The 141,786-nt window shown below is 35.5% G+C and overlaps 4 protein-coding genes and 1 long non-coding RNA gene across 6 annotated transcripts; all 5 read right to left on the minus strand.

The window, feature by feature from the left end:
• Positions 1-6,509: 6,509 nt before the first annotated feature.
• LOC135086307 (probable maleylacetoacetate isomerase 1) lies at positions 6,510-16,123 on the minus strand. The gene is made up of 5 exons (XM_063981095.1): positions 16,024-16,123; positions 14,810-14,993; positions 7,836-7,954; positions 7,214-7,431; positions 6,510-6,653 (listed from the first exon to the last, which is right to left on the minus strand). The coding sequence occupies exons 1-5, from the start codon at positions 16,027-16,029 to the stop codon at positions 6,551-6,553; spliced, it is 630 nt and encodes a 209-aa protein (XP_063837165.1). The 5' UTR covers positions 16,030-16,123; the 3' UTR covers positions 6,510-6,550.
• A 476-nt stretch (positions 16,124-16,599) lies between these two features.
• Positions 16,600-77,587, minus strand: LOC135086317 (uncharacterized). The gene is made up of 3 exons (XM_063981102.1): positions 77,378-77,587; positions 18,233-19,004; positions 16,600-17,786 (listed from the first exon to the last, which is right to left on the minus strand). The coding sequence occupies exons 1-3, from the start codon at positions 77,384-77,386 to the stop codon at positions 17,569-17,571; spliced, it is 999 nt and encodes a 332-aa protein (XP_063837172.1). The 5' UTR covers positions 77,387-77,587; the 3' UTR covers positions 16,600-17,568.
• LOC135086313 (uncharacterized) lies at positions 30,677-31,597 on the minus strand. Its single transcript, XR_010260395.1, has 2 exons — positions 31,358-31,597; positions 30,677-30,839 (listed from the first exon to the last, which is right to left on the minus strand). It is a non-coding gene; the product is annotated as an uncharacterized LOC135086313 (long non-coding RNA).
• Positions 77,588-86,339: 8,752 nt separating the features above from the next.
• LOC135081011 (kynurenine formamidase) lies at positions 86,340-119,361 on the minus strand. 2 transcript variants are annotated; one of them, XM_063975743.1, is made up of 5 exons: positions 119,248-119,361; positions 93,420-93,561; positions 92,003-92,104; positions 90,326-90,539; positions 86,340-87,853 (listed from the first exon to the last, which is right to left on the minus strand). In XM_063975743.1, exons 2-5 carry the CDS (start codon positions 93,535-93,537, stop codon positions 87,394-87,396), a joined length of 894 nt encoding a protein of 297 aa, XP_063831813.1. In that variant the 5' UTR covers positions 93,538-93,561; positions 119,248-119,361; the 3' UTR covers positions 86,340-87,393. The 2 variants fall into 2 exon arrangements, with proteins under 2 accessions (XP_063831813.1, XP_063831807.1); XM_063975737.1 differs by lacking the exon at positions 119,248-119,361 and adding an exon at positions 103,307-103,509.
• A 6,132-nt stretch (positions 119,362-125,493) lies between these two features.
• On the minus strand, positions 125,494-136,907 carry LOC135081027 (carbohydrate sulfotransferase 3-like). Its single transcript, XM_063975751.1, has 5 exons — positions 135,826-136,907; positions 133,322-133,501; positions 132,334-132,550; positions 131,948-132,122; positions 125,494-131,674 (listed from the first exon to the last, which is right to left on the minus strand). The coding sequence occupies exons 1-4, from the start codon at positions 136,548-136,550 to the stop codon at positions 132,012-132,014; spliced, it is 1,233 nt and encodes a 410-aa protein (XP_063831821.1). The 5' UTR covers positions 136,551-136,907; the 3' UTR covers positions 125,494-131,674; positions 131,948-132,011.
• Between the last annotated feature and the right edge of the window lie 4,879 nt (positions 136,908-141,786).

Below are 141,786 nucleotides of genomic sequence, written 5' to 3' on the forward strand. Positions count from 1 at the left end.
GGACAAAATATAGGCGAGTGAAATATAAAAGCTGATATTCTCAGCGCCCATAAGAACTTTTGGAATAGATATTTTGAAATTTTGTTTGTACTTTACCTCATGGTTGACTGGTAAAGATTCTGTAAGAAATTAGGCCGCAAATGGGTCTTTCTTTGTGCAACAAAGTTTAAATAAAATACTAATACAATTCTTACTCGTAAATATATTAAAGGTCACGGGCTAAGTGCGTGTCATTCAAAAAAAAATACAAAAGTGATTGTTGCCATTTTTAAATGTCAGAGACAGATCTAACGGTTCAAGAACATTATTGATACACACGAGCGTTTAGAGCTCGCAATTCGGAGCAGTAATAAATACAGTCGGGCGCATTACGGGGACTCTACATTTGCGTACCGCGAACTAGAACGCAATTCATGGTGATTTACGAGCGATCTGTATACTGTACAGTCGACTGCATGAATGTCACTGTTGTTTAAATCCAAGGTGAAGCGCACTATGAAATAGATTTGTGAAGTTTTCATTTGGTAAGAAGTGTAAAATGAAAGCAATTTGAGAAAATTTGCAACATCTTTAGAGGGTGTTAATACATGTCTATGCTATGTTCTAATGTTATGCAAATACATAAATAAATATTTGATAATTAAGCGAATTAGTAAGAAGTTTAACAATAAATAAAGCAAGTGACTAAGTTTATTGAATCTATCTATTCAATACCCAATACAGTAATACAGATACAGATGTTGGATCATAACGCTAAAATCAAAAGAAATAAGAAAAGCCGTCAATCTCAAAGCGAAGCTAAGAATCCGAGGAGATTATAAAACTTATCCCAGTGGCACGTAGCACACGTGCGAAACTTCAAAAGTCTTAAGCTCGCTGTTAAACAAAGGCCCAAAAGAAGGCAGCGCACATTTTGTTGACTGTACCTCTTCTTTATGTGACAAGCAAATACACTGCAAAAGTACGATCTGTTAGTAAATAGCCCCGACAGAGCTATTTGCGGGGTACGTGTCATTTGTTTGCTTTGATTGTTTTTTATAGAATGGTTGGAAGGGTACAATAAGTAGGTATATGAAATAAGTTTACACAAACACTTGTGTATATTTTCCTGGGAAGGAAAAAATGTAGAATCTGACCTACTTTCTACCTATTTCTATGCTCCTCAGGCCTTAATATAGAAATTATATGGCTGAATCTAACATTTGCAAATATCGACGCTAAAATGCATATATTATGTCATCAAACGGCGCTCTAGATATGAAGAGTCGTAATTTAGTGATTTATAGTACTGGTATTACACTACTTCACAATCTTCCAGGAAAGGTTTGTGAAGGCCTTTGTTGAATTGGCCTTAATGATCATATTGCAATGGGCTTCAATATCTACTTTTAATACTATTCGTATCTACAAGAACCTATAGTGACATTTTTAGCATTTGTTGCGAAAGGAAAGCGTTGCAAAAAGCCCTGTAAAAACGATACTAATAATAAACTTATCATAGCTGATGTACGTAGGTTGGCCTCCTTCTGCGAAGATGTGATATCACAGAAGGAGGCCGCGGAGCGAGAGCGCGAAGATGATCCAAACGCGCCCTCGCTCCGGCGACGGCGGAGGGGTCAGAGGAGGCGACAGTACGATCGCCTCCAGTTTCCTCTCCTCGGTGATGGCCAGCGGGCCGGGGGCGTGGGGGCGCCCTCGCCTGCATTGCATAGGCCACCACCACCGTCGGACGGGAACAGCTGTGTGCTCCTAGCTGCTCCCGTCGCCTCCCGTCCTGGGGGGCCTGTAAAGTCAAAAAAGTATTTGAAAATAACTACCTAAATATAAATCCCTCTTCTTTCTTTAGCAAGTTAGTTCGTGGAAACTTTGCAATCAAAGTTTTTGGAGTACAACGAAACTTTTTGCAACAAAAAATAATTCCGGATAGTTTACGAACTTGAGTAGCTGGAAGCGATTCGGAGACTCAGAGTGAACCCTCAAGTTATATTTAGTAGGTATAGCAAGGAAAACATTGCAATATTTAAAGGTTTTCAAACCCTCTAAAGGCGGTCTTGGAAGTTAAAAGATTACTTGAAAAGCTATCTATTATTTAACGAATAGAAAAGTAAGTGAAGCTGAGTGGCAGTTTGATTGAGTACCTATCGCATTTTCCTTCAGTCTCATAACACACTTTATCACAAAAGCCAGAATATTGTGTAGTTTTGGCTTCATCTATTTTGAAGATGCATTCTATAAAATATGAATGGCCGACTTACCCAGAGACCCCGTTGAATCTTATGTTGATTCCCCTTTTGCATAGCTGAAGGATAAGGTTGACGGAAAACCCGTTTTTGTGACGAAAATGAGACGAAGGAAAACGGTGCGATTTTGTGTGCTCAATTTTTTAAGTTCCTTTCGAGGAAATACTTAGCAGACTGTATACTTATTATTTTGAACTTTATGTGTGTAGAAATAAAGGCGCCATACGTGATGAGTATTGAACCAGTAATACTCGTATAAGTATGTAATGGAAACATTTCGTTTCATTGAACGTCTCCACCAGATTCATTTATTTGAAGGCAAAATATGTTTTATACTTATTTCAAGAAGTTTATGGTTCAAGCCAAGAAACGGTTCGGTTTCCTTTATATTATTTTAATATATAAAACTTGGCTACGAATAATGGCAGCCATAAAATCTGTATTGCCGTAAATTCAGTCTATTTTTAGAAGTATGCCGTTGACACTACTTTAATTTTCTCCGAAAATTGTTCATACATAATGTTAGTTATGATTTATATGTGCTATTCATGTTTATGATATTGATAAATCATTAGTAGAATGTTGAAAGTCATATTATCTGGTCCATTTACGTATTAATAATATTCTAAGTTACAGATAACTTAAGTAGGTAAATGTTAAGTCCTGCTCGTAGCATTCGTAGTTCGTAGCACCTGCATACTACGAATTTTAAAAGAAGTTTTTATTAAATCAGTTCTTCTGTCTTATGGGCTGTACCTGTGGGTCTAGACAAAGTGCCATTATAATCGCAAACCAGTCGAAAAGTGGCCGAAAAGCCCCTTTTTTGTATGGAATTTGACGGATTCGATTTTCGATTCGATCAAAAAGTGCGTTTTGTCTAGGGGGGCTGGTACCTATCAATTGTCGTCTCAATCCTGATGTCAGAATTTCAGCAGTCATTTATGGCATTAGACCAGTCGTTGTGGAAATGCTTAGGTTTTTCTTTCTTCAGCAGTGGACGTCATTTGAAATGAAATGGCATCGGACCGATCGTACTTATTGTTCAAACTTGAAATTATGTTTTTTGTGCAAGAGCCAAAGCATTGCGCCTTACTTCAGCTCTGAAATCAAGTGCGTAGCCGCTGCCCGTATTAAATTTGTGCAATCAATAATTCTGGTTCCCCGCATATCAGAGATTGGGTTGGATTGTGATTTATTCCTGACCTGGTAATTGATTAAGGATTCATGGTGCCGGCGCTGGCAAGTTTGGCAAATTGCTGAAGTTCCAGCATTAGCGCAGGTAATCTCGCGAACGTGGCTGAACGGTTTTAATTCAATAACTTCAAAGGGTAGAGACGGTATGAGCGTGATAATGCAATTTAACGACGCCATTTACACACACAGTTGATGCTAAAATATTTTTAATTATGCTACCTAGTGAAAGGTTAAGAAAGTACCGGTGGTTAGTCGAAAATGAAAAATCGTTCAATAGATCACGTACAGCAGACGTGTCTGTTTTCTACCCTTGGCAAGGGTTAGGAGACTTCACGTCTGGTGTACGTGATTTTTTGCCAATTTCCTTAAAGGCAATTCACATCGCCATACAAAATGTCAGTGCCTTTCGTATTGATATGATTTCTAATTCTAATTCAAAATTTTTGGTATGTAGGCCCTATACGAGTAGGTACATCCCAGATATGCTTGCTCTAGCTTTTCACATTTTACGTATTTATGACGGACAACAATGAACATACTCGTAGTATGTGTGTAAATTCCGGGCAACAGCTATTAAAATTTTAAGTTACATGATTCATTTTAATTACCTACTTACATATAAAAAAATAATAACTGCACCAGATCTAGGTTAAGACCACTTAAAAGATTAAGGGGCATGCATACAAAATAAAAACTCGTGTTGGCAAAACTCCATCGCCTACCCATGCGGGCAAAGCTAAATCTTGATGGAATTTGTGTTTTATTTATTTTAATGTAGGTATCACTGTGTGGGTGGGGAAATGCATATTAATAGTAGGTCGTGTATATCCGACATTACTCAAACGCAAAGTACTAAGCAGAAACTGTGTAGTATACGTGTGTAGCAATGCACTGGCAAAACACGGGTGCTCAATTGCTTTTGAAATAAGTTCGCAGTTGCCTCAGTAATTTGTTCAAATCCGAATGTAGGGCAACCTCGCTGGCTTAACTTAGATACGAATCAGTATGGGTTAGGGCTAAATCAGCTATTCTCAAACTTATAGATTACCTGAAATAGAGAACCACGGATCTCGACGCGAAATTTAGTTGAAATGGAACGCGAAAGTTTGAAATCTTAAGTAGATCACCGTAGCCCTATAACATTTTTAAGACAACAGCGAACCCTTGAAAAAAACTTGCTGACTTAATTATGAAAGAAATATAGTCTCAAAAAGGAGATTATAGAAATGTGTAAAATTGATTTTCTTGTCCTGAAGCCGTAGGACTCCAATGGCGCAAGTCCATGAGGCCCTAGCAATATGGGTACTTAGTCGGGTCATATGAAAGGGTAATACTTAGACTCGGCGGTACGGTCCTTAATTACCGTCGAATAAATATACCGAGAGCTTTTCTGATAATCCGAAAATTTATTTCCAAGTTTCACCACTTTGGAATTAGGTATATTTACATATTTTTTAAAGGAAATATTTGGGAATATATTTATTGAAATACATCGTATGTACTGTAGTTAAGGGAGCATATGCGCCATTTTGAGAACCAATGTCTGGGCTAAACTAAACAACATTAATAACGTTACCGGTAACTCCGTTGTTCGATGCGACTACGAATGAGGATTAAAGTTTGTAACTCCAAATTGCTATCAATAAGTTCTTGCTTGTCTCGGCTTAAACTTCACCATGTGGTAGTTCTATTTGATAAACTAACTAAATGACAATCTTAGTGGCGTTTTGTGAGGGCTTAGTTTGTGAATTAATTCATTAATTCAGGTGTAGTAATAATACTAAGGAGATGGTATATTTTTCCTTTAAACGAACAAAGTTACTTGATACGTATGTAAGTAAAGGTCTACTTGCATGATCTTCTGTATTAAACTCACTGACGTCGAGGGTTCCTAACATGAGCACATACAAATGAAATAAAAAGGATAAAGGGATTTTGTAAATAAAACTCAAATCGTGTATTAATTTTACTATACAGTGTGAGTCACGTTAAAGTGTACATATGAAAATAGATGAAACTAGACCTATTTTTATCGACAAAAAAGAGATCAAAATTTTTTTGAGATTTTTTTTTAATTTTTTATATAATTTTTTTTCTACCAATTACTTATTGTAAAGAAAACGTAATAACTTTTAAACTAAGCGGTATATCCTGATAAAATAAAAACAGTAATAATGCTAAATAACAGGCGATACTAAAAAAATACATAAAATACACAAAAAATGCCAACAAATAATAAAAAATTATACTTTTTGAAAAAAATCTGCTTTTAAATTCGTGTTTTTTTGGTTATTTGATAAATTTCTTCAAAAAATGCCCCTATAACAGGTGGTTTTTATTACTTTGTATTATTCTCTACCGTATTATCTTTGTAAAACCTAAAATCACATGTCTTTATCCCTATCACAACATTTGCTATGATCGTTTGAACAAAAGCCTGCCACAACATTATTCTCCGCTACAGGTAGAGACAATTTTAATTTTAACTAAAATGCTTATTTTACTTCGAAATCTTTTGTTTTTATTTGAAATCTAACTTGTCTTTATTAAAATTACAAATCTAGAGCCATTTTCAGTTTCGTTGTTAACGAAGCGTTGAATGGCGCGCCCGGAGAGGCATAGTTCAAACGATCATTGCAAACGTTGTGATAGGGATAGAGACATGCGATTTTTGGTTTTACGAAGGTAATACGATAGAGAATAATACAAAGTAATAAAAACCACCGGTTATAGGGGCATTTTTTGGAGAAATTTATCAAATAACCAAAAAAACACGAATTTAAAAGCAGATTTTTTTCAAAAAGTATAATTTTTTATTATTTGTTGGCATTTTTTGTGTATTTTATGTATTTTTTTAGTATCGCCTGTTATTTAGCATTATTACTGTTTTTATTTTATCAGGATATACCACTTAGTTTAAAAGTTATTACGTTTTCTTTACAATAAGTAATTGGAAGAAAAAAAATTCTATAAAAAATTAAAAAAAAATCTCAAAAAAATTTTGACCTCTTTTTTGTCGATAAAAATAAGTCTAATTTCATCTATTTTCATATGTACACTTTAACGTGACTCACACTGTATTAGACTTAAAAACAAAGTTTTGGTACAAGATTTATCTATTGCTTCGATTTCGGATGAGTTTCTTTGAAAACTGGTTCAGCTAGCAATTTGGCGAAGAGCGCAGACAATGTTGGATACTTGCCGATTGTCATTCCCAATCTGTAATAAAATAAAAGCACGATTTCTGATTCCATTCTACTCTGGGCAATTTGTAAACAGACCTTTTCTAAGGTTACTTGTGAAAATGTTGCAGTTTGTTTTAGGTTTTGCTCTTATATTTTATTTAGCAATGTACCTACGATACAAGATTTGCAATACCCTTACAGGGTCATAAGTTGAGACTAAGTTTAAGATCACCACCTATGTACACTTATGAAGCAATAAATGATTATGATTAAATATCACAAGTATTCATCATTATTTTAGCCACAGGAACTGCTGAACAGAGGCTAATGATTTCCAGATTGTTAATTTTTAGGTAGCTATAAATAACAAGAAACGAGTTTAACATCAAAATGCAGTGACGTTCCTCTTCCATCGTCAGACCATTTTTTTTCGACAGGAAATGTATAAATTCTATTCCACTGGCCCGGGGAACTAGTAAGTTATGTGAGGCTCTCCCTGCCAGGTGGGCAGGGCCTACTCACTAAAACCTGACGGTGTCCTTAGGCCAGTCACCTCTAGAGCCCAGGTAAAAACTAGCATTTATAATAAGTTACCTTGTTGTGATGTTAAATAACTGTGGCACAAGACACAAATCAGCCACCGTGAGCTGGTCTCCAACGCAGTAGCTCCCAGAGCTTTTCTTTAGTAGTTCTTCAAGAGTTTGCAGTCCGCGCTCACAGTGGTGTCGGGAGAACTTCAAGTACTGCTCTTCGGTATTAAATTGTAGCTTCAGTCCAAAGTTCTGAAGCGGCTGGATTCCTGACACGATAATCTGGCATAAAATCCGAAACACAGATTAGCCTAAAACATGTCAATTTTTTAAATTATTTTTCGCCCTACCTTTCAGCTGTTGGTCATGAATTTAGAACTTTATGTGGATCGGTTCTAAAATACCTTTTTTACATATCGTGTTTTACGAATAAGGTCTTTCAAAATATTATACATCTTAAAAAGGGTATTTCATAGTTATTGCAAGGGTACCCTACATCGTTGTATTTTATTCGTAAGCTAAAAAAGCTATACATGTTTCAAAACCTCTATTATGTTTAAAAAATATTGCCAGTCAAAAGCAAAGCGAAGACAACATGCTTTATCGAATAGTATTTTCACTATCCAATACCATTAATATAATTATCAGTTTTCTGGAAGAGATGTCTCTAGCACGGTTCATCATACCTCACATATCTCTCGCATACGAGCTTTGGCTAGCGGTGATTCTGGTGTCAACTTAGGACCTGGCCGCGTATCTTCCAAGTAATCAATAATCGCCATAGATTCCACTAAGGTTGCTCCATCTGAATGAAATAAAAAAAGGTTTTTTAGAGACAGCCGTATCAATGCCTTCGACTGAAAAGTTGTTGAGACTGAAAGTACGAAACTTTCAGCTTACTGGAATAGGGCAGGTAAAAGTAAATAAGCTGCAAACTATTAAGTAATGTGTATTCCTTTTTGCTCTATTTGTTTCTTTAGTTCTTTACCCTACTTAAGAGGCGAAAACTTCGGCAATAGCAAAGTGGTATACACTCAGAAACAATAAAGCTTATTTTTCAAACTATGTTTTTATAATAATCGTCGAAAGGTTCGAGGAAACTGCATTCAACAAAAGAGAATATTATGGACCTTGTTAACAACATAAGTAAGAGGGGGACGTGAAAACCCTCGATCCTATACAAACCCAACCAGACCTTACAACCACCAACATACTAATTCCTTTAATTCCTCTCCTATTTGATTTGGAGGTAAATTAACAAACAACAAAGTCCGTGTTGAAATTTAAAATTACTTAGCTTAACTGAGTGACTGGTCATATTCGCTCTAAGGCAGTCTAAGGGCTCATTAAACTTCTATACTTTTGAAAAAAAAAAAAACCTGAAAAGTACTTACCTACTTAAAATATTCAAGTACACCGAGTTAGTTTCTCTCTACAGGTAACTTTGTTTCAGTTACTTTTTAAATTAGTTTAAATAATTAAACAAACTCCAAAAAAGCAAAAAAAGTCTCAGACACACGTGATAGAGTTGTTTTAATGCTTTGCAATTCGTGCGAACAGCTAATTAATAACATGTTCAATAGAATTCATTAATATCTTATTTGGGTAGGTACTTGCAAGAATCTCCAAAGACCAAGCGTTGTGCTGTCTTTACTTCATTATAATTAATTTATTAATGACTAGTTTATTAATGAAAAGAGTGAATTTAATTGCTTTGTGGTAGGTTTGAATTTTGATTTGCGTGAGAGGTGCGGTGTGTTTGGGGCTTTGATCAGTGATCAGTGAAACGTTATCTACATTACAAGCGAATTCCATGCTTATTTCATAATTTTAATCATTTAATTTTAAATTCTACGTCGTGGGTTATAAAAGCAAACAAAACAATTCCGAATTAAATATAATAAAAATCATCTGCAATGATGTCTACGAAATTTATCACTACTAAAGCTCCTATGTTACATACCTAGCTATTTAATAACAGAAATACCTTGAGGATGTATTAAAATAACCAATTCCTGTCGTTACGTCCGTTAATATTTCGGTTGACGACATTCAACAAAGACTCAATGACCCAAATTGTCAAGTCCGTCTTTTTCGACGTGATCTTTATTAAATGGCGACACGTTCGTTAAATAGCTATTCGTGGAGTTATTGACCGGACTATTTGGGAGTAATGCGTACGAGTATGATTGTTAGAGGCAATTGATTGAAATACCTACTCACAATTTAGTTTAAAATATTGTAGGTAGGTATTTGTAACAGAAAAAGTAAAAAAACTAAAACCCAACTACGACAAAAAACGACAGTCCGACAACCGCAGTCACACGTTGTCAAAGTACTACGGTAGGTAGGTATATGTAACGTGTGACTACGCCTTTCCAAACATGAAAATTACTATGCAACTACATTAGCAACTTTGTTCAGTTTAGTATTCTGAAAATCTTGTTTTATACTTTTTCAGCGTCGTTTTTTGTCGTAGTTGGGTTTTAGTTTTTTTACTTTTTATTATTTGTACTATTTTGGTGATTTATCAATTTAAAAAAAATACAAAGAGTATTTGTGGCGCATAATATTAACAAAAGTTAAATTGATGAACTAATAAGTAGTAAAGAAGCTACGAACGAAAAGATGTGAATTATATGCAATCAGCCCATCAATACAGGTAAAGTCACAAGCAAATGCTAGTAATATATATATATTCAAAATGTACAAGTAAAGCGCTTTCAAATGATACCAAACACGGCATATTTATCTTAACTTTATTTTTTTACTCTATATGTTTTGTCCGCTAGAGGGCACCACATTAGATTTTGTGAAACCCCATATAGCCTATAACCAGCGGACAATTAAGACGCTTCTAATGATATGTCATTTGTCGAATTCTGATAAGTAGTTTAGAAGTTACGAGGGAACACATGAACATACATACATACATACATACATACATACATAGCCTGTCAAAATCATAACCCTCCTTTTGCTTTGCCGTAGTCGGGTAAACCCTCCTTTTGCTTTGCCGTAGTCGGGTAAAAAGGGACAGGTCTCAGAATGAAAAATGCGTGGGCTGGTTTTAATTAGAAGTTGAAATTAGTCGTACTTATGTCACACACAATAGCTTTTCACACGTAACACGTTAATACTCGTCGCTTACCTCGTGTTAAGTGTTTTTTTCAGGAACTGTACTCAAAATACAACTAAATAAGTATGTTCTCTTTCTTAGGCATTTTAGCCTTAGGCAGAAGGGCAATAAAAGCCAAATTTTCTAACCTAAACCTATATTGTAGGAACGCTGCACGTTTATTATAAAATACTCCTACTCAATAGGTTACGTGTACCTATAATGTAGGCAGATGATTAATCTCTTATCAATGCCTTTAACAACAATGTTTGCACAAAATACAATTGACTTTGATTTTTAATTAAGGTTTGTGTGTTAAATTCGCGTTATTTTTGATAACAGCTCGGGTTTGCAATGATAAGGGTCTTTTGATAATTGAGATTTTTGACTGATTGACGGTTCATCGATGCTGTGAAATCCTTTCGATTACTTTTACGCTTCACGGCGGCAATGTTCCAAATAATTTTATTGACATTATCTTGCTAACACTAGATTGCTTTTAAATCATGTTTTTGCCGTGAATTAGATGGCTCTCTCAGTAATTTTATTATACGAAAGTTTGTGAGGATGAAAAGATGGACGATCATGATTTTATCGATTTTATGATACAAATGCATTTTTAACGACGTAACAATCGTCGTTAATAGCATTTGTTCCCAAAATAGTAGAGCTACGTGTAGATTACATGTAATGACAAGGTAATTTACAAATACCTACGAATATTATTGGGAATTCGGTTGCAAAGTTTGGCATTCAAATGCACACTTCAAAGTGTAAAGTAAAATTGAAAATTAATTACAATGTTTCGATTGCAGAGTTGTGGGTTAACTCGTTAGAGCTCGTTAACTCTACTTTCTAAAAACAAACTTTTAGCCCGGTAAATAAGCTCAAAACGTTAACTAGCATTCAGTAAAGGTTGTTTTCAAATAAGTTTTGGTAGTTATAAAACCTAACCGCCGGAGTTTTTCAAGCTAATTAGATGGAAAAACAGACCTTAGCCTGTTTCACTAAACAACACTAAAAGCACGATTAGATAATCCGTCTTTTAGACCAAATATTGAAATTATAATAATCGTTTGAGTTTGATTGTAACTAGTTTTGAGCTTCGTTCTATGTTTTTTTTTGCAAAATGAATTTTATGCAAAACAGACTAAGTATGCGAATTTAATACAGACCTATGAGGGTTTCAGGACTTCACGAGTTCATCAATCAAGGCATTAAAAATCTATGTCTATATCTTTTAATCTACAGCTTGTATATAAATGACAGGTTTGGAAAATTTCCAGTCGAGTGAGGCAGCTAAAGATGTCTACTGATGTGAGAAGACGCGCGGAAAGTGCACCGGTCTCTGCGAGAGAGTCGCTGCTATATTTAGGGTGACAACAAATTTTGGGCAAAATCTTTGGGAAATTTTCTTATTTTTGCTTAAATGTTTAGAAAAGGATACCTGATATGAGAGCCACCGCTAGTCCAAGATGAGTTATTTTACCCACTATAATCTCGACTCGAATTTGCTACTTATTATGGGCGTTGTTGAGTAAGTAGAGGTAGTATTAATATATTCTTATCTTGTGCACATTGCATTAGAAATACTGTCTGTACACAGTCTACTTTTAACGAACATAAGGTTCAATTTTCATTTATCGGCATTTGCGAATGTTATAAATAGTATTAATAAATCTAGCTAATCTATTCATATAGTTGTTCATGACAGGTCGAGAGGACTTGACTGGAGTGCGCGTTGTAAACTAGAGCTGGCTACTGAGGACGCGGCGAGGGCACTTGAGCTCCACGAGAGGCGTTTGCTGCGCCTCGCTGCAATACTTGGGGTGACAACAAAATCTGTACCAAGAAGGCAAGTATTTTTAAAGACTGTTCTTGTTACATTAATATTGCATCAATGTAAGCCTTACAGGTGGATAAAGATCTTTTCATCCCGAATAGGCTTTGTTATTTTGAGATTCATTAGAGTAGGCGCACACCGTTGATTTTTAGTTGGCCGATAGTTGTGCCCGATTTCAAATGGTATGAAGAATCGGCCAAATCGAATCGGCGTAGTGTGCGCACTCCCATACATGCCCATACTGATCAACAGCCCGACTAAACTATCGGCCGACGAAAAATCAACGGTGTGCGCCTACTCTTAACATTATTTTTGTCAAGTAAGAAATCGTTATTCACAATCGTTCCTCTAAACTCCTTATTACAGGTATTTTATTGGGATCAGTCTCTTAGCTAACATTTTTATGGAAACCCTACAATACTCCCTCCATTGTTAGGCTAGGTGACATCAGCGATTATTGAACCAAATACTCGTATGCACGGTACATAAAATATAATTTAGCTGCATAGAGCTAATTTCATAGACGTTTTTTGCAGAAATAGTACTTAAACTTTTGTACATAACGCACGTACTAACTCGAGTATTGGATTTACTATGTAGTCTAAAATCTATGTATAATATGCCTACTTTATTGAGGATAAACAAATCTTTCTGTTGATGAGGATCTGTGAAACTGGTTCAAATCCAATACTCGAGTTAGTACGTGCGTTATGTACAATTTGCTTACGTTATTATACCGTGCGTGCGGGTACCGATAAAAGGTATGGGAATTTTTCTTTCATTCCCTTTTGGGGTAACGCGAAAGGATATTGGTATATTGGGGCTTTTATCAGCTCGGGGACATACAAAGTGTTGGTGGGTGTTATGTATCCCGTGCCTCAATGGATGTGTAAATACGTAAGTCCAATATCGGTGGCTGATTTCATTCGAACGTGTGGATGAGATTTTCATAGAGTAAAGAGTTCCGGTTGCGGCTTTCCCCGTGTTGAATTTCGGTGTATCAGAAAATCTTTATCGATGGTCGTATACAGGATGTTAGATAAATGGGTATATAAGCCGACACTAGCCCATGTTAACATGGTCATATAAATGGTACGGTGAAGTCAGAAAATTGATATTTTCATTTTAATTATTTTAATTTTCATACAAATCGGATTTTATAAAATTTATTTTGTATGAAAATTTAAAAAAAAAAAAATGATATTAAATTTCTGACTTCACCATACCATTTATATGACCATGTTAACATGGGCTAGTGTCGGCTCATATACCCATTTACCTAACACCCTGTAGAAACTAGGTTTCCTAGTTTTATGACTGAAATGTATTCTGGGTTGTTAAGACGGTTGACGTTATTTCGAAGAATGCTGGTTTATACTGGTCGATAGCTGTAGGCAGATTGTTGTGTAGGTACTTACTTTCTTCCATTTTCTTTATCATTTTATGTCTTACAATACTGTAATGGTAATTGTTATTACAGCCCATGAGACTGTCCCTGAAGCAATAGCCAAAAGTTATCGATGTTGGCTACTGTCGGTGTTCACATTAACTTTTACACCTTCATTTTAACGTGCCTTGATATTGTTATTGCGTTTATTGTTCGGCAACTGATTCATTTCCCAAGAAAAGCATTATGCTGCTTCAAAGAAAACCTTACATTTAATTTTATTTTGCTTATTCTATGAACTTGCTGCTGACTAAGCAAATTATACCCACTTAACATAGGTGTTGGGAATCGATAGGTGGACCAACCTTCTTTTACATTTGTCCATGTTTTTATACTCTTTTATACCTTTTGTTAATAGTTTTATTATGATTGCGTCTTTGATAACTGTTGAGGGTTCTTACTGTCACTGCATTTTGGTAATACGTAATATCCTTACTTGATTTTGAGCATGAGTTTAATTAAGGTTTTTAGTTTATAATAACATGTAAAGAGATAATTATATAGCTAGCTATGGTTAACACTGATTGTTATCTAAAAAGGAGCAAACTAGGGCAATTAGCCACTGATCAATAAATACACGAGTTAAAAATTCATTGAGTTGAAAATTTTTCATCGACTCGACGAAACAACGGACGGCCGTTATCGCTCGTTTATCGTTATAGGTTGACTGAATAGAATATCTTTTCGACATTTCTTTTGTCGACTGGGTCGAGTCCTTGACCAGAGCTGATACAAGCGAACAGTTGGATAATAAATGCTGATAGAAATGATAGCGTGCGTGTCCGATTTACCCGTTATTGAATACATAAAACACCATAACCATGTAACTATAAATATATTGTCGTAGTCATTATCTAATTGTGTAAATCGACAGTTTCATGGTAAAATAATTGTTGTAGTTGGGTTTACTGACAGTTCAATTGCCTCATAGGCTCATAGTAGTTTCATTATCAGAAGTGCAGAAGCATTTTGCTCATGCGAAAGAACCACAGTAAGTCGAATATAGGGTACTAAAGCTGAAGATAAGCTATGTTTCTTATATTATTTGACCGACTGTACTCATTAAGTGGTGACAACAATAGCCCAACGGTCTTGGCAGTGGAATGCTGATTGGACATCCGAGGAATGCAAGATCGATCCCTCTGGACCGCTGGCCTAATTGTGGTGTGGTGAACCATTCCTAACACAAACATAACTTCTTGGGCGAGGTTCAATAACAGAGTTGAGTACTACTAAAAAAAAACTGCCTTACCTATAACCAGTGCAGGCACCTTTTGCGCCGGGTTGATGGCGCGGTACTTCTCTGTGAGTTGTTCCTGCGCTTTCACGATGTCCACCTTCCGCTCTTCGAAGGGAATGCGCTTGAAGTTCAGAGCTGCCCTCACGCGCCATGTGCAAGAGGAGAGACGGTAGCCGTAGAGGATGATTTGGTCGGCCTATTCGCATAGATACACCATAAGGTCCATCAGCTAGTAACTATTATCTATGCTTTAAAGATGGTATGGTGAGGTGTAAGCAACACAGCGCAATGTAAGCAACAGGCAACTGGTTTTAACGTTATTGTAGGCCTTATACCTAAGTTTATGCTACTTGACTTCTCCGAGATTATTTTTTGAAAGAAGCCATAATGCAGCTACAGTGCAGTGCAGGCTGAAGCGTCAACCGTTGTTGCATCGTTTAAGGTTCGATACCAGTTTATTCGATATTTGGATGTTTTCTATTATACCATAACTAATTATTCTCCTAAATACTACTTATAAGAGTGTAGAGTGTTTAGTAAACTACATTTTTCTCGGAACGTATAATTTTTTTTAAATGAAAGTTTTGATTTTTACTCTGTTATTATTATCAATTCGTTACAATCTCGCCTATGGCTGTAAAGTGGGCACACATGCATTTTATTCTCTAATGTGCCATTATCTAATGAGTGGTAAGTAGTAGTAGTATCGTATGTTAAAATATTGTTGTTAAGATAAAATAATCTTCATCGTGTGTGAGGATTACTTACTACTTTTAAATATCTGTGCTATTAATTTCGTTTTGTTTTGTATAAAAGTAAACAATGTACAATTAGTTTCAAGTCAGGTCTTTTCCTTATTGTAGAGTTTTCTGCGACTAGAAAAATAGTCTTTAGGTCCAAAATTTAGAAAGGTACATTCTCCTTTTAATTGATTTTATTTGAAAACTCATATTTTATTGGAAACTACTAGGACTCCTATCCTATTTACGATTGTTTTTAGCTTTCAATGCAATGTTTTGTAATTGTTTGTAAAAAAAAAAATCAAAATATTTACATCTCAACACAACGTATCAAATCAGGTTTAGAGTCTGTTCCTAAATCAAAAGTCCTATACAAATGACTAGGTAGTAACTTGCATCTCAGTTTCTACACGCATTTGTTTTGTGGAGTAGGTAATTTTAATGTAATGCTAAGCAACTAAATTATTGATAAGAAAATGCGCTCACCGCCATATTGCTGTGTTTATTCCACTAACCAGAGTGTTTTTAAGATAAAAGAAACAATAAACATATCAGTTCCAAGGTTAAGGTTAGCTGTCATACGAGTTCTCAGCTGTTCGCCACAGACTATAATAGGCTTCTGCCTGCATAAATTTTGATTTAAAATAAAATTGTAAAATAACATTTTAACTGGTTCATTATATTGAAAGGTATTTTTCTTTGATTTATTTATAAGGTCAGTTCGTTTTAATTAGATTGTTCAGCTTCATTAGTCAAGTATGCGTGCACTTGATGTTTGTAACACAGATTATATCGGAATCAGTAAAGGTCGTTCCAAAAGATGGCGTTAGTGGACTCAATATTGTTGATTTTATGCAAATGTCTGCTGCTAATTTTGTACGGTACCGGTTGTTTGTTTTGCAATCATGGTTTTAGATTCATTTTCTAGTTTATTTTAGATTTTCTTGAACTTTGCAGATGTTGCTGTACCTACTTGTTTCTGATATTCAACATCCTAATTGGTTCCTTAAAGATTAATTTTCTTCATTTGCCTCTATTATAGGTATAAAATAAAACAGTGTCGCTGATATACATGGTATTTATTTACATATAAGTACGATGGCAATATACTCTTACGCAACTTTATTATTATCGCTATGAGGGTTAGAATATTTCACTAGGAAACGTTATAGACACAATAGGCGTGGAAGTATTATTAATCTCTATGGATTTTCATTACTTCTTACATAATAAATACTTCAAGCATCAATATTTATACGCACATTAATGTAAGTATTGCGACAGTCAGTACTTATGTCTAATATATCATAGTATTGCGTATAATATTAGAGCAAATATCTATTACCAATTTAGTAATGTAAAAACATTCAATAAAATTATCGTCGAACTACTAAGTAAACACGCATCTAAATTATAGACGATTTGATGTTTGGTCATTTTATTGTACTATTCAGCTTCGTCAATCACTAATACTTTACGGTATAGACAACCACACCATACAAATCGCATAGAGCCTCCATTTATCATTGACGAAAACCCGTAGTTCTGTTACAACCTTAATTTGTGGTCTTGCTGGATTTATCTATTACTTGTACGTCTTTATTTTAAAACCTTATCAGTTCTCAACATTATTACTTTTTCGCATGCAATTACTGGCGTGGTCATGACTCAACAAATCATTTTCATACATGAAAACACAATCATCAAATTGCTCATAAAAATTCTCTCTCAAATTTTTATTGTAACTTTAGAGTTAGGTAAATTGTATTTTTGGTTGCCAGTAATAATCATAATTTATTAAATGATGACCATGATGTTGAACTCTAAAAATATGGTTTCAGATTAAACGTGAAAATTTCGTTGCCCCAAAACGTAAGTACCTACTTACACCGGAACAGATGAAGTTACAAAAGACCTAAATTCTAAAAAAAAGCCGATAGACTAAATCGTCGCCCAAATTGATGACTGTGTTTCATCCATGTCGTCACATAATATGGTAAATAAATATAAAAAAAACAGCCGGGTTTAGACCTAGCCCCACCGTAACGGTGAACCTGGTGGTCTCAAGAAGGTGGCCCGGGTCTCTGCAGTCAGCACTCCCCCGGTGTCACCACCGTCTGGTAGCCCGTAGAACGCATGGAGGTGTCGTCTGTGTTGCAACTCGTGGCCTTTGTGGTTGAAGCTCTGGAGTCGACTCCACAGGGAGAATATCCTCTTCTTTACAGCACGGTTCTTGGTCATGTTGCTTTCTAGAAAATGAAATTAAAAAACATTGTAAGGGTTTGTTCTCACGGCAATCTGCCCCCCTAGACAAAACGCACTTTTTGATCGAATCGAAAATCGAATCCGTCAAAACTCCATACAAAAAAGGGGCCTTTCGACCACTTTTCGACTGGTTTGCGATTATAATTTGCACTTTGTCTAGACCCACTGAACACACAATGACATGTCAAATCTCATAAGTTGTTTAAAATTCGAACTACAAATTCGAAAAATATTCCCGTTTGCAGTGTCCCAAGAAACAGATCCGTTTTTTGCGGGGCACTGCAAACGGGCTGTGCATGTGAACATTTAATATTAAAACCCGTATATTACTTAACGGGATCCTGTGCAAAAAACGGTATGTTTCCGTGAAGCCCTAAGAATATGAATTTATGAATCCAGATTTAATTTTACCAGACCCAGACTTACTTACCTGAGACTTGTGTGATTTGTGGAGCCATCTCTTCTCGTTTTACTTTCGTTACGCTGTTCTGGGGGTTGATTTCATTCTCTATGTAGTTTTCTTCGTCTCTGTTTCCCGGTATGTACTCTGGGTCTGATGCCGCTATTTCAGAGTATTTGTTAACATTATTATCTTTTAAGTTACTATTCAAACATGCTAATCGAATTTTAAAAATTAAAAAGGGGTTAGCAACGGCTACTACTGCGTCGTATTCATTTTGCAAGTCGTCGTTATTGTTGGTTTGCATTTCGTTGGCTTTTACTTCATTCGAGTTTTTTTGCACAGGTCCATCAGCATAATCGTCAGTTGCGTAAGGATCGTCAGGGTCAGGATTTCTTTTATCCGCATTATGATGTTCGTAAAGATACTTGTGTAGGCGATCTAACTGACGGGGATAGTTATGCCATTGTTCTTTCCGGTATCCTTCTCCATTATACTTGTCTTTTTTATTCGATTTGATTGGCTCGTCATTGATCTGATTATTGTCAACATACTGCAGTTGTGGTAGCTTTTGAACTTTATTTTGTCTGCCATTCTGCGACGTTGCGATTGATACTGTATAAAATATATCATTCAGAATATTTCTAGGGTGATTTCTAAAACTAAATATATTGTCATCTTGTTGGCTCCCCAAGCCAAGTTGTTCGGCATCTATTTTATTTATGGACACCAATGGAAGTACGTTGCTTGACGATAGTGCTACTGTTGTCAATAGTAGAACAGGAACCAATGATCGTCGCATCTGAAACAATGAAAATTATGCGTTTCAATATAATATTACTTTTATGGAAAATTATTTTACGAAAAACAATGCTTACGAGGTCATAAAGTTAGGTAGCTAAAGTAAATGGTAAACGCGTAGGTGCTCAAATTATATTTATTCAATTTGGTATAAACCGTACCAATCAAAGTTTGCTTAGTTCTGCCTAAATTAATATAGGTAATAATAGAATATTGAGACGCAGAGTGTAAGGGCACTATGGACTCTGATTTGCATATTTTGATGGCAGTTCATTGGCGATAAAACTTTGTTCTGGAAACAAAACAAACTTTCGGCACACTAAATTAATACAGAAATTGGGTGCTTTTTGTCTACCCTTCAACAGATAATCTAAAAGCAATCAATTTGAATGTGTGCCTAATAACGACTTAAAAGGAAATCGAGTCTCAAAGAAAATCTTATACTGTAGTATTGTAACTAGACAGCGTTAGATCTACGTCAGTTATTACTACTTACTTGTATTCTTGAAACAAATGTGAGAGCTCTTTTTCAAAACATTTATCCATGCTAAAACTAGTTTGCAAAACCCATGATAGCGTTATTGAGTGTGCTTCATTCCGGCGTTGTCGGGACAGGATAATGGTATAGGAGCAAGGTAATTAACGGCTCTGGAGTGTCGGCAATTATTGGGTGCTGATAGGCTTGCACTGCATATCGCCGCTGTTTATATCACTTTAGGCTGCAGTACACACGGCCACACTGTTAACTATCCATTTCCGTTTTTACTCTCGCTCTCATCAAATGGTGATTCTTTGCGATAGAACGAGACGACATGACAGGCAATGGATAGTTAACACTGTTGCCGATGGTACCTTAAAAGTTTTCGTTAGATGCACATTAGTCGTAACTTTATTTATGCAATTTTTCAAAAATAAATAATGCAAAAATTATTTAAGTTAATTGGATTACTGTCATTTTCACTCGAAGTCGATAATCTTGTAGGTATTTAATTTTGCTTTTGATATCTTTTGGTTTCCTCCACTGTTTGTAATCACGAGAATTTCGCCACATTTTTAATTTTTAATATGAAAAGAAAAATAAGTCGCCACAAACGTGAATAAGTAACTACAATTTTATTTGTCAGGAGAAAAATCTGAAGTGTAACGAATTAACACATGGTTTTTCCCTGTGTCAACGATAATAATCCCGTTAATTAATGATACAATACAAGTGAAAGCGCAATCAACAAATTTTTCGTATTGTAACGTTGCTGCGAACACCCGACAATGTCTAATTGTTGGGGAATAAATTGCTGGTGATGTGCCAGCATTTTCCCATCACATAAATGATGTTAACTCTGCAACGCAGTTTCGCCTACGCGAATCAATCGAGTAAATACTACTTATGCGCAAAAATCGACTCTATTTAACAACACACATGACAAGAGGGTTGTGTGGTAACCTTTTCATCGATATAATTTCTCCTTTTTCTTTTCCTAGCCCTTTTCCCATTATTTAGGGCGGCTCTCCTTGTTCTGAGGCGCCAGGACAGTCTATCCTGTGTTGTAGAAATATTGCAAACTAATAAAATATTAAATAATAAAATTTATTTAATATTTTATTAGTATGCAAGGAATCAGGGAAAGTACCTGTCGATAAATTCGCAACGGTTTTTACGATTTCTAAGTTCCGAAAATACATCATTCCAAGAATCTTCCATCATTTGCGAAAAGTGTAAGATTTTTCCCGAATTTTCCAGCGAATTGGCAGATTTTGCAGAAAGAGCCTTATAGAAAAGCATACTATCGATATTTTGGCTTTAATTTTTCACTTGATTTGTTTTAATTTAAATCAGAGGCTTTCTTAAATAAAAGCGAAGATCACTTGATAGGCACGCAGTAAAAGGAAATTTTAACTTTTCAAACGTGTGCAGAAAGATATTTATGATTTTGAATAGGTACGCTCAAACGAAAGGATATATTTTTCTACTCAAATACAACAACTCCCTAGGGGACCGAAGAAAACTTTTCCATACTTAGGTACTCTGAAAGAAAAGTGGGGGTATTTTAGTAGTAGGATCACCCTTTTCGTTTGAAAACTTTGTCCGGAATTACCCTTTAGTTAGAGTGTAGAATATATGGCTAGGATTAAGTAAAATATGGTCTAAAGTAAACGATTTTGTTTTTTATGTGTTATAGTATGGTTGTAGCGTGGTCGTCAAGCCTAATTAAGTAAAGTTTGTACCTATTAGTTATAATTTTGCAGTAGTTTAGGCCCCAGGTTCTTCCACCTGTGGTCGATTCATGATTCATTCACCATGTTATTTTACCGTTTAGTTATTTATACAATTGATAGATAGCTCCGTCAATATGTTTTATAATAATTTAAATTATTAAATTATCATATAAAACGAAAATAAAAGTTTAACATTCATGGTAACTTCATCCGTTCCTAATTAATCATCAACATTGTTTTGCAACCCCTGTATCATATTTTTAATAAGGTAAACGAGCACTCAAAGGTACTCGAAGCCGTCGAAATGTATGGCGAGTTTGAATTTCATTTTCCCACTTAACAACGTGGTATTTTATCATCGTATGTAGCGGGGAATTATCTTCCCAGCTTCATGTACCCATTTGCGGATTGTTTATGTGGGATAAGAGCTCCGCCCGAGGGTGCATTCAGGTGTGCCAATCTCTTTAAGGTTTATGCAAAACTGTATTCATGTTCTTTGGAGTATGATTCATATTCCTATTTACCGCAAGCTATTTGTAGATGACATTTAAAAGTAAGTAGCTCAACTTTAAAGCGATTTTGGTAGAAGATTTGAAAAGAAAGTAAGGTTAACTTTAATCTCTTTACCGATTTTGTAGGTAACACAAAAGTATGAGCAATAGATAAGTGTTTAATTAAAATTGATGATTAAGATCTCATTTTTGTTCATTACGAGTATTGACGATAGTCTTGTAAAAAAAGGTATATTGTTATTAGGTAGGTAGGTACGCTTGTTTAGCAGCCCTGCTTATTTTATTAAAGCGTGAGTGTGATTCCAGACACTTTATAAATATTCGTATTCTAATTTAGTTAAGCCATTAGGCCTAATTTAGTTAAGTACTAAAACTCTTGAATTTGTCTGTGAAAAGGAAAGCCACCGTTATGGATCCTACCAAGGTCTTATGCTTTGACTAAAATTAATTTCTTGATTAAGATGAAGTCAAACACACGCATATTAATATACCTATTCATGAATATGACAGACTTATTGCCGTGAGTAAACTCATAAATATTTCATGCACGACTGGAGTCACTGAGCTTTGAAATTGAACTTTTCCGATGAAAATGACCTTGCGGTATTGTGATTTTTCCGAACTACACAATTCGGAATAAGTACTATTTTTTGACATGTTCTCTAATAGCCTTAATAAAAGTGTAAAGGGAAGGGATCACTAGGAACATTAAATGGGACAGAAAACAGTACTATTGCATTTTATAGTTGTATATTTGGACTGCCGATTCGAGATTCGAGGAACTCTAGTTCAATGTTTGAACCCCATAGATCGCTGGATTATTGCGGACTAGACGGAAGACGGTAAACCAATTTTTTAATATCATAAACATATAACGTCATGTAACTTAATATTTAGTTAGCTTGGAGCGTTAAGCGATATATGAGACATTTATGAAAAATTACAAGTAACCTTGATTTATTAACATTACACACACTTTACTTATTTACGTATAAAAAAACTTTTACTGCACCTAATGGGTATTAGGAAAACGGGCGTTTTCGCCATCAATCCCTAATTTTATGAAAACCAAATTCCTGTTATGTAAGTACCATAGGGGTCACTTAAAGATTAGGGATTGATAGTGAAAACGGGTATGTACATATATCATATAATATTACAAGTGGTAGGTTGTAATTTACGAGTTTAGTGGGCATGTGACATCGGCACACAACCAATTAGTGTGGTTACAAGTCAACCGTAAGCCAAGTTGACCGAAACATTGTGTAGACTCTAGTCTGACCACGTAAAGGTCTACAAACTTAATTTGTCCTGTAACTTTCTTCAGTTCAGCAAAACTTACTCTATCTGGCCAAGTCCTCTGTTTAATTATGCCTATTAGTAATCTATGTTCTTGGGTATTTTGTGTTCTCTAGTTCGTGTAGAACCTCAGATCTCATAGAACTATGATCTGAACAGTATTTTTATTTACCAATAGATTTTATAAATGCGAAAGGGACTCAGTACGAGTAGTATATGTAGGTATCTACGATATGACGTATACGAATATTATTATGTTTGAACTTTTGATAAAAACTTGAGCACTTGTCACATTTTGAAGGGGGTGAAACGAGGTATAAAAGTTTGCATGGGTGTCTGAAGTTCATGAAATAATTATTAAAAATTATAAAATTTTCTAGGCTCTACATTAGGAGAAGTACCTGTTAATTTATTCTACGCAAACAAAAAGTACAAGATCAGCAAGTTAGGTTACAACTGTGCACATCGCACCAAAGTATCAAATAAAAGAGATACAAAATTAGAACGGTATAATTTGGTAGTCTTATTACTTGAATGTGATCTCTTTGAGACGAAACTAATAAATATACGTACCTAAATAGGTGTAGTTATCGACAAATCTGTAGCGCTTGAAGAATCGCACCCCTGGGGGAGGTGCCGTAACTCTGTTCAGTCGAGTGTTAATTTTCTAGCTTGCACAAAGGTGTACATATCGTATACATAATCGCAAAATATACTCTTACGTTCATTTACTTTTTCCAAAGCCTTTCACACAGAATATTATCTTTCCATTAGATACCAAATTGCCGACCTTGCCTACGGTTTCTTTAGCGAGGTTATAACGTTAAAGGATATATGTAGAAATAGAACTTTCGTAGCTTTATTTTTAACCATAGGTCACATAGAACTTTTGCGTATTACTGCGGAGTTAACACATTTATTGCGTTTGCTTAGTGAGTAGCTACCTAATTTATCAAAGTAATTATTCGAAAAAAAAATATTAATTCATGAGTAGTAATTGGTTTACGACCGCTGACGTCATCGACCTGCATTTCGTTCCACTGCGAGTGTTTTTCGTACAAAATACAGAAAATGAAGTTTTTCCAATTTAAGTCTTTGTGTATGTTAGTTATTGGAAAACTGGCTCAGGCCACGCAAATTTTTTGCACCAACTGGAAATTTACAAATCAAATCTGCTAGGGAAATTCAAATGGAAATGCATGCCTCACGGCCGTCACATACGTCACACAGTAAAAAATCTAGGATTTGAACGTCAGCTCGTCCATCACAGTCGCTTTTACCAATCTCTGATTCTAGTAGGTTTAGTACCAAAAATATACACACATTTTAATAGAGATGCGTTTTAAGAGATAAAAAGTTGATTGGTTTTCTCAATAAAAGGCTTCAAAATTTACTACAGGTGAATCTATTTACTATCTTATAAAGGTCATGGTCCTATTATACGCAAGTGCCTAAGGAAAACTAACTAGGCAAGAAAATAGGGCAACTTTTGTTTTATTTAACGTCTCTATTGCAAAGGTCGTAAAACGGATATAATCCGGGCCGTTATGGCCTTTATGGGTTATACATTTAAAAAGCTTTTAAGTACCAGCTTGTCCCGTATCGAGAGCCGTTTATCGCGACCCGAGAAGTCGAGTTACGATTCGATCCCTGAATCGGTGGAAATCCTTGAATCGATTGAGGTTATATGGTGAATGTAATTACACAAACTATTTTCGATCCCATTGTTGTTGTGGAAAAGATCGTGTAAAAATAATTCAGGTTTTTAAGCTTCTTTTAACTTAAATCCATTAAATTAATGCTTGAAGATGATATCATTAAAATAAACGCCAATTAGGTATACATTAAAGGCTTTTTACGCATCCTAGTGTAGCGAATTTTTAAATCTTTATTTTTAGAAAGACTTTAACTTTAAAAAAACATGATTTTTTTTTTCCAAATTTTACTGCACCGTTTTGTCGGCGTGATTAATATAATACCTTCACAAAACAGCTCCCTAGTGCCAATAGTTTCCACGCAATACCTCGGACAGACAGACAGACATATCGAAACTTTATGGGTCCCTTGTCAGGACTACAGAACCCTAAAAAGTTAATCTAATCTACCTTAAAACAAAACTTTTAAGCGGTATTTAAGCGTAAACTTTATTGAATTTTTGTAGCAAAGTACTTATTTATTTAGTTAATGAGCCCTTTCATGTTTGTTCCAGAGCTTATTTGTCAAATGTTTGTTTTAGGTTAATGCAAACAAACCTTCAAACCTACACATAATTTGTGGGCGTTAATACCACACATTTCTTTACTTACTTGAGTTTCTTGGGATTAAATCCCTAGTCGAAATGAAATATTTTAGTTTTTATATCATACTAGCGACCGCCCGCGACTTCGTACGCGTGGATCCCGTTTTACCCCCTTCATCTATCTTACGCGGTTTAGATTTTTTCATACAATTGTTTTTTCCCGCTAACTCCCGTTTCCGTGGGAATTTTGCAATATCCTGTTGTAACTAAGCTTTAAGTTTACTAAGGTACCTACATACCAAATTTCAAGCGTCTAACTTAAGCGGTTTAGATTTTTCATACAAAAGGATTTTCCCGCTAATTCCTGTTCCCGTGGGAATTCCAAAGTATACTATAACCTGCCCAGGAGTATGAAGAATAACTGTACTAAGTTTCGTTAAAATCCGTCGAGTAGTTTTTGTTTCTATAAGGAACATACAGACGGACAGACAGACAGACAGACAGACAGACAGACAGACAAAAATTTTACTGATTGCATTTTTGGCATCAGTATCGATCACTAATCACCCCCTGATAGTTATTTTGAAGAAATATTTCATGTACAGAATTGACCTCTCTACAGATTTATTATAAGTATAGATTTCATTATTAAATTAATGTTCAGAGAAAGAATTTTATTTTAGGTCAGAAAAGCTGACCATTTCTGTTATTCCGTCTGAAATCAAGTTTTATATTTTACAATCATTTTCACAATGACGTATTTAGTGATTCTTAAACACAATATTGTAATAATTTCAAGTTTTATAAATTTTACACTCAAAAATAGTTTAACGAATAAGTGTGCTCTAATTCAATTAACAAGCTTCATCTCAGTAATAACTTAATATCGCTCAGGTGCACGCAATAATCCGTTCTACCGTGGATTAGTCATTGACCAACTTACCTCAAGGTAGTTTCTAAGGCACTGAACACACTGGCAACTTGTCGACTTGTAGGTACAATATAGGTTTTCAGTTGGTCTGAAATCAGTAGTTATGCATATCCTTTAAAATATTGAACTTGTGTGGGTAACAAGTGAAGCTGTAGATCCTAATTTTGTTTGCACAATTTACGCGCGAAATGGAGTTGATAGACTGATAGCTTATGAAAAGTACTTCAATTGATTGGTGGATCAGGAGGTGTACATACTCGTACCACAGATAATATAGTACTAGTCTCGTAATTAGTATGATTTTACAATTGAAAGCTGCTCCTGGGTTATAGTGAAGTGTTCCCAAAACTCGGAATTCAGAGTGTGCTTTACGTCTTACGTTAAACTCAAATATAAATTACACCTCGTGCATCTTAGCGGCGGCTTAACTGTAGTACACATTAGAATATGTTGGCTTTATACGGTTTTAATTAGGGAACGATATGCTCGCTCAAGTCAAGCATCTAAATTAATCACGCGTGCAAACGAAGCTTTGAATTTGCCTAATTTTAACGTAACAGCCGCCGGTTTAGAGGTTTATGTTAACGCTTTTAAAGGACTGTTCTCTAAATACTCGTATATTAGCGGCAAAATATTCGAAAACAGTCAGTATTAGCTTAAATACCTACTTAAGCTAGTAGTATAAGTTGAGTAAAATGGTTCATAAAAAGAGAATACATCTGTCGCAGCTGCGGAGATTTCCCACTGGCGACATCAAAATGACGAATTTTTATAGAAACTTTCATAAAAGTTTCCCTATTTAACCGCTGGGGGACTAATTTTGATATTAGTGCTCATTATACCTACTTACAGTGATAGAGATTTTACATGTTTATTTTGGCTCTAGGGATTCTGTAGCAAACATAATCAGTATTGTTGTATTTTAAAATTTGCCATAGGTAAGTCTATAGGCCTTTACGAGATCGTCGCTCTACCTAGTAGGAGGCCTGCCCACGCTACGTCTTCCAGCCCGTGGTCGCCACTCGAGAACTTTTCTGCCCCAACGGCCATCGTCTCTACGAGCCAAGTAAAGGTCGCGGGAAGAGCCTGGATGCGGGCAGCGCAGGACCGTGCATTGTGGAAAACCTTGGAGGAATGGAGGAGGCCTTTGTCCAGCAGTGGACGTCATTTGGCTGAAACGAACGAACGAACGAAGTCTATAGGCGCCGACAAATTGGTGAGTTTCTAACACTAAGTTTGTCTTAAGGTTTGGTTAACTGTTTATAAATTCATTTTATAAATTCGAGCCAAACCATGATTGAGTGCAGATTCAAAACTAAAAATATGCATACTATGATTACAAAGAGGCTGATTTAAAGCAGTTTCGTCTAGTCACAGTGCAGAATTTCTATGCCAAGGCTTTATGGGATACACGGAGCCATACAATATTAGGTAAAGCCAGTACGCATTTGCTAAGATTCCGTATAATTCTCAGAACGCCGCGCTCACTGCAAAGCCTGCAGTGTTTTGTCTATTGTTAACGTTTCTCTCTACTTGTAGGGCTCCTTACTCTTGCTATGTGTATGTATGGATGTAGGGAAAAGTTAAATAACAATAAAATGTAGCCATGGCTGTATCCAGAACTATTTAATAGCATTAATGTTATTCCTGTTTTTAAAAGCTAGAGTTTTTAGTTCTCGTAAAAAAAGTCGTTGTTGAATTTTAATGACTGAAAAGTATTTTTTCGTAGCACAAAGCTCGTGGAAAAATCTTTACTAGCCGCGGGCACATAGTCTCAGATAAAGATATTGTGCATCTAATTAATGAGACTTGAAGACGAAAACATGCTAGGGGTGGTTTATATGAGTTGTAAGCTAACGTCATATGTAGAAACAGCTTAGCTGGGTTAACGTATAACAGTAAGTTTTCCCTGTGATGTTTGATTTACTCTGCTGTTCTGAACGTTCAGTTGATGTCCATCAAATTGATGGTATAGCAAAAAAAATCTCACTTCCTTTTATCAGGTACGAGTAGGTGATCTGGGTGTTTATTGAAACATATTTTTTTGTTTTATTAAAGCTACCATTACCAAACTTCGCTACTCTGGAGGCATTGTATACTATTTTCCTGAATGCATATGAGTTTTTTCTGCCATTCCCCGGCCATTTCCGATTCGTAGAGCGATGCGCAGTCGAACCACTGGCGCTGGTCATCAATCACCGCCTCAGATTAAGTTTATCTAGATGAGAATCTGTGAAGGGTCGCGAACTTCACTGTTCGGTGTTTCACACTGGTCCACGTAATGTGGCGGGCACTATGTACTAAGTTGGCGCAATATGCTCGTTGAAGTCAAGCGTCTAACCGCGTCTATGGTCTAGTGGTAAGACCACCTGTAGTTAGACTCTCAGTGATAGGGCTTGTTCTTAGTCCTCCTGGCTAGCTACAACGATCTTTTTTTACGCTTTTAAATAATTATCCTTCTAATGTTATCTACCTACATGAGAATCTGTGAAGGGTCGCGAACTTCATTATTCCACACTGTTATATTTAAGCGAGCACAATTTAGTAAGTTGGCGTAAGGCCCCCATAGATTGGCTGTTAATTGAGATGTGGTGTGGCCAGGATCCGAAACCTGAGGGCCTAGTGTGAGTTTGAGCGCGTAAAAAATGACATTAAATGTATGACGGATTGTACAGCGCCCCTAGCGGAAACGTTCAAGAACTAAAATTTCATACATTTTTTTAACGCGCTCACTAGTGAGGACGTTTGATGTAAAATCACACTCAACTGGGTGGGAAAGGCCAGTTGTAATTAAATAATAATTCAGGAATATGATGAAAGGGGATGATGGATGATGATAGATTAATGTCGCAATTAAATAAAAGTTGTTGGCTTGGTTTACAACAACAATAAATAAGCGGCTGTTATAAAAATATTTAGATTGTTATAAGAGCTTTTTATTCAGAAATACCTTTCCCAATGAATAAATAAATAAGTTACTACCATTAAACATTTACGGGGTTGCGGGCGGATCTTCGGGTCAAAGTGGTTCGCAAACCGAACTACAAAGACAACGGTCGCGGGTTTGACTCTCCCAAGGGGCTATTGTTTGTGTGATCAACACAAGCGTTTGTGCCCACGCTCTATTTTTCTTACATTATTTACGAAATTGACTGAGGGAGGATGACTCATCTGGCATGAAGTACTATGTTTACAGTGGCATCTTATATAATATTTAAGGATGTTCGGCCGAACTTTTCATTTTAACCGAATGTTCGGCCGAAATTCGGATTCGGTTCAAACCACATTCGGTCCATCATAATAATATTGTAATTTGTAATAGGTACTTATGCTCGATTCTTCAATAAAATAAGTACATCTAGTATTATGACTTTGATGTATGTAGGTATGTGGCGATTATATACCTACATACCTACTTACTTACTCGTAAATTAATAATGCATACTTACCTAAGTTTAATATATTTAAATACAAGTTGGTTTGAGAAAGGACAATGTTCGTTCTCCATACATTGTTCGCCTAAGAACCAACAATTTTGACATATTACTACCCGAAAGCGAAATAATACGATTCTGTGTGTAAGAACAATGATTCCTGATGGACACTTGCCATAAAATTAATGATTAAGAATATTAAATCACAGCGATTTTATAATATGTCGTTTATGACAACATGGCGTCTAATGTATTGTGTGAATGTATGAACACCGATTCGCGAAAAATATTTTGTATTGTCGTCACGCCGAGTCGCAGCCAAATAGTATAAAATAATAGAACAAGTTTTAGAAATACAACTCGGCATTCCACTTTTATAATATGCCCACATATTGCACGTAAATAAACAACATGAATCGTAGGTTGTTTCCACCCTTGTCATCTGACACATGAAATAAACTCCTATTGTATTATAGATATCGAAGCCGAATCGTATATAATAATAGAATGGGTTTTGGAGATCACTCGGGGTTCCACTTTTATAAAATACCTACATATTGCCTCAGAATACAGAACAAACCAGAAGGAGTGTTCGATAACATTTCTACGCGGCAACTTGTGTCCAAAATACTTCCCCTCCCGCGCCCCTCTACCCCCTTTAGTGTTACTAGCGCCGTGTGACACCCCCATTTTTGGGGTAAAATTATGTAATTTTTTAAAGAGATGTTAAACAAGTAAAAAATAAGTAAGTGAAATAAGTACACACGGCCAGTGTTAACTATCCATTTCCGTTTTTGCTCTCGCTCTTATCAAATGGTGATTCTTTGCGATAGAACGAGACGACATGACTGGCCATAGGCATAGATAGTACCTACCTACCTATGAATTTAATTTTTACTCCGAAGTAACTAAGTGTAAGATGATTATTTATTTCTATTAAATAGTGTAATATATGTACTATATTTTATGTAGGTATAATATGTTATTTAAAAGTCAATTACAAAAGTCGAATATAAATTTTAGAATGCCAAGTAAAACAAAAAAGAAACTTAAGGTTCTTTATTATGTAAACATATCGACAACAAAACATTTGTTTACGGCGCAGTAGTGCTTTTAGTTTAACTTTTCTTGGAGTGAAAAACAGAATCCAAATCAAAAACATCACCAATACTTAAATTTGATTGCGAGGCAACTCTGGCTGTGTATCCTGAAAAAAAATCAGAGTAAGTATGTAAGCAATAATTAATTACTTAAAATTATTATTAAATATACAAATATTGCTGCTGCTGATCTGTTGATACCAATGCCTTACTTTTGAATAAATGGGAAAGTATGAAATTCACGATAGTAATTTATTATCTCCTCATTATTAGGGAGTAATATTATAAATTAATTCAATATATTGAAATCAAATCAAAATCAAAAATATTTATTCAGTTTAGACCACAAGTGGCACTTATAATTTAATTAATCAGGTTGTCATGTCATGGATGAAATTACACTAAAAACTAATTAAAACAAAAAGGATGGGGAAAATATTCCATTATTCTGTGGTAACGCTAACAAAATTAACGCGTGAATTTTTTATAAGTAGACAAATGTAATTCAATATAAAAAAGTAGGGTAAAATATTCCGTTGACCTGTGGCAACACTTACAAAATACAACCGTGATTTTTTTTGAAAATTATTATTTAATTAAAATGAATTGGAAATGTGCTACTTACGGATAAAACATGATCCCATGCACTTTCTTCGTAATTCCAGTAGCATTCTTACATGTTGGAACGGCACAAGACGGCATAATTTAATTATAAAGTGTCAATCTGACGGATATGTAAACAATGCGCGCGCCGGCCATTGACTGATTGCTTTAAAGTCAAAGTAGTGCGATTTGGAGTACTTTATATGAATACACATTTACGCCCGTTGACGGTTTCTGGTTTGTTCCGTATTCTGAGCATATTGCATAAAAATAACACGAATCATGAGTTTTCTTTTCACCATTTACATCTGACACGAGATAACAAACTCCTATCTCCATGACTACCGTCGTAGTCTATGCCAAAGACTACAATATTTTAAGCAAGAAGTTTCAAACCTTAGCGGCTACGGTAACCCCTGGGCCACATACATTATGATAACATTCGGTCGACACCGGAACGAAATCTTGCGATTATGCAAAAAAGCATCGTATTCTAGTGCGGCTATATCACGTTCAGCAGTTTTAATTCGACTAAAGTCCTGACTAAAGACTGGAAGAAAATACGCCGCATTGTATGAGCACTTCGTGTTAGTTAAAGCGGCTTCAGATCTAGAGCCCACATAGTTTTCTTTCCAATAATATCCGCAAGTAGCGCTGCATGATCTTTACAACAAAAACGGCAATAGTTATTAAGGTGCCAAAATTATATGATTACTTTGGCACGGTATTATACACGTTCGAAGATTTGTCATTTTCATTCATTTCATCATCATCATCATCATTTCAGCCACAGGACGTCCACTACTGAACATAGGCCTCCCCCAATGACTTCCACATCGCACGGTTGGTAGCGGCCTGCATCCAGCGCCTTCCCGCTACCTTTATCAGGTCGTCGGTCCACCTTGTGGTGGGTTGACATTGCAGAATATGACTTTTGATAGGTTCATCATAGAATTCGGCGGGGATATCCTCACGGAGGAAGTTCGTAAAAGGGCGGAACAAGATCTTATAATAATGCAAGGCCGAAGCTGTAACGCGCGTGCTCCTACGTGTAATCCGGCGAGTATGCAATAAATAGTAATGTCTGGTAAATAGTGGTAATACGTATCGTTCGTTCGTTCGTTTCAGCCGAAAAGACGTCCACTGCTGGACAAAGGCCTCCCCCAAGGATTTCCACGAAGACCGATCCTGCACCGCTCACATACAGGCACCTCCCGCGACCTTCACCAGATCGTCGGTCCACCTAGTGGGAGGCCTGCCCACGCTACGTCTTTCGGCTCGTGGTCGCCACTCAAGAACTTTCCTGCCCCAGCGGCCATCAGCTCTACGAGCTATGTGCCCCGCCCCGTCTATGTCTATATGCGCTACGATTACAGGGTATCATTTTGCATAGTTGCAAGACTTCACTCCGCTGCTGTCAAATCAATGTCGCATAATGTTATCGCAATGTGTGTGGCCCTTGGACAAATCACAGAAGCCTATGCGAAGAAAGAGCACTTGAATGACAATGAAAATCAGGGTTACCATTTTATAAGATCTCCTCACTATTGAGGGTAACAAAGTAACATTAATAATCTAGCCATTAATTACATTTATTACCTATACGAGAAAGTAAAGCAACATGCGGTTTTATTTTAATTTGTAAAATATTTGTAACAGTTTGTTCCAAGTTTAGTTTTACAACAGTATTGCTGTTTCAGCTGTCACTGTGAAGCTTTGGGAAAATAAATAAATAGAAAAAATATTAACACAAATATTTATTTAAGTTTTATGTTCATTATCATAATATGCCAATTTAAGTTACACTGTGTGACAGTCTTTGACACTAAACAAACTCTTCAGCTTAATAATACCTACCTACAGGGCGTTTTTATAGTTACTCTTGCTGATCAAACAAGAAGGGTTGATTCTACTACTGAAATACAACTACTTTTCTTACAGGACCAATATCAAATTCTAAAAAAAAATCACATCCTCGTGATGGTGATAATTTCTATGGAGAGGTTTTTTTTTATATTCGGTCTCTTGGGATAAGTTATTCCATTTGAGCAGTAGAATTAATCCTTTTTATTTGATCACATATAAAAATAACACAAGTGTTTAGGAAAACTTCTTCTTTGGTATGGTATCACTACTGAGTTATAATGTCGGCAACTCTGTATCACTGACTTGTAACTTTCAAACAGTATGAATAATAAGGGCACCACATTGGTTTTCTTTCTGAAAAAAGGCTTTCACTTTTAGTACTAACCCTTTAGCACTATTTCATTGAAATAAAAATACAATAAACGCACAGAAGACTGAAATTGAGTCAACTGACGTGACATTTATAATTTGTTGACATTATGACAGTTTGACAAGACTAGGGATTGAAAAAGTTTTAATTGAAAAAGTAAAATGACAATTTATTAAAACGATTCACAAGGATATAATCGATTAAAAATATTTATAAAATGTTCTGATACTTGCCTGTAGCGATTATCCAATCCTGGTTTCTACTGAAAAACTACCTCGTGGCAAATTTTAATAAAATAATAAAATCTTTATCTTCTCTTTCACAATCTATAAAAGTTCATTTAATTTTGGTCTATTATTATAGGTACATGTGCTATGAATGAGGGTTTTCGCGATTGAAAAATCCGCGAGATGGCAATACGTAGACGCGAGGTCCAAATGCTGCATGATTGGTGGATATCTGTCAATGTCATGTCAAAAATAACCAATCATGCAGCATTTGGACCTCACGTCTACGTATTGCCATCTGGCGGATTTTTCAATCGCGAAAACCCTCATTGGCATAGATTATGAGAGACTGGCAACTATACTAGGTTGATATATGTTTCTCACACTTCAACTGGCATTGGAGTCAACATCGGATTCTGACACTTTTACAGTTATGATACCATGAATATCAGTTTATGGTCCTAATTATTTTTATTTTATTTACGACCTTCAACCAGTTGGACACTTTAGATAGCTTCTTGTAATAGTGTCAATATCTTTTTAGCTTTTAACGCAAATCTAGTCTTCAAAGCAGTTTAATCGATTTATTTTATTTTCAAAATCGATATTTTATTGTCTATGATGGCCGCAGGAACATCACTATACATGGACTCCCAGCAATAAAGTACGGTAATGCCTCGTACAGATTTTATCGGCAAAAATTATGGAACTTGATTGGTTTTAGACCATGCCACGCACCAAAACGTCCGGAAGTTGTAATAGTATTATAGAATAAACGTTAAAAGACTTATTAATTTAATTTTTCAATGCTTAAGTGTCCATTAGAATGAAAGGGTGCTTAATGTATTAAAAAAAATAGAAAATAATTATGATGGGTTAATGTTTTTGGGCGGTTTTTAGGCGGTTTCTGACAATGTCCTTTGAGACCTGACTGTAAAGAAGTAAGAATCATACACAAGTAGGTAACACCTTTTAAACCAAGTAAAAAAAGAATCATACACAAGTAGGTAAAATCCTTAATAAATAGGTACAGTGAGAAACATTTTCATGTAACTTCGTTTTGTATCGTCGGCACCAAGTCAAATTACTCAGTCACAATGACATTCAAAAGCGAGTTCGGTCGTTTTGCCACCCACTTTGTTGTATTATTTGGGTAAATTTGCCCGAGTTTAAAATTCATCGGCTAGAACTTCCATTGAAATTCAGGAAGGAAATGAAGAAGTAAATACGAAGTGTGCGTAGGAAGGAACGCGGACAAGTAAATATTTATTACGCCTTCCACACGTTACGTGGAAAATGAAACGGAATTTCGTTTGTGAGTGTACTCGTACCCCACATGGGTATATGTAAGTAGGTAGATACGTACGCGAACGTAAGTCATAAAGTATCAAATTCTAATTGAGATGTGGTAATGGAAACGAAACACAAGTATCAACTCGGATGACTTGAGATAAAGTTGCCGATAATACAGTAAAAGAGTTACGAGCAAAGATAAAAATGTACGTATCGATACTCACTCGATGTAGGCAGTGGCCTACACTGTATATTTTAGTCTATCTCGGTATTCGATCCGACAATCTTATTTAATGTGAAGTACCTAGCTTCTGGCCTGCGACTTATCTCGCTTAGATTTTAGTCTGCTATAAAAATCTTTACAAAGATACGTCTTTTAATTAAACAATACTAAATCAGATTGCAATAAAAAAATCAGCGGTTAGGCGCGAAAACATAACTGTTTCTGAAAACAATATGTATTATGACAATTTAATTTGTATCTGCCTACGCCACTGTACAATCAAAGTTTCCTTCCCTTTGACAGAAATAGACACGATCTTATTCGCAAAATCATTATTGAAAATGGAATCGCACACGAATCGCTATCACATTCGCGCCGAAATCCTTTTAGGGTGCGTAACTCAATAGTGTTTGGGTCATTGTCAAATTTTGCGCAGGTAAATGTAACTTAAAATCATATTTTTTTCAAAATAAATATATGCTTAGATATTACTTTTTTCTATGTCCGTGTCCGTTAAAACAACTGAATTTTTATCTATTACAGTTTGCCGCGATGTTTAACCAATAATTTAAGATTTATTCCAGATTTAATGGATCAGGGTGAAAAAAAATACAACTTTGTTACCATTACGTTTTACCTTTTATTATGAAATTAAACAAGTCAGTCTCAAATATTTTGGGACTAATATTAAACAGTATTATATCTTTTACATATATTTAGAATCATAACAGTATTTTTTTAAGTTTAACAATCATCAATCTAAACTCTTCAACAACTCTGTTACTTCTTGAATATTAAAATACCTTAAATTCTACTTAAGTCCTCCAAATATCTATTTATCAGCAGCTAACTGGAACATAATACTGTAAAAATATCTAATAAATTAACGCATCGCGATATTTGCTATATTATATTGACTAGCTTTTCTTTAAAATCTTACTATGTTCTTTAATCTCTGGGACAGAAAAGTAACAGAGTTGTAACACAGTAACATAGTTGTTATTTTTATTGAATATTATATAATAATTTGCACTTATTGAGCTTGAGATCCAAATCACTTCATCAAAACATTAACTTATGACTGTAATTTACCAATCAAGAGCTTACTTTCTTATAGATTCCTTATCTTTATAGTAATAAAAATTTGATTTTCTTGGAAGAGTAGCTGAAAATTTGAAATAACTTATTTCTCAAGTTTAACTAAGGGATTATCAAATTGGTAGTATACTCTTTTACCTTTGCAGACTTTTTTAGGTTCTGGAACAATGGCAAGTAAATTATCAAAAGCCTCATAGGATAAATCACTTAATAAATTTGAATTTTGTTGCATTATCGTCAATTGCCTTAAAAACATTATTTTAACCTCTTTTTCTTGATTATTTCTACGGCGTTCTCGGGTATCGTCGCTGCTTCTCAGCAGGCGTTAGAGGCATTTTAATAACGCAAATATCCTGTAACAATGAGTTTTTGGGGTTATTAATATTTATTATTTCGATTTATTTGTATAAAACAAAGTTACCCATTGCTTGAACTTTTTAAATTGCAACTGATTAAAAAAAAGTAATTGAATCATAATATTTTAGCAAAATTAAAGAATAATATAATGGCATAAGCAACTCTGTTACTTTCTAAACAACTCTGTTACCACACGCTAGTAACAGAGTTGCAGCAACAGAGTGGTAAATTTTACATTCCATTATACACCAGTCAAAAAATAAAGCGTGTAGCAAAATATTTCGTTCACATTTAACACATTTACCCCTTAGACAATATACTGAACGTAAACTAATGAAAAAACATTCATTTACTTACGTGAATAGGTAGGTAACAAAGTGGATGCGCAATAAAAACACGCAGCACGTTCAACACCTTGCGGTCGACTGCCGAGCGACTTAACCCTCCCCCCGATCTAACGAACTCCCACGACGAAAGCAGACATCCCACCAAAGATTAAACAATATCCAAAATACCGCCATTTCCATTTTAGTCGTGAATTAGTTAGTAACATAGTGGTCCAGGTGGTTCCAGATAGTACGTGGGACAAAGTTTAGAAAATTATTTAAAAACTACATTTTATACTGACTGATTTTAAAACATATTTTATTGAATATTTATAATACTCTGTTTACGATGATAATTTATTTTAAGAAGGTTACTATAGTAGAAAATGCAATTATTTGATGTTTATTGTAACGGAATGCTACATGGGACAGGTACAATTTGTAAGGAAAACCTTTCTGTTACCACTAATGACCACTCTGTTACTTTAAAAAAAATTAAAAATATTTAAACTTGAGTCGTTATTCCAATAATGGATGTTCGCTAATGCAATGTATTTTGTATTTAATACATAATTTGTAAAGGATTTTGACATTATTAATAACAAAAAAATAAAAAATGTTGAGGGACACGTTTACCTGCGCAAAATTTGACAATGACCCGTTTAAAATCCACTTTACCCACATTATTCAATCGAGACGGTCGGCCGATGGGATCGTCATCGATATCGATATTATTTCAGAGGCGATAATTTGGTAATGCGACAGGCATCGATAGGGCGCTTAATGGACGCTAGCGCTCTATACGAATAAATGGCCAATTTCACGGAAGACCTCGCTACTATGTCACTTAGCTTATTTAATAGACTACGTTGTGCTACGTTTTGTACTAAGTGCCTACTCATTTATAGTAATGTATATGTTATAAATTACATATTATGTATATGCACACTTGCACTACCTATACATACTCGTATACTTAGCGCCTACCTACCGCACAGATTAACTCACCAAAGCTTGACTAATGTAAAGTTCAATAACATTTGCATTTCATGTCTAATGTAGGTACTCGTAGTTCATTAAAATGTCTGTAATAATATTGTGTCAAGTGAAATTGTGTCCGAATTTCTTGAGCTGCTTCTTCACAGCACTGCTACGGTTACTAATGCAAAAAATTAACTAATGTATTGGGACGTGTAAATCTCACTGAAGACAAATGAGTATGTTAATTTTAGTTTATATGGGAAAAAAATATTGTAAGATGGGACTACCTTATTGTATTGCACTTCAGAATATGACGTAGCTCGGAGAAAATAAAACTTTTGCTTCAATGTGCTTACGTGGAAAATCGGCCAATCTTATAAATTCCCGTCTAGTGGAAATGACATTAAGTGCCTTTTGTGGCTGTTAACAAAATTATGTGAACTCAGTTACAGCAAATAGATTTGAAGCAAAAAAAATGAGTTCAATAGCCGGCGAATTAATTTTTCACAACCTATGTTTGCTCTAATTTACAAATATTATTTTTATAGCACACAAAATTAAAATTAGGTACCTAGGGTACCGTTTGAGTGGACCTAGGTACACACGGTCAGCGATATAATGAACGAAGATTAAAAATATTTGAATAACTTGGTGTAAATGTTTATCGTGCAAAATAAATATTGAAAATGTACGAAACATCGGGTCAGACGTGAAATAAAACATTCATGGGGTCACTCCAGAGTTCGAGCACTTGTACAGTTGAGTGGGGAATTGTGTCGGCATTCCATTTTATTTTAAGGTTTTATTCGATAGTTTAACTTGTTAATTACACTTATCAATTATTCCCAGAGTACTTACAGCCAGTGCCTTTAATAGCTGTAAGAGCTTTCAAAGTCGGTATCTCGTCCTATAGATAGAGGGTTGCCAAAACGTAAAAAATGCAATCAAATCAAGCTACGAGTACCTATAATTAAAAATATGGAAATTCTTTGTGTAAAATCTAAGTATATATGGTATCTCCATACCTACACATAATATTTATTTATGATTAAGTAGTGAACGTATAAAATCAGGCACTACAGAAACGTTTTAGGCGCAAAGAAAAAAATCTTGATTGTTAAGTTTAAAAATCTGAATTCAAATAACAAAAAAAAATACAATTATGTTTATTTCAGCCAAATACTTAAATTAGATACTGTTTAATTGTATTTAGAGCTTAGTACCTAAGTATTTAAGAATTTACAAACATGTCCCTTATACTTACTTCTATACTTTATTAAAACTTAAAAGGCACGTAATAAGTTACGTTAATTTTATCAAAACTTAGATGCGCCTTGAGACTTTTGATTAGGCGAATCAATGTTACTTCGCATCTATTTAATTTAAAGTTTGCTCACATGATACGATGGAGCTTAATCTATACTTATAATAAATCTGTAGAGAGGTCAATTCTGTACATGAAATATATTTTCAAAATAACTATCAGGGGGTGATTAGTGATCGATACTGATGCCAAAAATGCAATCAGTAAAATTTTTTTCTGTCAGTCTGTCTGTCTGTCTGTCCGTCTGTATGTTCCTTATAGAAACAAAAACTACTCGACGGATTTTAACGAAACTTAGCACAATTATTCTTCATACTCCTGGGCAGGTTATAGTATACTTAGAAATTCCCACGGGAACAGGAATTCGCGGGAAAATCCTTTTGTATGAAAAATCTAAACCGCTTAAGTTAGACGCCTGAAATTTGGCATGCAGGTACCTTAGTAAACTTAAAGCTTAGTTACAACAGGATATTGCAAAATTCCCACGGGAACGGGAGTTAGCAGGAAAAAACATTTGTATGAAAAAATCTAAACCGCGTAAGATAGATGAAGAGGGTAAAACGGGATCCACGCGTACGAAGTCGCGGGCGGCCGCTAGTATTTTATAGACGTTGAACCTCTGACGTTCCTATACCTAATTTGTTTCATTTAATTTTTATATCTGTTATAAAAGCACCAACGATAAATCATTCTGATTTGCACATCAAACTTAATACTGTGATGTCATAGCACATATTAAATTTTAGCAAAAAAATAAATAAGCTGAAGTGCCTGCGACACGGTAGGTGCTTAATTTAAGTCATAGAGTTTTTTCTTTTGGCTTTTTAGCAATTAATAATATAGTTCGGCCGTTTGGTGTAGTGGTTCAGAACGGACTACTATGCCGAGAGGTCCCGGGTTCGATTCCCGGCCGGGCAGAAATTGAAATGATGAATTTTAATTTCTGTGACGGGTCTGGGTGTGACTATGTATAATATTTATGTATTTAAAAAAAAAGTATATAAGTAGTATATCCGTTAAGCTAGCACCCATAACACAAGCATTAAGTTGCTTACTTTGGGGCTAGCTGGCGCTGTGTGAAATTGTCCAAAGATTTATTTTATTTTATTTTTTTATAGTTCACGCCAGATAGTTGTTAAATAAAAATATACTATTTTACATCTCAGACGGTTTTAGATGGAATTTAACTTATTAAATAGTGTCACCAAAAGTTTTATTTCAAAGTTTAATTCTTTAAACTACTAACTTTAATCAACAAAACCGTTCCAGTTCTAATATTAGACTCAGAGACCGGGTTTTGTAAGTTTGTTTAAAGCATTGCTAGGAAAATCCCGTGAAGTGATAATTTTATTGCTAGGAAATTTTCAAAAACACTGCGCTTACTTCAAAAATAAATTTTACAATAAGGTAAAAGAGGTAATATTTATAAGTTAACAAGTGAAGCCGCGGGAAAACGCTTGATTTTAATTTAAATACCTGCCAGCCGCCCTCGGAAAGGTTAACCGCTTAATTTAGTTTGACAGGTGGTCATGACCATTTTTTTTTTATGTGACAGGAGGCAAACGAGCAGACGGACCTGATGGTAAGTGATTACCGTCGCCCATAGACACCCGCAGACCCAGGGGCGTTACAGGTGCGTTGCCGGCCTTTAAGGTGAAGATACGCTCTCCTCTTGAAAGCTTGCAGGTCGTATCCGTCCGGAAACACCGCGGACGACAGTCCATTCCACAGTTAGTTTGTTTGTTGTGGAAGTGCTGTCGGGTAGATCGGTGGCGAAAAGTGGCGGCAGGAATAAGTCCGGATAATTCTTCGGAGCACTCCCCGTGATACATGCGATAGAAGATGCACAGTGAGGATACATCTCTACGCAGCGCCAAGGGGTCAAGCCGATCCGAAATGTCCTGGCAGTCAACGATTCGGGCTGCTCTCCGTTCAATCATGATCTTATCAACCTAACCCCAGTTCTTTTCTCTTGCAGGAAAAGGCAAAGGCATTCGCCATACAGCCAAGTCATCAGTTTAACGTAAGGTACTTGATACAAATAAGGCCTACCTAACTTTAAATGCTTATATTTCAATAAATATTAACGCCAGTCAACAAAAACAAGGTTAATTAACTTCTTCCATCCTTTAATTTTAGCAATATTACGAAAAATAACACAATTTTTAACTAAATCTATTCAAAATAAGCAAATTACGAAACCACTGATTTTGGCTTTAATAAATCACCTACACGGAATAAGGCCTATTATGATTCAAATGCCTGTAGACCTTAAAATTGAGGTTGTATTAAACAAAATGCGGTCTTAAAACGTTTAACACGTCGATTTGTTTGCGTTATCAAAATTTTACATACCAAGTAAACAGAAATATACTGTATATCTCTAGATAAACTTAAATTCCACTTATTAAGAATAATACATAAATTATAGATAAAATTAAATATTCATGGTAACAAAGTAATGATTCCTTACTTAAATTATCAAAAAAAAATATCAAAAACAAACAATATTATTTTTTTGTATAGAGCTTATTAAAACACCGTGTTCGAATAAGGCCTACACATAAAACCTTTTAAATAAATCAGTTTAGGAACATCATTTAGTCTTGAATTTTTGTAAACAAAATGAGATCTCAATTTTTGTTAGAACCAGGGCATAAAAAGGCTTCTGAATCATCTTTACGAACTCCTACACGATCTTTGTGATGCCACCTAAAGCAGTCCTTTATGGTCGCATATCTGCTACATTGTCTTCGAGACAGGCATGATAATACCAGCTTTTATTCGCTAGAATTATACATACGGCTGTTTTTTCTTATTTTTTATTAGTTTTGTATTTTGTTCCTTTTTTTTAACAGGTTTTGTAATTTTTTTCGACTCTGTTTTCTTTTTCTTTTCTGTGCTGAATAACATTCTTATTAAATAAATATTTTGTTACTCTTTGACTCATTTAGTTTAACGAATTTGTCCGTAATCAGGTGTTGACATGAGTATCTAATATGGCCTACCATGCTGAAATAAGGCCTAGGCCTTATTGGATATCTCGCTCTTGTTGTATTTAAAAATTTACAAATAATGCATCTATAGCCAGCAGTACAAATTAAGGTAATTATTAGCTGGTAAGAAATATTTAGAAACGATTACTAAGAAAAGCTTAATCTAAAACAGCGTCATTTTACCCAAAATTTCAGATGAAATCGCCAGATTTTTATAAGAGAGCACGAAATCACCCACCACCTTATAGGAACGCGTGCCAATTGGTGCTGGGATCGTGGATCGGGACGCTCTTGCACTCTACCGGGTTGTAGGGCATATGAGTACGTGTCCTTGAAGTATTATCCCGGTTGGATTTATTTATCTGTGTTTTCTGATGTATAGGCCTTATTAGAACGTAGGCCTTATTTGTATCAAGTACCTTACCTATTCACGGAGACAGCGTGGGTGAGGAAATATTTTAAAATTGGAGCAGACTGAGTAATTTTTAGTAAGAAGTAGAAAAGAGGTGTTAAGGCCTTCTATTTTTATTTTACGTGTCCTTCAAAATGTCTACGCAGGTGGAACAATAACCCGATAAAAGATAAGTTAGCGTATCAATGACGTGTTACCGAATGTTATCTGAACACTTTGAAACACTTTGATCGAGGTTTCATTCGGATTAACCAATAAGTTTCCAATTTAGTAGTCTTTAGTTAACGCTAGGATAAGCACAATGGGAACATTTAGCTTCACCTTCATTGTATGTCTATCATGCAATGTTAAAACATAGATCAATAAATATTTTTATTTATTTAGACAACCAACTAGACATACACGCCTAATAAAAAAATATTTATAACTAAAAATAAGAGCTATTGCTTTAGGTATATTTCAGGTCAGATTTTCACGCTCAAACTTCTTTTGAATGTAAGTAGTAATTTGACACGTAGGTACGTACATCCTACTCGTATAATCGTAGTTGCCTACTATCCATAATATTGTAAGCTTCTACTTGACATTTGCAAACTTATGTAAACTTACCCCATCGCCCGGTTTAGTAGCGTCCTTCATTTTTCATTTTGGCTAACCCAATAGGGTTAGGTGACGGCCACTGTCTGTATATTAGCATACAAATGCCCTCCTGCTGCCACAGAACTCTATAACAAGACTGCATTTAGTTTTTATGAACTACCCCACTGGCTTTAACTCGAGTAAGTAGCTCTATTAAGATCTTTGATCTTAGAAGGGATCCATCTAAGAACTAATCACTAATGAGGGACTGAAAGTTATAATTCTGGGACTAAAAGTTATAATTACGGTTAATGTGATTACGAGAAAGAGTTAGGTAGGCATTGCTCTTCAGCAACGCTTAGTGACATATAGGTAGGACTTCTCCACTCCTAATCCGTGTGTAATGAGCTTTAAGCTTGTTTGTTACCTTACATAGAATACGAATTTTTTGTTCGGACATAGGTTTATAGGCACCTATCACATAAACCTCCCCTATCTTTCAAATGAATTTGAGTAGGTGTAGGTACACAATATTTTCGTAACTGAACTTAGCAGAAGTTTTGTTACAAAGTGAATCTTGTTTGTCTTTTATGATCTAGATTTGTATTTTCATAGACGCAGTAGAAATTGGGAAGATTATTATAGTGAAGAAACACTGGTAGGTAGCTAACTGAATTATTCAGAATTTTATGTTTTAACTTTGACCGAGATACTTAGGCCACGAAACAATAGTTAAGTAAAACGAAAAATTAGGGATTTTTATGCTTTCCAGAGGTAGACAAAATATTATGATAATTTAGTATAATTAAGGCAGGACGCCTGAAATAACCATCACGGTAAGAATGCCTTGGAATTTCCGAAGAAAAAACCCCAGCTGTCGGCAGAATAAACATAATCGGGCGGAATAAACAGCTTGATCTGGAATAATGAATTAAGATTCCACGAGATGTTTATTTTAACTAATATTTCTGTTCGGAAAACTCGTCTCGTCGTGTTTGAGTTGTGGTTACGGAATTGAATCTGAATGTTTCGCAATTTATTAAGATTAGAGTTTTAGCTGAGATTATGATTTTAATTACAATCTAATTTACTTATCATTTCATTAACACCGTTGATTTTGTTTTCGTATAAATTCTTGGAGAACTTTTGAGTTAAATTGACTCCAAGCGTAGATTCATTTTTAACTGTTATGTTCTAACAAAATACAAGTCTATTTGCAGCTCGTATTGTAAGACGAACCATTCACAAACTCACGCACGGAGTTATAAAGGTGTTACAAGTCTTCGTTTCATTACTTAAGGTGGTAAAGGCTGCTGTATTTCAGGATGCGACGTCGGCTTTTCTCGGCGGGTGACAAATTTGAAAATCTCATTAGGAATTGCAGAGTCAGAGCTACTCACCTACGAGCAGGGCTGTAATACCTACTCTTAGATGAGGCTACGGAAACAAAGCTAGAAAATTAATAAACCCAGACGTACCAAAATAATTAGCCCAACTTTAGGCTCATTTGACATTTCCTTCCTTCTAAGACGTAGATGTGTAATTTTTTCGGACATAAGCAGTTAAGTTCTTGTACAGTCTGACGAGAAAAAGTCACGCGATCTCGGTCCACGTTACACTAATCTTCCTACTAGTTAAATAGTTAAAGAAACTGTCCGTTTGTCTTGTTTTATGTTTATAAGACTCAATCAAAGCCTGCTAATGTGTCGTAAAGAAATGTATTCGGGTTTTATTTCTTAATTGGTATTAATTGGTAAATTAGCAGGAGTGGCTTGATATTATATTGGCATAAGTACTTATAATTATAAGGTAAGCAGAAAATTTTGGCAGCCTTGAGGCCTGACGGAATTAAATTGAATGCCCTCGAATTCTGTTAGACCACGATAAGACACGCAGAGATACCCCTGGGAGATGCTACATCGCGATTATTTTGACGTTTCATGTACTATAGCCTATACTTATTAGTCAAGCTATAATTTGATAGCTATAGACTACCTACATAGGTACTACCAGGCCTGGCTCACTCCGCGCGGTACATCCGATAATTACCTACAGCGAAGCGCCCCGCCGGCGGGTATTATATCAGTCGAGTGTCACGCGCGCGCCCGTCAGGACGCTGGCGTGCGTTGTAGTATGATTATAATTCTATGATCGAAGTATTATTTAAAAATGGACATAAAGAGAAAAAAATATTGTGCGGCGTTCGGGTGTTTAAATTCGAAAAGAAATCTACCGGATTTATCTTTTTTTTTCGCTTCCCAAAGATGCTGAAAGGTATGTTGGCCATGTAGGTAATCAATAATTCTTAGGATAGTATAGGAACCTAACCTACCATGACTACTGTTCAGAATTCGTTCGTTCGTTTCAGCCAAATGACGTCCACTGCTGGACAAAGGCCTCTCCCAAGGTTTTCCATAATGAATGCATACTTACCTACATACGTACCTCATTACGAATAAGTAGATTAATTATTTTTGCACTAGACAGCAACCCTAACAGCGTAAGAAGAGTTCAGAGGCACGCGATAGAAAGAGACAAAACTTGTAGGTGAATAAAATTGTAGGTACGTAGTGCTGTGCGAGCTGAATTGCACTGTATCGCGTCGTAGCAAGACTCGCATTTATTTAAATCGTCTTGCGGAGTAATCCTTCTGTACCTGTACTATTACTTATTCTGTGGTACTACACCAGTTAAAATAAACATTATGTCTATCATGTTAGATATCCAAGGTATAAAAAGTGTTTAAAGTAATGAAGTAGGTAGAGCAATTGAAAAAATCCTAAAATACGAGTAAGTCCAATAGATTGAGCTGCAATAAAGTTCCTTAAAGTAATACGGTCTGCGGATTTAGTATTCTGTGATGTTTTAGTAAGAAAAGTGTTTATCATCTTACTAATATTATAAATGTGAATTGTGAAAGTTTAGATGTCTGGATGTTTGTAATTCTTTCACGCAAAAACTACTGAACGGATTTTGATGAAACTTTACAGCATTATTGTTTATAACCCAGAATAACATTAGGCTATAATTTATGACGATCTGTGACAGACTAAATTTCACGCGGGTGAAGCCGCGGGCAAAAGCTAGTACTGTAATAATGTTGTCCTCCAAGAAAGTTCTTATTACATAATCTAAAACAAATTGTCAGTTAAATCATGTAGTGTCTGATCTATTGATAGTTTAGGAAAGTTATTATGCGTTAGGTAGTCAGGTATCTTTTGATTTATATTTGTCTCGTTATTTCAATTTGTCCTAGATTCTAGAAATGCCTTTAAATATAGTACCAGAAAGACGGCACGGATCTATCATAACTAGTCTAAAAGGGTAACACCTTGAAGCAAACATTCGGATGTTCAAATGTAGAATTCATATCATGTTGTACCTAATAACTTCTAAAGGTAAGGTAAGCGCGTGTAATTAATCTTAAATAATCTTTAATCTTTCTCTTAAATGACTTAATTTTAATAATAATCTTTAATCATTATGTTAACTATCAAAATGATGGGAAGTGCCTCACTTTTTCTAGTTTGAAGTGCCATTTTTTTGCGCTTAGGTACTCGTAACGCCCGTATTCACAAACGATGCTTGCTTACAGCAAATCAAACGCACAGCGTTAAATAGAGTTCTGTGATTGGTTCATAATTATGTCACCCTGAGCGTTCATGTGCACTGTGTGTGAGACCTCATAGTAATGTTAGTCACAGTGAATACGGGCGTAAGTGTTATAATTCTATGTAAAAGTATAGGTACTAAAGATAAATTATTTGGTAGCCAAAATACATTACAATAAGTAGGTGACTTATCCGGGACAGGTATATTAATATATGGAGTTAAGATGAAACAATCCTTGTGTCAGTTACATTAATTCGAGCCCTTTATAATGTTCTCAAACAGTTCCTCTAAGACAGTTACAATAATAGGCTAAGCGTTACGGTGAAATATTATGGTATTTTTCTCTGCCATATTGTCTTAGTGAAACGGTATAGACCGACGGTGTAATGAATCTTGTTGGGGAAACTGAAGATAGACCCTTTATCGCGGACCTCATGAAATAAATACGAGTACATAGTCAAACGATGGCCATTTATTTATTTGTTACTAGCGGCCGCCCGCGACTTCGTACGCGTGGATCCCGTTTTACCCCCTTCATCTATCTTACGCGGTTTAGATTTTTTCATACAAATGTTTTTTCCGCTAACTCCCGTTCCCGTGGGAATTTTGCAATATCCTGTTGTAACTAAGCTTTAAGTTTACTAAGGTACCTACATGAAAAATTTGAAGCGTCTAACTTAAGCGGTTTAGATTTTTCATACAAAACGAATTTCCCACTAAATCCCGTTCCCGTGGGAATTCCTAAGTATACTATAACCTGCCCAGGAGTATGAAGAATAATTGTACCAAGTTTCGTTAAAATCCGTCGAGTAGTTTTTGTTTCTATAAGGAACATACAGACAGACAGACAGACAGACAGACAGACAAAAATTTTACTGATTGCATTTTTGGCATCAGTATCGATAACTAATCACCCCCTGATAGTTATTTTGAAAATATATTTCATGTACAGAATTGACCTCTCTACAGATTTATTATAAGTATAGATAAATCAACACAAGAAACCACTAAAATAAGGCAGATAAATACTTAGATCCTGGTGGAATCGGACATTTGTTTCGTTAAGACATTTCAGTTTTAAATACTAACAGCTTTGTGCGGACATTAAGCTATAGCCGATAGTCATTTATTATTTGGAACTTATTTGCATTTAATTAAAATCCTTTTCGGCATTTTTATGGGCCAACTGTGCCCAAACATTAAATAAACGATTTAAGTTTCAGAATGATTGTAATGGCCGTACCAAGTTGTGATCAATAGTCCACCACAGAACATTATACAAAACAATGAACCCCTATGTTATGCTTCTGAAAATAAAAAATGTGACCTACTTATTATGTATGTAGGTACCTACTAAATTACGTTAAGTGAATAACTCTCCCTAATAAATAAAGATTACGGAAAAAGTAGGTACCTACACGACACTGCGGGTGACTGATGAATATTCGATTAAGTACGATACCTACTTACGTAAGCAAATCATATATTTCAATTTGATTACATTAAATCTTCCTTAATCCTCCTTCCAAACTGTAAGGCTACGTTTATAGAGTTGATAGCGGAGCATAGAGCGTAAGTAAAAGTTGATTTCTACGCGCATTTCTTGTTCAAAGTCGAACGGGGATTCAACAAAGTCAGAAATGACGTAGTAGTCTAAAATTGACACCAATGGTGGCTTTGAACTGTGCAAATTTACTTAAGTATCGATTTTGATTAACTTTTCAGTTTACGAAGTGCCAAAACTAGGTATATCGCTATAGCGATTCGTGCTCTAATTGTTGAGTAGGACTCTATCGACTTAGAGTTTCTGCTGGGTTCAATTGGCTCAATTCCCATTTAACATACTGCAGTTTTAAAATAACGTTGATTAGAACGTTGTAGGCATTTGCAGGCTTGAATCTACCCTAAAATTATCGTAGCGTAGTCACTAAAACTTATCAAATTATGAGGTACTTTGACGCATACCAAGAAGCGGGGTTTTCCCTGAAAACAAATGATAAGCGCAAATATCTGCGTATTACACTTGAATACATTTTTATTCGTTCGATTATTCCGATAAAACTCCGCTAACGCTCAACGCGCTCTGCTTCACGCCTTAACCGTACTTCTTAAATGTTTGGCTAAGCGACGTAATTCAAGGCATTACATTAGGAATTAACATAAGTAACAGACTGAATGAGATAGACCGCCAAACGTTAAGCAGATTGAGCTACTTTACATTTTGTTCTGAAGCTTCGAAGTAAAGCTTCTTTTAGATCTTCAGATCCTATGTAGATGATCTGAAAGGTATGTACAGAAGTTTTGTAGATTACTGAAAGATTTACGACCTTTTCGTGAGAAAAATGGCTTACAATAAAATTTTAACTTAATTTTTCAACGTAGTTAATTTGTTGGAAGAGTTCAAAAGTGTAAAGTATTAAGAAGTTTCTTAATTTAATTAATTATTTAAAACATTAATAGGTTAGCAATTTAGATTTTTATTTCTAGCTAACACTGATAAATATAATTAAAAATAGTTAGGCTGAGTTGCACCACCTTTTTTTAACCGTAATAATAACATTAACCGGTGCTTTTGTATGGAGTTTGACAGATTTTTGACGTTTGTCAAAGTTATAGTAAGATGGTGCAACTCAGCCTTATAGTCCTGTCACTTTAATTTAATAACTTTAGAACAGATTGTAGTCTGTTAGTCAGATTATAATTTGACGAGTTTACAATTTCACGTTGACATAAACAAATGATAAATTCTAAATAATCTTCTTTTATCTAATTCATCAGCATGAAACATAGGCATTATTAAAAAATAATAAACCCGATATATGCCTTGACACTGACGTGGGTCAGACCTCCTTCAATGCCTCGGTAAGCGACACGAATGTGTATGTACTTTATTTACCCCACACATTGTACTGGACCTCGCAAAACATTTTGATAAGAGCTAATTTTAATTTTAAATCCACTTAAAGAGGACAGTTTTAGTAATTAATACCTAGTACATAAGATGGTATTCATATCGTATAATAGGCACTAGAAATATACAACAACTAATATTGTGTACAATCTTAGTTTTCTATGGTGAAAACGAATAAATAAGTGGAATAAGTCTGCTCTCTTGCACTGTTGGAAGCATTTTCTAATATAAACTTGAGAGCGATATAGAGAAAATACTAGCTTAAGGAAGTGTACCTTCTGTATGCGTAGGTACTTAATTGCAGCAATTTTTATAAAATGAATAAATGGGACTATTCCCACCTTTCGTTCCCACCGCTGCAACTGTTTTGTAGTCAGGATCTACAGCTTGACCGCCAATAATAACCCAACCAGTGAAGATCAAGTTTTTCCCGAGGGAAGTTAAACTGAATAATAAAAGAGTTTGAAACAAAGTCATAATTTTATGACCTGATTGTGTATTGTATTCGACAAAGATTAACCTTGATTTTATAAATGGCGCAAAGTTTCAAAGTTTAAGTTCTGTGACTCATAATTTAACACCCTAGCGGGCGTATGGGACCGCGCTCACAAGAGATAGATATCTATTGTGTCCCGTTTCGCTGGTACTTGACAGGTTAAACGCTTCGTGCCCCATGATTTACTTTCATACTTTTATAATAATATATATATATATAATACCTGAAAATAGGTAAATAGCTACCTACTATTGCTGTACAAGGTCACTTTTTATTATAATTTGTACATACACGTCCCTGAGGAATACATTTCGTATAGGAGATAATGGAATATTATTTTTCTGAGGAACCAAATTATGATTATGAATTAAAATTTAGGCCGTGGATAATTGAATATTTACTCGTGGCGTCACTTTTGTGGTCTTAAATCTATCACATAAAGTATTTTACTTCTTGGCAAAAGTTTAATAAATAAACATTTTTTACGTAACAGAGATTGTTTAATTACTTACTTGAAGACAATGGAATAATTCACAAATTAAAATGCATTCTTATTCTATGCAATCATTGCTTAATCCTCAATTATTTAACGGTCCCCTCGAGGAGGTCCCCAAGGACCCTTACATCTATCCAAGACCCCGAGACAATGTTAAATTGAATCGGCCACTGTAAAGTAAAACGACATCGCTAACGTAATCCAATTTAATCAGTTCATTAACGAATCAGACGTTTCGATCAAAGATTGGGGAGCAATCTTGGATTCAATTATACAACGTGTAAAATGTTTGGATAACTACAGGTCGAGAGGGTCTGGGTAAATGTGAGTGACATGAGCGAAGAACGATTCATTTGCTCACGGTTTATATGACAAAGCCAGAAGTTGTAGGTGCGAATTAATATTTCATATTTTGGTTTTGTTACAGAATAGAAAGCTGGTTGATGTGATGTGCTGAAAGAGTAAGATTATTCCGGAGCGTCATTTTTTTTTGCTAAACTGGCCCGGGGCTTCTGTGACTGCTGGTTCGACCCAAAAGTGAGCGAAAAGCTTGGACACAACAAACAACGCGAGAAGCGCGCAATAGCCTGAGCCATTTACTTAAGCAAGTGAAATCTGCAACTACCGGAAGAAAAGAATCGCGCATGTTGGTTACTCCTACGGTTTCGAAATAGGCGCCGAGCGTTTCATCTCTTCCGGAGTTGTTGACAAATTGACCGGTTCAATCGGACTCCGGGAAAAGATTTTTTTAAAAGCCAAGCTTACTGAAAATAAACCTTGACTCAACTTTTGAGGACTAAATAATTAGTGTAATAAATGATTAAGTTAGGTAACTTACTAATCGTAAACTGTTGTTTCAATTTCGGTTAGACGACATTAGGGCTTACGAATATCGACACATTTGTGGTTACTAAATTGCGCTGAAACAGTACTCACGACTTACACAAATGTAGATTTGAATATCAACTGAGGAGTAGGTATAGGTACATTCAAGATTTCAAAACCAAAAGATAAGCTACAAATTAAATACAAATCGATTACAAAACGAAAGAAAGGGCTTAGATTTAGGTTGTTGACAGACCATACACTAATAATTTCAAGACGCAATTCTTAAAACCTATCCCTGAATTCCAAGTACTTAGTAAGTTTGGGTTGCACCATCTTACTTTAACTTTAATAAACGTCAAAAGTCTGTCAAATTCTCGTTATGGTTAAGTCACATTTAAAATAAGGTGGTGCAACTCAAACTAAGTAACTTTTAATTTTCTCTAAGTAGAAGTTTTAAATCCACTAAATAGTCAACTGTAGGTAAGTTGATAGCAAACTAAAATGACATCATGTTCCCTTTTCCATTCAAAATCTATGGGAGAGTCGCGTTATGGCAGCTCATAAAAAGGATGTCAATTAATAGCGGTATCAACTATATACCGGTCTTCATCAACCGCTGCCTTCGCCGAATTCTCGGCATATACTGGCCCGAGAAAATCTCCAACGTCGAGCTATTGGAACGCTGCCACGAAATTCCGATCGACCAGCAGATCAAGCGCCGCAAGTGGAACTGGGTTGGCCACACTCTCCGAAGGGACCCCGATCACATCCCTAAGCAGGCTCTGGATTGGAATCCCCAAGGAAAACGCAAACGTGGTCGACCCAGGCAAACTTGGCGGCGCACTGTAGCGGACGAGGCGAGGAAGATCGGCAAGACCTGGAGCGAGATCAAGCGAGAAGCTCAAGACCGAACGAGATGGAGGACTGTTGTGGACGCCCTCTGCCCCATCCAGGGGACATAGGACCATAAGTCAAGTAAGTCATCAACTATATAGGTACACTTAACTCAGTTAGTGCCTGAGGTATGACAGCAGCACGGGAGGGTGTTTTTGTAACGTCAAACGGCAGTGATACTTCAGCCCCCCTAGACAAAACGCACTTTTTGATCGAATCGAAAATCGAATCCGTCAAAACTCCATACAAAAAAGGGGCTTTTCGACCACTTTTCGACTGGTTTGCGATTAAAATTTGCACTTTGTCTAGACCCACAGATCTCCTTCAGATATATGCTCTGTCACGTCATAATATGTCAATGTCACCACTCCCGTGTCGCTCCCACACCGCAAGCACTGACTGAATTAAGCCCTAGACCTATAAGTACCTAAATACCTTCAGTGGAATTTCATATTAAAGGTGTACCTTAATTATTGTGTGTTATAATAATTAAGAGCTTTAAGCTTTCAAGATATTAACATAACCTACTTAACATTTTGACGAATAACAATTATTTGAGCCAATATCTTGATCCTGAATTCCAATACAACCTTAGGTGCAGGTGGTTGTAGAATATTATGTTATTCGAAGTGTCTAATTTTAGTTTATACTAAAACATAAATACCTCTTTCGTTTTGTTAACTATACCTAATTACACTAGTTTTGTGTTCACGTAGATGTGACTATAAATAGAACAGTTTGTTCTAAAAGCGGGTTACTTCTAAACAAAGTACTGCTTTACGTACCTATTAAGTTTCTGCACTAAACTAAAGCCTAGAGTTGCACCAACGACATTTAACTGTGATTGTTGTTACGATAACCGGTGTTTTTTGTATGGAGTTTGAAAATTTTTTGACGTTTGTTAAAGTTACATAAGATGGTGCAACTCAGCCTAAATTGTTTAACAGTTGCAATAAGGTTAACGTAACGTTAAAAAACATTGTTTACCTACGAATCAATTGTTTAAGACGCAAATAGCTGTAAGTTATACCATACGAGTTGGTAGGTACTTAGAAATTGAAATCGAAGTAGATATTAAATATTTTTTATCATAATTGAGTAGCCACTTACTTTATTAGTTAAGCAAATTAATAATTTAAAGGAATACGAGTGGCTAACTGAATCATTAATTATATCATATTGGTACGTTTCGGGTTTAAATATGATATAAAAACATAAAAATATAAAAACGTAAACGTATCCGTTTACGTTTTTATAGCAAAGAGTAAGGAAAAGTAGCTTAAAGCTGTATGTAGAAATTATTACAAACGCCACAAGTTTCCCACGTTTCCCAAGCAATCCGTCTGCACGCGTTAATTTGCAGTTAATAAATAAGCTGCTATTAATTAAAAAATCCTTACTTTATGTAATTACTTAAAGTAAGAGCCAAAAAACAAATTAAAAACGTCAGTGCTTTAGATATCCTACTTAAGACTCTATTCTCTTAACCTGACAGTCCTGACACTCCCGAGAATAGAGCTCACCAGCCTTCTCAAGTAATGTGCGCAATATGTCTCAGTTTAATGAAGGGCCTACCGGTCCTCAGCAGACGACCCTCGATTAACTGACGTTCGTGCAAATTGCCCGAACATAAATTAATGTGTCAGCCTCCATGAGTGGAGTAGGCCAGTTATGTGACCTTCTTGTGTGATATTCCTTAAATTAACGTAGCATTATTAGTGTCACACATCAGTTTTGTTCTCTATTTGTGTAATATTTACGCACCTACATTACATAAGCCTAGGTTTTCTTAGGCTGAGTTGCACCATCTTACTTTAACTCTGTCAAATCTGTCTTTAAATCTGTCAAACTCCATACAAAAAACACCGGTTATCGTCATAGTCCGGGTCAAAGTTAGGTGGTGCAACTCGGCCTTAAAATAGACCAGACAAATTTGACATCTGTACTTCTCTACTACGCTAGCTAGAGGATTCCGGGTGAAGCTTTCTTCCATCTTTGATGTGAATATCAGTCCCCTTTCCTGGTCAGGTGAGATGTAGGACAAGAAATTCCTCTTATGAGGTTAACAACATGTAGGTACTTAATAGTTGCCGTTGCTTGCTTGGTCGTTTGTTTTCTTCATTTTAGGTAGCTGATAAAGTTTGGTGTTTAAACAAATTGAACTATCGTAATTTTACTAAATAGGTACAATAGGTAACAAATTCGTGCTCATAATTTGCAGTTTGGTATTAATTGTATTAACGAAACTACGTCACTAAATTGCAAATTACTAAGATAGTCATTATTTTAATAGAAATATAACGCCTAAACGGATAGCTAAATGAGTTTCAGATGTAATATTAATGTGAGAATTTTGCCTCGGCCTTGCAATAAATAACAAAGAGTTCCCAAAGGACTTTAGAGCGATATTTCGATATAAAACCCTCCTAAATTCAATTAGATAACTACACTTCGCATTGAGAACGATATAATGAAATGAAATTCAATTAGTAGATACTAGAAATTGTTCCATTATAGTCTGGATAATAGAACAGCTAGGACTGCAATTTGTCATTATTATCTATCTATATAAATAAAAATGAATTGATGTTTGTTAGTCTGATTAAAAACTCGAGAACGGCTGGGCCGATTGAGCTGATTTTGGTTTTAAAATGTTTCTCGTAGTCCAGGGTAGGTCTAAACGGTGAGCAAATACGCGCGCGATATTGTTTTTCTGTGACAGACAAAATTCCAGCGGGCGAAGCCGCGGGCGGAAAGCTAGTTAGCAATCAATACTTAGTTTAATTTTGAAAGATTCATAAGATGAAGTCGATATTCAGGGTTTTAATAAAGAGTTAGAAGCTTGGCTCTACAAGACATTGAAAACTTTTTTACAATTCGAGTCAAGGTCTCGTCTTGGCAACAACTTGGAAAATGTTTTTGGTGGGATTATCTTTTCCAATTGCTTACACATTTCTAGTCTAATAGGCAGCAGGTGCAAATACCTCACAGCAAACGCAGTCATCAAATATATGACTTACCTAACGTGAAATTCGAAATTCGAAATTGTAATTGCAAACGCAGCCTGATGCAAATTCTCGTAATGAAATCAGGGCTCGTCTAAAAGCTTGGCCAGAGATGCCCGGGCGCACAAATAAGCAAGATGGCCGTGATTTAGAGAGATCTACTTACTGCAGATTGCGCCTAACTGCATTTGTGGATGACGGTTCGCTGTTTTAGGAGCCATTTCAGTGGAAACCTTTTAGTCTGACCGTGACTTAATCCACTTCTGTTTCTTCAATTGGAAAATAAGAGCTACTTAAGGAGTTTATCTTGACATTTCCTCAGGTTGATTGCTTTAGCTCAGTAATTTAGACGCAAATAGTATGATTTCTTGGGAATCAGATAAAAATACAACATTCAAGATTGTTGGATCTGTAGTAAAAAGGCTTTCGCGAAAAACGTGCTATTGGTTTAAATGCTGAGTTGGACTCTATTCGAAATCAAAAATTCTGAGTAGGTCCTTATCGTCATCTTGCAAAATGAGCTTTTAATTGAAACATAGATTTAAGCCTAGATTTCGGTTCTATTCTTCGGTTCGTTCTATCTCAAATTCATCATCATTTCAAAATCATTTCAAAGTTTCAAGCAAGGCCTGTTGTATTTGATTAAAGTGGATGAATTCGTCAAATTTAATCCATCCATCAAGTTAAGATTGCGGGAAAATCCTAAGCTTCAACATTTCAAACATTGTAAAACAAAAAAAAATGCAACACTTTGTAAGTTGGACGTAAAATGTACCGTAAGTCTGTGTTTTATGTGCACCTTTATCATGACCAATAAAAAGTGATGGAAGGTGTCCTTTGCTTTGTTCTTTGGCGTCATGCGGTAAACCCATAAAATAGATCGTAAAATTACACGCAATGTTTCGAACCCATCAAATTTCAAACACAAAAGTGTCTTGTATAAGAAAAACGATTTCAGGACACGTCTTAAACTCTACACACTTCACAATAAAACGTTTTCACTGTTTTATATTTCAAATCCGACCTTTTTTGGCTGAATGAAGAGTGGGGGAATTCTAAAACCGCATCTCATAAGAATGTCTCAAGAATTCCTTGTGTATGCGTAAGTGGGTAACTTCTCGAAAAACGCAAAGGGAATTTAAAACTCGCAGGTAATACCTCCATTCTATAGCATCAAAATTTTTCAACTGTTTCTTTCACAAATACCTACATACTTAACTTACGACGACGGTTATACACGAAGGTACGACTGACAACGCACAGCCCAAACCACTACACGGATCGGGCTGAAATTTGGCATGCAGGTAGATGTTATGACGTAAGCATCCGCTAAGAAAGTATTTTACGAAACTCCACCCCTAAGGGGGTAAAACGGGATCCACGCGTACGAAGTCGCGGGCGGCCGCTAGACTGTAATAGAATTTTATAGTCATTTACTTTTTAAAACAGTACGCATAACAATATCTTGTGATACGATTAAGAACAGACTAAAACACACAGCAACATTATGTAAGTAAATATACTTTTATGTAAGTAAATATACTTAGATTGTTATTTTATTAAAAACTTTTAATGAAAATCATTTCTTAATGAGATTTTGCGTTCGTCAAAACATAATCCTGACGGGTAGTATAGGTATCATATGCTTGTATAAGGGTAACTTAATGTGTCTTGTACGAGAATTTGCTTGAATATTCGAAGTTAATTTTGTAACTAATCAATCCTACTTCTCTGTCCGTTGAGTCGAAACGAAAGTGTTTTGAACAATTAAGGCTGGGTTGCACCATCTTACTTTGACTTTAAGAAACGTCAAAAATCTGTCAAACTCCATACAAAAACACCGATTAATGTAATAGTTACGGTCAAAGTAAGGTGGTGCAACTCAGCCTTAGACAAATTTTACTGTCCCTAAGTTCCAAGTTGGGCAATAAGATAATATGATCGCCTTTCAAAAGAACGAAAGTGTATATGATTGAAGCCGTTTTGATAGCGATTACCCCAAATGCTATACAATATCTAACCCAATCCAATTCGTGTTTGTAAAGGCTTTGGATTCGATAGTGGGCACTCAGTTCAGTCCGGCGTAATTTCATTTAAGTTTGGCTCTGAAAGTCGGAAAGAAACGGCCTTTGAGACGCGAGGTCGGTGGACAAGTAGGTACTCTACCCATTAGATAGATTAGGGAATACCATTCGATTTCAAAACTTTTCTCAATTTTTTTTTTTATATTTTTTGTAGAGAGTCTGGCTTAAAAGAGTTCTGATATTCATCAGACAAACAAATCATAATGAAGACCGCTTATGTTTCTTATAATCAATTAATTTTGCGCAATTATGATTTAATTAGCATATTTTGAATTAATAAAAAAAATAAAAACCACGTAAAAGCATCCATGTGAACAATATATTGAACCAATATTACTTTTTACTCAAACTGATTTCCTATTTTGGTTACTGCGTTTGTCTTTCAGTATTTACCTATTTAACAATTACATAAAATGTTTGCTTAAGAGATACGATGTATTTATGAAAGAAAGGAGACAGGTAAATATACCATGCATCCCTTTTCTGTTTATATTATAGGCAGAGAGGACGAGGTGAGTGTCCTTTGAACTTACCTACATGTTCAATCTCTTCAAATTAATTAAAATCCTGCAAATCTTCTTTGTTAATTGAACAACACCTAAACACGCGATAATTGATTTCTATTCAGTCTTGAAATTATAACACTGCACAACAAAATTGCAACTTTTGGCTGATGATTGACTTTCATTACATGATGTTTATTAATTTGACGTCGCTGATTCTGAATCTGCCGTCCATTTTTTCGTAGCAGCTCTTGTTTACGTGTTATAGCTTTTACTCAAAAATTGCTAAAATTCAGTCTTAATTCGCCGACAGTTCAAAAAATACTATGTTTTCTTTGTATAATTTAATATGGTAGCATTAAGAAGTGTTTGTGGGAATGATCTAAATCAATTTTGTTTCATTTGCGGAGAGGATATGTTTAAATAATCCGTTTAAATGTGACAAAGTTCGTAAAATTGGCTTACAAAAATTAGTTTGGGGACCCAGTGGAAATGAAAGATAAGCCTTGAATTCCGCAAAAGGCGTGGAAAAGATGCGTTGAGTTTTTACGTTTATAAACAAACAAGAATATGTGTAGATTTAGGTACAAAACCGCTATGATCTGAAAGGAACCCTTGAACCATCGCGACGACTGTTATTTTTATTTTTGAACAGAAATGGTATTAACCAAAAAATATTGAACTAAATGGTAATTCCTTGCATACGTTTGGCATGTAGACGTCTTTTCAACCATAAGAAGTCACCTGAACCTCATGTTGATACTTCACATGAGGATTTTGAGGCGAAAACTGTCAGTGTGGTAGAGACTTTGAATGTGACCCGAAATTTTCAAAACCATGTAGCCAAGATGGTTTAAACGATCGTTTTAGAGATTTAGGATCTTCAAGTCTTCCGAAAAGATATGGAATGAGTTATTTTGGCATTTTAATTTTTTTTTTTGGAAAATCCGAAAAAATCTTACTATTCTTATAAATCGAACAACGTATGAGTCACTTACAAACATGTTTTTTTGGTTGAATGTAATATAAACATCGAATTACACTCTCTTCGCAATCACCTGAACAATTTTATCACAACTCTTAAGGATCTAAGTGAAGAACATGGCGAGCAAATCCATCAGGGCCTTCGTACGATAGAGGGACGCTATCAGGGCCACTGGAATGCACACATGATGGCTGACTGCTGTTGAATCATTCAGAAGAGCTGTCTGCCTTCAGCATCAGCAAGGAAGTCAAATAAAAGAAAGTTTTTTCAATATAACAACTTCATAAAATAGGATCATATCTAAAAAAAGAGTGTTTTTTTACAAAAAGACCCAAGTGTTATATTTTTTTAACCAGAGCTGATACAGACATTTCAATCACAGATTTGAAATCGTCATTAAAAATTGGACTAATATCATGTAACATAACCCAATCATCAGAAATGCTGTTGTGCAGTGTAATACAAAACGCATTATCATGCTTTAATTAAATATAGTTCAGTCATTCATAATTTTAAACCATTTTGAATGCTATTCGTGAGTTCAGCATTACAATAAGCTATTTCAGTTTGTTAATGGGTTCTTTTACAAAAGGTGTTGTAATCCTTAGGCTGAGTTGCACCACCTAACTTTAACGGTAACTATGACGATAACCGGTGCTTTTTGTATGGAGTTTGACAGATTTTTGACGTTTGTCAAAGTCAAAGTAAGATGGTGCAACCCAGCCTTAGTCTTCCTAATATTTTTTAAAATCCTTTTTCGTATTGGATAAAAATACGGATTTCAACGGGAACCAAAAAAGTGACGGCTTGGTTACGACCGAGACATGGCAGTATACAAACGTACAATACAGAAGAGAAGTAGAGTTGGCCGGCAGCTGTTGCTAGATTGGTATGACGTCATAATTTACAACAACAAACTAATGAACTAAAATGAAACAAATCTTCATAGTTATCTAAAAATATTGACTTTTCACTTCTCTATGAGAATATATTTGAATAAATTGGATAGGCCTCCGGGACAGAGTCTCATTAGATTTATTTTTAAAAAGTGTGCAACCTCAGATCATAGAAGGGATCCCTTCTATGATCTGAGTGTGCAACTAATCCCCTAATGTAGGCAAAGAGGAGCATGCTTCACAGCAGTGACAGGGGTGGCACCAATCGCCAACAAAGTGTGAACTTGTAAAGACGATCGATAGTGTAGCGGCGCATCAAATTTTTACAGCTCGACGGACGACCGGCCCGACGGCCGCTGCTATCGATTTGACATTAGATAACTTGACACTGACATGTTCACACATTTGTAAAAACTAATCTTTTATATTGCTATTGCTGTTCTATTTTTGCGTTAGTGCCCCACTGACCGAACTACACACAACCTCTGCTTTTAACGGGTTTTTTGCCTTTGTTTATTGAAATGAAAATGGTAGCCCTTAAGGGGCTCTTTACATGTCTCCTTATCATTCTTACCAGCGCTTGGAGACAAACATATAGCAAGTGCTGAGAAGCAACACCGGATCAAGCTTAGTTAGAATTTTTTATTCGCCACTGATTTATAGACGTCATAATTCAAGCGATGTAGAGTCAAGGGCTAACTTTGGTGTGGTAATTTTAAATTATGTTTTGAAACTTTAATTACATTGAATATTAGTTTGAACATCACAAACTATTTGTAATTGTACCCTCATAATGAATGGTAGAAACAAGAAAGAAAATGTTTACACTAACTTTTCCAGCGAGTGGCAATCCGAAAAACCAATTCCAACCTCGTCAGTAGTTGTCCAAAATAAACAAAAAGTTCCTGTTTCCTGAACTACAAAGGTGTTTTTTTAACAGAACTCTCCTGAAAATCTATTTTTATAGTTGAGATATCTCTATCTACCTACTCCTACGATCCGAAATAAGCGTAATTAGGTACATATGTTAAAAAGATTTTTTAAAGTTACACTGGTAGATTTTGGAAACCTAAAATAAAGACCACTCCTACTAACCTACACCTACTACTTGTTCATTAATATTAGCAATCAAGTTAGGTAAACTTGATAAAATCTTAATTTGGTCCGATCAGACGCAATGAATACCTCGAGCTTTTAGCTCCCGTGCGAAGGTTGAGCCCTAGGTAACCCTATTGATAAACTATCTTCCACTTAAATGTTGTCTCATGTAATTTGCAGAGTAGTTTATCTTTATAACGTATAGAGTTAATCATTTATTGAAGATTGTAAATCTACTTACTAATGTATCTATAGAGAGAGCCAAACAAAATCTTCAAAAAGAGTGGTTAATGAATCAAGGTAAGAACCTTCTAGGAAATATAGTTTTGTCACTTTTTGCAGCCATGATAGTTTACGATGTGCTGTAGCGCCCCAGTGTCAAATTTCAAAAGCCATAAACCTTTTTGAAGCTCGTGATATTGAGTTTTTACTAGATGTACTGTCTGAAGCACGGAATCCTTTTTTTAAAATAATTATGAAGAGGCGTTATGTTTAATTTTTTACAGGGAACTACGATTATCCTTCAGAAAAGCTGCCGAAGGAAAGAGCAGGAAATAGAAAACCCTGCAAGTGTTTTATAATAATCCCCACATATAAAATATAAAACGTAATTTTGTTTCTGTTTCAGATTGACGCGTGGGTAGATCTGCTTCTCATCACACTTTCAATTATATGACGGCTTTGTCGCTTCTCCTGTTGTTTAAATTCGGGCAATTTCGCGACACAAATATGTAAAATACAATTTCTGCTGCTAATCTCGGGCTATATAACCAAAAACACGCTGTATGGGACGTAAAAGCTTTGACAATAATGTTACTTAATGGCTTCATGAGGGCTGACGCAATTTGAACGGATAAAAGCGGGATGTGTTGTCTTTCACCGCCACAAATAACAGAGACTCAGAAGTTACAAATCAAAGTAAATAATCGAAATTAATTTTGTTGCTACAAAGCTTTTAATTGGACTCATTAGCTAAGTTCTAAATAAGCAAATCCGCCTTTGCAACAGTCATAATGCGGTTACAAGTCTTATTGTATGGCCATAGATTTTATACCATTTTACACAACACACGTAGTTACAGCTAATTAATTTTAATTAAGTACCTACCTGCAGACATTTTCTTTAACCACCCGTTATATCCTTCTGGCAAGCTAAAATGCTTGAGTTACGAGTGCCACAATAATCCAGTGGGCGGCGGGGTTCGAACCTGCGTTTCTCGGATATTGAGTCTGGCCACCGTTGGGCTATTTGTCGCAGGGTAATGTAAAAGTACATGCGATCGCGAACATGCAATTGCAAACAATTTTTTGTAGATAAGTAAGTAACTACCTACCTATTCATTCAATCCGGGGTAGATTTTATAGGATTTTAAGATAGGCACTGAAGAAGCACTGTTATGTTTTCCATTATATAAGAATACCGTGGTTTTTGAGACGGCGTGATAACGCACGTTTGTACGCCCTCTTCCAGATATCGTGATCTGAAATTAATGAAGGGAATGTCGAAAAAGAAGCTACACTTTACCAAGTATAGATGGGTTGCCACTTAAGCTGGTTTTATGTAAAGTACTTGCCAAACAATACGTTTTGATGAATGAGGTTAATTTAACAAATACAAGTGAATACAGACTGTTTACGTTGGGTACTTAGTGTGCTCATAACTTAATTAATTTTGAACATAATTAAGTCTAAAACTGTTTAACTGAGGCCATGTATCACGGGTGCTTAGTATTATAGTCAACTAGAGACTAGTTAGTTAAATTTACACATAAATCAAAAATATTAATATAGCGCCGTTTGAATTTTGCAGTTATGTAGTTTTAAATTGGTTTTTTACTTAAATTAATTTTAATTTATGTTTCATTACTGAACTAATGTATAAGTAAGCGCGTAATTACTATTTCATCTTCATTACCTTCAAAGTACCTAAATTAAATACTGTTTAAAATTTCAGTTGTGTTTCAATCTAGTCTTCTAGACTGTACGTACAAGTACTCTCTGTGGAGTGAGAGCAAGATATTTGATATTAAAATATAAACAGGGTATTTGAAAGATTATAAAAACCTTAATTTCATTATGCAAATTACTTTTTCTAAACGTGAACATACTTATAAAAACAAATAGGTAAGTAGAGTGAGTGTATATCATAGTTGCGACAAACAAAGGTGCTACAAACGTAGTGGCGACAGTACGTTATGCCGACAATCAATGGCGCGACTGCACATTAGCTCGACGAACGTTAGCGCGACAGAACGATGGGGCGACAAACGAAAGCACGACAGTACTTTGGAGCGACAAACCCTAGCGCGACATTACTTAAGCTCGACAAACGATTGCACGACAGAACCTCCGATCGACAAACTACACTGTGACACAACTTTTTACTCAACGACCTAAAGCATGACAAACATAGTAACAAGTTATTTTAAAAAATATGTATGTGGATATATTAGGTTTATTTTTAATCTTACATTTTCAACTTAATGTGCCATAAGTATGTATCACTTAACTTTAAACTATCATGTTTACTTTAATTGTACACAAAAATAGAATAAAATAAATTATAAAATAGAAATAATAAACGTTAACAAAAATGTACTCTCTGTATTTATAATATTTTTTTAAATCACATTAATGTTATACGAAAAAATATTTGATAATGCATAATTAGGTTTTTTTTACTTTCATGTTTACTTTCACATTTTTATACAATTACATTTTTGTTAACGTTTATCTAGGTATAATTTAATTTTAAAGTAAACATGTAATTAAAAAATAAACCTTAAGCCTAATTATTATTATACATATACTAATACATCCACATTGAGTGGCGACCACGAGCTGGAAGACGTAGCGTGGGCAGGCTTCCCACTAGGTGGACTGACGATCTGGTGAAGGTCGCGGGAGGTACCTGGATGCAAGCGGCGCACTACCGGTCTTTGTGGAAATCCTTGGGGGAGGCCTTTGTCCAGCAGTGGACGGCTGAAACGAACGAACGAACGAACGAATACATCCAAATACATATTTTTTAAAATAACTTGTTACTATGTTTGTCATGCTTTAGGTCGTTGAGTAAAAAGTTGTGTCACAGTGTAGTTTGTCGATCGGAGGTTCTGTCGTGCAATCGTTCTGTCGTGCTTTCGTTTGTCGCCCCATCGTTCTGTCGCGCTAACGTTCGTCGAGCTAATGTGCAGTCGCGCCATTGATTGTCGGCATAACGTACTGTCGCCACTACGTTTGTAGCACCTTTGTTTGTCGCAACTATGATATACACTGCCAAAAGGAATTTGTATCACTAAACAAGCTATTCAGAACTTAAGGCGTGGGCAAGTTACCTAACTTTACGTAAAAACCGCAAAAATGACAACTTTTTATTATTGGTCTCATGAAACAATAGGAACCATTTCTATGTAAGTACATCTTCATAAGTACCTAGTTAATTAATTAAGCTTTGTTAGAATGTGGTTTGACGTGTGACGGATATTGCAGGTCTATTGTCATGGCTAATGATCCACATAACGTAAGCCCTAATTATCTAATAGGTCTACTACTACATGACATGTTAGAAGCATCGATCTGGGATTGTCTTTGTGAAAATAATGTTCGATAAACAAGATAAGATAAGACATTTTTTTACAAGATATACATAAAAGTGGCTTAATAAAAATAGTTACGAGTACTCGTATTATGCGTGCCCCAACACTAATTTTCAGCAAGTACGGTAGGTACTTGTTCCGACCTGAAACGTGGTCTAAACATGAAAATACAATCTAAGTTTTTACATACAAATGTAGCTTTTTGGTTATATTTCGACAAAATGACAAAATTCATGACCAATTTTATACAGGGTGTTTCCTGTGGTGGTGTCAAGCCGAAGCCAGGTGATAGCTGAGGATGATACCTATGGATTCCACCCCTATTTATGCTCAACGATTTTTCATAGTTTAGAAGTTATCGTTAATTTTGTAACTGGCTATTTACCTTACCGGAAACAAAAACGAAAGGAAAAAAAAACATTAGTTATAATTTTTTTTAAAAGTCATTCTATGTAGTAGTTCGAAATTTTCTTTTTTATTGCTTATATTTTTGAGGGGTATAAACAGGAATTGTTTCCACAATGAGTTTCTAGGACCGACTCTGGAGTTTTTATTTTACAACGCAATAAAAGAGAACAACCAATTTTCAACACCGTTAAGGTTTATTGTTCATAACACGAGGAATCATAATCTGAAAGTAGATTGGGTTAACAGCTTTATTATACCTTTGTATGAGCCGTGATTTATTGCCTGTTTTTTGTTGTGTTATTCTAATAATTTGCTTTATTTTTATGTGCTCTTTCAGATTAAGCATGGAATAAGGGTAAGATCTTGGCAGAAGTAGATATTTTAGTTTTACAAAGAATTAATTTTGAAATCTGCTAATGATATTCGTTAATAGTGTAGGGAATTAAAACATTTATAAAATTGGTTACTGTAACCGAGTCTGTAGTTTAGTGGTTTAATTCTATCGATTTAAGTCAATATTTTCAAATGAAAACCAAACGAAGGAACAGTGAGTTTCTATTCATGAATTACCTAGGTAAATATCATTAGTTTTAGTACCTTGTTAAGGAATTCAGAAATAAATACGAGTAAGTATATTATGAAAAGTATGGAGCCGTCCTTCCATTTAAAAATTCAGGTCAATTCATATGGAGTCTCTCTGAAATTCAATATTCAATGTACGGAATGGAAGGATCTTCGGAGAATGAGAATAATTTATTCATTAAAAAATTCATGTATGTCAAAAGAAGTTCAAGATATTCCGTTTCTAGATGTTACGCCCAAATGTGACAGGTTTATCGGTTAAAATAATACTAATCTATTTATGGAACGTTTTTTTCTAAAAATAGAACTTAAAAGTTTCAGACAGTAGAAGGTACGGAATGTAATGATGTTTACTTACTGGTACATTTTTAGGGTTCCGTAGCCAAATGGCAAAAAACGGAACCCTTATAGATTCGTCATGTCTGTCTGTCTGTCTGTCCGTCCGTCCGTCTGTCCGTCCGTATGTCACAGCCATTTTTTTCCGAAACTATAAGAGCTATACTGTTGAAACTTGGTAAGTAGATGTATTCTGTGAACCGCATTAAGATTTTGATGCAAAAATAAAAAATATTGGGGGCTCCCCATACTTAGAACTAAAACTCAAAAATTTTTTTTTCGTCAAACACATACGTGTGGGGTATCTATGGATAGGTCTTCAAAAATGATATCGAGGTTTCTAAAATACTTTTTTTCTAAACCGAATAGTTTGCGTGACAGACGCTTCCAAAGTGGAAAAAAGTTGGTCCCCCCCCTCTAACTTCTAAAATAAGAAAATGAAAAATCTAAAAAAAAAACATATGATGTACATTACTATAAAAACTACCAACGAAAATTGTTTTGAACGAGATCTAGTAAGTAGTTTTTTTTAATACCTCGTAAATCGTAAACCGCTTATTACCGCGTAATCTTTCATACAAATAACTTAAATTAAAAAATAATAATTTTAATTTCATAAATCAATCAATGGTACGGAACCCTTTGTGCGTGAGTCCAACACGCACTTGGCCGGTTTTTATTTAAAGCGCTTGACAGATAGGTTTACATAGGTAATGGCGAATAGAGGAGATAGGTAGAGTCTGTACGATTTAGGAACTGAATTACTTGTAATTTATTGTTCATCTAGGTAGTACTTATTGTTTTTTCTTGCATTCTTAATTTTTAAATGCATTCATGTTTTTAAAAGCTCCATGAATGAAAAGTATTTTTATAACTTACTAGCAGGCGCCCGTGACTTCGTACGTTCGTTCGTACCCCGTTTTACCCCCATATAAGTAGGGGTTGAATTTTGCAAAATCCCGTCTTAGTGATTTACATTCTAAAAGGAACCCCCATGAAAATTTGAGACTCCTATTGTAAGTAGGTAGTTTTTGAGATTTCGTGATGAGTGTGTCTTTCGCTTTTATACATAGAGTATACAATTGGCCTGTGACCACGCCTAGTCATGCAGTTCTGTAGTCCTGTGAAGTCCTTTAACCTCGGCCCTAATTAACCCTATGTTAGAGTTTACACGCTAATTGCGATCAGTGATATCGCTTTGTGTGGGTAAAGTGCATTCGCTTATGAATGAGGGCCGGGGCATGGCTTGGTTGCTTAAGTGTTTAGTAATTAATGTCTCGATCTATGATCTACTTAGGACCACTAATATGTACAGTCCACAGCACATCAGTAGGTACCTCTGAGCACGAATAAAAAAAAATGCGTTATGTTTGGTTATTGATTTTTTATGAAAGCCTAACAGTGACTTTGGCAAACTTGGAAACACATAGCAATAGAGGAGAAGAAGAAGAAATACTTTACTATACGATTACAAGAGTTGTTTTTGCTCGGGGCTACATTTTTGTTGCTAAAACTTATTTTGGTACTTATTGGTATTTTCAAAAGAAAGAGTCTTTTTGAAATGGTTAGACAATAAGTAGGTTTATATTACGTTTTCCATTACATTTAGAATTCTAAATCTACAATAAAACGAATAAAAATGCCGATTTCAGTCACAAGAAACGAAGTTAAGTAATTCACAAAAGCGAAGGTAACGCTATCCCGCATCGTTTCGTATTGAACGATGAATTTTGTTATCTGGAAGAAATATCTATCGCTGACTCTTGTCCATTATTTAAAGTAGCATTATAAATAATCTTATTTGGCCCTTTTCTTGAACATTTATTGGTATTCTTTAACAATATGATAAGAAAAATAAATTCGATGTCATAACGTAGACGATTGATGTTATGTTATGATAATGTGTTTGTATAGAATCTTGAATAACACACAAACTAAAACAATGATTGATTTCAGATATAATTTTAAGTGAAATCTTTCAGAACTTGGCACACAATTAGATCTCAATTATTTTAATTGTTAGCACCGTTAGCACAAACTTGACTTCCATTTCTCATTTATGTTTTTGATTGCCGTAAATTCAAAATCAAAATAGGCCCTTTTCAGGCTCACTTTACTGTAGGGTGTACTAAGTTGGCTCAATATTTGTGTGTCAAAAGACATACTTAAAGTACGAGTAATATATTGTATTTTATGATGCCACATCGTTCAGCTTCCTCTACCGTCGTTCTTACTAAGTTTAAGATACGTATTAGTAGAAATAAAACACTTGTATTTTGGTCACGTATTTTTATCAATACCTACCTAAGGTCATTTAATTGCACCGTTTCCCAAAAACATTAAGTAAATAAGCTTTTCGGGATTTTCATAATTGACAAATGCCTCAAGCAGACCATTAAGAAGGAAGGTAATGCCTAATGAATCAGAATTTAAACTGCGATAAATGATCGAGGTCGTTAGGCCGATAATTGCTTGCTGGTATTCGCAGGCATTCTTCTTGGGTGGGTTTCATTTAGCTGATGGAGACGTTATTTCTATGCTCGTAAAACCATAAAAAAGGCTACGTCAACTTTCAGGCGCCGTTTGGGTGAGTTGCGACCTGGAAAGGTGTGAGTTGTGAGCTGGGTGCTAATTTTAACAAAACCGGTAACAAAGCGGTAAAATTTGTTCACCAGTAGCTCTACCATTATGACAGAATTTGGAAAAACTATTGGGTCTTGAATTAGCCAAGACATCCAGAGTCTGAGTTGAGATCGGTAAAATCGAATCGGAAACCATTAAAAAAATTTCATGCTCGTTATACTTAGTTACTACCTAAAGATGCTATAAATAAGGCTATTCATACCCATTCACACTCTGCAAGCGACCTTTTCAGATTGGAAATGTATTTGGGTGAATATCAACAAACTCGTTTTTTGCCTAATTCCGGTGGCGAATTTTAATTTCCACTTTCCAAAACTTTTTTGTGGCAGAAATAATAGTAAATAACTTGTATTATTCAATGATATGGTAGAGATCAAAATATTATTAATACTTCTCGAGATATGTCAATTTGAAATTATCAAGAGCCACCGAAATTGTATTTGACCCACCGGAATTAAGAATCAATCCACCGAAATTTATTTATACAGCGGAATTCGGAATGTTATGGATGATTGTCTCAAATTACTTATTTATTTGTAATCAATTAAGTATTATTATCCAGTAAAGATGTTTATAATTAAAAACAATATTCAGGCCTGTGTTGTGACCCTAAAAAAGCATCAGATCTTCCCATGTGAGTCGTAATAGCTGACTAAGGAATCAAAATACTGGAGGGTGGGCTGCAGCATCTTTCCGGGCATCATACTACCATACTGGAACTACCAACCAGCCTGCTAAGCATGGTGATAACGGCAAAATCCCTCCATAGAGAACAAATCCAAAACTTTCTGGCTCTAGCCGCCAACAGCCCTGTTATTCTAGACTCATCACAAAGACATCATACATGACCCTCAAACCCAGAAACCAACTCTAGTCCCGGGAGGGCGACCAACTGCCCCAGGTTGGTGTTAGGTTTATCTTCCATAAGTAAAAATATTGGTCCAGGCTAGCCAAGTTTTCATGATGGTGTCATACCTATCCTATACTCAGAATTACGCAACTAATTATTCGCTAAAGACCATGCAAACTGGAGATTAAGTATGAAGATATTTCTAGATCTATACCAGCTACTGAACTAACACATTACATATTTGTGACAGGGTAATTTAACGGAAAACTATGCAAACCTAGCGACAATGAGCTAAATGAAAGTAGTACAATTAAGAAACGGAGGACCAAATCCAGCCAGCCTCATGGAGAGAGAAGGCCTAACAAAAGATGCCAGAACTGTAAACTGAGCTGCACCCTAATAGTACTGCAAAAATCAAAAGTAATCATTTTTAGACGAACAGGCCATTTAATCACATGTGCATTCTCCGATCACCACACAGCCGCAGTGTTATGACCGCAGTCTATGAAGGAACACTATCTGCGGTCGCGATCCTCATCAGTGAGGGACCGAGGAAGAAGAAGAATTCATCACCGAAATAGAAGAATGGCGAATAAAAGATGCTCTAAAGATGTCGACTGATGAAGCCTAAGCCACGACCAGTGCCAATCCAGCTCCAAAACCCCACAAATTTTCATCTCGAGTGGCAGAATAGATTGCAACCTACGAGACTAGGGAAATTTTAGCTGTTTCAGGACTATCTGTTTTTAAGATTCTGCTTAGTATCGATGTATAAATAGCTATCCAAGTCCTCACGCTGATACAAAGTGTATTTTATAGAGACGATTTTTTGTAATAAATCGAAAGTATGTATTTGCGAGGATCAAATTGAATATACCAACATGAATAACGAGGATAGCAGAACCATTTTGGTAAATGCCTAAGCTGCTAGGAGAGGTTAAGAAGCACTACTAGTAATTAGGTTGAAGATCGAGATTGTTCCGACACTTTAGCGAAGATATCCTAGACTTTAGCTTGAGTGAGATTAGAATGCCCTATTAAAAACAACAAGGTATGTACCAGGAGATAATGAAATCACAACTGAGCTTATGAAATCAGATGGAATGCTAGTACTAAAGTTATCTTAAACCAAAAAATAAGACATGGTGGTTTGGTGGTGGTGGTAGAGACTGGAATGGAATGGACGTTGGCGATGGTCCAGAGTCAGATGAGGCAGCTTTTTCCTGAAATATGACACTCTCGCTATCCAACATCCAGGCTCCCAGACAACCTCATTTTCGAAAAGACGTTCGTAATACTACGTACATATTTAATGCTGCGTCAAATTATACAGAAGACTGAGGACTATAATCTGTCATTATTATTGGCCTTTTTGTACCTTCTTCGATTCGGTCAAGACCTGGGCTGTGCTACAGTCTCTTTAATGGCATCAAATTGACTGTCGATACATGCAACTTCTGAAGTATTTGTATGAAAACTTCATCATATCAGCCTTCCCCCAAGATCAGAACTCGAAACTTATATGATTGCTGCGAGAGTTCAGAGTTGGAGACACCATAATCTCTTAAAGTCTTCACTACCTCCCACTTACAGGTTTTCAAGCTTCTGAGCTAGACCGAGCTCAGTATCAAGATACGGCGAGTACATCACACAACTTCGATTCACTGACGATATTGTAGTTATGACTGAGACCTTAGTAGACCTAGGTACAATGCTCCAGAGCCAATAAGACCAATTCTGGCAATAGATTCGCCACCGGAGCCACCGAAATTGCGCCACCGGAATTAAAAAACTGTAACAAAATTCAAATTATAAAGAAAACTATAATTCTGATCAATAATTTCTGTATGCAGATACAACAAGACACCAAACTTAAATCATGTTAAAGAATCGTTTAGCATCTAAGTAAGTAGCTTTCACTCATACACTTGTCACCGAAATTGAAAAATTTTGTATTCCTGTGCCGCTGATACAAATATTTACGGGTCTGCTGGAAAAACAATACCACAAGTCGCAAGTCTTTATAACCCGATCAGGAGGACACAGCTGAGTGATGCAGGGAAGAAGAACTCTACGTCTCTCAAAGCTTCTTTGGAGAAGTAAGAGAGTGTCGAAATTGAGCCACTGTAATTGTTTTTTTTCGTGGGACAGTTTTGAAAGGCTATTTAAAATACTTAAAATATGAAATATCACATTTATTTCATATCATTTGGAAGTCTTATTTAATGTATTTTATGGCTATTCTATTCTTAAATTACTAGAATCCCCGAGAAAGAAGGAATAACACAATTTATGAGTAGAAATAGAGTTAGGACGCGCCACCGCTATTAGATTTTGGGTCTTTGAAAATTTTTTTAGTACATAAAATAACTACCTATTGTCCTGAAGACTTTGCTATCGTGTAAAACGATGTTTAAACTACATACAGAAAAAAAATCATCGCTCTAGTTACATTTCTCCCATCGATTCTCAGCTACGCCGCGTAAAAAACGTGCTTGGGATATTCACCCATTTACAGAAATAGTGAGTTAGGTTGTATTTAATTAAATTTCAAAGATAAACATCCTAATCAGGTCTGTTATACTCGTAGAAACCTTGTGACGTTAGACATTGTATGTAAGGTTACGTGTTAAGTTTTTTTCCATTTCAATTTACACACACAGGCTCAACTTACAGGAATGACTAAATTTAACTTTTACTCTAGATTCCTAGATATTAGTTAGTTAAAAATACAATTGGCAAGATATTTGTTGCTAAGTTCTAGCCTTTTTCGTACTGCCTACTCATTTATTTATAAGGTCGGCTATTATTTAACCGCATCGCGATCCATGAGTGGCATTTTCCTCTTCCATTCAGTTCATTGTTTTTTTTTCTACGTTGAGATTGCAATTAAGAATTGCTTGAAACATTTTACCCAGAACATTATGACTTAGGTAATAAATAAATGGGAACATACTGACTTAATTAGATAAGTTTGGTATCTAAATTATTAAGTAACAGGCCAGAAGGTCTGCTAAACATAAGTTAGTTAACTTTGGTATCTAAATTATTAAAGTAAAAGGTCTGCTAAAGTTATGCTTGCCCTTTTGAAAAGAACTGTTGAGTTGTTTTTCTTTAAAAATAGGTTTTTAGCGGTTTACTTTCAATATATTCCTAATCCTATCTGGGGACAACGGTAGTGCCCCTGCCAAGTTGGCCGCATACATTAATTATGTAGCAAATTCCTGTAAGAAGCCTGTACTGCTTTTATAGTAAAAATGCGCATTTGATTTGATTTGAATAGAATAGAATAGGTTTATTGACACATTTTTTAATGTAATCACACAATACAGAAAAAAAAAACAAAAACACAAAATAAATAATACATAGGCTATAAAACAAAGAGTAAGAGAAAAAAACTGTACCAATAGGCACCCGCTCAGCATTTATCGTGACATGCTCAAAAGGGCAAGTCACGAAGCTGGTCTTCCGCGGACGCCCTTGCTTGATTTGAAAGAAAGAAAGAAAAGTTTGCTGTATGTGCTTTCAAATAAGATCACAACATTAAGGTGCAGATAAAAATATCCAAATACTCGAAAGATGTTTGTCAAAAATGGGCTTGGTCGAAGAAATTACGGCAAATTGAGCTCGCTCTACCTTTGCTTATTTGAGTTTCATTATTGACTTACGGAGATTTACCTCCGCAACTCCAAATTTACTTTTTTGAGAATAAGACGTAATTTCGTAAAATACTCACTGAAATTAGATCTCATTGCGCTTTGTTGAGGATAAAGCTGTTATGATTTTGTATGAGTTTCATCTTTGCATTTAAATAAAAGCGTATTTACAAAACATATTTAATATGGAATTGTATTCCAACATTTCAATTTACGTCAATTTTACTTAAAGTTTCTTTCGTCGGCTATTTATTCAACTATTGACCAACATGGATCTAAACTGGATGAAAACAATGGAATTAGGTAATTTTATTTTAAAATTCAGTTGTTGAGACGTTCGCTCTGTTCGCGACGGCCGTATCGATAAATCGCCTACAAACAGATTTAATCAAATTTCGGTTTCCGTATTTACATTATGTGTTTGAGGAAATCTAAGTTATTTTGAACCGTCCGGCCCCTGTGTACTTAAGAGTAACCAACCACTGTTTGGTTTCGGACCGAATTGGAAAAAATGTGTACCTGGAAATTGCGTTTAAGTATTTGCAGGCACGGTTCTATTGGAAAATATTTTGGCAGCGATTTTACTTTGAATATACGATTGGAGGAAAATGTTAAAAAATGTCTAATCTACAAACGGGGTCACAAAAAGGTAAATACTTACACCTTATTTACTTTTATTAGGTATTAATATGCGTATAGTTTTATGTGCTATCGAGTCGACTGTACCAAGAACTCAAGTTTCAACGTCACTTATCAATTCCAGTCTGTTATACTCGTAGAAATATAAAAAGTGATTAATGTAGGTACTTATAAGGCAAAGGTGAAAATACACCTATGATGTAACAAGTGGGACCTCTTGTCCTGTATTTATGTAATGTCTCCTTAAATACTTTCCTACTTTCTTCCAAATTAGATAAACTGTACTGGAATTATGTAAAAGGACAACATAATCCAAAATAACATATGCCTACACAATTTATTACGTAATTATTACAGATTTAAATTCATCATCTTTGTGTCTTGGAGTTCCTGAAATAAATTATGTTCTAAGGCAAACTTTAGGTGAAAAATGTAACTGGCTTTCAAAATTTAGTACTGTATACTAAACTGTAAAAACTATAAACTTTTAAAAACTTTAAAAGAAACACAATAAGTAAGAGCTTAAAACTTAAGAATCAGTTAAGCTATATGAGACTGAAATGTGAAATAAACTAAAATGTACCTACTTAGTATACAATTTTCTATGTTTAATCTCTCTAAAATAATAAGTAATTACTTACTTATTTTTATAATTAAATCCTAAGCGATTAAAATTCTAAAACTCTCACTGTTCCTAAAGAAAAAGTAGAAATATCTTATTTTGTTTAAAGCAATAGGCATTGTGGCCACAAAAAAGATACGCCTAGCTTTATCGCGTTCCTTAAGGTGGAATTCGTTAAGAAAACGAATGGGTGAAGGAAAAATACCATTAATTTTAATTAAGGCCTTCCTTGACCGAATTTCGTCAGGCGATATCATGTTCTTTTTGTATTATGATTAATACAATATGATAGACGATGTTTTTCGGTTAAAGAATATAGCAGTATAAACCGTATACTGCAATAATTGTTTTGATGTTTGGCATCAAAGAGTTGGTTTCATCTAGGAGGATTTTCATATGTATAATATCTAAATGAATTGCGTTTTGATACATATGTTTTCAGTTTGATATGGAAAAACTATTCAGTCATGTTTCAGTTTTGAAACAATATTTTAGCAAAATTTGCATAAATACAAAGAAAACTATTTTATTAATCACTAGCGGCCGCCCGCGACTTCGTACGCGTGGATCCCGTTTCACCCCCTTCATCTATCTTACGCGGTTTAGTTTTTTTCATACAAATGTTTTTTCCCGCTAACTCCCGTTCCCGTGGGAATTTCGCAATATCCTGTTGTAACTGAGCTTTAAGTTTACTAAGGTACCTGCATGTCAAATTTCAAGCGTCTAACTTAAGCGGTTTAGATTTTTCATACAAAAGGATTTTCCCGCTAATTCCCGTTCCAGTGGGAATTCCTAAGTATACTATAACCTGCCCAGGAGTATGAAGAATAATTGTACCAAGTTTCGTTAAAATCTGTCGAGTAGTTTTTGTTTCTATAAGGAACATACAGACAGACAGACAGACAGACAGACAGACAGACAGACAGACAGACAAAAATTTTACTGATTGCATTTTTGGCATCAGTATCGATCACTAATCACCCCCTGATAGTTATTTTGAAGATATATTTCATGTACAGAATTGACCTCTCTACAGATTTATTATAAGTATAGATTATTATTCGGTTGTACCTACTTAAAACAATTGTTGTTACTAATTTCACAAATTGCATTTACAACGCTTGGACTGAAACAGTACACTCAATTCACCTTCAATTAGAAACACTTTTCACTGAAATGTTTTATGAACATTCTGTTTTGTATTTTTTGAATACTTGAGAGGGTATTCTAATAACTTATTAAAGCACTCAAGGCGTATCGTTTGTATCATTATGTTCAAACCCACAGAAGCATTATTACGTTGTATTAAAAACGACTGGAAAAAACATTTGAGAGTTTTGGTCAGAAATGTGAAACGAAAATGGTTTTCTTTTAATAACAGTGTGAAATTTGCCTTGAAACGGCAATATCTGAGATGAAGTTTACTCTTAGCCAGACTTCATTTGGGGTTTATCTAGCCGACTTAAGCCACAAAGTGAAAATGCATCGTCCTTTTATTTCGGGTCAAGCTTATACAGGGTGTAAGCGAAAACTTAAACAGCGAACTTAATTAACTGTCTAAATCTTAAATTAGTATTTTACCCGGATACAAAAACCGATTGTTTAACTAGTAATGCTCTTCCTTTTTACTGCCGTTGCACATACCTAACGAGGCAATAAAAATAAATAATAAATCGATACTTATTTAAATAAAATACCTGCTGCTAAATTCTATACCAGGGGCATAAACATAGAATAAAAATTATTAGTCCTAAATAAGAATTTGGCTTATTACCAAGTGGAAAGAAACTAAAAACACTGGTCTACAAATTCAAAAGCATTGTTTAGCAATGGCTAAACTGTCTCCATACCTTGGAATTAGAAGGACGAAGAAGGTGATTAAATAATTAGGTAATTGATAATTATAATATTGAGAGTAATTAGCAGCTAATTATTTATTAAAGTTGATTCAAGTAATGAAAACTAGCATTTCAATGTTGTTCTATTCAAAATGATTTCGATGCATCCTGATTTACAGACGTCTCTTAGGAAGTGTGCATATTAACGTGTTTAAAATATACGTTATGGTACGTTTTATTAAGTAGTAGTTAGTATGGACTTATATTTATGTAGGTTGTTTTTTTATTGATACACCAACAGCAATAGGTACACATAAAGACATTCACAGTATACATTATTAGGGTTTCAGTTTAAAAATGTTTGCCAATTACAGGTTGTTAATGAAATTATCAATGAAAGTAGATGGAACTATTCTAAACCTATTTGGCGGTTACCATTTTTACGGTGAAATTTGACGGTTTATACGTATTATTTTGAAAGACGTCGCCCTATACGAGTAAGTCATTTCTTTCGGTCACCCCTTGAAATATCTTTCGTTATTAAAATTGGGGTGTACCTATTTGAATGCCACGCGGTAGCAAACGTGGGTGATTCATTAACTTAACCCAATCGCTTCGATGCGTAGTTACCAACGTGTAACGTTTGGTCAATAAATACCGGGAACGATTATCTAATCTCGTGATTAAGTATAGTACTTGTATAGTACGTGGTAGTCCACGTCATAATCGTTCAACGTTATTCAGCAAACTGTTAATATGAGAATTTGTAAATATACTTTAAATGCTTGTGGTGATTAACATTCCTTTCGTATAATTAACCACTGCGTTAAGTAGGAGGAAACGTTATAAATACAGTGTTATAATTATAGCGATGGTTTAGATTAATTATATTGTACATTTTGGAAATTTAATTATCTCCATAAATAGACACGGTAATGAAATATGTACATTACAAAGTTATAATAAAACAAACTACACCGAAAAGTTTCGACAAGAAATTTCAAACAACTTACCTTCGTCATTATGGAAAGCGCACGAAACTTCGACAACACGTCGCAAAGTATGTCGGCTTAAGTTAATACTTGAACTTCGGAACATTTGATGTATTGAATAAGTTATTGCTTATAAGTACGCGAGTTTCGTAGCATACTCGTAGTTCGTAGCAGTTACATCGCGCCCGGTTCAAGGCGCGGGGATCTGGCAGGGCGGCGCGACACGGTATGACGGCGGGCGCCCGCCCTCGTAGTACGCTTGCATTTGCACGCAGCTACGGACACTTGCGTAGCGTTTGGGACTAATTACTGGTTAGGATGAAAGGGAACTTTTTGCTACGCTTTAACGCTTTTCTTGTGTTACGTGATTAGTTAAGTAAACAGATGAGGTTTTTGAGATAAGTTTAAAATAAACTTACATACGGGGATTTCAACTTTAAAATAAAATGTATTATTTTTCTTTTTTAAATAGTTTTCCCCCTTTTGTTCATAAGTATAATAAACTTGATGCACGTTTGCACTAACAACTCATTATTATTTTAATCAACTAAAGGTGTAAATTTTGATTTTATTGCAAAACTTTCTTCGAGACGATAACAATACAACTTAAATCTTCTGTGAATTTTCATCGTTAGTTTTTTAAACACATCAAAGGACAAAGGACAAAAAATGTTAAATTTAGCTCTTTACAACTATTTTGCATTTTAGATTTTTTGCTGCACCGCCTTTAAGAAAAGGATTTGAAATCAAAATAGTATTGTTCAAACTACAACAAGTTTTCTTGATTGTCGCTGTTAGGAATAAAAAGAAGTCGTAGAAAACTTTACGAGGGACAAAAGAAAACTAGAATGTATTTTCAATGTTCTTTAAAGTAATGAACAGTTTTGTATTTGCGTCTAATCATTTTGTATGTAAAAATACTGTTTTATGAAATCTATACAAATATATAAACATCATTCAAAACCTAAACGAGTTGGTAAACGTAGTCGCACCAATATTGTTACAAAAAATAATAAGTGAGTTATTTTTTTTATCAGTCGGCTTATGTTTTAATATTAAAATCGTTATTGATACTCTAATAAAAAGTATTATTTACATGACATAAAATATTTCATTTAGTACTTAGAATAATGTCTCGTCTGAAACAGAAGTGAAAATAAAAATGATTCTATTTCAGTATCCAATTTGCAAGTTATTTTTAAAGAACAACACAATAAAATGACAGCGAAAGTCAGAGCTTAAATTAGCAAGCTTATCTCTAACTGCCATGACACGAAGCTTATTTAAAGCTTCTGTTACATTTCAGCTCCAGTGTGGACCATAAAGTAGGCCACAGTCCCGAGATTGGAGCTTTTACGTGTTGATAACATTCTCATAAACGTGTATCTGTGACTATTCGTGCGGCGGCATCCGGTGGCCACACGTTCTCACACCCAATAAGCCTGCTTTGCATGTACGTGGCATAAACATTCATATTTTCAGTATGGATTTATTGACCTTAACGTTTTTGGAGGATTCTTTTTAAGCTTTTCAGGGTTGTGTGCTATAATTCCTGTGTGCTCAAGTATGATAGAGACAGAGACGTCACAAATGGTTTTTTAACGATTCTTATTTAGGTGCCATTAAATTTTTACCTATGTTAATATTACAAATATTTCTTTAAACTCTAGATTAAACGATAAAAAAATCCTAAACATAAGAATGTAGACATGCACTAATAAGAGAGGATTAAACCTTTACAATGAGAGGGTTAAACGTTATTCAGGCATACTGACAAAATTACGTTCACAAAGTCATGATGGTGGTACCGACGGATAGGTATACTTACTAGATGTAGGTAGTGTTGGAAAGTTAGAAACTTTTTGGTTAAACGCAAGCATATTTGAATATTTGAATTTGGCACTCCGCTGTCAATGTAAGGTTTCCAGACTTCTGGATCAGTCACTCGATCTCATGTAGTCTCTGTGTGCTGTATGTTCTAAAATAAATCCGTGGTAATCTTCGTGGTCTTTTCCTTCTTACGCTCCAAACTCCAACATGGTAGCAGAGCGTAGTTGCAAGAAGTGAAAAGCACTCATATTTCCGCGAGATTGGTCATACATCGTGCACTTGGAATTATTACCGTACCGGAAGCGGCGAACGGTATTCAAGATGGCTTCGATGGGATTCGGTCAGAATTGCATTGAGAGACTAAAGGGGGCAGAAAATTACTCCACGTGGAAGTTCTCGATGCAAATGGTGCTAATCCATGAAGAGTTGTGGGACTGCGTAGAAGCGGTGGCCGACGAGGACAACAAGAAGAAGGATAATAAGGCCTTAGCGCGCATCGCGCTGTCCGTGGTGCCGACCGTAATTCCGCATATACGCACTGCCAAAAGTGCCCACGAAGCGTGGACAATACTACAGAAAACGTATGAGGGACGTGGTCTGAGCAGGAGATTGGGCTTGCTGCGGAGTCTCTTCAATACAAAATTATCTGATAGTAGCTCAATGGAAGTTTACCTGAACAAAATAAAAGAAATTTCACATCAACTAAGTGAAATTGAGTCGCCGCTGGACGACGAACTCGTTGCGGTGATCATACTGAGTGGGCTCACAGATGATTACGACCCGCTCATCATGGTGATTGAGCACTCATCTTCCAAGCTAAGTACGGAAGACATCTCGGCTAAATTACTTCAGGAAACCCAAAGACGGGAAGAGAAAACTGAAGAAACAGCACTGATTACACAGAAGAACCCAAAGAAGAACCCAAGCACACAAAGACTACATGAGATGTGCTTCTGGTGTGGTGCCAGAGGACATAAGCTGAGGGACTGTCCAAAAAGGAGTTCAACGTCCAAAGAGCAGACCTCCGGGGACGAGCCAAAGAGTCAGAAACAGCAGAAGAAGCCATGGAAGAAGAACAAGGCTAATCTGTCGGCACTCTCCGTGAAGGTGAAAAGTGACGTGTGGTACATAGACTCTGGGGCCACAAACCACATGTGTAATAGTGAAAAAGTGATGGTGAAGTGCGATCGTAATAAGGTTTTTAAAGTGAGCATTGCAAACGGTGAAATGCTATCGACCGCGGGCTTAGGTGAAGTTCAGGTTCGTTTAAAAGACTGTGTAAGGACACTAAGTGAAACTTATTACGTACCTAACTTAAGTACTAATCTATTATCTGTCAGTGCTTTGACAAAAAAAGGGTTATGTTGTCAAATTTGACAGAAATTCTTGTATTATTTACAATGGTGATGAAATTCTAGCTACTGGTACTCAAATTAACGATGTTTATCAACTCGACACGGTGTCAGACAACGCCAGTACTGTGGAACAGGAGTGTACCATAGTGGCGTCGCCAACAGTAGACACGACATCCCATGATTTGTGGCATAAGCGTCTTGGTCATCTGAACTCGAGAAGTATGCAACTTTTACAAAAAGGTATGGCTAATGGTATTTCTTTTAATAATTCGACTTTTCAGCAATGTGTGTCATGTGTTGAAGGGAAACAGAGTAGGCTGCCATTTCCCAAAAAGTCGTATAGTAGAGCTACAGAGGTGTTAGGTCTAGTTCACACTGACCTTTGTGGTCCCATGCAACAGCCATCTCTAGGGGGAGCTAAATATTTTCTTAGTTTCATTGACGACTACACAAGGAAGCAGTTTGTTTATTTTTTGAAATTCAAACATGAATCTTTTGAATATTTTAAACAATTCAAAGCTCTTGTGGAAAATGAAACAGGAAAGAAAATAAAGGTACTTAGAAGTGATGGAGGCGGAGAATATATGAGTTCTAAATTTCAGGCTTATATGAAGGCGTGTGGGATCAAACACCAGAAGACCATACCAGGCTGTCCACAACAAAATGGCGTCGCAGAACGAGCCAACAGGACTGTGATGGAGAAGGTCAGGTGCTTGCTGCGAGATGCTGGCCTCGGAATGAAATTCTGGGCTGAGGCAGTGAATACAGCGGTTTACCTGAAAAACCGAAGTCCTACGAAGGCCGTTGCTGGAGTGACACCTGAAGAGAAATGGACGAATAAAAAGGTAAATATAAACCATTTAAGAATTTTTGGTTGCGTCGCATATTCTTTAGTAAAGAATAGAAGAAAGCTAGACTCGAAAAGCAAACCGTATATATTTGTGGGATATGAGTTTAAGGGATATCGGCTGTTAGAGCTACATAATCCGACAAAATGTGTCTATTCTCGCAATGTTGTGTTTTTAGAAAATAAATTCTCTAATAAAAACATGTCAGATGATGAAAATGTTGATCAACACATAATTGTTGACTTCAACAAGAGTTCTGTTGAAATTCAGCAATCAGAGTCATCCAATGAGAGATCTGATGTTTCTGATGACATGAGATTATCACAGGAAGTCAGCACGAGCACAACAGAAGACTCTTCTAGCGATGACACAGAAAACTGCTCGGACGAAACCTATGTTCCAGGTGAAGACTCTATTGCTGAGGCGGAGATGTCAACAGACACTTCATATGAAGATGTTCCGGAGTCTCCTCTGCTGGCCAACCTTGTGGGATCGGTCGACGGCTACCCCGACGAACCACGTACTGCAGCCGAGGCGCTGAGCGGAACTGATTCAGACAGCTGGCGGAAGGCGATGAATGATGAGTATAATTCATTCAATAAACTCAAATGTTGGACTCTAACAAAGCCTGAACCAGGTCGTAAGCCTGTTCAATGCAAATGGATCTACAAAAGGAAGTATGGTGCTGATGGTGAGTTATTGAAGTATAAAGCTCGTTTGGTTGCCAAGGGATACACACAGAAATATGGTATAGATTATCAAGAAACCTTCTCACCTATGGTTAGATACTCTACACTCAGGATGCTTCTGGCAGTAGCGGCAGAGTATAACCTTGATATTGAACATTGGGATGTAAAAACTGCATTCCTGAATGGTGATTTGGAAGAAACTGTGTATATGGAGCAGCCAGAATGTTTCAAGGTGAAAGGTAGTGAAGGAATGGTATATAAACTTAATAAGGCTGTTTATGGACTTAAACAGGCCTCCAAGTCTTGGTATGACAAGATTACCAAGGTTTTATGCAACAAGCTGAAGTTCAGTCAATTGAATTCTGAGCCTTGTGTTTTCTCGAAGTCTGAAAATGGATTGATGATGATCATTGCATTGTATGTGGACGATCTAATTGTATTTTCATCTCCAGGTTTTCCAGACAGGGATAATATAAAGAAAGGATTGCAGGATGAATTCGAAATCACTGATCTAGGGCCAGCTCAACACATACTTGGGATGAAGTTAATGAGGAAAGATGATAAAATTTACCTCACTCAGTCAAACTATATACAGAAGGTATTGAAGAAGTTTCGAATGGAGGACTGTAAACCTATTGCAACACCCATGGAAACGGGACTGAAACTTTGCAAGGAACCTAAAGATGAGACCTATGACTACAGAGGTTTACTTGGTTCACTGATGTATGTGGCAGTTTGCACGAGACCTGATATAAGTCATGCCGTAAGCTACCTTAGTCAATTCAACGATTGCTTCGGAGAAAGTCACTGGAAAGCTGCGAAGAGAATTTTACGTTATTTGAAGGGTACTACTAATTTTGCTCTTGTGTTTTCTAGGTCGGGCATGGATATTTCAGCTTATGCTGATGCTGACTGGGCGTCAGACAACATGGACCGCAAGTCATACACAGGCTTTGTGTTTACTATTGGTAAGTCAGTCGTTACTTGGGAGAGTCGCAAGCAACGTACTGTTGCCTTGTCCAGTACTGAGGCGGAGTACATGGCGTTGTCTGACACATGTAAGGAAGCTTTATTTATTAGAAAGTTTATATGTGAGATTTTTGGTACCATGCCTAGAATAACAATTTACAATGACAATCAATCTGCTATAAAACTATGTAAAAACTATATGTTTCATTCTAGAACTAAGCATATTGATATTCGTCATCATTTTATTAAAGAAATTGTAAACAAAGGAATAGTTGAAATTAAATATTTGTCAACTGTTGTTATGTTAGCTGATGTGTTAACTAAAGCACTTTGTAAAGAGAAACACAATAAGTTTGTGTGTCAATTGCTAACTTTAATTTAAGTTACTTAATGCTAACAATTGAATTAAAGCTAATTGTAACTTAAGTTTTTTTAAATGTTAACTTTGTATTTGTGTTGTGTTTCTTTAGTGTTAAGTGTTTTATAAATGTATTTATTGTAAGTTTAGCTTGCGTTTAAGGGCCAGTGTTGGAAAGTTAGAAACTTTTTGGTTAAACGCAAGCATATTTGAATATTTGAATTTGGCACTCCGCTGTCAATGTAAGGTTTCCAGACTTCTGGATCAGTCACTCGATCTCATGTAGTCTCTGTGTGCTGTATGTTCTAAAATAAATCCGTGGTAATCTTCGTGGTCTTTTCCTTCTTACGCTCCAAACTCCAACAGGTAGATGTTTAATAAATTACAAGAAATTGGCGCTGCTTTATCATGATGGCTCACACCACCTTAAAGTTGACCTCTGTAGTACTGCGTTGAACTTGAAACTCATACCCCTTATGAGTCATTTTGAAAGGTTCTTTACAATTTATTTACCTGCCAGACGATACAAATAATAAAAGAAATACAATACAAAATTTAATGAACAGAAAGGAGTCAATGTCCTAAACGATTTGTGTTGGAGTTGATTCATCGCTTCTACTTCCAGTTTTCCTGGCTGCAAGGGCGAAGGCAAATCGAGCTACACACTGGCATTTTATCTAGTTGTAATAAGAGATATTTTAAAATTAACATATTTATTGTGATATTTATCTATTGTTTGATATGCCGTCGATTGTACAGTCAGCGTCAAATAGTTCGTGACACCCAAAGAGGTGAAAAAATTGACAACACAACTTTATTCTAATTGTAACAAAGACGTGTTGCGAACTTTTTGGCTACTTTGGATGTCCGAATAATTTGACGCTCACTGTAACTATCTAACTTTTGATCAATAACTAAATATAGTTACAAAGGAAAAAATATTAATTGCTATTTAATGGCACATTAAAGTTATTTTAACTAGAGGAAATAATATTCCTAAAAGAACCGCGATGTGTCTTAAACGTAGACCGCAAAGTAAAGTTAGTGTTAAATTACGACTTTACTTGAATACAATCATAATAATTAATGTCAGCTCCGTCAAAGTTTTTATGGTTGTTTGTCAAGTTTTGTAATATTCCAGTTGCGGTGGGCGGACGACGTTACATTCTCTGTAGTGACACTTTTTGCTCGTCTTAAAGCTGCCCGAAATGTAAGCGCATACCGCAAAATCATGGCAAGTTATTAAGCCAGCCATTGAATCTTCTATGGTTATTTTAGTTATTGCGAAGGTTTAATGGCAGTGGCGGGGGTGCCTTGAGTATGAGATTGGGTTTGATTTCTAAAGTTGTTCATGGGACCACAGAATAAGTTACCTACTTACTATGGAACAAACAACCAAAGTAATAAGTCTCTCTGTCAAAAAGAAAAATTCGTGGGCATAAATAAGTAGCAGCTAACCATAAAATAATTTTACGTCGTAAAGCTTCTTCTGCTATCAAGAAGAAGTTCCGTTCTATTCTGTGTATAGAGCTTTTGAAGCTCTATCTATCAGTTTTTATTAGAACTGTCTTTCTAGCTTTACTTTTTACCCCTGATGTTTTTTCAAGTATTGTATTTTCTCAAGGGGTATTCTTTTTTATATTTTTTTCTTTTTTACCATGCATTTCAATTGCCGTCTGGCTGAATAATAATTTTACGCCGATTTTTATTTATTTCTAGCATTACTTGACAGATTATATCTCGCACATAACCCACGCAAAACTAGGTTGACCCATTAGTTCACACTATAAGTAAGTAGTTAGTGCGTGGGTCAGCTTTTTGCATGTAACATCTTTGTGGACCCGATCCTGATAAGGACAAGGGGCGACAAGTAAAAAGCGCTATTTGAAAACTTTCGGCAAGTCAGAGAGGGACCGTATCAAGTGATTACGTTAAGTGAACAAAAATAGCCGAAACAAGACCGAAACTTGTGTTACACAACATTAGTTTTGCAGAGTTACGAACATTTTTGAGGATTACAACTGAGAGATACTTCGTGTGTTTATTTCTATTTTGAGTTTAGTTTGTATTAGGATTTCGCGTCCCTATTAGGGTATTGGATATCGAGAGGATCGAATTACTTATTAATATGCTTGTATAATGTCTAAGAAAAGAACTAGATATCTATTAATAACATAATATTCAGTCCGTGTCTGCTTGGCGCTTGTCAAAAGCAATAACATCATCATAAGCCGAGTATATGTTTTGTTGCCGTTTTCCCTAGAGTAAGTAGCTAGGGTAGGTTTCTAAAAGGTAACTAATTGCTACTTTACGAAAATTCATTTAACTACTAAGTAGCAGAGCCGTAAATATCCCTAACTGGGCCCTCTGTAATTTTGTGAGAAGTAAATCTGAAATTACGGTTGTAAAACACACCACAAGCTACTACAATAATGGGTTATAATAAGCGCCTTATTTCAAGGTCGATAGAGTTTAAATTCGACGGTAAGTGTAAATTTAGTTAAGCACTCCCATTAATTGCAGAGGTCTTTGCATCAAAACCATATAAATGGCTGTATTTCAGGTATGTGTTTGTTGGTTGTTTTTTATGGGACAGGAGGCAAATATTTTGTGTATTAGAATTAACAATTAGGTATCAACGTCCTTCATTATATCTAATACCAATAGACACATCTATACTTATATTATAAAGCTGAAGAGTTTGTTTGTTTGTTTACTTGAACGCGCTAATCTCAGGAACTACTGGTCCGATTTGAAAAATTCTTTCAGTGTTAGAAAAACCATTTATCGAGGAAGGCTATAGGCTATATACCATCACGCTACGAGTAATAGGAGCAGAGCAACAATGAAAAATGTTGCAAAAACGGATTTTCAGGCGTACGAAGTCGCGGGCATAGCTAGTTATATTATAGCGGTGAACATAATACACAGACATAGATAATAATGGTTTAATTAATTGTCAATTAATATACAATATCATTATGTTAAAAGAATACATCACTGTACATTAGGATACACCTCTAGACAATGTATCATACGTAGTGATAACGATAAATGTGTAAACATTTAACGAAGTGCTCTCAAACTTGTATATTACATTGTCTACAGGCTTAAACTTATCACAAATTACATATCAACATCAACAATCTCAACTTGACAAAATAACGCAGTAGTTAAAGTGTTACATTATCGTAACAACTTATAAAGAAAACGCAGTTACAGACAACGGCGCATCAAGGTAAATACAACAAAAATATACTGAATCTTATCTGGATGTAAATAAGGTGCGATTTGCAACAAAAAGATATACTTACTTTGATGTGCCATCGACTCTACCGTATTAATTATATTACAATTAGAACCCTGCATATTACATCATATTAATTAGTCAGTCTAAAATATGTACAGTCAGTTTCAATAATATTGTACACTCAGGAAGGTCATTTTCCTTTCTTAACAAAAAAGATAAACATGGTCAAAATATCTTAAAAATCACTATTACTTACTTAAATGCAGTGGATTGGTTATTTTATTATTGGATCGATTTTATTTATAAATTATGTTGGTCTAGTAACTAGTTAATAAAATGGGACTTGTACAATACAAGTTGTACACTATCATAAATACCTATAATTTAAAAGAATAAAAAATCATTATTGTAAATAATGATAGTTATGTTATGTCTTATTTCTATGTAATTTAGTATTTGAGCGGATGATAATTTATCGAGATCTTAATAGATAAAATAATTACATGTATGTACTAAAAAAACAGATATTTTCTGCAACCAAAAAACTACAACTTATTAAATAAAAATGTTCCTTTTGCATTTTAAAGGGGCAGATACTCACAAACATGTACGAAACAAGCAAGCTAAACGAAAATGTTTCGTCTGTGTTGTCAACTGTACTTTTTTGTATATTACTACTGTTCATTAGAACATAGCATTAAAATGTTGCGACTCTACAATTTTTTGGACTAAAATACCTTACAAATGCTTGCGAATATCGTGCACCAACAGATTCTTGAGGTAGTTGTTCTCATTGGCAAAACATTCCACTATGTCGAAGTGATCAAACTCATCTTTGATCTCCAAATACATGTTCTGCATCAAGCAGGTGTTCTGCAGGAGTTCATAGAACTCCCTGCTTTGTTTCTTGAAAGTGGGACTGTCGTTTTGGCCAGCTAAGATGTATACCCGCACCCTCCTCATCTGTAGGTGGGTGTAGCAGTCAAATTGGGGGGACAGGGGGATGGCCCACTCAGGGGGCAACTGAACTGCTTCGTTAACAGAGGTGTGGACAAGTTCGCGGAGGTCATACACTCCTGAGATGAGGAAGGCGCCTTGGAGTCTGTTGGAACCGATGCTGCTGTCCAGGAAATCTGCGTTGGACAGTAGTTTTGCCACGAGATGAGCACCAGCTGAATGGCCGGCGAAGTACACCCCTCTGTAAAAAAACAAAAGAAATTGAATGTTAATCATGCTTGCAGCGCTGCAGTGGTCTTAGGCTGAGTTGAACCACCTAACCGGTTTTTTTTTTGTATAAAGGTTGACAGATTTTGACGTTTATAAGATGGTCCAACCCAGCCTTAAAGTTTAGGTTTTATTTAGTTAGATCTATATATATAAAAATGAAACCCGTTTCGCGTTGTCACGGCATCACGTGTGAACGGCTGAACCGATTTCGATAATTCTTTTTTTTTAATGTTTGTGGAAGTCCAAGGATGGTTCTTGCGGAAAAAAATATTAAGAAAATCTCTACGCTAAGGCGGTACGAAGTTCGCCGGGTCAGCTAGTACATTATAAATATTCACAAGGTATAGTCTTCGTGCGTAGAAAAAACAAGAAAAAACGGTCTTATCATTCAACAGATGTAAATTTTCAATCGACAAATGTGGACAAATAAGTCGCAATTTGTTGTTACATCGTTCGTTCCGAAAGAATGTGACACAAACACTCAATACACTTTATCGTGAAAAAAGGTAATATTTAAACAGTCAACAGAAAATCTACTCTCATGCATTGTGATAAGTATCATTGTCACAACACACAAATGCTGATCCATGGGTATACTTTCTTGGTGGGTCTTTATTTGGCTATCAAGAAAAGATGTAAATATCCCAGCAAATGTATTTATTTCCTTTTGATATAGGTACGGTTTGCTTGTTACGTTTCCTATAAATCTTAATCACTAGTGACAATTCCATCGTGTTCTATAAAAATCTTCGGATTTGGTTTTATACCTCCTTAATATTACTTTTTCTAACAAATTTCCCTTTTTTAAGCTTTTCTTTTCAGTTTTGTCTTTTATTTAGATAGACATTTAGATAGGTTGGTTGTAAGTAAATTAACTAAGTCTCGAACCCCTTATTACAAAAAGCTAAACTCGCATTGATCACTAGTTTCAATTGAAATTTTTAATTTAAGTATAAATATAATTTACTCAAGGGAGGCACTTTGTATGCAAATGAAAATACTGATATGTAAATTATATTAGCTAGATATTACCTATGTGAAATGAATCTTAATAACTAAGTATACAATACTAAATTAAAAAATATCAATCTGTTTGAATCATAAGTATAACAATATGAGTTACCTACTCGTACTTCGAAAACGTGACGGTTTTGAAATTAACCATATCATCATGAATGAATATAAATCAATTAGTTTTAGTTCACAGGGTACAGTTGTAAAACAATAGTTGTGTTATATTTTGGCGAACCGTGAGTGAAAACTATTGTTTATAAACACATTTTGACAAAACGTGTGTATAATGCTAATATCAGGAATTGTTGTACTGTAGCGTGAGGATAAACGTGACACTTGTATTCGTACATAGAGATATTTATTTATTTATTGTGTGGTCCACAGCAGTTATAGGCCTGCGGTGCACCTTTCAGGAATTAGGTACGGCAAAGTAGCATAATTTATTTCCAATTCGGATACTATAGTGTTCAGCTTTATATCTGTACCTATACTTACTGCCTAAATCGCAAAAAATAGGTACACCGAATTTATTCTACTGAAAAGATATGAAGAAAAGCGACATAATATCACAAATTGTAATTTACTGGGCTATTAGTTATCTTGTGTAGGCAAACACTTACTTAATATTCATCCTAAATACATCCACATAAATTAAAACAATAAAAAAATAATGAATGGTTACTGTCTTGAAACCAGAAATGAAAATAAAAAACTTAACACAATTTGTTTAAATTCAAAAATCGAATGTCAAAAACATTCGTCCCACGTAATGAAAAATGGCCTAAAACCTGTTTGAGGGGCCGCGTTTATTTTTCTTAAGAGCCGTTGAATTTTGTATTTAAAGTAAGGTTGTAAAATAAAGTACATTATGCGATAAGTATTCGATTTCACGTTCGACTGCGTTAATCTGAGAATTTACATGCAATTCGTGAGTAGAAAACTTGTGTGTGAATATTTTACGGTTCACTTACGACGTTACTTTAGTATAGTTAGTGACCCGAGTTGACAAAGAGTCGGTTACGTTAGTGTAGATGTATTTTTTGAACCAACTCAAGTCACTAAACTTCTACAAATTGTTTAAAGCAGTGTTTTTCAACATTTTTCATGACATGAATCCCCGACCGTTCGCATTTTTATCCCATGCATTTTATAATGTTACAAAGATGTTGTAGGGACAGAATACTAACAATCCGTACAATTTTTTTATGCATTTGCATAATTAGATTTTATTTTTTTTTAAATTTATTTCGGATGAATCTCTATAACTTTATTTTTTTTACTGAGGTAGTTTTTACGACCTCTCTCGCGACCCCCCCTATAGTGGCTTCGCGACGCCCCAAGCGGTCGCGACCCACAGGTAGAAAAACACTGGCTTAAAGGATTTTTATGATGGTAATGAGTATTTATATGATGTTGAGTCATAAATTACCTGCTGCCCATTTTCTCTGCATATTCAAAGACGAATTTGGCTGCATTCTGAATCTGGTTGACGATTTCTGGCAGGGTAGCGGCAGGGCAGAGGTCGTAACCCACTACCACGGTCTTTACCCTGGACTGGTGCAGGGGAACCACAGGGTACCTCGACAGCTCCCTGGAGAGCTCCTGCCAGTAGCCGCCGTGAACGTAGACCAGGATAGGGGCATCTGAAATACACAATGGTTGGTTTAAACCATAGTACCTACTTAGAATAAAACATCTTAGCTTAGAATAATGAGTACTATTTTACGAGAGAAAAATATTTTCTCCTAGATTTATTTGACTTATGCCCGTTTTCACCATCAATTCCTAATTTTTGAGTGACTCCTATGGTAACAAATAACAGGAATTTTGTTTACATAGTGCCCGTTTTCACCTTCAATCCCTAATTTTTAAGTGATCCTATGGTAGCAAATAACAGAAATTTTGTTTACATAGGGGACATTTAAAAATTAGGGATTGATGGTGAAAACGGGCATTAATGTGCGTAGAGTTAATCAAATTCTTTTGAGTTTGAGTGGAGGAATACGTGACTTTGTAGGAATAAACTATTTTAACCCATCCTGCAATAGGTGGATAAAATTGTATTATTTGCGTAGGAGCTACTAATGTACCTATTGTATTTAACTTTCTCTATAATTATGGTATCATCTAGAACAAAGTATTTAACGGGATACTGTACCGACAATTAATAAACATAAGAAACATAAGTACCAAATAAATAAACATCCCCGCGGCTTTAATAAGCGCTATTGTCTTCGTAAATATTACAAATTGAGATGAATGGTATTTAATTACCTTTATCTCCGTTGTCATTTTGTTCAAATATGTATCTTAGAAGTAAGGCACGTCATAACACAAGTCGTTCTATTAACCCACTTTTTTATTATAGTCTCAAACGCTTACCTCAAACGTCATCAAGCATTGTCCAATAAAATCGTTGATACTTAATAAACGAGTTAATCTATTAAATAAACATTAACACTTAATTACTTAGGGCTAATGGCCTCTACAATCATTAAAAGTAATAGATGCCATATAAATAGAAAAATAATTGAATTAAACTTAAGACTGGCGACATCACTTGTCTCTTGAAAAGAATCAATTAAGTCAAATAAATACTCGTATAGCCCATTTGGAGTAAAGGTCAACAATACTATGGGTAGGTACGAGGCAACAAGGATAATATTACTAGCAGCAGTTCAAAAGAAGTCGACTCCTATGGGACCTTTGTCCACTATGCGGTCGTAGGCAGTTAGTAATTCCGAATGATAAGGTCAAAGTGTGTTTTTTACAGAAAGTTTGAGTAGGTATTGGGTGTATAACACAAAACTATTTACTTTGGTGTATGGGAGAGTCGGCCGTTTGGTAAAGTGGTTCGAACGGAGTCCTATACTGAGTAATCGCGAGTTCGATTCCCGCTCAGTACAAACATTTGTGTGCATGTACATTTGTTGTTATTGGACTGGGTGTTTTCTATGAAAAATATGTATGTATTTACAAAAAAAGAAAGGTACTTATGTATGTTTATATGCGTTGTCTAGTTTGGGCTGCTTTACTTAGTTTGGGCCCCTAGTGGCGCAGTGTAAAAATATCTAAGGATATTATTTATTAGTCTTTCAAAACTTACCATCTGGCAGGTCAGTGCCCAGTATATCCAGTTTCTGTCCAGGGGTAGAACCATATTCTATTTCCAATTTGTGTGGAACGGTGTTAGTTGCTACATCGCTAGCTGAAAAAACACATTTTTACTATTAGTACTAACTTAAAATCTTTTTTAATTCGAAACAATAGGAGTTACGACTATTTACAAAAATAAGTTTTTATTTAATCAGGCTCGATGATCGTTAATGTTTTACTTATATGATTTCATTTGCCTTTAATGCATTGCATCACGTAAAAAACATCTCCCTAAATTACAAGAGAAGGTAAAATGTTGTCTCTTTCATGTGTTAGACCTTTTAATTAAAATTCCTGTCCAGGTGTCACAGGTATGTAACATAATTAGGAACAGAATTTACTACGTTTGTACCGGAATGTAAATAAAAGGAAGGATTGCAATTATCATTTACAAATGAGTGAGAATATTAAAATATAGGGTGTGTAACGAACAGAATGGCAAATTCTTATAGAAACTGCTTATTTCTCAATCTTATAATAGTGCTGCAGCGTCCATGATACAATATTAGACATAAAATTTTTAAGTTTGATTTCATCCTGAAAGCACTCTTAATTTTAGGTCAATCTGTGTAATTACATTCTGAATTGTTTCAGTACTTTCACTAGATCGTCATTATTTTAATGAACAGTCTAATAGGTATGTTTAGTTCCACGTTACGATTGTTTTCTTTCTCTAAAACGATGTTAAGAAGTAACTTTTCAAGTGGAGTAAGAAAAATATCTTATCCTCGTAAAGACCTTGCCTAATTAAAATCCTTAATTCCGTATAACAAATTGAAGGTTAGCACCTTAATTAAATATTATCGCTCTACTTAATGACGGAAAACTCCATCATTGCCATGTGGCACCATAAGATACATAATAATGGTGTACAACTATCATTATCTGTTTAAATATCATTATCTGAATAATCACGGCAAAAATAAACTACATTTTTTAATCATAAAGTATCATTCTATCGTTTTCTATCCCATCTTACTTTTTGTTTTATTTGGTTACTGATTAAAAATAAAACTTAATTTTGAAGTTAATGCCGTACAACCCGATCGAGTTAACGCGCACCTGGCAGCCGTGACGTCACGTCGACGCTCTATCACGGACCGAGCAAACGCAGAGAGGTGTGCGGATAAGTGCGAGGGAGAGTCGTATTCCAGCATTTCCAGCGAGGTGCGCAGTTAGCTCGATCGGGTTGTATGTTATTTGCTCCCAATTCTAGCGTTCGCTCCATCTCCGTAACAGAGCGTCGAGGTGACGTCACGGCTGCCAGGTGCGCAGTTAGCTCAATCGGGTTGTATAGTATTTGCTCCCAATCATTCTCTTAAATCACAATGAGCCTAGAGATGTGTAAAAGTAAGAGATAGTCTCACCTTCAGCGACAAACTTGACGTGATGCTGCAGAACCTCTTGTGACGATGGAAACCGCCTCGACCACTTGCTGGGGGAGTATTCCAACTCCAGGTCCATGGAGTCCATGATGACTGACATCTTGCTTGCGGTGTTTGGTGGTATCTAGAAAGATAAACGTAATCTTTAAGTGGTGTACTCATACAATAAGAGCAGGATTATTATAAATAGCTGACAACATATCAAACTATATTTTTGTAACAAAATATCATTAAAATGTGTTACTACAAGTAATAAAATGCCACAATGTTTATACAGGGTGTTAGGTAAATGGGTATATGAGCCGACACTAACCCATGTTAACATGGCCATACAAATGGTATGGTGAAATCAGAAATTTGATATCAATACTCAATACTCAAATCTTTATTGCATTTCACAGTGTACATTAGGTCTTAAATATACATATAATTGGATCACCATGAACCCTGTCGGGCACAACAACAATGGAGAGGAGGAATTTAAATAAGTAATAATAATTTATTATTGTATTAAACTAGATTCTTTAATATTATTAATTAGAATAAATATTAAATTATTGTATTTAGTGTATTATTATATTAGAACTAATATAATATTACTGTAATATATATTTTATTATAGGTTATGTAATTTGTTTTAATATTATATTTGTTTTAGATATTTGTGTATTCTATTTGATATTTTTATCTTCTAAAAATTCCTTTATAGTGTAATAGCATTTTTTTATTATTATATTTTTGAGATCGTTTAGAAAGTGTTTATTATCTTTTATATTTCTTAAGTAATCTGGCAGTTTGTTGTATATTTTAATGGACATTACTAATGGGCTAGAAGAGTGGTGTTTCATTATGGAGGTCGGTAAGTAGTGCTAATTTATTTCTATCGCGAAGTTGATATTTGTTAATATTACCATCTCGTTTAGTATACAGATTCAATTACTTGCGAACGAACTTGCATATCTCTAATATGAAGATACAGGGTAGTGTTAAGATTCGATGGAATTCAAAATGAGGTTTACAACTATCAGTGCTTTCTATGTTGACCAAAATTCGTATAAGTTTTTTTGCATCGTTAGTAAACTGGGAGCTTCGGTGCTACTTCCCCATAGAATGACGCCGTAGCTGAGCCACGAGTATGCGTAGGCATAGTAGGTAGTAATCGCAGTGGCTAAGTCAGTGGTTTTCTTTATTTCACGAAATGCGTACGTAAAGCTACTTAGTTTGCGGCGTATTTTTTCTATTATGAGACTTCCAGTTTACATTGTGCATTGGTATCAATAACACAGGCCTACAAAAAAAACTTTTTTTTGGTGCAGCTCTTTTTGTATATACGGTCGATAAAATGGGTAATGGACAATATATTCACAGACTTCATTTCAACTCATCAGCTCTAGTTTGTCGACTATCCTCATTTTAATTTTTTTACCGCCTTGTTCGCAAATAGTCATTATTACATTAATGTCGATAAACTTTATGTTACTATTTCATTATGGCTAGTACGTCTAGATGTTGTGTTAACTATCCTGATTCATTTTGATAAGTTTGTGGTGATTACTACTGAAAGATCAGTTTAAAACCATTAAAAACACGGTAAATCTTTTATATTTTGCTTACTTTGGTATTGAAATTCGGCACAAAGATTAAGTGTAGGTGCTTCTTCATATTGTATGTAAAATATGCGTTGAACATCTGCGACGATAGGAGAAAGGCACACTTAAGTTTTTGAAGCTTGGAGTGCCTATGATATGGCAAAAATGGTTAATGTTTGCAGTTAATTTCACAGAATTTTCCTGGTTTAAGTAGGTAGGTACTGAAAAACTAAAAGAAGGTATTTTTGATGGACTTCAAATAAGTCTATTAATAAAAGACACCACTAAATTTGAGATTTCCATGAATTATCTCAACCGAATTCGCAAGGCTCATACACTCCATCCTCTGTACGCAAGAATTGTCAACTTTGTAAGACGGAACCTGAACATGCCCTGTTCAAATGCAGTTATTTTCTCTCGAAAAATGCGCCAACTCGCCACTCTTTAGTTACTAAATGTAACTTTTGTCTCAATTGTTTAGGCTTTCATAACATTAAAGATTGCAGATCTCAAAATCGTTGCTCAGTTTGCCAACGTAAACATCACACTCTTATTCATATAGATAACTTTAACGTGAATAGACCTATGACGTCACAACAGCTGACTTGCAGCGCGACGCTTTCGCCGACCGACGCGTCCATGTCCGCGCCCGGTCCGGTCACGCCGCCGTTGCAATCGATGCCAACCAACAATGTATCTCTCTCTGCAGTCACGCCGTCGATCGCTGATGAATCTAGTACCACGGTCTTATTACCCACCGCGTCAGTGTATACTTATGACAATAATAAGACGTGTCAAAAATTACGCGTGTTTCTAGACACAGGTTCGATGAGCAACTTTATCACAAATAAATGTTGTGCGCGACTGAACTTAAAAGTCAATCCGCTACCTACCACTATTAAGGGCATAGGTCAGTCTGAAAGTGTGTCGCTAGGATATGTATCTTTCACAATTGCCTCACGCTTTGATCCCAGGTGTAAATACACAATTAACGCACGCGTCATTGATACAATAACCGATTATTTACCTAATGTAAGGGTTGACATAACCCAGTTATCGCATTTACAAGGTCTTCCTATGGCTGATGACAGCTTCGATATCCCTGCTGAAATCGATTGTTTGTTAGGCAATGAGATATTCCCGCTTCTTTTAGGTAGTAATAAAATAACTTCACCGCAATCCTCTGTCATCGCTATCGAAACCACGCTCGGATATCTCGCTATGGGACGCGCTCAGTGCTACTCAGCTCATTCACGCAATGATAATAAAGCATTCTTTTGCAATGTAGACTCGCACTCATTAGAATCACTCACGCAACGCTTTTGGGAGCTTGAAAGTGTACCTACTAAGAGACACATCAGCCCTGACGATGATATATGTGAAAACATTTTCCAATCAACTCATTCTCGCGACGACTCTGGGACGTATACCGTTTCTTTGCCATTTAAACTTGACCCATCAGAACTCGGCGATTCTTACTTTACTGCTAGGCGTCGCTTTTATAACTTAGAGAAAAGGTTAGACTCAACTCCGGGCTTACGCACTAACTATAATGAAAATATTCAAGACTGTATCGATCGCGGTTTTCTGTCAAAAGTCGAAAACGCATCGAATTCAGAGGAAAATACTCCAAATTATTATATACCTCATCATGCAGTATACCGACCAGATAAACTCACTTCAAAAACTCGAGTCGTTTTAGATGCAAGTTGTAAAACAACCTCTGGAAAGTCGTTAAATGATGTTCTTTACACTGGCCCAAACTTACAAAGTAATATTTTTGATCTTTTAATTAACTTACGCATTTTCTCAGTCGCTTTATCTGCTGATATTGAAAAGATGTATTTCTGTGTAAAGCTTGATCAAAATCACCACCCGTTTCAACGCATATTATTTCGATTTGATCCTGAATCACCGATTGATACTTATCAATACAATAGGGTTTCTTTTGGCGTTTCTAGCTCGCCTTACCTCGCTATGCGTGTCGTTCGCCAACTCGCTGAGGACGAGCGCGCGAATTATCCTATCGCCGCGTCTGAAGCTCAATCCTGTATGTATATGGACGATTATGTCTCATCGATGGACGGGTTAGAAAAAGCTGAACAATCTTACCATCAAATGGTTAAGATGTTCATGGCCGGGGGGTTTAAAATGGTTAAGTGGATCTCGAACAACCCTGAGCTTATAAATAAGATTCCCGATTCGCATAAAAATCCACAGCTTGTCGATTTTGACACTGACTCAGAAATTACGACAAAAATCATAGGCATGCAGTGGCAACCTAATGATGACGTTTTTCTTTACAAAATTAACTCTACTAACTCTGACCAATGCACAAAACGCACGATTCTTTCCGCAACCGCTAGATTATTCGACCCTTTGGGTTTGCTAGGCCCTGTGACAGCGTTTCTCAAACTCTTAATTCAAGAATGCTGGCAGCGCGAACTTGAATGGGATCAGCCAGTTCCAGACTCAATAAAAAATAAATGGAATCGGTTTGATAGTGAGATTAACTATTTATCGCAATTAAAAATACCTCGTCACATAGGAATCACCGCGGGTTGTCACGTCACTATCATGGGCTTCGCGGACGCCAGCGAAGTATGCTACGGAGCTGTAGTTTATGTGCGCGTGAGCTCTGATGCAGATTCACCCGGTGAAGTCTTTCTTATCGCATCCAAATCGCGCGTCGCGCCTTTAAAGAAAATATCTCTTGCGCGGCTTGAACTGTGCGCAGCGCTGCTCTTAACAAATCTTTTATTATCGGTTCGCGATAGTATAGAGAATCGTTATCCTGTTAACACAATTTACGCATTTTCAGACTCGACTGTCACTCTCACGTGGATACATTCTCCCGCGTACAAATTTCACACATTTGTTGCGAATAGAATTACTGAAATTAATTCGAAACTCAACGCAAAAATTTGGCATCATGTTAATGGAAATGAAAATCCTGCAGATGTAATATCGCGACCGGTAACTCCTACAGCATTATTAAATCAATTAAATTGGTTTCACTCTCCTCAATGGACAGCTCAGCCAATCTCGCAATGGCCTATCGAGCCATTTCAAGTTTCATCTAACAGTGTTCGTCTGGAAGAGAAAACTATCGCTCTTGTTTCAGAGACAAGCTCTCAATCGAACTCTCACCCTTTCGATCGATTAATTGATCGCATTTCCACGTACCCAAAATTATTACGCGCTACTGTGTACGTGTTACGCTTCGCTAAAATACTACGTTCAAACGGAGTGGTTACATCCTCTGATTTAGAACTCGCTGAACTCTATTTAGTACGCCATATACAGGCACTATTTTTTACTCAAGATATGCACGCAATTAAAAATAATAAACCCTTTAACAAATCGCTTCTCAAACTTAACCCTTTCATTGACTCTGATAATATACTTCGTGTCGGAGGTCGACTCACTCACTCTCAACTCAACTATGGACAAAAGCATCCAATCATTCTATCGCCTAAACATCGCTTCACTCAACTTTTAGTTGATTACTTTCATGTATGTAATTTACATACTGGTCCTTCACTTCTACTCAGTCTGCTTAGACAGAAATTTTGGATACTTTCCGCACGTAACTTAGTACGTCAAAGAGTGCATCAATGCAATATCTGTTTTCGTTTAAACCCTAAATCTACAAACCCTCTTATGGGCGACTTGCCATCATTTCGCGTTTCAGAAGCTAAAGCCTTTGTTTATACATCGGTCGATTATGCAGGTCCCTTCTTTATTACTCACATTCGCCGCAGAGGTGTTAAAAGCCAGAAGGCTTATATTTGTTTATTTTGCTGTCTTACAACTAAGGCTCTACACATAGAGTTAGTTTCAGACTTAAGCTCTGATCTATTTCTCGCCGCTTTTCGTCGATTCATTTGTAGAAGAGGCCCCGTTTCCATGATATATAGCGACGGAGGTACTAATTTCATTGGCGCTAAACGCAAGCTTGACGAAATTTACGCTCTTTTAGAATCTGACTCTCACAAAAATTATTTAAGTTCACATTTGGCTGAACAACGCATTAAGTTTCTTCATAGTCCACCATATGGTCCGCACTTTAACGGCATCACAGAGATAAATGTTCGTTATGTAAAAACGCATCTTTATAAAGTTATTGGTCTTCAAGTGTTAACATACGAAGAGTTCAACACTGTACTTGTACAAATAGAAGGCTTATTGAATAGTCGACCATTGTGTGTTCTTAGCTCTGACCCAGCTGATATATCCGCTCTCACTCCCAATCACTTTCTCAATATTACTCCACTGAAATTCTTACCAGTAGAGAATGTCTCTGATATTTCTGACAATCGGTTAACGCGTTATCAGTTAGTCAATAAATTAGTGCAAAGCTTTTGGCGTCGCTGGAGTCAGGAGTATTTAACTTCTCTACAACGCCGTGAAAAGTGGAATACGGTGACCAAACCGATAGATGTGGGCTCTGTTGTTGTTATAAAAGATGACAATGCGCATCCTCTTTGTTGGCCATTGGGTGTGGTTGTGGAAGTATATCCCGGAAAGGACAAAATCATTCGCACCTTAAAGATTCGCACTGCAACCGGTACTTATGTTCGGCCTGTAGTTAGAGTTTGTCCTCTTCCTTTACAGTAACTCAAATAATGTTCTTAACTTTATTTTAACCTTAACTTTAATTTAACACAACTTTAACGCTAATTTAACTCGTTTAGTTCTCTCTAACGCATGCTTTTTTGCGTTTTTAACTTTATTTTTTTTTACAAACGCTACTCAATCTAGAGGAAGACCTCTAGGCCGGGGGAGTTGTACGCGCCAGCATTAAAACCTCATACATTTCAAACTCATGTCACACTATTCTATCACTCATTCTGACAGTCCTTTTCCTATCCTCTCCCTCCCACCTTCAGTCTCGCTCTCGCATCGCAACGCGCCGCTTCGCCTACCTATCTGGGCGTTAATACTAAATAAGTATCCAAAATAAACCAATTCAAATAAACCCAAATCGCGCGCTAAACTCATCTCAATAAAAATTCAAGTGTTTGTGAAAGTGAAAGAAGAACCAAGCTTGGACCGTCCTGTGGAGTCTGCTCAATCGAAGGTATCCCATCCCATTCCTATCCCAATCTCCTACAGCTTGTGTGGATATTTGTACCCGTTGTACAAAATTTCCTCGGAAAGCATGAGGCTGACAACTATGTAGAATTTGTATACGATGTGCTGGTTCAATTCAAAGATTTAGGCTATTACCTATATGGTTATAAAACTAAAATGTCTCAACAGTAACCCAGATCAATTCCAACAAAATATAGGAGAACTAAGCGAAGAACAAGGAAAACGTTTTCACCAAAATCCCCGGCACCAAAATGGCTGTAGGCCAGTGTAATTATACCTAGCAGTGTATGTTCATTTACATTTATTAATTCAAAGTTGTTGTTGTCAATATTTAATGTTAAATTTAAATTCAATGGTGTTTTCTGGGATAGGTGAAAGGACATTATTTGCGTTTTCGACAAGTTTATTTCTAAGTTGTGTTCGGATAGCCAGTTTTTTGTTTTGTACAGAATATTACTAAGTATTTCGTTTATGTTTGTAGAATCTTGACTTTTGAAAAGAATAGATACATCATCCGCAAACATCACACAATATTCATTCAGAGCTTCGGCAAAGTCATTGATATAAATCAAAAATAATAATAAACACCCCAACACGCTACCTTGGGGTATTGAAGCGTTTACACTTATTGTATCAGATTTGATTCTTTCAATTTTTTTGTTTTGATTATTAAAGTGCCCAATTTCTATTGTTTGCTTTCTATTATGAAGGTATGATATCAACAAGTCATGACAAGTAGGTACCCCTAATTCCTATATCATAGAGTTTATTTAATAATATATTATATTGCACTTTATCATAAGCTTTTTTGTCATGTCTATTAATATCCCAATTGCGTATTTCCTATCGTTAATTATATTATGTATTTCCTGGATATATTTGAATATTGCAAGGATGGTTGACTTGTTTTTACGGAATCCATTTTGACATTCACTTAGAATATTATATTTTTCGCAAAACTTATAGATACGGTAAATTACTTAGTTTTAACGTCATTTCTTGATTACATAGTTTAGGCATAATTTAAAGGCTGATTTACACCGTATTAAGTAGGTAACTAAATTTAAAAATAATTTTAAGTGATTAATTGCACTACTTAATACGTATAAATCAGCCTTAAAAGGCCAATTCTTGCAAAATCATGTTTAACTACTTAAAAAAAGAAACAGGAGTTTCTTGTTATTTCTCTAAACTTTTAGCAAGATCAAAAACATGATTTTTTTTCTTCTAATATACTACATACTAGGCTGTGTTAAGTTCATAATTAGATTAAATTATATGAAGATTCTTATTCTTCTAGGAAAATTTCGATTTAAATTTAGGAATTTAGATAGGTAATAAGCATAGCTGGGCACCGTTAATCAAATAGTGAACTTCGTTAATCGTTAAACCCTTAATAAAAAAATTAAACGTTAAAACGTTACATTTCGCAAGATTTAACGCAAGTTAACGTTAATCGTTAATCCGTTAACACATGATAATAAAACGAAAAAAATAATTGTACAGGTTCAAATAATTTCGAAAGCTTGTATCGCGCATGGAATTTATTCCTCTTTTATGTTTGCGCTACAAGCATTCGAAATTATTTGAACCTTGCATAAGTACAATTATTTTTTTCGTTTTAGTACAACTGTATTTCAGAATAAAAACTTGTTTTTAAAAAAGTTTTTTAATTATTATAATTTTATTTTACACTTTTTAGTAGTATCTCAATCTCAGAGCCTTGGTTCAATTACAATACAATTTAGCACCAAAGTGCTCGAAAAGACAAATCCAACGAACCCAAATTCGTTGCGATGCCGCCGTTTCATTTAGGAGTTCCTATGGCCACCTCATGACTCCATCATCAGACCAGCTCAATGGTACCATAACATTGCATTGTCATCGTACTAACATAAGTATACCAAATTTCAGCTCAATCGGTTGAGGAAAACTGGTCTTAAATTCAGTTGCAAGAGTTGTCCCACCCACACATACTAACAAGTGTCGTTAGTGATCTGGTTACAAAAACTGTTGTTTTGGGTTCTGGAAGTTTTGGAAGCCCGAACGTACTTGTCAGAACGCGTTTTTCTAGCGTTTTTCCGCGTGCCTGCTGTATCTTTTTGATAAATAGTAGGTACTGGATTAACGATTAACGGACTTAGGATAATTTAACGGAAGTTAACGAATCCGTTAACATTTTTTAAAGTTAACTTAAAAGTTAATCCGTTAATAGAAATGTTAACTTCGTTAATTAACGATTAAAGGATTAACGAGTTAATGCCCAGCTATGATAATAAGCCTCTGTAAAATACCTAATTCATTTTAAGCCCTAACAGGAAAAGAGCTGTATAATATGAGTTTGGCGTATGTGTGTGCCTGCATGCCATCGTACATCGTAGCACCCAAACGGATAAACCGATTTTGATCTAATTTATTGTTATTATGAGGCCAATAAACGTGCTATGCCCGAGTAATGTAGCACCTTGTGGCCGTGACATTAACCTTTTCCGCGTACAATACCATTTTTGTTTTGCAATTGTTTTGTGTTATGTTATTATTTTACTCTTTTATTTAAAATTATATGCTCGCTCTACATACTACAAGTGCAAATCCGGTAGGTATGTCTAGCTAGATCTTAATTAATAACAGCGACCACAAAGCATGATCTTAAGCCATTTTTCTCCAGCCACTGCTTAACAGCAAATTTAAAAATTTAAAGCAAATAAATTACTTGCAAATTTAAAAATCAAAGGATTAAATTCTACTGCTCAAATGCAACAACTTTCCTACAGAAATACTATCGACATTCTTAAAAAAAAAATGTCCTCATACTAATTAGCTGATTAGTGATGATAATTTATATGGAAAAGTTTTATTTTAATATTTGGTCTTACTTCTACTGAGGAAAATTGTTGCATTTGAGCAGTAGAATCAATTCTTTTTGTTTAATCCAAACCTACTTAAGAAGATACCCTTTATGTTCTACATAGTTTATAATACCAACAGCTTTTCTAATTAGAGTACCTACCGAATATAATTTTGCTGACAAAATTTTAATGATGTAATTTTTATACATAGGCATCGACTACATCCGGTAACAAAATGGCTCGGCCTACTGACATCATTTTAGAAGCAGATTAATTAATTATATTATTAATTGGAATTTTAGATTACATTCCCAAACTAAAATAAAAATATTACCTTCTTAGGTTCCTTGTCTGCTTCAGAGGCTGGTGTTACGAAACTAACAATAAAATTAATAAACTTTTCAATTAAAAGCATCATCTTGAAACTACACTTCAAAACTATTTTAGAGACTACAAAACTGAGTTACTTTTAAAATTAATAATACTCAATTAAAGCGTAAAAGACGCGAGAGCGGAGCGAGCGTAGCAAGCGCACTACGGCAAAGCAGACTCCGCTAAGCGCTTTTAGCATACTGCTCAATGGTAGGTTACACTAGTTAGTAGGTACTTTGTAATTATATTCTTTTGTCACAATGTTTAAATATTTACGCGTCGCATCTAGGGTTGCCAGGTGTCCGGCTTTAGTCGGACATGTTTGGCTTTTTACGGACTTGTGTTTACAGCCAAATTAATATTGTCTTGTCCGGCCTGTCCGGCTTTTGTTAGGCTTTTTATGCTGCCGATGTAGTCGAAAGTCGAGCCACAGAATAATATCGAGCACGCATGGGATGTTGGACTACTGATACCAAGATGATAATGATAGTCATGAGGTATGACTAATTGCACCCCCTCCCCCCGTGACATGCTTAAAAAAGGTATGTGTCCGGCTTTTAGGGTTAAATGTCCGACCAAATTAAGCACCGAATCCGGCTTATGTGTTTTTTACCTGGCAACCCTAGTCGCATCGTTTTGTCCTTTAGCACTGCTCGGGGTAAAGCGTTCAAATAGTGACAACGACCACCTTTATTACAGATACATTAAGAAAGGTTTTTATCTTGTTTTTCTTAACATTTTCTAAGTCACGTTTGGACAATTTAGATGTATTGTGTTTTACAGACGTCATTATTTGCTAAAACAGTAGATAATAGGTGGAATAATTTCATGAAATCGCATCGGTCCCATAATAAAATTCAAGTCAAGACAATTCAACTTTGTTTCCACTATACCAATTTAGTATACTCGTAGTACAAAGAGTTGGTTGGAATCTCAAATTGAGGTGAAATAAATATTGAAGATATTAAGTAGGTAATTTTTGTACGAATAAAATATGGATAATTAGCTATAAGTAGTCTATCTACACTAATAAATTAATTCACTAATGAATTCTTTTTATTTTGCACTTATCCGAGTATTTAGCTTTATGTTAAAAACTTCTTCATCAAACAAGCGACGTGCATTCTGAATGATCATTATATACTTATAGAAGTCACTGTGACAGTGAGTCTCTGTTTCATCATATTTTCATAGTTATTCAATCTTATTTATAATTGCCATGTAAAGTCTACCTTGTCAATTGTATTACCACGAACGATACAAAATGCAGTTAAAACTTTAAACTAGACTTAGAAGAAAACAAGTTTTTCAGTTCTAAGTTCAATAAGGCTGAGTTTCACCACCTAACTTTAACGGTAACTATGACGGTAACCAGTGCCTTTTAAGTACTTATATGGAGTTTGACAGATTTTTGACGTTTGTTAAAGATAAAGTAAGATGTTGCAACCCAGCCTAAGTAGTTAGATATCAAGTGTAGGTACTTAATTGATTACTCATCCGATGTTGAAAGTAAAACATCTAATCTCTAGTTTAATAGAGTAAATATTTACATTGATAACAGTGAATATAATGACAGAGGTTACATCATTGTACTTATAGCCCTCCTCAACAACTTTAACATCAAGAAATCTCAGATTTACTTTAGTAAATAAATCATAAATACCTACTTCATAAGTAGATAAAAAAAAGTTTAAAATAAAAGTATTAGTAGACAATGCTGATATGATATTAATTTCGTGAATGTCTGTTATATTTGTATAGATAATTTAATTTTCTATTGCAATCATCAAAACCGATGTCAAATACAGTTTATCTCAATTTGATGAAATTAGGGACGCTCCCTTTGAAGCCAATTGTTGATTGAAGTTTGAACCGTTGGCTTAGATGATTAAGAAAGGTTATCGGGGATCATCAATCTATTTTGTGTATCATGCCCAGTATTGCCCAGATGTCCCCACAAACGCGGACATGTAATAAATAAAATATAGTTTGTAAATAAATGTCTTGTCTATGTGGGGTGCTGATTAGTTAAAGTTTATATAACCCTGTTTATGAAGTGATAGATTTATGTAATAGCTAATCTAAATTATGATATTGTCAGGCCTGTGTTTATAAATTTTACGTTGTGATAATGTAGATTGTTATGTTTCTAAATGGACCCAAGTTGGGTTCGCGTTTTTAAATGTTGCGCAAATCTCGATTGAAACGCAAATTAGTTTTAAACAATTTTATTACTGAAAACGAAACGTGCTTCTCGAGTACAAAGTCAAGGCTACTGATAACTTGATACCTAATATCTTTAGGTATAACAAAAAAAAAACAAATTATAAAATCAAATAAATGTTGTAAAAACATTGTGCTCGTTTACGATTTAAAACTTTGTAGTTTCTTCTTTAAACTTGCTACTTTATCGTCTTCATTTTTATTATGAAGCATTTTCTCGAATGTGTCAAATAACTAGATGCTCTGGTGGAACGTCTTAAAATGTACGGGAGACCGGGGTGAGTTGTAACAGTTGAGAGTTGTGACATTATCGATTTTTGTAAACCTTAATCTGGGGGCACGGCAGTGCCCCCGCCAAGTCGAGCGCGAAGCAAACACTGCCGTACCATCCTTTACTGGAACCATTTCGCCGCATTTTCAGGCCTCTATTTGAGAACCTCTGGATAAGACCAGAACGCTGAAATTTTCGTTATCTAGTAAGCTATAATCACATACTTAAAATCCAAAATTTCAAGTCTGTAGGTCATTTAGTTTCAAAGTTAAGCGAAAGCAAAGTTTCGCATTTATGACACTCACTCACTCACTGATGATCATCAAAATAGAACTAGTACTTCCCATAAACTCAGAGAGCTGAAATTTGGTACAGAGTTAGGGTTTAATGACTACATAAAGGGAAAACTATAAAAACTAGGAAAATCGAAGATCTGGAGTAACACCACATTCATAATCAATACTACTAGCGCCACACCGGCACCGTGGTGTTCGCCTGTACCGCTCACCGCTAGATGGCGCTAGCACTTTGAGCGTCATTTTTCTGCACCGCGGTGTCCAGATTTTTTTTCCTTTCTAGATCCCCCCCTCGATTAAGTTGAATGTTGTGTAAATTTTGATTTCGTTTATTATATTGGCTAAGGTTAAGTTATTAAAACAACTTCTGCTTTGTTGTCCATTTTAAAGGTCGTTGAGTTTATTTGTGTTTAATATCGTAAAAAAAATGTCGATAATTATAAAAGAAAAGACGACGACGTTAAATAATTATGCCACTTTCTACAAAAAGAAGTGAAATCCCACCAAAAACATTCTGTAAAAAACTAGCCAAGTCTCGATGGAGCTGCTTGTTTATCTCTAAAAAGTAATGAAATCTAGACAAAGTCGTGCCAAGTCTATGGTTCCTTACTGCAATTTCTTTATTATTATAGTTAATGTTTTGTGACTTGGCCGTTGAACAATCTTTATAAGATAATCATACATAAGTATTATTGAAATACGCAGCTTTATCAAGCCTACTTGACTGGTTATTGAATCACCGTTTTCCAGGTGGCAATTTTCCATCGTCAATGGGTAGCGGTTCTGGCGACAGATTGGTGCAATGGTGTCATGGAGCACCTGGTTTTGTACCCTTCAACGGCCAAGTCACACAACACTAACTATAATAATAAAGAAATTGCAGTAAGGAACCATAGACTTGGCACGACTTTGTCTAGATTTCATTACTTTTTAGAGATAAACAAGCAGCTCCATCGAGACTTGGCTAGTTTTTTACAGAATGTTTTTGGTGGGATAAGTTTATACCATCAGCAAGCTCGCAACAGCGTGCATACTCGTATGGTGGCTAGAGACCTGAACTAAACAAATGGTTCTGTTTTTTCCTTTTGAAGTACGGAACTCTAAAAACGCGCACTGTTACGAGCTCGCTAGTAGTTAATAAGTTCAAAATATCGACAATGTCACAACTGTCCTCTGTTACTACAACTCACCTCAGTCTCCCCTACATAACGATATTCAAAGCCATAGAATATTTTATTCGCCGCTTATCTCTTTACAAAACGATACTTATCTAAATTGCTTCTAGTCTAAATCTGGTGGAAGATGCCAGCGGAAAAAAACCGTCGCAGGTCAACACCAGATACTTTCTACAAATATTATTGGTTAAAATGGGCTTAATGTTTATTTATTAATTAAGTAAATGCTTAACGTCAATAGATCTATTAGACTATTAGTACCTAATGTTTGTGAATACGGGCGTTAATCGGTTTTTAGGTATACCCAAGTAAATATAATAACTTGTTTACAGTAACTTTCGTTAACGATCTTCTTAACAATCTTTTTATTTGGTTAAGTTTAACTATTGTTATTTTTGACAGCACGTTACCACCTTACAAGTCTTACAATCAAAACAATCGAACACCACTCGTAGTATTGTTTAGTTAAGTCTGATAATGTCTTGCGGTTAGTAATTATTTGTTGTTACTTTAACGTAGAGTACTTATTGACCTAAGTCCCCGGGACTTGACTCAAAAGCTCGGAACAAAAGACGGCCCTAGATCCTTATCTTTTGCACGCTCTTGGCAAAATAACTTTGTAGGTACTTATCTATCTTTAACGCTCAATCCCAACTAATCCCAACTAATATTATAAATGTGAAAGTAACTCTGTCTGTCTGTCTGTCTGTCTGTCTGTCTGTCTGTCTGTCTGTCTGTTACGCTTTCCCGCTTAAACCTCGCAACCGATTTTGATGAAATTTGGCATAGAGATAGTTTGAGTCCCGGGAAAGAACATAGGATAGTTTTTATCCCGGTTTTTGAAACAGGGACGCGCGCGATAAAGTTTTTCTGTGACAGACAAAATTCCACGCGGGCGAAGCCGCGGGCGGAAAGCTAGTACTAAATACAGATAATACGCCCGTATTCACAAACATTACTATGAGGTCTCACAGTGCGCGTGGACGCACAGGGTGACACACGAACGAACACTGCAATCACAGCAGAGCTCTGTATAACGCTTTGCGTTGGATTTGCTGCTTCACTTAAGCAAGCATCGTTTTAGAATACGGGCGTTAGTACCTAATAATGCATGTAGTAATACATACATGCAGTAAGTAGATATCTTCAGGGCTGAATTTAAGTACCTTGAAGCCACGATAGCCGAACGGTGAAGGGGTCGGACTAGCCGACTCGTGAACCGAGGAACGCGGGTTCGAACGCTCGACTATTGTGGTGAGCCTACTCGTGACACAAGTATTTAGCTTAGTACGAGGGGATAACAGGACTAATTTTTGCAAAAACAAAATTACTTACTAAAAAAATACTTACCTACCTACTATATTCGTAAGGTTAAAAATAAGAGCAATATTGCTCGGCTAGGAAACGTTTATTGCTTGATTGCCCTCAATATCATCTCATATCCTATGAGTAACGCCACAAGTGACGTAATAATAGGGGTTAGCTCTTGCACAAACAAGGATGTTTGCCAAGGTGCTAATGTATCGGGAACAAATAAGAAAGAAAATAATAAAAGTTATACATATTAACCAAAAAGTAAAAGATAGTAGGTATGGGAATTGATGAGAATGAAGGAATTTTGTGACAAAGTTTCATGCGCTCTACTTACTTCTTCTCAGCACAGACATTCTTGTTTCGAAACAATGGTAGAGTTAGTTCAAAAAATGAGTTTTTCCCATCCGATCCCCGCGGATCCCCTGCAATCGATCCCTGGTGGATCGTTTTTATTTTTAATTATTTTGTATTCCTGTACGCGCCAGCATTAAAACCTCATACATTTCAAACTCATGTCACACTATTCTATCACTCATTCTGACAGTCCTTTTCCTATCCTCTCCCTCCCACCTTCAGTCTCGCTCTCGCATCGCAACGCGCCGCTTCGCCTACCTATCTGGGCGTTAATACTAAATAAGTATCCAAAATAAACCAATTCAAATAAACCCAAATCGCGCGCTAAACTCATCTCAATAAAAATTCAAGTGTTTGTGAAAGTGAAAGAAGAACCAAGCTTGGACCGTCCTGTGGAGTCTGCTCAATCGAAGGTATCCCATCCCATTCCTATCCCAATCTCCTACAACTCCTTTCTGGTCCTACCGAGCCGCATGGTTCATTTCCTATCCTTTACACTTACATAAAATCACAACTACACATTTTCACGCATCCGTCATTTTGACAACCATCTAGAAAATTCTAGAAAATTCGCTCGTTTGACACATTCTAGAAATTACTATTCGCTCAAACGTCAACTCGTTGTTTGTAAACACGTATATTTTTTAAATTCAATCTTTTAAAATTTTATTTCAATTCAATTTCAAATTCGCTTACATACGCTACGCATTTTATTTTCCTACTGGATTATAAATAAATACGCTCAACTCAACTCATTTTTTAACGCTAGCTCTCGTGCGTGTGTTTGCTCACCTACAATACAATGGAGGGAGTAAAACGCAAAATTAATTTGCTTGAAGCTAAAAAAGAAGCGCTTTTTCAGAGGGTTCAGGAACTATACGACCTCAGCCTAAAGGTCTCCGACCCTCAGATTGAACAAATTTTCATGTCTCGCATGCATTCGATTGAAAAAACAAGATCGGATTTTCTTGATACTATTGACGAACTTAATTTGTGTTATATGAAAAATGATGAGGAACTCAAACCTACATTTGCCGCACTCAACTCGTTTGACGATTTGTACTGTAACATCCTTTCGGTGCAAAGCTCCATCGCACAACTAAAGGCCAACACAGAGCGTCGCAAACAGGATTTCGTAAAAAAATTACCGCCTTTAGAACTAGTCTCTTTCGACGGAGCCCCTTCCAAGTGGCCCGTTTTCTACCAAAATTTTAAAACGCTTATTCATGAGAACACTGGTTTGTCTCCAGGTGAAAAGGCTCAATACCTTATAGGAAAACTTTCCGGAAAAGCACTTACAATTTGTTCGGGTATTCCACCGACTGGTGAGAACTATTACATAATTTGGAACAACCTATTAGAAAAATACCAAGACATAAGAGTACAAGCCTCTATGTATTTGGAACAATTAATAAACTTCAAATCGCAATCTTTAGATGAATTTTTGGAACAGTATTGCTCAGCTGAAGCTGCCTTACGACGTTTACAGATTGATGACCTTTCCGATTTCATTTTGACTCATATTGCTCTCAGTAAATTAGACAAAGACACTCTAAATTTATTTGAACAATCCATTAAGCACGTAAAAATGCCTACGTTTAATGATCTCAAGACTTTTATAAAAGAACAGAATAAGATCCATTCTTTACGCTCATCTTTTACGCAGAATAAGCTGTACGTTAATAATAAAACGAATTTCGCATCGCAGTCTAAAAACTCGAAACCGACACAGTCGTTTGTTTCTAATACAGCTTCTGGAGTAAAACCCAATCAACATTACTTCCAATCTCAACCGAATTCGCAAGGCTCATACACTCCATCCTCTGTACGCAAGAATTGTCAACTTTGTAAGACGGAACCTGAACATGCCCTGTTCAAATGCAGTTATTTTCTCTCGAAAAATGCGCCAACTCGCCACTCTTTAGTTACTAAATGTAACTTTTGCCTCAATTGTTTAGGCTTTCATAACATCAAAGATTGCAGATCTCAAAATCGTTGCTCAGTTTGCCAACGTAAACATCACACTCTTATTCATATAGATAACTTTAACGTGAATAGACCTATGACGTCACAACAGCTGACTTGCAGCGCGACGCTTTCGCCGACCGACGCGTCCATGTCCACGCCCGGTCCGGTCACGCCGCCGTTGCAATCGATGCCAACCAACAATGTATCTCTCTCTGCAGTCACGCCGTCGATCGCTGATGAATCTAGTACCACGGTCTTATTACCCACCGCGTCAGTGTATACTTATGACAATAATAAGACGTGTCAAAAATTACGCGTGTTTCTAGACACAGGTTCGATGAGCAACTTTATCACAAATAAATGTTGTGCGCGACTGAACTTAAAAGTCAATCCGCTACCTACCACTATTAAGGGGATAGGTCAGTCTGAAAGTGTGTCGCTAGGATATGTATCTTTCACAATTGCCTCACGCTTTGATCCCAGGTGTAAATACACAATTAACGCACGCGTCATTGATACAATAACCGATTATTTACCTAATGTAAGGGTTGACATAACTCAGTTATCGCATTTACAAGGTCTTCCTATGGCTGATGACAGCTTCGATATCCCTGCTGAAATCGATTGTTTGTTAGGCAATGAGATATTCCCGCTTCTTTTAGGTAGTAATAGAATAACTTCACCGCAATCCTCTGTCATCGCTATCGAAACCACGCTCGGATATCTCGCTATGGGACGCGCTCAGTGCTACTCAGCTCATTCACGCAATGATAATAAAGCATTCTTTTGCAATGTAGACTCGCACTCATTAGAATCACTCACGCAACGCTTTTGGGAGCTTGAAAGTGTACCTACTAAGAGACACATCAGCCCTGACGACGAAATATGTGAAAACATTTTCCAATCAACTCATTCTCGCGACGACTCTGGGACGTATACCGTTTCATTGCCATTTAAACTCGACCCATCAGAACTCGGCGATTCTTACTTTACTGCTAGGCGTCGCTTTTATAACTTAGAGAAAAAGTTAGACTCAACTCCGGGCTTACGCACTAACTATAATGAAAATATTCAAGACTGTATCGATCGCGGTTTTCTGTCAAAAGTCGAAAACGCATCGAATTCAGAGGAAAATACTCCAAATTATTATATACCTCATCATGCAGTATACCGACCAGATAAACTCACTTCAAAAACTCGAGTCGTTTTAGATGCAAGTTGTAAAACAACCTCTGGAAAGTCGTTAAATGATGTTCTTTACACTGGCCCAAACTTACAAAGTAATATTTTTGATCTTTTAATTAACTTACGCATTTTCTCAGTCGCTTTATCTGCTGATATTGAAAAGATGTATTTCTGTGTGAAGCTTGATCAAAATCACCACCCGTTTCAACGCATATTATTTCGATTTGATCCTGAATCACCGATTGATACTTATCAATACAATAGGGTTTCTTTTGGCGTTTCTAGCTCGCCTTACCTCGCTATGCGTGTCGTTCGCCAACTCGCTGAGGACGAGCGCGCGAATTATCCTATCGCCGCGTCTGAAGCTCAATCCTGTATGTATATGGACGATTATGTCTCATCGATGGACGGGTTAGAAAAAGCTGAACAATCTTACCATCAAATGGTTAAGATGTTCATGGCCGGGGGGTTTAAAATGGTTAAGTGGATCTCGAACAACCCTGAGCTTATAAATAAGATTCCCGATTCGCATAAAAATCCACAGCTCGTCGATTTTGACACTGACTCAGAAATTACGACAAAAATCATAGGCATGCAGTGGCAACCTAATGATGACGTTTTTCTTTACAAAATTAACTCTACTAACTCTGACCAATGCACAAAACGCACGATTCTTTCCGCAACCGCTAGATTATTCGACCCTTTGGGTTTGCTAGGCCCTGTGACAGCGTTTCTCAAACTCTTAATTCAAGAATGCTGGCAGCGCGAACTTGAATGGGATCAGCCAGTTCCAGACTCAATAAAAAATAAATGGAATCGGTTTGATAGTGAGATTAACTATTTATCGCAATTAAAAATACCTCGTCACATAGGAATCACCGCGGGTTGTCACGTCACTATCATGGGCTTCGCGGACGCCAGCGAAGTATGCTACGGAGCTGTAGTTTATGTGCGCGTGAGCTCTGATGCAGATTCACCCGGTGAAGTCTTTCTTATCGCATCCAAATCGCGCGTCGCGCCTTTAAAGAAAATATCTCTTGCGCGGCTTGAACTGTGCGCAGCGCTGCTCTTGACAAATCTTTTATTATCGGTTCGCGATAGTATAGAGAATCGTTATGCTGTTAACTCAATTTACGCATTTTCAGACTCGACTGTCACTCTCACGTGGATACATTCTCCCGCGTACAAATTTCACACATTTGTTGCGAATAGAATTACTGAAATTAATTCGAAACTCAACGCCAAAATTTGGTATCATGTTAATGGAAATGAAAATCCTGCAGATGTAATATCGCGACCTGTAACTCCTAAAGCATTATTAAATCAATTAAATTGGTTTCACTCTCCTCAATGGACAGCTCAGCCAATCTCGCAATGGCCTATCGAGCCATTTCAAGTTTCATCTAACAGTGTTCGACTGGAAGAGAAAACTATCGCTCTTGTTTCAGAGACAAGCTCTCAATCGAACTCTCACCCTTTCGATCGATTAATTGATCGCATTTCCACGTACCCAAAATTATTACGCGCTACTGTGTACGTGTTACGCTTCGCTAAAATACTACGTTCAAACGGAGTGGTTACATCCTCTGATTTAGAACTCGCTGAACTCTATTTAGTACGCCATATACAGGCACTATTTTTTACTCAAGATATGCACGCAATTAAAAATAATAAACCCTTTAACAAATCGCTTCTCAAACTTAACCCTTTCATTGACTCTGATAATATACTTCGTGTCGGAGGTCGACTCACTCACTCTCAACTCAACTATGGACAAAAGCATCCAATCATTCTATCGCCTAAACATCGCTTCACTCAACTTTTAGTTGATTACTTTCATGTATGTAATTTACATACTGGTCCTTCACTTCTACTCAGTCTGCTTAGACAGAAATTTTGGATACTTTCCGCTCGTAACTTAGTACGTCAAAGAGTACATCAATGCAATATTTGTTTTCGTTTAAACCCTAAATCTACAAACCCTCTTATGGGCGACTTGCCATCATTTCGCGTTTCAGAAGCTAAAGCCTTTGTTTATACATCGGTCGATTATGCAGGTCCCTTCTTTATTACTCACATTCGCCGCAGAGGTGTTAAAAGCCAGAAGGCTTATATTTGTTTATTTTGCTGTCTTACAACTAAGGCTCTACACATAGAGTTAGTTTCAGACTTAAGCTCTGATCTATTTCTCGCCGCTTTTCGTCGATTCATTTGTAGAAGAGGCCCCGTTTCCATGATATATAGCGACGGAGGTACTAACTTCATTGGCGCTAAACGCAAGCTTGACGAAATTTACGCTCTTTTGGAATCTGACTCTCACAAAAATTATTTAAGTTCACATTTGGCTGAACAACGCATTAAGTTTCTTCATAGTCCACCATATGGTCCGCACTTTAACGGCATCACAGAGATAAATGTTCGTTATGTAAAAACGCATCTTTATAAAGTTATTGGTCTTCAAGTGTTAACATACGAAGAGTTCAACACTGTACTTGTACAAATAGAAGGCTTATTGAATAGTAGACCATTGTGTGTTCTTAGCTCTGACCCATCTGATGTATCCGCTCTCACTCCCAATCACTTTCTCAATATAACTCCACTGAAATTCTTACCAGTAGAGGATGTCTCTGATATTTCTGACAATCGGTTAACGCGTTATCAGTTAGTCAATAAATTAGTGCAAAGCTTTTGGCGTCGCTGGAGTCAGGAGTATTTAACTTCTCTACAACGCCGTGAAAAGTGGAATACGGTGACCAAACCGATAGATGTGGGCTCTGTTGTTGTTATAAAAGATGACAATGCGCATCCTCTTTGTTGGCCATTGGGTGTGGTTGTGGAAGTATATCCCGGAAAGGACAAAATCATTCGCACCTTAAAGATTCGCACTGCAACCGGTACTTATGTTCGGCCTGTAGTTAGAGTTTGTCCTCTTCCTTTACAGTAACTCAAATAATGTTCTTAACTTTATTTTAACATTAACTTTAATTTAACACAACTTTAACGCTAATTTAACTCGTTTAGTTCTCTCTAACGCATGTTTTTTTACGTTTTTAACTTTTTTTTTACAAACGCTACTCAATCTAGAGGAAGACCTCTAGGCCGGGGGAGTTGTACGCGCCAGCATTAAAACCTCATACATTTCAAACTCATGTCACACTATTCTATCACTCATTCTGACAGTCCTTTTCCTATCCTCTCCCTCCCACCTTCAGTCTCGCTCTCGCATCGCAACGCGCCGCTTCGCCTACCTATCTGGGCGTTAATACTAAATAAGTATCCAAAATAAACCAATTCAAATAAACCCAAATCGCGCGCTAAACTCATCTCAATAAAAATTCAAGTGTTTGTGAAAGTGAAAGAAGAACCAAGCTTGGACCGTCCTGTGGAGTCTGCTCAATCGAAGGTATCCCATCCCATTCCTATCCCAATCTCCTACAATTCCCATCGGATCCCCTAGTACTTATCAGCTTATTTTTGGTAGATATAGTCAATAATAGTGGTACAGTTAACACTAAAATGCATTTTAGAATTATATTAACTATGATGTGCTTTATTTAGTTTATCCGAAATTAACAATAACAAGCATAGAAAACGGTCATGGTCTTGTTTAGCAAAATAATACGTGCAGTGCTTGTCGTTCAAAGACAATCAGCATCCATTGTATATCATAGCTACCTTAACTTGCTTAGAATTTATACAATGAGGGGTTCTGTTGGTAATTGAAAACTATAAGGGGATCGCTTGGTATTTTTAATTCTCGGTGAATCAGTTACAGTGGATCGGATGGGAATAAATAAAAAAATAATACCACGTCATATGACGTGTAAAAAAACCTCCCTAAAACTCTACTTAGAGAAAACTAATTAATTTTATGAAGATAAGCATAGCGTTTTCAATGCCTTATAGCAATAAGTATAGTTCTCGGCAAAAAGCTTAATGGATAACGATTTGTTGAGACTAATAAAGACAACTAAAAGAAAAATATTGATGTTAAGTTGCAATGACCCTGTTCACAATGTTATTGGATACCTATATGTGGTGGTGAGGCAACATGCTGGCTTCTGTCATTTGATACCAAGGTATCTTATTTCAAATAGGTACTACTATGTGTTAACTTTATAACACTGTTAAGACTGTCATTAGCTTTCTCTACTAATTATATAAGAATATAACTGATAAAGTAAGTTAATAATTAGTGCCTCCCCATTACTAAAGAATGGAAATGTCCTGCTAACCTATCTTGTTCAAAGACGATTTGTAGTTAAACGATATTCAAATAAGTTAATGAGAAAATTTAATTGTGATTTGGATTAATCTGGTGGATTATCTATCTATCTATACTTATAATAAATCTGTAGAGAGGTCAATTCTGTACATTGAATATTTTGTACGGGAACGGGAACATTTGTACGAAAAAATCTAAACCGTAAGATGGATGAAGGGGGTAAAACGGCATCCACGCGTACGAAGTCGCAGGCGGCCGCTAGTTGTAAATAAATTAAGTATATTCTAATGCGTGCAACGAACACGCGTGTTCATTTAAAAAATACACTGGAACCAAGCTGATTTGTGGTATTTAATGTAAGTTGTAAACCAAGAGCTAGATGTGATATTTCATTTAGCACCAAAAGTTTCATCTCAGGAACATACTGGTCCGATTTAAAAAATATTTTTGTGTTGGACTATTCATCAAGGAAGGCTTTAGGCTGTATTAACATCACTCTACAGCCAATAGGGCGGAGTAGTAAAGAAAAATGTTGCGAAAACGGCTCACAAACGGCACAGCTAGTAGTCTCATATATCTACTAGGTAATGTCGGCAGATCACACAATTACTTACTTAACCTATCTAAATTAAAAAAACATAATAGGTCCGTTTTCATTGACGAGTTTGAAACAATTTTAATAAATTTTATTGCTGCAGGTTCACAAAAAATTGTTCCTGTAAGTAAGCTGTTCAATTCAAGGTCTAACCAAAACGTGACGGTGCGGTGATAGGCGCCAATAGTACTTATAATTTGCGTGACTGATAAAAACTCTAGGGCATATATAACTTTAACATATCTATATAAATAAAAATGAATTGATGTTCGTTAGTCTGATTAAAACTCGAGAACGGCTGGGCCGATTGAGCTGATTTTGGTTTTAAAATGTTTGTCGTAGTCCAGGGTAGGTCTAAACGGTGAGCAAATACGCGCGCGATATTGTTTTTCTGTGACAGACAAAATTCCACGCGGGCGAAGCCGCGGGCGGAAAGCTAGTAACAAATATTTTAATAGTGCACTTATTTACTCGTGTACATAAGTAACAAAAACAAGTTTTGTAATGCTCTCCAACAAATTATGATTGGAGCGAACGCGCGAGATTCTAAACTTTTACCACAAACTTTCAATTTTCCCGCCTAAACTTAACAAAACATATTTTTCTTTTGTATTTATTTATTCATTTATTAGTATGGTTTTTCTTATGAGATGAATATTATTAACGAAAATCGTACTCTAAGTATAGTATTTTTTTAAAGAAATATTTAATAAGTAATATCAGAAATTTATTTCAAAATCTTTTATCTGTTCCAACAATAAACAAAAAATGTTTGTTTTACATAGATAACAAGTACGGCACCTATTTTTACATAATTATAAAGAATTCATTTAAAAGCCCTTTAGAGCTGAACTTTCGAAGTTCAATAAAAACTGTGAGCACATTATTAATTAGGTAGGTACTTTAACCAAAATCACATAAGTGACGAAAATATAAAAAAAAACCGGCCAAGTGCGAGTCGGACTCGCGCACCGAGGGTTCCGTACAAACCTGCAAGGTTTACAAAGTTCGTTCATTACGACAATCGAGTCATAACTATGTTTTTTTTTTCACGGGTTAAAGGCAATTAGATCTAAGTATTTGATATGAATTTCAACTTGATAGCTCTACGCGTTCATGAGGAAAAAAGTAATAAGTTTATATTTATTAAAAAATATATATTTTGTAATGTAACTAAAAATTAAAGGTTTTCGGAATTTTTCCTTTATGTGTGCTATAAAACGTTGCTTCATGCCAAATTTCAAGATTCTAGGTCGACTGGAAGTACCCTTTAGGTTTTGATTCCCTTGCAAGTACTTGCGAGTTTCAAAATATGCAGCTTAAATTGCTGTTTCTTTTGATTGCGTTGACATAGAAGTTTGATTTTGTTACAGCTTAAAGGTATTATAGACCTGAGTATTTGGTATGAATTTCAATTTAATACCTCTACGCGTTTATGAGGAAATGGGTAGTAAGTTTAAAATTATTAAAAAAAAATATATTATGTGATGTAACTAAAAATTTATGGTTTTCGTAATTTTTCCTTTATCTATGCTATAAGACGTTGCTTCGTACCAAATTTCAAGATTCTGAGTTCACGGGAAGCACCCTGTAGGTTTTGATTCCCTTGCAAGTGTCGAAAATTTGCGGCATAAACGGCTGTATCTTTTGATTGCGTTGGCTTAGAAGTTTGATTTTTTCACAGCTTCAAGGGACAGTAGACCTGAGTAATTGATATAAATTTCAGCTTCATACCTCCACGCGTTCCTGAGAAAAAGGGTCTTGACAGACGGACGGACAGACGGACAACAAAGTGATCCTATAAGGGTTCCGTTTTTTCCTTTTGAGGTACGGAACCCTAAAAAACGATTTTAAATACAGATACCTACTTAAAACAATAAAACACTTGTTAACTAAGTAATAAAATGCTATATTGTTAATGACAATAACCTATTGAAGGTTGAGGTATCACAGATAAGTTTAAATGTTAGGTACTTACTTTTTAACCTTAAAAAGAGCAATGAATGAAGTCATATTTGAAACAAGTGCATAAACAAAAACAATAACTATTATCTTTCTTTAAATGAGACTAAACATGTACCTAATGAACTTTAGATACAATAACAACGTTAAAAATAGTATTTTTAAATATTAAAATTTAACAAAAGGCCTACGTAATCGAACAGATTAAACAAAATTGTTCAATTGAGGTGATATCACGTTGCATTGTTGTTAATACGCAAAAGCTAGTTTTTTAACCAACTTAATTATATTTATGTTATCTTAAAATTAAATATAAAATATCAAAGTTAACTCACCCCACAAAAATAGCACGGTCAATGTATAAATAAGTTTGTTTGTAAACAAACATGCGCAGACGCACGTATGCACTCAAACCACGCCCGCTACCGGTCTCAAGCCGCGACGCACTGTGGCACTGGCGGTCCTTTACTACCCAATACACAATCTAATTATAGCATGACCGGCTGCGTCTTGATAAAACGTATCTTGTCCATAGGTCTCATGTAGATCAACCCAGTTTTAGGTGCGAATTAAGTGCGAAAGGACTATTTTGATGCAGAAGTCTTGTTAACTATTTATTTATTAAGTTAACCCTAACATGTACCGAATAATCTATAGTCCTGAAATTTATGAGTAATATAGCACTAGTAGATAGGGGGCGCGTTTAAAAGGGGCTAAAAGTTCATATAGTAAAGAAGTTTTTTTAAGTTAACGTAGCAACATTACAATAACATAAAATGCCAAATTGTTTAGCTTTAAAATAATAAAACAAATCATGCTGTAATGAAACTTTGTGTAACAAAAACCATGACCTAAGTTAAGCACTAGCTGCATCTGAATCTAAGCGATACGTAACAAAATAGAATTCGGTAGAGGTGCCAGATGCTATTCAACCCACTTCAACTAACATTAACAGTGGGAGTGGCATAAACCCAAACCAGTTCTACAACATCGTAAAACTTGTCTCATACTTTGTAAATAACATAGATATTACACTTATAAACATATCCAAAGATAGAACTGTCTAGATATGGTATTTTATAATAAGCCCAGCTTTTTCATCTGGCTTTGCCTGCCTGAATTTCGGTCTGTAACAAAAACATCCTACTTAAATACCACTCATACAGAATTAAATTATCTTTTTACTGGTGAAAGATTTTCCAAAATCGGTTTAGTTCCAGAGATTACTTCCTACATTGGCTGTAGGGTGATATTATATAGCCTAACTAAAGCCTTCCTGATAAATGGGTTATCCAACACAAAATTTTATTTTCAAATCGGATCATCGGCTCGGATCCTGAGATTAGCGCGTTCATGTAAACAAACAAACTCTTCAGCTTTTAATATTAGTACTTACAAATATTTTTCATAATCTATCTCAGTAATGCTGTTGTAGGTAGGTATGTGTCCTAAATACTGAGCTCGTCGCGAAGGCAAATGCGGGTCATAAATTGGTGGTGAGACAACCACTAGCTGACTGACGTCACGTAGGACGTACTCGTACCTATATGTGAAGCTAGAATGGCATTTAAAATTAAAAAAAAGTTAAACGAAAATGACAAACAATAAAGTACCTAATTCGTTATACTGGTTAGGGTGGATTCGACCAAACAAGAGTACCTACCTAAATAAATTAATCTCAGAATAAATCGTCAGTTTTGACATAATATTATTTCCTATACTGTTACTGTCAATGTGCCAGTTATGGTTATTTCAGGAGTTATTCTCGAATAAAAGTTTGGTCGAATCGGGACCAACAAACGTTAGTAAAACGTATATTTATTTATTTAAGTATTAAATATTTGTGTTGATAAAACAATCTAAGTTTCCTTTTCTTTTGAAATGGAAACTTAGATTGTTTTATTTAACATGTAATATATAATTTAACATGTACAACATTTGTATTTACTCTGCATTTACTCCCAGTTAACCTTTGAGCAAATTAGAATACGTCATGACACTCTTCACAACATTTTATAGAGTGACTAACATTGACATCTATTTAACTATATAGGTAAAACTCAAAGGTGACTGACTGACTGACATAGTGATCTATCAACACACAGCTCAAACCACTGGACGGATCGGGCTGAAATTTGGCATGCTGGTAGACGTTATGACGTAGGCATCCGCTAAGAAATGATTTTACGAAACTCCACCCCTAAGGGGGTAAAACGGGATCCAGGCGTACGAAGTCGCTGGCGGCCGCTAGTTCCATATAAATGGACAGTATGTCTAGCATGGTCCGACCCAATAACTTTATGGAAATGTAGAGATAGGTATTTGCTGCACTAACGATGCTCTTTCTTACGCCGAATGTATGACATATTGACTCTACATACTCTATTGTATCGCTACTAATGCGAAAAACATGCATTGGCGAAAAACGAAGAAATTGTTGAAGAAAATTAAATTTTCCATAAATGTTCTGTTTAATTCATCTAACCTTTTTAAATTTTCAACCTAACGGATTTTATAGATCATAGACTGTCATCAACACGTCATCAATCATCACAATCATCATCTGTGATTGACTCGATCGAATTATTTTCAATGTTAGGTTTAAACTAAGGTCATTAAGTATTTTTATTATTGCTGGGAAGGATTACCTATTTGATAAGGAAAATATCTAAAAACAAATAAACCCAGGTGCATTTCAACATGGAGCAAGCCATTGCTACAAGGTAAGGCAGTAGATTATTCAATAAGTCGATGTAGGTAATTGCAGTTTATTATGAATATTCTATTGCGTCTTGCACGTAGAATTTAGTATTATTATTATTAGTGGTTACATTAAGAAATAGGGAAGGTAGGTAGGTAGGTATCACTTACTTACATAATATTGTAACGCCCGTATTCACAAACATCACTGAGGTCTCACAGACACACCCACAAATCACAGAGTTCGATTTCTTGCTTCACTTATTCGAGCATCGTTTGTGAATACGGGTATAAGATTTTCAATGACTACAGATTTCAATGATCGTTATTAAAAAACTTGATGCCACAAAGCAAAGGTCGCATCGACATAAAATTTCCATAATTGGTTTAAAGTAAATTGGTCTTACTTTATATATCTTGTTTTTTCTTTATAATCTGCCTTATCGTGTTATTATTGCACAATATTGTATTGTATTTGCAATAAATTGGTAGGTGTATTGTCAATATTTGAATTTTGTTCTGACAGAAAAAGTGAGTAGGTAGGTGCTATTTACCTAAGTCCTAACTAGTGTTAGTAACATCAAAGTGACGTTATAAGTAGTACCTCCTACTTATCCTATAAAGTCAGTTCCTAATTTATCCATCGAAGACAAATGCCTCTATCATGTTGAGGCATTATCTGAATGACTCTTCCACATCAAGTAGGAGTCCAGAAGTGTAGAATTCAAAGAGTAGGTAAGTAGGTATAGTTCCTATTTATGGGATACATTCCTATAGAAAATAATATTAACCATCATATTATGGGTAAATGACGCAATTAAAAAGATATGATTCGAATCATCTCTCCATTTTTTCCTGCGCGCTTATCGATCACAAATATAAACACAGTCGCGATAAGTGTTCGGACAAAACAATAAATGATTATACCTTTAAACTTGTTGGTTTTCAGCGATGGCACAGATCACAAAAGAACATGCATATTGATAACTTTAAACATACTTGGAGTTATCGCATGTGTTTTTACCACAATCATACTAGTTTTGTGGGCTCTCAGTAAGTCTTTTTGGGCTCTATTTATTACACTTCTTTGAAAATATTTTTGGGAAAATCAAGCTATCTTTTATTACCAATCTGTCTCTCTCAAATGAAGGCATGACCTTATGATAAAAATCTTCTAGAAAAGTCTCTAAGCTTATCTCCCTGCGATATAAATAAATAAACATGGAGTATTATAGAACATTTGAACTTGTCGTCTTGTAGGATTTTCTTCTTTGATTTTACTTCTCTTGTAACATGTAGCCGCACTACACAGACCGTTAATCTGTGTGCCACACCTACTATGGCTAGATAAAATGGTTAACTTTTATCTGTATTAATTCCAGAAGTCATCTTCCCAGAACCAAATATATCTCCACTGTTGGTAGAGTTCTTGGAAAGTACTCTCTACAAGAAACAATCAATTTCAGTGAATCATTTGAACAATATGGAAATGGCTTTCTAAGGTAGGTATGTTTATCTTAGTTACTTTTTAATTCCATAAAAATACTTCATGTAACTACGTGTCTAAAGAAAGATAACTTGTTTCGATGCTTTAACCCGAAAAAACGTAAGTAAATTTTCCGTTATTCAAACTTCACCATACTCCAATATTGTATTCATTTAAGCTTTTTAAGTCGCAAAATATGCTATCAGATAAATTTTATCTAAATCAAATATACTTTCTGATATGAATAATAACTGAATCGAACTTAGGTATTTCTGTTCTATCAGAAAAGCTCTCACGCCGTCAATAATTTTCACCTAACCGAAAATGTTAAAAACGCGATTTTTCTGGTTTCTATTGTTTGCGTCTATAATTATTGTTCAAGGTAAGTCATTGTTACAATTTTAATTATAGGAAGTGTCAGAGCAATAAATACAAGTGACAATAATTGCTGGCATTTGTTAGCTCTCGATTTTAATCAAAATAAACAATTTTCCGCTAAGTATGGCTTTACCTTGAATGTTTTTATGATCAAGGATAATAATTATCTAGGCTGGATTAAAATATCAATATGACAGAACAATCAAAGCACCTATACTTATTATAATTAGATCTAGATTTAAAAAAATCATTTTATGACAGCCTACTTACTTAGTCGTCTCTACATTTTAACGCAGTATTCTGAACCCAAAAAATATCTTCTATTTTATTAAGTCGTTTTCTTTTCGACTTATCATCTTCATAAGATTCACTCCTGCAATGTCGCAACTAAGCTGAAAACATTTGTTATTTGTTGTGTGATTTGTGGTAGTTAAGTAAATACACTGAGTATTTCTCCTCTTTGAATCGAATCCGGGACCTCCGTTTCGAGGGGTTATCCTAACACTGCATCACGGAGGTTATTTTTTCTCACCTTTTTCGCTTTTTAATGGTCTACTTATGTGCAAAACATACTTTAATCGAGTCAGGCAGGTCATCCCAGAATGGTAGCTATACTTAATTAGTTTGGAGAACCTGTACACGTTGGTCCTGTATCTCACGTGTACGCGACGTGCTCTGGCGTTTCTATAAAGCCACTCAATCTTGTTTATTCTTTTATTCACAGGTCACGAATCCACTCCAGGCTACGAAGACTCCTCCGAGGAATCCTCCACAGCCAGTTCTGCCGGGAACCACTCTGGACTAATCCGGGATATCTTCAACTTATCCATTTTAACCATATCGGTGTGCGCGTTTATAATAGCCGCGTTTGCGTTTTTCGTTAACGTTTACTAAGTTAGTTTCCCGTGCAGTGACAAAACCAGTGATGCTTCGTTATCACTAAGGACTACTTTTCAGCCGCCGTCAACGTGTTTTACAATAGAAAAAAGAAAAAATACTAAATAAAATAACAATAGCGTATTTGCTGCACTATAAATTAAAGTGCTTTCTGCATTGAGAAAATTTTGTACACAATGCGTTCCATTTGCATGAAAAGTGCGTCGACGACGTCTGAAAAAGACACTGTATAGTATAACGACATGTGTTGCTAATTATATGTCAGGCGAATTCGGCATGTAGGTACCTACGACGACGACAGACTCAATTTCATAACCGATTCCTAATTCGTTCCCAAATGTGATGTAACTGATGTAAGTAAGGCTAAGAACTCATGGCGCGATTTTCACCCGCGCCCGCGGCGGTTGTGGAATTGCCGTTTTATTTCAAAACTCACGGGAGCGGTTATTTGCGCGGATATTCTAAGAACTCACGGCGCGATTTTTCACCCGGGCGCGGGTAAAAATCTACAGAAGCTGCGGGCCCGCAACCGCCGCGGGTGCGAGTGAAAATCGCGCCATGAGTTCTTAGCCCAAGCCAGACATCGTCCATTCGGAAATTCCAACTTTAAGTAGGTATCAGTCATTGGTCGTCACCCTGTCTTATCTTAAACTAGCTGACCCGGCGAACTTTGTTCCGCCTTAATGGCAATAAATAAGCACTTTTTTAAGGGATAAAAAGTACCCTATGTCCTTCTCCTGGCTCTAAACTACCTCCCTGACAATTTTCAGCTAAATCGGTTCAGCCGTTCTTGAGTTATAAGTGGTGTAACTAACACGACTTTCTTTTATATATATATAGATTGTATACCTAGCCTCTAAGTAATATTGTAGTATTAATTAATAATGTATAGCTTAAACAAAATGTATTCATTGAGGTTCCAATCGCATAGGTCTATTTGACGCTTTGATAACATATGACATTAAACGAGTTCTGTTTCTACATAAGCGATTTAATTGTTCACCTTGAGAAAAAGTATAAAAATAAAACTTGTTGATACATAAAATGTAAGTTGAGGAAGATAGCTATCTTATTAATCAGACGTAGAGAAATCTGCTCACAGAGTATAAATAAAACACAATTATATCAATTTATTGTAACTTTATTAACTTGAAATAAAAAAAAAGATAATACATACAATGTTTGCAATTTTAACGCCGGCTGTGCTAGTCTACTGAGTAAAACTTCAACATTCTTATTCTTCTCAATCGTAACTCTTATTCTAATAAGGCTACCCTTAAATTCTACCACTTCCAACCTTAAGTATGGGCCAGCTAAGTCTTCGTGCAGCAAGTCTGAATACTTGGACCGTGTTTACTTTACTCTATAGCTACTGTTACTTCAGGCACTGCAAATTACTATATTAACGAGGCAACATTTTTGGAAGATAAAACTGGATAGCTTAATGGGAATACCCTTTGGGAAGCAAGAATAGCGGCTGTCCTATTTTGAACCTTAGCTTCTGGTTTTAAGATCGAAATAGAATGATTAAATTTTCCACCGTCAATTGTTTAAAATTCGACACTCAAGAGGTAAATATCAAAACGTTTTTTTACTAAATAAAGCTGCAGTATTTTAGATACAAACAAAGTAAAATAAAATAATAACCATCAGTCTTTACAATTGTCATGCTATACAATACTGTCGGTTTTTTTTGTAAAAACGTGTAACTAAAGTTACAATGTTATTATTGTTATTCATATCCATTTTGTTTAACAAAGAAATAATTGTAGTTACTAAAATACAATGTCAACTGTTACTGAAAAAATATCTTGTTTTAATTTTAAGCTAAAATCCCCGAATATGTTATTGTGTTTTAACTTAGGGTTATTCCCCGTTAATTAAACAGCTCTCATTAATGCAAACAATGGTTTACATGTTATAGCTAATGTTACTGATAATAATGTTGCACTTTAATAGGTACCTACAATAAATTGGACCGACGACTAAACAGATTAAAGCCTGTACTAAGAATTTAATGGACGATTCATCACTATTATTACAAACTATTTTATTTTATTATTATCCTTGACAACATAACTGTTCTGTAATATCTGAAACTTAACTATTAGCCATTGGAAAACATGCTGCACGAAACCTTCTACATTATTGCTTATTATTTTATAATAATAATAAGAAATTCATGAACATAAAACACAATAATATAATTTAAATTCTATCCTCCACAAGACCACACACTTTAGTAACTTAAATCATTTAAATTGTTCATCTAATTGAGTCGAATTTTTAAATTAATAATTTACTTTTAATTCTATGAATACTGAAAAGTTACTAGGCTGTCAATGAAACCTCTAACACAACCGAAAGCAATACATTACAAAGCAAAAATATATAAAGAATACAACCGACAAGCGCATACGGCTCCTCTAAATAAATCGAAATATTTAGCATTATTCCAGCGAAATAACGCTTTACATTTATGTATACCTTATGATATGCTAATGATATGATAAAAAATCTACCACTGGGTCCAGCCAGCCACCAGAACTTTCATTATAAATAATTATTATGTATTTAAATGACTAACATGCAATTCAATAATAAACCTTACCTATTATCACTACAAATATTTCGTTAAGGCATAACTGAATATATTAATATATTGTCAGATCTATCAGGAAGCATGTTATCTTAATTAGTAATTGATGGCTTTATTGACATTTCGTAAGCTTTATTGTAAAATTGACGTCACTTAAATGTAGCGTGGAATTCTGAATTTCACGTTACACCCATGTGTACTTTCAGCTTTATACAGGGTGTATTTTTGAGATGGGGAAATAAGGGCAACCTTAGCTATTATAACGTATTAACGATAATGTCTTTAACTTATTGAGACATTTTGAAAAGAAATAATTTGAATTTGATAAAACTTTTTTAAACTCCCTAGACTCTTTATTTTTTATTCTAAAATCGATTAATACTGTCGAAAATAATCCAATCTTGTACGAACATTTTCCTTTAGCTACAACGGTTATGCTCTTATTGCCCTTTCAGAAATACACTCTGTAGGTATTGTATGTATAGTAAATATTATTAAGTATTTTTAATACTAATGTATAAGTATGTCAATTCAAAATTATATTTCGATTATTTATCACCATAATATCAAGAGAGCTGATTTGTGTAAATGAGATTTAGTAGCTGCTATAATTTGTTCGTATGATGAGTCAGTTAGTGGGGCAGCGCGAGGTGTGGAAATTTGTTAGGCTAATTTTATGTACAGACGAAAGCACACCAGCCTAAACACTGTTGCAAACTAGCAACTATTATAACTACTGAATAAGATGCTATTTTTAAAAAACGTGAGATTCCATACTGTTAGTTTGAATTGCCATAGTCTGTAAGTAACTAGACAGGCTGCACTGATACCTGAGACCTTTAATAGCTTGTGGCCCTTACTGCTCAGTCTTACCCGCAGAACTAAGATCAAAATTTTATACTACCAATCGTTTTTCCCTGGTAGCAGTACCGCCGAAAACGATTACCCAGTACCTAGAACTGAGCGGTAGAACCATAGGCGATGTCCAAATATTTGTCACTAAATAATTGATAACTAACTACAGCTCATTAAATCTGTTTGAAACGAGGGGCAGTAGACAACAAACTAACGTTCATATCGTTTAATGAGACCGATAAATTCGGTCAATGCGTATTTTGTTAACATGGTTAGGAGTTATTTGTGACATAATTCCTGCGTAGCTTGTCCAGTAATACTTCTTTGCTTTAAACAGCTCTTCTTCGAATTTGCACCTCGTCTTTCCCACTAACTGACTCGATTCAACAGCAGACCCCATAATATTCCTATTTACGACAAAACGTTAACCAATACACACCCAAATATTATAGTAACGACTCGATATCCTAGTAATACACTATAATACGCTACGTCAACCAAATAACACTGGAAGTATCGCAGAAATTAATACATTCAAATTTTAAATTATCGTTTTTCCCTAATTCTACCTTATAATCAAGTGCACTTAATGATTTCTCACTACATTATAGTTCCGTTTGTTGGATTAAGCCTCCACCAAGGAAGAACCGGTGTAATGCAACATGACTTATTGCAATGTACACGGCGGTATTGTGGTGTCTACATCGCGATCACTTTTTATAATGCAGTTTTTAATAAGTTTAAACATTAAATAGCTTCCAAGTTTCTTGAAAAGGCTTGCATTTTTTCACTCTCACACTCAAATACGATTAACTTTGAAACGATCTTGCCCTGAAGATGCCTATTAATTCGCGGAAAAGAGCATTTGCTTGTTCAATTCAGGAACACTGAAGTAGACAGTCAATTTTACTTGGTTATGGGTAAATATAAAAGGGTTAAATCTGCTCATATAAGGGCATTTCGCAGTACGTTTTGTGGTCAGATAAAAGAGACGGTGTAAGTTTTAAAAGCTCTAGAAAACACTTTCCAAATAAATTGTGTTGTAATAGGTCATCTGGCACGCGAATAAACGGCGGACAAGCTAAACTTAGAAGATTTTATATAAGATTGGGGTGAATGAACTTGTATTGCGAGCATTTTTTTTGCGCAAGCGTTCCTCCAAATACAAAGTCAGTTAATTAAGTGTCTAAAATGATCACTGCTAAGTGCTAGTCTGCTACAAGATACACGCAATATATTTAATTTTACAGTCGCGAATTATAAAACCGCTGCTCTACAAAAAGTAATTGCGATGTGAAAGCACCTTTATGTTATGAAAATGTTATTGTCATGGAACGCGACGAGGACTCTCCCATTTGCGAGATTACGCATTTTTTAAGCATCAATATTCCAATGTAAATGTGACAAGAAATATTAATAAATGCTACGCTTGTAAATATTATTTTGAGGAACGCTCAGTATTGCATACTTATCAACGTATACGATCTCTTCACGATATGGGTATTGTGCCCATTCTTGTATATGTTATACACACCGAAATAAATAAAGGTGCACCATTTCAAAATAATTTTATGCAAGGCATATTTAAACAATACGTGATTATGTGCATTCTTCGCTCGAAGTTAAGGCCTAACGTACCGTATCCTCTACAATTTACGTTTGAAAATGGTTTAATATGTACTATCTGCATATAAGCTCTAGGTTAACTTATGATAAAATTGACGGATACACGCAAGGTGTAGACTACCTCGTCAGGATTGTCGAGTATAGCTATGAAAGTTGGCAATACTTAACGCTGTACCACCATACATCTAATCTAGGTAAACTTAATATTGTATAGGCACCTATTACGAGCTTTATCAAGTCAAACTTGCTCGTGATTTGCTTTAACGAGTTGGATAATTTCTGTAAATTAATGTCATGGAGTAAAGTAGTAATACTATTTTTAAAGCATTCTTCAACTGAGCTAGGAATATCAATAATCCTTGGCTTTTCATCAGCTTCTACCAAATAGGCATTGGGCGTGACATGGTGTATTATTTAAATAAAGTTATATTGATTAGATTCAAACTCTGTAAAATAATTTGGAATACAAAATACAATCTGTATTACTATCAACGACTAATAAATGAACTAAACTGCAGTAAGAATGATAAAATCCGAACCCAACTAAAATTGTACTAATAGCATGAAAACTTTCCACCATGCCACGCTCATTCGATCGTTAAAATTGTTATCAATCGGCACAGTGCTGAATAATTTGTAAAACGAGATTCATATTATATCTTAGCTGGTATAACCAGAAGTATTGCCATACGCTTCCACCGCTCACAAGGAATTGGACGTCCAAGTCATACATTTCTTGGACAATAAGGCATGGACGGACGTACGAGTCAACTTTTGAGTATGAATATGTCAATATTTAGGATATCAGTGACATTAAGTTCCGCTATGTACCATATTATGTAACAATTGAATACTATCCTTACAATTTGTATAATTGGTGTTCAAATCTTGGTGTTTTATAAATCAGCAATTGCCCATCGTAAGCAAAACGCTTGTATTACGCTAATGTAAGCTTACTGGAGGTATGCGATCATTTTATCAGCACAGTCTATTATCTAGTTGTAACGTTTTATAATTCGTAGCACTTATTATTTTTAGGAACATTCTCAAAGCAGATACTGTTCATTATTTACTTACTATCAAAAACATTTTAAGTAAAACAATATTTAAAAGAATAACATATTTAAGTAAATACAAATAACATATAATTTAAACCACTAACAATCCCTTTAGGCCTTTATAAAGATCCATTAAATAAGTCTGACTTACTGTGCGGCTAAAATGAGCACACAATTTTAAACTATAGCTACATTAAAAGCAAAATTTTAATATTTTATACCTATGAAATCCACGGTTCCTACGTATACTTATTAATGTACAGCTAGCAAAAAAAGAGATAATCACTAACTATCAAACAAATCTACTGGCAGTTAGCTTACCGTGGCCTGGAAAACCATGCACGTCCACCAAACCCTCATAAAACTTTATTACATTGATTAAACCTAATTTTTGCTAACTCTACATTTGTTACGCCGTCCTGTATAGTAGGACACGCCGAAATTATGCACCACTAAAACTATAATCGAGTGTCTACAATGGAAGCATCAACAATTCGTCAATTCCGTGAGTGCTAAAAATATTAAATCGCCTAAGCTTAACAATTAAAATGCGTTAAATCATTAGACGTCAAAATCGCTTGCAGGCACCATGTAAACACCTTTGTATAATTTATATACTTGTGATGTGTGTACAAGCGATTTTGACCTCTAAAACAATTAATGGTCCATCTTTTACATTTTGATATATTGACACACCCACGGTGCAGTACACAACCAGACTCACTAACTATAACTCAATTGATTTTGATCATTGGAGTGTCAAATGCACAAACATTCTAGTGGAACAATGCTCGATGTATGTATATGGAAGAATAAGGAATAGTTGGAAATACAATCAGTCTTTAGAAAAACATCCAATAAAACTAAAAAAAAAAATATTGGTAAAATAAGTTACTTATAAAATTTTAAACAATCTTTTGCACATTTTGTCAAAATAAGTCATGAGTATTTACGTAAATTGTTAATTAAATTAACTACAGAGTACAATATCACCTGAGTTTTGAGATGCAGCGCCAATCATAAATATACGACTAACTAGCTTTTGAGAAATTTGTCAGATCATTGTTTATGTTTTGGTTTTGTAACAGATCACTCATTGTATGTATTAGTTTTGGTTTTTTATCAGATCAAGAGTAGAGTACAGGACAGTAGGGGAACATTGTCTGAAACAAATACATAGATCCATAAGCATAAAAGTAATATTTATATACTACCTTTTTTCATGATACGAAAATTCTTACATATTATACTAGCGTGTACAGTTTGTTACATATTAATCAACTAGCTATAGTAGCTAGTAGATTAGTAGTGAGTGACTAAACACTACTAATGGAATCTTAAGTGTAAATCTTTCATGTAGTTTATGAGATTTTTTGACAGGAAAATAGCCTCACACAAATGATACAAGGATTTTGTTACATACAAATCATACTTACAGAAATGTCAGTTCACGGATGTACATCGCGATTTAGGTATTCATCGAAGACAACCCTAATCGAGTCATTGGGTCACTTTGAATGGCTCCAGGGGATTAAACTCTTTGCTGGCCAAATGAGACGCGTTGTGAGCCATTCGGTAGCCCCAAAGATCCATCGCATCCTTGCATGCCAGCTGAGAAAAAAAACAATACTTAACTACAAATTACAATCTACATCAGGGTTTCTCAAAGTTCTTATATTAAAATCATTTCAATACGTCAATAATACGCCAATCCAACAATTTACATTCTTGATATATTTAAATTACAGAAAAGAAATCAAAAACAGAGATGAGTCTGATTGACTCAAATTATGTTTTTTTTATAGACAGAAATAACACAAACCTGTATTTCTTCAACATTATTGAAGCTTAGGACATTTTTCCATCTAAAAGGCACTTCACGTGATACTCTGAAGGTAGAACTGACACCGGCTACGTCAAGAGTTGTGTGGGAGTGAATAAACTCCTCGAAAGACGACGTTGGGTTCAACTTTAAGAATTTTAAAAGCTTGTGCGCTGTGCTGTTTGGGTTTAGTGCCAACTCCTCGTATCTTATTACCCTGGAAATGAAAAGATAAATGGGTTAAGGATTATCAAGTTCAAGTCAAGGTTCAAACATTAATTTGCAAAAACCCAGCCTAATAAAGGATAATAATACAATACCAAATAAAATATTTCACAACATTATTATGTTTAGTATAATAAAAAAGTAGTTTCTTTTAAAGCAGATGAAAATTATTCAACCGAAACGAATTTCATAAAGAGCCAACAAACTAATGCATATAGCAATTAATTGGAAAAGAGGAAGCAACAATTAGAGGAATGAAATTAGTACATGAATTAGCACTTCATAAATACGCCTCTCGTTCGGTTCGGTACGGTGTAATTCAGTTCATTTTCATAATAAATAGGGAAAACTGTATGAACTGCTTCCAAACAACTACAAATTTTTTAAAAAGTTTATTGTTACTTGAGAATTTAAGTTCTAAATGAGAAGCAATATAAAAATAAGAATAAGTGTTTATTTAACCAATTTAAAAACCTTAAGTAATTTTAAGGCTTTTGCTTGAAAAAATGTCTGAAAATCTACTTAAAAGGATTATTCAGAAATACTGTTTAACAACCAAATTGATACCTATTAAATCTCTAAATCTTTTATTATAATTAAAAAAATACTTGATGACAGTTTATTAAATAACTGTGAACCAATTCTCATCATAACTCAATGTGACTATCTGAATAACCTTTCAGTTGTATAAGCATACTTTTATATTGAATGCCACAAAACTGTTTTTAAAATCAATATCAAATGTATCAAATGTGAAACTTACATAAGTCTATTAGGATATTGCTGCAGCAAGCGCCCGGCTGCTACATAGTCGCTGATCATGTCAGCACACAGGAGCTCCGGCCTCCAGCAGTCCGGTGCTGGCTTACAGAAGTCACGGTGTTTGCGTGACTGCATCACACCACGAGGGTCACGGATTAGCAGCACCACTTTTAAATTGAGTCTGAAATTCAATAAGATTAATATTAAACAATCATTGCTTATAATTTTAGTTGGTAATATCATCAGTGATCAATCTTAACCCATATCTTCCTAGTGATCGATTAGTTGATCGGTTCACTTTTTATTTTTTTCTGAGTAAAACGGAACGCATTGATTTTTATTTTTTATATGTTGGTAAACTTGATGCCAATAGCTGTCAAAATATATTTTTGACGTTTAACAATTGGCGCCAATTTCAGTGTAGTTCGAGTGTAATTGCGGCAATTTTTAACCAAAAAAATGTCTCGTCGTAAAATGTAAGTATTTTTATCACATTATTTTATTATTCATGTATTGTTATTATTTCATACTTATTATAGTGTGTGTATCAATGTTGTAATATGTCACAATGAATGTAAATTGAATATGGGTAGATATGCGGATGTTTCATGAAGTGATCGATTTTTCGATCAGTAGGATAATATGCCCGTGTACGGTTATGCATTACGATTTTGCTTTTATTTAGATATTTTTATTTATTTTGTTACAGTTTGTCTGCAAATGAAATTATTTCGCACCTGGAGGATGAAACGGACGTTTTAGCGGCAGATATTTTTATCACCCCACCAGAAAATTATGATAAAAGTGACGAAGACAGTAGTAATGAGGAGTCGGCCCACATAAATAATTTGTCAAGGCACCAACTGTTGGCAGAAGCTGAAATTCGGGCTACCGTTGCTTCAAATACCGGTATTTATATTGAAGACAGTTTATTTGATCATCAACCTCTCGAACCCGTACCCAGTACCTCGTCAGTAAACCCACCGCCGACGAAAAAAAGGCGCGCTCCTGCATCTAGACGTTGGAGGGCTATTGATATTTCAGAAAAACAGGAAAAAGATACTAATTTACCTAGTTTTTTAGAAGATTTTGAAACGCCAATACAGTTCTTCGAATTGTTTTTTGATGACGAGGTGTTTGAGTTATTGCGTTCAGAAACAGAAAAAAACGCAATTCAGAAAGGCAAGCATGGTTTTAGGGTGTCGCTGACCGAAATGAAACATTTTATCGGAATACTGTTATTGTCAGGGTATCAAAACAGCGTGCCAAGGTACCGTATGTATTGGGAACAGCAAGTTGATTGAAGCTTTCAAGCCGTGGCATCGCTCATGTCAAGAAACAGATTTGAAGACACTTCGTTACTTTCATGTCGCTGATAATAATAATTTACCACCAAACGATAAGTTCGGTAAAGTTCGTCCACTTTGGAACCTTCTCAATGAGGGCTATCGTTTTTATACTTAACAGTTGGCACCCCTGGCGATTGACAGGACCTTACTCTACAGTGGCGCCATCTTGGTGAGTGCAAATGCGATAGTCCTCCTACCACTTTAGCGCTCACCAGTTGGTGCCACTGTCTTCGCTACTAGCAAGTGACAGGACCTTACTCTACAGTGGCGCTAAGTGGTGAGCGCTAAAACGATAGCCCTCATTACAGATGGCTGAAATATTATCCTGGCGAAAAAAACTTGAGCATCGATGAATCGATGATTCCTTATTACGGAAAACATGGAGCGAAGCAGCACATACATGGCAAACCCATTAGGTTTGGGTACAAAAATTGGTCAATATGGTAAAAGTACTAAATATTTTCTTGTTACTAATAATTCTAAATGTTTAAAAGTATATATTTTGTTTTAAAATTAATAAAAATAAAATAAAAACCGCTTCTAATTTCTCAATCACCCAACCTACACAATAGAACATTACATGCATATATATTCCTACTGATCGATTAGTCGATCGGTTTCACAACTTCAAAAGTAATTAAAAAAAAAAAATTTTTAGTATTGATTTATGTTCACATACATAATAAGGTGCTATGCTAAAATTTTCGTTAAAATCGATAAAGTCTATGTATGCTTGGGATTATATGGGTTAAGAGTAAAGCTCACTGGAGTCAAAAAAAAAAAAAAATTTAATAATGGATTATGATGTTTGGCACTTTAAACTTATAATTTTGTTTAAAACACAGAATTATTGTGTGTGCACTGTTCATTTTGTTTTGTCTAGGTCCGTTAAAGTAATGTGATGTACTATGATTATGTAAAGAATAAAATTAATGATAAAATTACTGTCAAAATAAACATGATTTATATGTATTAAAAATAAGAAATTAATTTCCTCATGGATATAATTAATTTAAAAACACAAATTTATTCATCATTATCAAAGTTAATTTCAGCTTTGGGTTAACTGTAAATAAAAAAATATATTTTACTTAGAATTAGTAGGTGAACAGATTCATCATCTTTTAAATAGCGAATTGAATTAAATAGTACTTACTGTTTGTCGTCAAGCAACTCCTGTACAAGTCTTAACCTTAGTCGGACAACCTTCATACTCTGGAAGGGGAACAGCTTACAAAACTTTGACGTGAAGTTAGCATCAAAACACAGCTCCTTCTTATATTTACAATGGTCCCATAGTCTTGTATTATGGTTGAATTGGTGCAAATGCACTTTCCCATACTCAAAATACTCCTCCATATTATTAAAGTTACAATAAAACATACCCTTGATAGTGCTCAAGGCTTTGTCTGAATAAGGAGGCCCCCTGATCTGTACTATGTTGAAGTTTAACAAAGGCTCGTAGTGATAGAAGTTACCTGGCATTGTGTTCAACACCTCACCGAGAAACGTTGTTCCCGATCGCCAGGTCGAAATAATAAGACTTCTTATTGGATTGCCTCCTGATTCAATCAACAAATCCTCTAACTTCTGGACCCCAGAAGTTGTGAAGTTGTAATTAATTAAATCCAACTTAACTTTGGTTCTTGTTTTTTCTAATATCTTTTCAATATTCGGCGAGCCATCATATGGGTTTGTCGGTAATGGTTGTGGTGAGTTGTTTTCTCCATCTTCAATTTTCAAGTAGTTTCTAATATTCCTGCGGCTTTCAGTGGACGGACGATAATTTGTGTTATCTGTATATCGACTTCCAGCTAGAATAAGGAGAACACTGAGACCGAACGCGAAACATATTGAATAAAAATTTAATCGACGCAACATTACGGTTTGTACACGTTTAAAACAATTTTTGGGAGATTGCACGGATGGAGATATTTGATACGGTACGAGCACTACCAATACACACTCACTATCATTTTTTAACAGTTTTTGACCGCATTCGAATCATAATTCTTTGCTTTGCGTTTCCGCGGAAACACCGCATTGCACCTTTAGCGCCATTTTGAAGTATCTGTCAAAGTGTCAAAGTCAAAATTGCTTTTTTTTCACGACTGAAGACAAGGGTAATGCCTTTCACCGTACTTATTTTAGAAGCAGACACACGCACACAACGGATTTTGTGAAACTAAAATAAATTGGAATACAGAGGAAGGAACACAAGCACGTCTCACTGCGAGAAGCTTTGATGTGAATGTGAGTGAATAGGATGGGAGAAGTCTATTTGCGCGCGCGCAACATAGCAAAAACAACTTTTTATTCCAATATTTGGATAGTTTTAGATTAGACTAGTCTAGAAAAAAGACTAGACTATACCAGGTCTGTTTTCCAGGGTATTAATTACTGTCTTCCGGGGGCAGGTTTTTCTTTTTTTTAACTTTTTTCAGGGACTGTCCCGCTGAAGCGCGTAGACGAAGACATGAAAAACTTCAAAGGAAAAGGAAATGCTAATAAAAGCTATTCACATTAAGTGTAATGCACTCGTGCCTACCCTTTGCCTGCTTAGCTTTGCCTTTTTATTTAAATACCTACTTATACTTACATACAATTAAGTGCCTATAATTTGATGAAAAAAAATCTTAAAAAATTATTAAGTAGGTAAAAGTTAAAGTTCATCTTTTTATTAGGTAACAAGTTTATTTTTCAAGCCAATATTCTCAATGATACTTGTTTACACTTTGTAGCCAACGATGTGCATCTTTCCAATAGTTTCCCCAAGGAAAAACCACAATCCGATTTCAGTTCCCACGAGGATCAGCAACCAAGCCTGCTTCACGGTGAGATATTTGAAACAACCAGATTGAAAGAATTCCTTCACTAAGGCCAAATCAGATTGCAGTTTCTGAAAGGGTGAAATGATGTTAGTTCATTAGGTATCTATGTCGCAGTCGGATTGTATAATCCGCCGTTTTACATTACCACTAGGCATTTTACATTACAGCTCTGTTTTGTAATACGGCGGTTTAACGTTTAGGCGGATCGTCATTGCGATACGTTTTTCAATACGGCGGCCCACGTTTAGCCGCATCGTACTACTATAGATTGTAGGGTGACCATACTTACAAAATAAAACAATGTTTAATGAAAATAAAGGACATTGTCAGAAACCGCCTTAGATTCCTGGGCACAGCAGTAAAGTATCAAAATTAATCTCTTACTTTTTGAATACTTAAATATTAATTAGATTGTAACGGACACTTGAGGATTAAAAAATGAAATAATAAAAGTATTTTATATGTATTCCATAATACTATGACGACATCCGGACATTTTAGGGCGTGGCCTGCTCCATATCCTATGAAGTTCCATAATTTGTGTCGATAAAATCTATGTAAAATCGGCACAAGGCAATGCCGTACTTCATTGTTAGGAATCCATGTAATAGTGATGTTGACTGCGGTCATCATAGACAATAAGATACCGATCTTGTAAATAAATCGTCCAAATTGCTACAGTATGACTAGATTTTAATTAAAAGTTAAAAATATATTGCACGATACTACAAGAAGCTATCTAATGTGTCCAACTGGTCGAAGGTCATGAATAAAATAAAAAGAATTGTGATCATAACACTGATATAGACAATGACAACAATATGGGATCATCTTTAATATATCTGTTACAGTTTCAAAATTCGATGAAAAATCCAATGCCGCTTAAAGTGAGAGAAATGTCTAAAGTTCTAATAGAATTGAAAGTTTTATTCGCTCAAAATGCTTATAACAATAATTGGTAATACATTTCAATTATTAAGTACCTTTATAATGTATCGATAGAACCAAAATGATATCCTCTCAGCTTGGAAAGGGAAAACCCAGGATTGGGGGAGCGCTCCAGGCAATTTTTAGAACATTTCATAGGTGGTAGTAAATAATATTTATTTTATTATTAAAATTGAATATTTTGATATTGATAAAATTGAATATATCTTTCGATTCAAATACCGAATATTTTTCAATCGATAATAATTATCGAGAATTGTTAATAATATTCAATTAAAAGTTGTTCAATCCCTAGTCATGCATAGACTAAGACGGTAACCATGGAGATAGTTAGTTTGGTAAGTCACGTGTTAAATGTCAAGAGTGGAAAGTAAACATAGGATTCATGTTATTTATTTACGTGCAAAATGTAAGTAAGTAAATCATAAAAGTGGAACGCCGAGCTATTTCCAAAACCCGTCCAATATTATAATACAATTTGGCTGCGACAACTACAATACAGAACATCTCCCAAATCGATGTGCATAAAATAATATAATACAATACTAGTAAGTAAGAGGTTATGATAACAATATTGCTATCAATAAGTTTATAGAATTGGTCCGCCAGGAATAATTGTTCTTACATAAAGATTTGTGTCATTTAGAACCTAGAAAGTATTATTTCGGCACTGTTGATCTAACGGCGAACAATGTATGGAGAACGAACATTGTCCTTTTAATAAGACAGATTTTAAGAATTATTATCTTCGTTACTGTATACTAAATAATATATTTGGCTTCAGTATTTTTTTTTACTTATTTATAAATCACAAGGGATAGTCATCTAAAAAAAAGTAACTCAAAACAATTAGACTTTTCTAAACATTTTAAGAATTAGGTAATGGACAACACGCATAAGTTGTAATATTAAGTTAAATTATGACTTAATTTAAAGTTTAGATCACACACATTACACTAGTTTTTATTTCACCTCAATCCATCCAGTATTATCGAAGATAGAGCCTCGAGAAGTTTACGGACATTTTAAAATTTTCAAAAATTTCCAATATTCGCGCGTGACGTCACAACATGATTTTGCAGCCCCCGCACGTTAACCCATTTACCACTTTTTGTCTTTTTCCAACTAAAATAAAATTTTACCTAACTGACAACTGTTGTTAGTTGTCATCGTTCAATCACATTTCAAACTAGGCGCTAAAAAAGTAACCATTATTATGCCATCTATTGCCAATTTTGTGCACTATGAAGCCATTTTTACATTTATGCACTTAAATATAAATTTTCTGGAAAAATAACCAAGTTTGTGTCTCTGTGCTCAATAACGAGTAAATAGTCCAGTTATTTGTTAATTTTACTTGGAAAGTTTTCCGGATTTTGTGTCCTCGTTTATAGACGCGCGCGCGCCCGCCTTATTGAAAAAAATCCGCCTTAAAAAGGTTTATGACAACTACTTTTTTCATTTTATAATTTTTGGGACATAGACAAGCTAAGAAGCTTTGATAAATGTGATAAATTTCATGTAATGTAAGTTAAATAGATTTAGAGTTGTGAAACAGTCAAATTAATGTAGGTACCTGCTAAATTGCGAGTTATTTTTTCTTTGACAGGACACGCTGCCGGGTGTCCTAAATATGCCGAAGTATAAAAAAATTCGCTTTGCTGAAGTATACATTTTTTTTGTCTTGTTTGTTTCTACATTACATAATTGTATCCTACTAATATTATAAATGCGAAAGTTTGGATGTCTGGAAGTTTAAAATAAAGTAATGTTTATTTCTCACCAACATAACAAATAATATTATGATAACAAACAATCAGGAAAAACAAAAAGTAAGAATGTTGGTGGGTTGATACCTGAACTAGGAAGATTCCTGTGTCTCAGGTTTGTTACTCTTTCACGCAAAAAGTACTCAACGGATTTTGTTGAAACTGTACAATATTATTGTTTTGTTTGTAACCCAGATTAACATATAGGCTATAATATATGCCGATCTGTGACACTAAATTTCACGCAGGTGAAGCCGCAGGCAAAAGCTAGTCGTGAAATAAATAGGAAAGTTTAAGGTTCTGAAACGTGGTCGCTTACTATGGGCCTCATAAGAAGGCTCAAGGTCACCCAAAGGGTGATGGAGCGGGCTATGCTCGGGGTTTCCCTGCGTGATCGAATCAGAAATGAGGAGATCCGCAGGAGAACCAAAGTGACCGACATAGCACGCAGAATTGCTAAAATCAAGTGGCAGTGGGCGGGCCACATAGCTCGTAGAGACAGACAGAGTTGGGGCAGAAAATTTCTTGAGTGGCGACCACGGGCTGGAAGACGTAGCGTGGGCAGGCCTCCTACTAGGTGGACCGACGATCTGGTAAAGGTCGCGGGAAGAACCTAAATGCGGGCAGCGCAGGACTGTTCATTATGAAAAACCTATGGAAAACCCAAAGGCCTCTCGCCTTTGTCCAGCAGTGAACGTCATTTGGCTGTAACGACGAAATAGGAAAGAATGTAACTATCAAAAATCTTCTCTAAGGCAGCATTTTTCCAATTTCGCAACGAGCGCGGCAATCACACTTAACTAACAGAGAGCATAGCGAAATCTATTTTAATCACCAATTTTCAAAACTCCCGGAACACTTTCCAGGTAACCACGTTAATTTGTACCTAACGACTGGACTACAATTAAATTGATATAAAAATTTGGGTACATCTTCTCAAAAACAAAAGAACTGGTGCTAAAAGGGTTAAGTGACGTTTTGACATTTGTAGAGGGCCTTGTAGAAGGGGAGGCTATGGTGCTGAATGTGGATTAACTCGAGTGTCATAGTAACTTATTAGACTGCTAAGCTTGATGATAAAAAGAAAAATATTTTATTCAATGTACATAGTCTGGTCATAAGTTCTGTCATATGATAATAACTTTTGAATTTTGAATGAAGGTTTCAAAAACATTTTTTACTGAATTAGAATTAAAAAGAAAAAATGTACGATAGTTCGAATTTTATTGTATGTGTAGTGGACGCATAAAGAAGTCCGAACTGCAGTTGTCACGTTGCATTGCTACGCGCCAAAGCAGATTTTCGTTGTGCTGAAAAAGTTTAGTTTATCTTTTCATTAAATGATAGGTATAGGTGTACCAGAATCTCATGGCAAACAAAAATATTGGAAAAGTGTGTCTTTCATATGGCAAATGTCTATGGCTTTATTGTCACCTGTCAAAGTAAATCAAGTGAACTGTCAGTCGCTGCAGAAATTTTGTAATCTCTTCATGCCTATTTGTTATTTTTGTGAAAAAGTCGAAAAAGCTCAAGCAAGTCATATTGTTTTCAATGTGTATTGTAAAATAA

Source organism: Ostrinia nubilalis, chromosome 2, assembly GCF_963855985.1.
Source record: "Ostrinia nubilalis chromosome 2, ilOstNubi1.1, whole genome shotgun sequence".
Taxonomy (NCBI): Eukaryota; Metazoa; Arthropoda; class Insecta; order Lepidoptera; family Crambidae; genus Ostrinia; species Ostrinia nubilalis.

What these genes read in the sequence shown, in the direction of transcription:
- LOC135081011 (XM_063975737.1), bottom strand. Translation starts at nt 103,390, where the DNA reads ATGATGCTTTTAATTGAAAAGTTTATTAATTTTATTGTTAGTTTCGTA. An exon ending in CGTCAAGTTTGTCGCTGAAG is followed by an intron (nt 92,105 to 93,419) that starts GTGAGACTATCT and finishes GTGTTTTTTCAG; the next exon opens with CTAGCGATGTAGCAACTAAC. An exon ending in GGGCACTGACCTGCCAGATG is followed by an intron (nt 90,540 to 92,002) that starts GTAAGTTTTGAA and finishes TGTGTATTTCAG; the next exon opens with ATGCCCCTATCCTGGTCTAC.
- LOC135081027 (XM_063975751.1), bottom strand. Translation starts at nt 136,550, where the DNA reads ATGTTGCGTCGATTAAATTTTTATTCAATATGTTTCGCGTTCGGTCTC. An exon ending in GAGTTGCTTGACGACAAACA is followed by an intron (nt 133,502 to 135,825) that starts GTAAGTACTATT and finishes ATTGAATTTCAG; the next exon opens with ACTCAATTTAAAAGTGGTGC. An exon ending in ATAATGTTGAAGAAATACAG is followed by an intron (nt 132,123 to 132,333) that starts GTTTGTGTTATT and finishes TTTTTTTCTCAG; the next exon opens with CTGGCATGCAAGGATGCGAT.
- LOC135086307 (XM_063981095.1), bottom strand. An exon ending in GGTGCCTGCACTGGTTATAG is followed by an intron (nt 7,955 to 14,809) that starts GTAAGGCAGTTT and finishes TATTTCATTCAG; the next exon opens with ATGGAGCAACCTTAGTGGAA. An exon ending in GTATGCGAGAGATATGTGAG is followed by an intron (nt 7,432 to 7,835) that starts GTATGATGAACC and finishes ATTTTATGCCAG; the next exon opens with ATTATCGTGTCAGGAATCCA.
- LOC135086317 (XM_063981102.1), bottom strand. An exon ending in ACAAATCACACAAGTCTCAG is followed by an intron (nt 17,787 to 18,232) that starts GTAAGTAAGTCT and finishes TTCATTTTCTAG; the next exon opens with AAAGCAACATGACCAAGAAC.